The sequence below is a fragment of the Mya arenaria genome, chromosome 3 (assembly GCF_026914265.1).
Source record: "Mya arenaria isolate MELC-2E11 chromosome 3, ASM2691426v1".
Lineage (NCBI taxonomy): Eukaryota > Metazoa > Mollusca > Bivalvia > Myida > Myidae > Mya > Mya arenaria.
Genome location: NC_069124.1, coordinates 66,491,479 through 66,593,491, shown reverse-complemented (window position 1 = coordinate 66,593,491; position 102,013 = coordinate 66,491,479). Strand labels below are relative to the sequence as shown.

The 102,013-nt window shown below is 35.5% G+C and overlaps 8 protein-coding genes and 2 long non-coding RNA genes across 16 annotated transcripts; 8 read left to right on the top strand and 2 right to left on the bottom strand.

Annotated features, from left to right (window-relative positions):
• Positions 1 to 224: 224 nt before the first annotated feature.
• Positions 225 to 3,140, top strand: LOC128229172 (uncharacterized). Its single transcript, XR_008260044.1, has 3 exons — positions 225 to 349; positions 971 to 1,041; positions 1,711 to 3,140. It is a non-coding gene; the product is annotated as an uncharacterized LOC128229172 (long non-coding RNA).
• A 1,525-nt stretch (positions 3,141 to 4,665) lies between these two features.
• On the top strand, positions 4,666 to 15,628 carry LOC128229304 (polyprenol reductase-like). 3 transcript variants are annotated; one of them, XR_008260069.1, is made up of 6 exons: positions 4,666 to 5,307; positions 8,012 to 8,154; positions 8,523 to 8,732; positions 11,600 to 11,716; positions 12,718 to 14,672; positions 14,781 to 15,628. XR_008260069.1 is itself a non-coding variant. In XM_052941144.1 (5 exons), the coding sequence occupies exons 1-5, from the start codon at positions 5,129 to 5,131 to the stop codon at positions 12,975 to 12,977; spliced, it is 909 nt and encodes a 302-aa protein (XP_052797104.1). In that variant the 5' UTR covers positions 4,666 to 5,128; the 3' UTR covers positions 12,978 to 15,628. The 3 variants fall into 3 exon arrangements, 2 of the variants coding, with proteins under 2 accessions (XP_052797104.1, XP_052797105.1); XM_052941144.1 differs by having other exon boundaries at positions 12,718 to 15,628; XM_052941145.1 differs by having other exon boundaries at positions 5,259 to 5,307; positions 6,897 to 8,154; positions 12,718 to 15,628.
• A 1,137-nt stretch (positions 15,629 to 16,765) lies between these two features.
• Positions 16,766 to 19,179, bottom strand: LOC128229152 (ganglioside GM2 activator-like). The gene is made up of 4 exons (XM_052940871.1): positions 18,962 to 19,179; positions 18,180 to 18,353; positions 17,353 to 17,520; positions 16,766 to 17,115 (listed from the first exon to the last, which is right to left on the bottom strand). The coding sequence occupies exons 1-4, from the start codon at positions 19,103 to 19,105 to the stop codon at positions 16,978 to 16,980; spliced, it is 624 nt and encodes a 207-aa protein (XP_052796831.1). The 5' UTR covers positions 19,106 to 19,179; the 3' UTR covers positions 16,766 to 16,977.
• A 488-nt stretch (positions 19,180 to 19,667) lies between these two features.
• Positions 19,668 to 23,798, bottom strand: LOC128227800 (ganglioside GM2 activator-like). Its single transcript, XM_052938662.1, has 4 exons — positions 23,576 to 23,798; positions 22,491 to 22,670; positions 21,867 to 22,037; positions 19,668 to 21,570 (listed from the first exon to the last, which is right to left on the bottom strand). Exons 1-4 carry the CDS (start codon positions 23,696 to 23,698, stop codon positions 21,433 to 21,435), a joined length of 612 nt encoding a protein of 203 aa, XP_052794622.1. The 5' UTR covers positions 23,699 to 23,798; the 3' UTR covers positions 19,668 to 21,432.
• Positions 23,799 to 24,004: 206 nt separating this feature from the next.
• On the top strand, positions 24,005 to 40,829 carry LOC128227799 (ganglioside GM2 activator-like). Of its 4 annotated transcripts, none has more exons than XM_052938661.1 (5): positions 24,005 to 24,195; positions 31,582 to 31,800; positions 33,941 to 34,105; positions 34,620 to 34,756; positions 40,537 to 40,829. In XM_052938661.1, the coding sequence occupies exons 1-5, from the start codon at positions 24,112 to 24,114 to the stop codon at positions 40,544 to 40,546; spliced, it is 615 nt and encodes a 204-aa protein (XP_052794621.1). In that variant the 5' UTR covers positions 24,005 to 24,111; the 3' UTR covers positions 40,547 to 40,829. The 4 variants fall into 4 exon arrangements, with proteins under 4 accessions (XP_052794621.1, XP_052794620.1, XP_052794619.1 ...); XM_052938660.1 differs by lacking the exon at positions 40,537 to 40,829 and adding an exon at positions 35,756 to 36,036 and having other exon boundaries at positions 24,008 to 24,195; XM_052938659.1 differs by lacking the exons at positions 31,582 to 31,800; positions 33,941 to 34,105; positions 34,620 to 34,756 and adding exons at positions 37,911 to 38,129; positions 38,850 to 39,014; positions 39,409 to 39,545 and having other exon boundaries at positions 24,010 to 24,195.
• A 2,619-nt stretch (positions 40,830 to 43,448) lies between these two features.
• LOC128227798 (ganglioside GM2 activator-like) lies at positions 43,449 to 51,395 on the top strand. Its single transcript, XM_052938657.1, has 5 exons — positions 43,449 to 43,529; positions 44,044 to 44,262; positions 45,860 to 46,024; positions 46,411 to 46,547; positions 50,920 to 51,395. The coding sequence occupies exons 1-5, from the start codon at positions 43,452 to 43,454 to the stop codon at positions 50,927 to 50,929; spliced, it is 609 nt and encodes a 202-aa protein (XP_052794617.1). The 5' UTR covers positions 43,449 to 43,451; the 3' UTR covers positions 50,930 to 51,395.
• A 2,419-nt stretch (positions 51,396 to 53,814) lies between these two features.
• Positions 53,815 to 58,676, top strand: LOC128226210 (uncharacterized). The gene is made up of 5 exons (XM_052936103.1): positions 53,815 to 53,895; positions 55,792 to 56,040; positions 57,173 to 57,379; positions 57,682 to 57,818; positions 58,602 to 58,676. Exons 1-5 carry the CDS (start codon positions 53,815 to 53,817, stop codon positions 58,633 to 58,635), a joined length of 708 nt encoding a protein of 235 aa, XP_052792063.1. The 3' UTR covers positions 58,636 to 58,676.
• A 2,039-nt stretch (positions 58,677 to 60,715) lies between these two features.
• On the top strand, positions 60,716 to 67,194 carry LOC128227099 (uncharacterized). Its single transcript, XM_052937305.1, has 5 exons — positions 60,716 to 60,893; positions 61,402 to 61,584; positions 63,217 to 63,411; positions 64,932 to 65,068; positions 65,434 to 67,194. Exons 1-5 carry the CDS (start codon positions 60,804 to 60,806, stop codon positions 65,471 to 65,473), a joined length of 645 nt encoding a protein of 214 aa, XP_052793265.1. The 5' UTR covers positions 60,716 to 60,803; the 3' UTR covers positions 65,474 to 67,194.
• Positions 67,195 to 69,957: 2,763 nt separating this feature from the next.
• On the top strand, positions 69,958 to 79,742 carry LOC128227100 (uncharacterized). Of its 2 annotated transcripts, none has more exons than XM_052937307.1 (5): positions 69,958 to 75,996; positions 76,289 to 76,462; positions 76,943 to 77,077; positions 77,467 to 77,580; positions 78,151 to 79,742. In XM_052937307.1, exons 1-5 carry the CDS (start codon positions 75,892 to 75,894, stop codon positions 78,151 to 78,153), a joined length of 531 nt encoding a protein of 176 aa, XP_052793267.1. In that variant the 5' UTR covers positions 69,958 to 75,891; the 3' UTR covers positions 78,154 to 79,742. The 2 variants fall into 2 exon arrangements, with proteins under 2 accessions (XP_052793267.1, XP_052793266.1); XM_052937306.1 differs by having other exon boundaries at positions 69,972 to 75,996; positions 77,444 to 77,580.
• An 18,099-nt stretch (positions 79,743 to 97,841) lies between these two features.
• Positions 97,842 to 99,109, top strand: LOC128227098 (uncharacterized). Its single transcript, XR_008259767.1, has 2 exons — positions 97,842 to 97,976; positions 98,377 to 99,109. It is a non-coding gene; the product is annotated as an uncharacterized LOC128227098 (long non-coding RNA).
• Positions 99,110 to 102,013: the final 2,904 nt, after the last annotated feature.

Sequence of the window (102,013 nt, the reverse complement as noted above, 5' to 3'; positions counted from 1 at the left end):
TAATTGACTTTGGCAATGTGCTTAGAAATCAAAATTGTATTTATAGATCGTCAAATGGCTACATGTACTATATCATATTGCAGACAATACCGGATGAGACCGAGACCGGGTCCGGGAAATAGTAAGTTGGCCAAAAGCAAACTCCGCGCAGTGTTACTTCCCTTGCAGTACAGTAATCACTGCCACCACCAATCGGAACTCCTCGGCTAGTATCAAGATATGGCCTCGGATATAATACGGGTCGTAAGAAAATAGTCCATCATGGCCGACCAAGAAGATGTTCAAACAACCAAGAGATATGTTAGTCCAAAGACAGAATGAGGAGCGAACTTTTACCACTTATTTGTGTGTAAGTGTTATTTTTATACTTATTGTATTTTAATAAAATATAAAAATAGTTTTAAAAGAGCCCTAATGAGAAACTAATTGGAAATGTCATTAATTCTTAGTGGGTGGGGTAAAGTCTTCTTTCATTTGACAGATTCAATTTAGTAAATAACAATTTTGAAGCTCCAGTGATCAGTGGCAAAAATTAAGAAAACAAATACTCTATTATTTATTTTTTTGATAACAAATAAGTCTGAATCTAACTTTACTTAGATCGATAATAGGTTAGCTTTATACATTTCATATCATTAACTTTAATTTTTTATAATTAATATTTACATTCTTTTAACCAAGGATGTATGGTTTATATGTCGGTGAGTGTTGGTAGCGAACAACTTAATGTAATGGCACAATTGAATACCTCGGCCCTGTTCACTGATATAGTTCTCTAAATAAATTAGATCTTCATTCTATTGGTTTAACAAAATGAGTTTGAACGCATAAACCAGCACACATTTCTTTCAAGACTAAATTCTTTGATATCCACCAGTGGTGGTGATGCAGAAACATTGAAAAATGCTGACATTTTTACTGTGCCAATGAAATGCAGACATTTAAATTTTAATCTTATTGTCATTTTCAGAGAAGAGTATGGTACCAGGGGTGCAGCTGACTCTGATTCCCGGCTTGTTCTATTGAAAAAAGGCAGATGAGGTAATGGTTGTGCTATTTTCGAAATTCGGACAATAATTTAACAGTCAAGTATCCTATTGGTTTAAGCCCAAAAGTACCTGCATGTTTGTACAATTAACCAACAAGGATTGACAGTATTAAAATATCAACATTGTAGATGAATTTAAACATGATAACAATTTCATTTCATATTTTTTAATTAACCAGTAGTCCAGAGCTAAAAGCTGCTCTCTCACAGATTGACAGTTCTTCTTGGTCATTCTTCAAAAGCCCAAAGGAGTAATTCAATTAAATTTACACATATAATTAATTAATTAAATGGCTTAAAGCAATAGCAAAAAAATATTTTCCAAACAATTGAAATCTGTTCTATTATGTGTGACCTTATATGACTTGTTGGAGGAATTTTTACCAAACTTTCAAACTTGTATATGAAAGATTGTGATCTGATATTATGTCAGCAGTCTAATATCACTGGTTTCCATACATTTGCACAATAATTGCCAATTGGCTCGTTTAAAGACAAAAATAAAAAAGGTGTCAGAACAGTGAAACTGTGAGGATGCAGCTTTAAATTGGTGTTGCACTTAATGTTTTGTGAATACTTTTCTGTTGTTGTACAGGCTTTTAAAATAATTGATCTGAAAATATAATTCCTATTATTGTTGTATTTTCTGTTTTCTATTTCAGGCACTGGAATCCGAATGTAATCAAAAATGCCATTGTATGAGGATTGACCTGCAATGCATGGCAATCATCTTAACACAACTGCAACGCCTTCCTTGGAAAAATGAGTGCAAGATGGAAACAAAGCGTTCAGTGGAACATCTTGTCATCTCAAATATTTGATGACTTACATACTGATGTGAAGTTGAAGATAAAAGTCATCTGTTGGTCCGTGATAATTAAATAAATCCGAACATATATTTTAAAAGGGTAAAATGGTAAAGGATTTATATACACTTTAAGTGGTTTTCCTATATTATGGAGGGAAGATAACTACAAAAACAGAAACAGATGGCATCAGCAGACCAAATAAAGGAGAACTATTTTGTTCAGTTCAATTTTTAAGACTTCAGAAAATCTGTTAATAGGGCACATCTTTGCAAGTGCCATATTGTAAACTGGGCTCTTTAAAATGTGAAAAGGTGAAAGTGGTCTAGAGGATAAGCCCCAAATTCAAGGTTGTGAGTTCAAGACCTCCAAGATACTTTCTCTTGACCTCAGGAAAAGGATGTCCATACTTGTTTCTTCTTAGGCAACAGATTTAAGAGTGATTTTGTAAGCTTCCAGCTTGCATAGCAATCTGATAAGGCATAAAATAAGATACTAGCTGACTTGCAAACAGTTTTTCCATTTGTGTTGATTTATTTTTCAGTCTGTTTGAATGTTTATTAGAAGTGATGCGCATTGCTTACTGCAACCAATATTTATTTTCTTTATTAAGTTGAATTTAACGAACACATAACATGACCTTTGATTTTACAGATGCATGTTTATTTCGTTGATTGTATGAGTTTATTTTCTCAACTGATGTAATAAAAGTTATTCTGAATGACTGTCCTTTTTTGTTTGAAGAAAATGTGTTGAGGTTTTGGCATAGCATAGTGTCATCATCATCATCATCATTGTTGTGTACAAATAAAACATTCAAAACAATGTATTAAAAACCAAACTGTCAAGCCAAGTACTCAAAGAGGCACAAGGGTATTGCTAAAGAGACCGGTAATACAATTAGAAAAATAAAATGTAAAGAAAGATCTATAATTCTGACACATGGTAATGCTTTAAATAGTCCTCTCATTGTGTGTTTATGGTTAAAGTGGAGACATACAGTATATTTTGTAATGAAGACTTAAATTTGTATGGCAACTTAAAGCCATATATGGGGATTAAGCGCCAGAAATATTGTGAAGTCTCCCAAAAGACTCAATGCACTTAAAAGGGCTTGGCACAGAAATGAAAGTAAAAATGGGAGCAAAACCTAATTTATCATTAGTTTTACATTGGATTGCATACACATGGCTCTGTTATTACTTGACTAATATCAAAAATAAAATTAAGAGACATGTTGATCCAAACTGTAATTATTCTTGTTTGCATTTTATGGAGTTGGACATAAAAGAGTCATTTGGTGAAGAGTGATCTAAAGGCTAATTATTCAAAATAGATTAAGTATTATTGAAAAAAGTCTGGTATACATTGATGAAAAGCTTAGTAACCTGGCTAAATATTTGTTTAAGGCTTTTATTTACAAAAAAATAAATCAGTTGAGTATCTTATCAGTTACTCTTTTGGTTGTTTTTAATAAAAAATGACAATTTACTCAAAGATATTGAGACTAATAATTATAGATTAAGACAAGTATAATGTGTAAGGAAACTTCTAATGAGTGGGTTTTATCCACAGCCTAGGAGGTAAAGTGAAGCATGATCTGCCTTGAACAAATACAATTTTAAGTCAAGATCTGTCAACTCAGTGCACCAGTCAATTGTAACCCCCCCCCCCCCCCCCGGTCCGGGGGAATACTGGGGTTAACCAGCGGAAATGGGCTGTGTTTTTACCTATCAGGTGGCCCTGCAGTGCTGGTTGAATGCGGTGGTTTTATCTTCGCTTAAAATATAGAGTGGAATGGACCTTACCTAGAGTCCCTGGGGTGTGGGGGCGTTGGCAGGGATTTTGCCATTGGATCGTCCGCGCAGGGTGTGGGCTGTACTGAAAGTCAAAGTCCCCACTATTCCCCAGACCTGGGGAGGCCGTGGTTACAATTGTCTGATGCATATCCACATGAACGTTGTAATGGTACTCTAACAATTGAGCATACTGCGTGGATAGTCACCGCCCCACCTCAACCCCACAGAACTGTTGACACAAAAAAAATCTGCAGCCCAAACCCAATAATGCTGAAGTAAAGGCATGCATAGATTTCAGCTGGTAAAGCTGACTGGGTGACCAGCTCACACCCATCCTACCACAACCCACAAAACTCTGCACAAGGCAATCAATGAATACAGAATAGTAATGTTGTTTTAATGGCAAGGCATGGTGTGAAAAATAACACGGCAAAGTATGACTTAAAACTTACATTTCATAGGGTATTCCTATAACTGTTGAGAAAATGTTGACATTTAGTCCATGCATGCATTTAATCCGATGTAATGATTCATGCATGCCATGAACCGTATGATCATTTCAATGACTGTCAAGTAAATTTTCTGTGTGCTCACGATTTTTCTAGAGGAAATAGAGTGCTTGAACTATAAGGAAACATCTTAATATTCATAAAACGAACATTTTTTGAGGTTACAATAAATATTTTCTCTTAAACAAGCACATTTAATTTAACACAATCCATTTCCTTGTTGTTACAATGGGCCTTCTTTACGCGGATTGAAAACGGTGTTAATCGCCGGCAGCCGCATCGCACTTTCGTATATCCTTACTACTATTTACGAGGTCTATCTCGAAGCTTGCCGGAGATGGCCGAGTTGTTACGATTGTGCCACCACAAGATGTTCATCCAAAATTGGATGAAAACTTTTAATGGCATTTTTTTTAATCATATATATTTATTCTTATATCCTTTCTTAAATAATTACTTTACGCCAGTTGATAGGCATAATATGTTTTATAAAAAAATAACAATTAAAAAAAACATTCGGAAATGTTCGGTCTTTTTTCAAATTGAAAGTAGGATTTACAAATTACAATATCAACATGGATGTGTTGTTAGCTATTCAGACATGTATCGAAGGTTTTGCATTTTTTCCTTTTATGGAATAAAATCGTTTATTTTCTAAACAAATGAAACATGTTGCTGGAATTTCTTTTAAAGGTGTTCCGTCCATTTTGTAAATTGCAATCACGTGCCTTTTCTATCATCACGTGATATTTGTGAAGGCAGTGATTACTGTACTGCAAGGGAAGTAACACTGCGCGGAGTTTGGGCCAAAAGGTCAATTTCGGCGGTGTTAATATAAACATTGTCTCGGGTTAAATGCCCGTTTGAATTTTTTTCGATCTTGTCTTATTTTCATATTAAACGCGACATTACTGTTGTTTTTAGTGTCAAAAGGTCATCTAAAGATAATCTTCAATTAAAGTCAAAATGATTTCTCTCTGCTCGCTTATCTGGGGTGTGTGCTCTGTTTGGGTACTGCTGGGTGCATTGTTTGTGGCATTTCCTCAGTACAGCCCAGCTGTAATTCTTGATCTCTATGTTTATGGAAAGATAAGAAAAACGGACGGCAAAAGCAAGCAGTCCGATTTTTTATTGTTTCCAAAGAGGTAAATGATATATTTCTTATTGTAACGTGCAATGTCAAACAAACACCAACAGATCCCTTCAGAGAAAAGCATGCTTGACCTCGAAGGGGTCCGCTGGTCTTTATATGCAGTTAATTCTCAATCTATACAGGACCCAGGCTTTGCTAATTTGCATATAACCAACCAAGTTAACATACGTACTGTGAACGTACTTCTGTCTATAACAGAATGTTATACTATGAACGCACATCCGCCACCTACAGCGGACTGTTACACTAATCTGCCGCCTACGGCGGACCGTTACATTATCAATTTATTATCAACTATTTCAAATAATTGTATCAGGCTAAGTTCACATGGGTTTCTCTTGATTTTTTTACCCTAAATATAATCTAATGATAATAGATAATAACCTTTATGTCCGGTAGGGATTAAATCGAGAGAAACCCCTGTGGTTAAGTGAACTGTATGTCAAGATATTTTTTATGATTTTGTTATATGGCAAATCTCTCGCGAATCCCTTAAATGCAGACTAGTTCAGTGCACTTAAACCTTGGCCTTCAAACACCACAAGCAGATCCAGGGAGGGGCTCACCCAGCGCCCAACCCTCACCTTTACTCATCCAAGTTTACTTTATATTTTAGTATGGGAGAAAAAACTAATAAAAAACTCCCAAAATGGACCATTTCAGACAAGAAATTATTAAAAATTCCTTTGGGGAGTACCCACAAACTCCCTTGCCAACACTTTAAACCAAATAAGTTTTGATTCTGAGGGAGCAGCACAAGTCCAAAGGTTACGCCCCTAAGATAAGCCCCCTTATGTCAAATCCTGGATCTGCCCCCTGAACATGATACTGTTCACATAAATTCTCAAAATAGTATTGTAATTGTGCAATAAATTGTATGTTTCCTGTAGCAATACGATGACAGATGAACTGTATACAATGTATATAATAGCTCAGACCTATAAACTGATTTTTAGGTCAGAGACAATAGTAACAATTCATATATAAACATAAAATGCCATATTTTTTAATGAAGTTAGATCTGTTAAACAAATTTCTTTCATGGCTGATGTACGGCAGACAATAATTGGCTATAAAATCACTTTTTAACTCGACTGTTTAAAGAATGAGGAGACCTATACTACTCACCCATTGGCGTCATACTTTGGTTAAGGTTTTGCATGTATAAACAACATTTAAATCAATATCTCAGCAAATACACCATGAATTGCATTGGAACTTAGACATGTGTTCCCATTTACTATCCAACCTACAAATACTTGATTTAACAAGTTAGATAGATAACTCTATCTTTAATATAATGCAAATTATTGCCCATTACCATTTAACTAAGAAATTTCAATTAAGGATTTGCATGTAAGCACAGGCGAGTAGGAAGGAAATTGATATTGGGGCCGCGGTAGGGGTGGCCCCTCCCTTCGAGATTTTTTTCAATTTTAAGCATTGAAAGACTCGATTTCCAGTGAGTTCAGGTATTATTTTCATGTTTTTCATGTTTTTATCTTAACCTTTTTCGGTTAAAATAGTTGATAGATATAAAACTATTATCATTTAGTAACATTTATTCACTATTACATTTAGACACTGAAACATGGGCAAGATCGTGACCTTCAGAAGCTGACATGTCTTTGCCAGAGCCCTGCTTAGGTTGTGCTTTAACAGTTTATACCCAAGTGTCACACCATAGATGGTCACAGGTTTAATTATGACATGGTGACCTGTTTATTCAATATCGTGTCAGACTGCTATTGATCTATATGAGCGTAGCTTTATTTAAAATACGATTATTAAGAAAATCGGTATTAAATATTCGCGGCCCCATTGCCGTTACTAGCCAGAATATTGGGGCCGCGGTTGCGGCCCCAGCTCTTACGCGCCTGTAGCACACATAGGATAATATCTCAGTAACTACTTGACAAATTGCATTGAAACTTTAGAAAACGGTATTCAACCATCTAACCAGTAAGATATCTCTATTTTGCATATAACTCTAATTATGCTCCTTTTTTTGTTCAACTTAGAAGTTCTGGTTTAGGTTTTACATGTAACCACATTTAAGCCAATATCTCTGCAAATACATCATTTATTGCATTGAAATGGTATCCTAACCATACAACCATCTTAATTTATCAAGTTACATAACTCTCTCTTTGCATATGATATATGATATAATTTTTGCCCCTTTGTATGTAATATGGCTTAAAATTCTGGCATGTAATCCAATTTTACCGTGATCCATGTATGTTTTACCAAAACTTTGCAATACTTATACTTAAAAGTGGCATAATAGCCAACTAGCTGTCTCTGTGACAGCTCTTAAAACTAAAAATATGGTAATTAAAGCATGAAAAAGGCCAAAAAAAGCCTTCTTCCATAAACATTAGCACTAAAAATAGTTAAAAATAGTCAAATGACCAATCTGTATGATTCAAGATTTATGTAATAGATGTTTTTAACAACAGTCTGTCTCCATGTGTTATTGATTTAAAGTTATTTGTCATGTTTTATAAATAATGCATACACTCACATTCATACTTGCTTCCTTACCACATTATATGATACAACCCTTGCTTGCAATTAAAATTATTCTTTTTAAAATGATGACTATGTGGCCAATACACATGTATGTATGCATTAAGGTTAAGTATTGCCATATTTTGCAAGCTTAATAATGCATTTGCAACATGTATTTTTAGTTTTTTCAGCCATTTCTACCTAGGTGGCATCATATGGATATCCACGCTATTGGTGCTAAGTTTGTCTGTGGCATGCCAGGGTGGGGAGTTTCCCGACATTGTCAACTTCCTGATTGATCTGATGAGATACCCAAATGTGAAAGGTATGGCAACAGCAATACACATACATTTTGTGTATATTTAACATCTGCATGTTTTCATTTTAGAATTCAATGGAGTTCATTAACAATGTTACATGTAGTGCAATGCCAGTTTTTATTAGTATTTACCGCTTAAAAAATATGAAGTTAATATCTTTACGTTTAGAACGTTTAATTATTCTTGGTACTTGTAAACAGTATCCATTTGTAATTATTCTTGGTACATGTATACAGTATCCATTTTTATTCTTTAATTTATAGTTCACTTAAAGTTTCATATTGGTCACTCAGCCAAAGTATATGAAATCAAACTATAAAAAATATAATAAAAATGTATTTTGTTTGTTCAATACTTGTGCTTATGACTTTAGTGCATGGGGATGTGTTTCCCACACTGTTGGTGCTGGTATGTTCGGACATCCAGGTGGTGCGGCGATTCCTGGAGTGTAAGCTGGTCAGTGTTTACTCCCCTGGAGGGAAGATGAGCATCATAATCTACCTGGTCGGGGTCTGCTTCTACGCCGCTTTACCTCTCACCACCGTGTCTGGGACTGACTTTGCACAGAAAATCTGCTGTGCAAGTAAGTATAGATTCAATTTGGGTGAGTTGGAAGTTTTCGTTTCTATTGTTTAATCTGTAAGGAACTAATCTATAAAAACAACTTTTTGTGTAATTGATCCATCTTTGCCAAAAAAACCACATGTAAACCTATGGAGGCAGACAAAATCCCCCCCCCCCCCCACCAATCCACCCAAAACCTTCAATAGTCAGATACCATAACTTTAAAAAGTTAGATACCATAACTTACAATAGTCAGATATCGTAACTTCCAATAGTTAGATACCATAACTTACAATAGTCAGATATTATAACTTCAAATAGTTAGATACCATAACTTACAATAGTCAGATATTATAACTTTCAATAGTTAGATACCATAGCTTACAATAGTCAGATATCATAACTTCAAATAGTTAGATACCATTACTTACAATAGTCAGATATCATAACTTTCAATAGTTAGATACCATAACTTACAATAGTCAGATATTATAACTTCCAATAGTCAGATACCATAACTTACAATAGTCAGATATCATAACTTCCAATAGTTAGATACCATAACTTACAATAGTCAGATATTATAACTTTCAATAGTTAAATACCATAACTTACAATAGTCAGATATCATAACTTTCAATAGTAAGATACCATAACTTACAATAGTCAGATATTATAACTTCCAATAGTCAGATACCATAACTTACAATAGTCAGATATCATAACTTCAAATAGTTAGATACCATAACTTACAAAAGTCAGATATCATAACTTTCAATAGTTAGATACCATAACTTACAATAGTCAGATATTATAACTTCCAATAGTCAGATACCATAACTTACAATAGTCAGATATCATAACTTACAATAGTTAGATACCATAACTTACAATAGTCAGATATTATAACTTCAAATAGTTAGATACCATAACTTACAATAGTCAGATATTATAACTTTCAATAGTTAGATACCATAGCTTACAATAGTCAGATATCATAACTTCAAATAGTTAGATACCATTACTTACAATAGTCAGATATCATAACTTTCAATAGTTAGATACCATAACTTACAATAGTCAGATATTATAACTTCCAATAGTCAGATACCATAACTTACAATAGTCAGATATCATAACTTCCAATAGTTAGATACCATAACTTACAATAGTCAGATATTATAACTTTCAATAGTTAAATACCATAACTTACAATAGTCAGATATCATAACTTTCAATAGTAAGATACCATAACCTACAATAGTCAGATATTATAACTTCCAATAGTCAGATACCATAACTTACAATAGTCAGATATCATAACTTCAAATAGTTAGATACCATAACTTACAATAGTCAGATATCATAACTTTCAATAGTTAGATACCATAACTTACAATAGTCAGATATTATAACTTCCAATAGTCAGATACCATAACTTACAATAGTCAGATATCATAACTTACAATAGTTAGATACCATAACTTACAATAGTCAGATATTATAACTTCAAATAGTTAGATACCATAACTTACAATAGTCAGATATTATAACTTTCAATAGTTAGATACCATAGCTTACAATAGTCAGATATCATAACTTCAAATAGTTAGATACCATTACTTACAATAGTCAGATATCATAACTTTCAATAGTTAGATACCATAACTTACAATAGTCAGATATTATAACTTCCAATAGTCAGATACCATAACTTACAATAGTCAGATATCATAACTTCCAATAGTTAGATACCATAACTTACAATAGTCAGATATTATAACTTTCAATAGTTAGATACCATAGTTTACAATAGACAGATATCATAACATAACTTTCAATAGTAAGATACCATCACTTACAATAGTCAGATATTATAACTTCCAATAGTCAGATACCATAACTTACAATAGTCAGATATCATAACTTACAATAGTCAGATACCATAATTAACAATAGTCAGATATTATAACTTTAAATAGTTAGATACCATAGTTTACAATAGACAGATATCATAACTTTCAATAGTCAGAAACCATAATTAACAATAGTTAGATACCATAACTTACAATAGTCAGATATCATAACTTTCAATAGTCAGATACCATAATTAACAATAGTCAGATATTATAACTTTAAATAGTTAGAGACCATAGTTTACAATAGTCAGATATCATAACTTTCAATAGGCAGAAACCATAATTAACAATAGTTAGATACCATAACTTACAATAGTCAGATATCATAATTTTCAATAGTCAGATACCATAATTTACAATAGTCAGATATCATTACTTTTAAAAGTCAGGTACCATAACTTCAATAGTCAGATACCAAAACCTTCAATTGTCAGATACCATAACTTTCAATTGTCAGATACCATTACTTACAATAGTCAGATATATCATAACTTTCAATAATTAGGTACCATAGCTTCAATAGTCAGATACCATAACTTACAATAGTCAGATACCATAACTTTCAATAGTCAGATACCACAACTTTCAATAGTCAGATACCATAACTTTCAATAGTCAGATACCATAACTTCCAATAGTCAGATACTATAACTTTCAATAGTCAGATACCATAACTTTCAATAGTCAGATACCATAACTTACAATAGTCAGATACCATAACTTACAATAGTCAGATACCATAACTTTTAATAGTCAGATACCATAACTTTCAATAGTCAGATACCATAGCTTACAATAGTCAGATACCATAACTTTCAATAGTCAGATACCATAACTTACAATAGTCAGATGAGCAAGATGAGGTTCCTTAGTTTAATGAATGTACTGTTGAATATCTATACACTGGTGAAGATGGCATGATTTCTGCATGCGTTCCTTTTTCTTATTTCACTTATTTCTGTTGCAGGTTTTCTTGATGATGTGAAGTTTTACCATGCTGTTGGAGTTTCTGTGTTTCTGTGGGCTTCTTGGCATCAGAACCGTGCTGTCAACCAGTTCGCAAAGCTAAGGCAAAACAAGTCCGGTTAGTATCACGTAACCGACAATGGTCACTGCCTCACCATGACATCTAGTAAATTTAAAGAATGAACTTAATTAAAATCAGTGTGAATTCTTACATCTCAGCAACATTGTGTTTCAGTCTGTTATTTTGCTTGTCTGCTTTTTGAAAGAACATAGGTTGAGGTTGTTTTGATAATCTGCAGGGCATAATATCTCGGACAAGTTCGAAACCAGTCACATTGCTCCAGTCACTCAAGAAATGTTCCATGTCAATCATAGAAATTTCCTAAAACTGGTCTTGTCCACTCAATAACTTGAGAAGCCTTACAATTGATAATCAAGTCCCAATAGACAACCAAACTCGATCATCAAATCAGAATGATTGATATGCCTACTAATAAAATTGATTACAATAACATTGATGCTTATTTCTACCTTCATGCCATAGATATATTTAAAAAACAAACCCAAGAAATCAAATGACAAAATAAAACAAAAAACAACAAACAAGTTTATGCTCTCAGAAGTTAGAACTTATTAGGATATATTATATTTTTTTTTACTAGGGTTTTTAAGTGAAATGATATTTTTTGATAGACTATCAATAACCATAATTGTTTATTGTCAATACAGGGATACTGTTCATTTAGGATTACAACACATTCATTACATGGAGGTTTAGTCATAGACTAAATGTTTTCATCTTTGGCCTCTTGCGCAAACTTTCCTATTGGCTTTTAATCACGAGACCGTTATAGGTATCCCCATGAAACTTGGTGGACATTTCAACAATAATGATATGTCTCACTGTAGAAAGTCAAATTACTTATGCCTAAAATCTTGAACAAGTTATACCCATTGATCAACAGTGAAACATTAATGAGCTGTTCCATCTGTTAGTAGTGCTGTTGTGTGAATTTTACAACAGTGCTTTTACTCATATTACTTGGTAATATAGTAACTTTCTGTTATTATGTTCTGAAATATGTGAGCATACATTCTCAGTTATTATTTTATCTGCAGGTTCAGTAGAGAACACCCGTCACCACATTCCCCATGGCGGCCTGTTCCAGTTTGTCTCATGCCCCCACTACACCATGGAGATCATCATATACCTCTCCCTCTGCATCATCACAGCCTTCCAGAACAACATGCTGGTTGCCCTGTTTGTGTTCGTCCTCATCAACCAGGTGGTCACGGGATACTTTACCCATGCCTGGTATAAGGAGACATTTAAGAACTACCCCAAGGATAGGAAAGCTGTGCTTCCTTTCTTGCTTTAGTGTGCAAAATTTATTTTACATAACACAATAATCTCCCCCCCCCCCACACACACACACACTTGGTGGTGGTGGCTATATAGGAATCACCTTGTCCCATCTGTCAGTCCGTCTTTGCCGTTCCGTCCTGGTCAACTGGACATGTCTAAATTTCTCCATTACTCCATATGTTTAAAGTAAATGACTTCAAATCTCCATACAAATAATGTTTTTTACTGTTTTGAGGTGAAGTGCTGTGCAAAAGAAACATTTTTTTTGTCCATGGCATTTTTAGAGATAACAGTCAACTCAATTAAAAACTGTGCTATGCCTTACTAAACTAATAAAACATCATGCCTTATCTCACAGACGTTACAGTCCCTTTATCTGTATAGTACAACTTATGATCATTAACTTAATTGATACCTTCTCAATGACATAGGGCATTCAAGGATCATCATGACATAGGGCATTCAATGAGCAAACATGACTTAGAGCATTGAAGTAGCATACATGACTTAGGGCATTCAATGAGCATACATAACTTTGGGCATTGAAGTAGCATCCGTGACTTAAGGCATTCAATGAGCATCCAATAGTAAGGGCATTGAAATAGCATACATTACTTAGGGCATTGCAATAGCATACATGACATAGGGCATAGAAGTAGCATACATGACATAGGGCATAGAAGTAGCATACATGACTTAGGGCATTGCAATAGCATACATGACATAGGGCATTGAAATAGCATACATGACATAGGGCATTGCAATAGCATACATGACATAGGGCATTGAGGTAGCATACATGACTTAGGGCATTGTAATAGCATACATGACATACTGCATTGAAATAGCATACATGACATATTGCATTGAGGTAGCATACATGACTTAGGGCATTGAGGTAGCATACATGACTTAGGGCATTGAAGTAGCATACATGACGTAGGGCATTGAAATAGCATACATGACATACTGCATTGAAGTAGCATACATGACATACTGCATTGAGGTAGCATACATGACTTAGGGCATTGAGGTAGCATACATGACATAGGGCATTGAAGTAGCATACATGACTTAGGGCATTGAAATAGCATACATGACATACTGCATTGAAGTAGCATACATGACATACTGCATTGAGGTAGCATACATGACTTAGGGCATTGAGGTAGCATACATGACATAGGGCATTGAAGTAGCATACATGACTTAGGGCATTGAAATAGCATACATGACATACTGCATTGAAGTAGCATACATGACATACTGCATTGAGGTAGCATACATGACTTAGGGCATTGCAATAGCATACATGACATACTGCATTGAAATAGCATACATGACATACTGCATTGAGGTAGCATACATGACTTAGGGCATTGAGGTAGCATACATGACTTAGGGCATTGAAGTAGCATACATGACTTAGGGCATTGAAATAGCATACATGACATACTGCATTGAAGTAGCATACATGACATACTGCATTGAGGTAGCATACATGACTTAGGGCATTGAGGTAGCATACATGGCATAGGGCATAGAAGTAGCATACATGACTTAGGGCATTGAAATAGCATACATGACATACTGCATTGAAGTAGCATACATGACATACTGCATTGAGGTAGCATACATGACTTAGGGCATTGAGGTAGCATACATGACTTAGGGCATTGAAGTAGCATACATGACTTAGGGCATTGAAGTAGCATACATGACTTAGGGCATTGCAATAGCATACATGACATACTGCATTGAAATAGCATACATGACATACTGCATTGAAGTAGCATACATGACTTAGGGCATTGAGGTAGCATACATGACATACTGCATTGAAGTAGCATACATGACTTAGGGCATTGAGGTAGCATACATGACTTAGGGCATTGAAGGAGCATATATGACATAGGGCATTTAAGGAGCATACATGACTCTCAGTCTTACTAAATTCTTATAATGAGGTGGTGTGGTGGGGGTATGACTCACATGCATTGATATTTCTTGTTTTTACTGCTGCTTGTTTCTGTGTTGATGTACATGTATATCTGTGCTAAGTCAATGTGTTGATGTATACCTGTTCTAAGTGAATGCTCATTATTTTGATTTACAAGCTTATGATACTGTTGTAGTGTAATTTAAAAAAAAATCTGGCATAATTGTAATGTGTAGTTTGTATCGATATTAAATCCATGTTTCATTTTTTACGGGTGGGTAAAAAGTGAAGCTTTTTATGCAGACAGCGTTATGCAAACTGCCTGTTTAGGTTATAATGTACCGTATAATTTCTGTACATTTGCTGAAAATGTATTTCAAACGAGCAAAAAATGAAATGCAATACTTTTTCATTTGTTTTTATTAAGGAAGGATATTGAAACATATATTTGATGTTATCAAGAAATCCATGTACCACTTTTGATTACACAGTTCTCAAAAGTCACTGAACTTTTCAAAGACGCATTTTGCATTTCAAATTGTTTTTGAAATCATATTCAAGTGTATCATTAGTTCATGTTTAGCCATAACATTTTATTCAATGTTGTTTATTTCTGTGATTATATGCATTTGTATTACATAAGATCCAGTATTATAACAGTTTTAATAATATTAACATGAGATGTTCATTACTGAACATTGTGGAGGAATAAAAATACAAAATGATTATATTCTCATTTCTAATAACCTAGAATCGTCCGCGAATTGGATCGGAAGCACACATCACTTTTTTTTTTTATCTCACATGAGCACGTCTACCTTCAGGCCATGTTGGTTCGTTTAAAACTCTGCTGACAGGGGGCGGGGCTTGTTTTCACTAAAACCATATTCTACATGGTTCAGTTTTAATAAGAAAGACAACTCCGGCTGGAACAGTCCATTGGTTTATTAGACAAAATCTCTCTTTGAAATCTTTTCTGAAACTGCTTGTTCTTCGACGTTATGTTGTTGTTTTTCATAAAAATTGTTCAAAAAATGGCCTAAGTGTCAAATGCTGGACCTGCGCTATATTCCTTTAAGTTTTGTTTTAATTCAGTGTCCCTTTTGGATAGAATTCTACAGAAATTTTCCTCTTCTAACATTAAACCATTTACTCATGTGAGCGTAAAGGGCCCCATTGGCCCTCTAGTACTTGCTCTTTTACATTTATATCGTACCGTGTCCTTTGACCTTCTGATACCAAATTCAGCAATGGTCATCAGCTAGCCATGACTAATTTGTATTCCAAGTTTGGCATACCTCTGGATATTAATCGGAAAAGCGTGAATCCGTTGACACCGGTTCAAGCAATCCCTTCATTGTACGCTCAGCATTCGGAACTCCTCGGCCATTTTATCGAAAACAACCTCGGATGGATGCCGGTACATCTTTTGAAGTAGTTCGTGATTTTTTTAAGTATATCATTAATAAAATGTAGTGTTTTAGAGTTGCATTTATTGATCTAAGTTTAAATTGATTGCCAATGAAGTAAATTATTGCAAACATCATTAAGATTCTCAAGAGCTAAGTCATAAAGTTTACATGCTAAATAAAATTACTACGCGATCTACTTGCAGCGGACTTAGACGTACCACTTTTTGAGTATGTAAACCGTCCAAATACATCCGAGGTTGTTTTCGATAAAATGGCCGAGGAGTTCCGAATGTATGCTCAGAAGGCAACATGCTAAATTGCAGGTCGGATCGAAGAACTCCAGTTTTAAATTGAGAAATATTAACTTAAGAGTTATGTTTTGAATTCAAATGTTGAATTGATACGGTTATGAAGTTGTATTTGCGGGAAAAATTGCCAATAGCAAATCAAACCATTTTGACTGTTTTATTGTGTTGAAAACATTACATACATGTTCATAAAACAGACATGAGTATACAGTTTTTTGTTATATTCATTAATGTACAAAATAAAAATATAAAATTGGGAAGGATATACATGTGCTAGTTAAATTAATAATTTCCACCATCGCACAGTCTCCACGCCCCACGGTCAATTCTTTACCAGTAGTTTTCGTTTCGTATTTATGTAAGTGTGATCGAAAGCTCGAGGCACGCGCCCTCCTTCCCCATGTAGGTTATGTTACCACGCGCCATGTAGTCGCCCGCTGGAATAAAACTTACGTCAACGTCGAATTCCGTCTTCGGTAGACTGTAGGAGTTCTGTAACGGTAACCATGTGTACATATTAGACGTTTATAAAGGTGTAGCCCGAGTATACGATACCGCAACGAGAAAATAATTTCTTAACTTACAATACTGTAAGTTACGATTTGACCGTCGACCTTGGTCAACGTCGACTTTAGACAAATGCTGGTTGTTTAACATTAACAGTTAAAATGAAAACTGGTTTGAATACCATGTTCCATTTTTACCACTTTTGAGTAGAAATAAACTTACCGCTTTGAGGGGGCACGTGCAATCGATACCGATACGGACAATAGGGTCGGGGCACTGAACCTGTTCCAGCAGCACACACAGGTCCGCGTAACTGCATGAACCGAAGTTGTCGATACAAGGAAGTTTAATGTACTTGCCCAACACTTTTTTGGCGATGTACAGGTCACCCTGGAGAATATTTGAAGAGAAATATTAACTCTACAAATTACGCAACATAACATACTAACATAAATAGACCGCAAACACGACCATTGTTTCAATCTATTTTTGGTGAAATTATATTATAATAACTGAAGACGTATGTAATAAGTTAATAACCGACGAAATTCAGTAAGCTAATACGCATAGACGAAGGATGAAGTACTGCTTAAGTATATGTGTATATGCATACATGTTGGATAGAACTTAACGGAACAGAACAATTTATTTAGACTTGTACAATGGACACCATCTTCGTTACAAGCATGAACATACAAAGCATTCCACGTGGCTTCTTTTCTTATGCAGAGCTAAATTTATATAAAGATATATATTTCACTTGACTTTTGTTGGTGACATATAGGTCCACTGGGTTGAATTCCTATTCTGTTATGTTGTCTTTTATAAGGGCTGGATCTTTATTTGAATGCACATAGACCTTTAATAAACAAATTCTTTACACATTACGATTATGTCGCACTTAGGCTTAGTACACATGCACTGAATGTTCTTTAATGTCATTAAAGAACATTCAGTGCATGTGTACTAAGCCTAAGTGCGACATAATCGTATATCAGTACAACCCGACAAGACATTGGGTAGATAACAAACAATCATCACATGCCCACCTTGAGAGGTTGTCCAAGGGGACTGTTGATCTTGAAATCTGTGGCCACATTGAGGGGTCCGGGGAAGACGACGGGGTCGGGGGTGATACTGAGCGAGTTGATGTTAACTAGGGCGCCGGCTCCGCCACAATCTTTGAAGGAGAAGCTAGTCAGTCGAACTGGGCCGCGTGATGTCTTGATGTGCAAAGAAAAAACATGACATTAAAAGGCAACTCTTGCATTCAATATACAGACTGCTTATGATAGTTTGCATCCAACGTATGCATTTCCTCTAATCGAAAGGCTGGTGTTACCATACACTTATTGAACATTTTTGGGAAGTGGCCTGGCCTGTTCATATTTAGAAATTGTAAAGCGTAAACGCTTCAAATTGACGAATTGAACGTATATGAGCGCTGCAACCTCGTTCATTCAAATAATGGAAATTAACAAATACGACGATACTATCAGCACAATCTTTTCATGATTATATTTTTTCATATAACTTGGGTAACAACTGTCTATAATTCAGGAAAAGCTACTTTTCATTTGGTAATTGCCAATTTCTGAACATTGCTAAACAAGGTTAAAACATGCATTTGGTGTTTAATCATGCGTAGTTGACCAAAAAGCAAGAGAATGTATTTGCATCTTAGGTAAAGCCATTAAAGACACCAACTATTATGCACCGTTCAAATCAACTGATAATTTTACAAAATAATATGCACAACTAGAATGCAATGTTTTAAACTAAAACATACTTTACTAATACCGTACAGACAGTTACAAGCTATGTTACTCACATTCTCGGTCAGGAAGTGGACGAGCTCTTCTTTAGTCTGCAGGCGGTTGATTGCGCCCTCCACTTCCGCCATCTCCATCTCGTAGACGTTTGGCATTGCAAGGCAGGCCGCCACTGCCCCGAGGAGACACACAAACACACGCATGTTTTATTGAAATGATATTTCTTGTCTGCGAAACTTACTGCATTCAGTCCGTTAAAACCCTGAAGACGTCTAATAAAATGACATTGGGCTGATAATGAGAAAGATAAAGGTTACAATATTTATACAATTGTCCGTAACACAACCTCCATCAGCTCTTGATATTACGGTATCAAACCTAAGTGCGATAAGTGGGCAACATGCAGCAACGCGACTGATGACTTTCATGTTCTTGTACTTTTGTTTTACGGAGCACACATATCTTACACTATTTTGCCTCGTGTATTTGCCTTTTTAAATGTGTCAATTTAATCTCTCTTACTTTAATCCAATCAATACAGTTGCCTTATATATATTTCGAAGGTAATAACACGCTTGTTTAAATTAGTTTATAAATGGAAATGATAAATAAATATATATAAAACACATGTTTCCGTCATTTATATGAGTATGGCATATCACCATATAATTTGATTCTGGTATGATCAATATTGAAATAGATTTTTTTTCTCCATTTTTTGTCATAATTAATAAACAGTTTGATATGAAATCAACTAAAGCGATACAATGTAAATATCACTTTTATTAAGTCATTTCACAAATCATTATACAGTATAGAAAGAACGAACTTGAGTATTATGCTTTATTGCTCGATGTATATTCTCTTTGTGTACTGACAGTTAATATTGGTAATATTGTTTTTGTATATGCATTCAACTGTAAATACTGAATATATTATTTGTCCACATGGGCCATGGCCTTCTTGCTGTTATGTAAATAAAACTTTATGTTCAAGGTACCCACACATGTATTAATTGGTAAATGATTGATTTTTAATGCTTTTGTTTCATCATATGAGTAAACATTTAAGAACATAAGATTTAAGCAACAGCAACGAAAAACAAATCATCTGACAAAATAAGATACATTTGTATTTAATTTTGATATTGATTAACCTTAAACATGTTTTTTTACCTCTTTCCCTTTCTGACCAACTGCAAAACCAATTCGATTCATACAATACAGTTCAAAGATAAGATTTTATTTTGTACACTATGAGAACAGGATAGTTAGCTAGTTCTTACTAAGATTTGTTTCCCTATGCTATGAGAACTGTATAGCTAGCTAATTCTTACTAAGATTTGTTTCCCTATGCTATGAGAACTGTATAGCTAGCTAGTTCTTACTAAGATTTGTTTCCCTATGCTATGAGAACTGTATAGCTAGCTAATTCTTACTAAGATTTGTTTCCCTATGCTATGAGAACTGTATAGCTAGCTAGTTCTTACTAAGATTTGTTTCCCTATGCTATGAGAACTGTATAGCTAGCTAATTCTTACTAAGATTTGTTTCCCTATGCTATGAGAACTGTATAGCTAGCTAATTCTTACTAAGATTTGTTTCCCTATGCTATGAGAACTGTATAGCTAGCTAGTTCTTACTAAGATTTGTTTCCCTATGCTATGAGAACTGTATAGCTAGCTAATTCTTACTAAGATTTGTTTCCCTATGCTATGAGAACTGTATAGCTAGCTAATTCTTACTAAGATTTGTTTCCCTATGCTATGAGAACTGTATAGCTAGCTAGTTCTTACTAAGATTTGTTTCCCTATGCTATGAGAACTGTATAGCTAGCTAATTCTTACTAAGATTTGTTTCCCTATGCTATGAGAACTGTATAGCTAGCTAATTCTTACTAAGATTTGTTTCCCTATGCTATGAGAACTGGATAGTTAGCTAGTCTGGAAAGAAAATACCTGACATTTATAGGATACATGTTGTTTTCGGAATAGCTAAATGATAATAATAATACAGAGTGAAATCAGCATAGTTCATTGCTTTTGCATAATAATTGAAACATACGAATACTCATGTATACACAAGATATATAAATGCACGCATTAACCTATTACTTGACTAATCATTATGAACATAATTTTCAACATTTTCAGGGGCTGTAATGTATCCAGCTATTTCGTCCGTGATATCTTTGAGATTATTGTAAATAAATGCATAATCTGTTGTATTCAGATCCATCCAGGTACATATATGGTTTCATGACAAATTGATTATAATAATAAAATATAATATAAAAAATATACAATATAATCATATAAAAAGTAGCAGACACATATAAGTTCACCCGGAGTTACACGGTTTTTTCATGCACACAAGTCAAGAATTATGGATTAATGATATAATTTAAATTACGACTTGTGAAATTACACACAGCTCAATCTAAATGAGATATAGTCTATTCACTGCAAGTCTGATTCTGTGTTGTTGGTCCCGTGGTCCCGTCTAGCGGTCGCCTTCCCCTGCCGCGTCTGTTATTGTATACTCAGGGTAAGGTCAAGACAGGTAGCCTCGGCGCCGTTCAAGGTCACGTTGGCAAGCACGCGGTAGTCTCCTTCCGGTATGATAGACGCGCCGATGTCGAACCCTGTTTTCTGCAGGCTATACCCTTTCTGCAAAATGATCAATTACGGTGATTTTAGAAAGTAAATGCCCACATGCAGTAACTACTGGCGGTCAAGACGCATTATTTAGTAACCATGCGCTTATGAGGTGTCACTGTGATTTATAGACACATAATAGAATTACCAACTCACATAAATTAAACGCACGCACATACTAGAAAACGGTATTTAATTAACCCTATTGTTTAATGAAGACTTCTTCCATGAATCAAAGAAGTAAAACTGAAAATAGTGACACTTACACGTCAATCTTACAAACAAACTGTTGTAAATACTGCACATACCGCTTTTATGGGGCACTGACAATTGAGTCCAAGATCGGTGAGGGGTTTGGGGCACTGTTGGACTTGCTGTAGGAGGGAACACACGTCGTCGTACGTGCATGAGCCGAAGTCGTCAATGCACGGGAGGCGGATATAACGACCCAAAACCTTTCGGTACAATGTCAAGTCCGCCTGCGGAAAAGGAATGACACTTTTGATAGACGGTAGTAATATGGGAGTAGAATTGTTCCAACAGAGTCAATCATAATAAGCAGATAGAACAATACAGTCATATATAGGTAAATGGTATGTACATGTATTAAAACTCTGTGTATACAGTGGAATGTATGTAATATCCATATTATAACTTTGATCTCTCTCATCCTTACTCTAATCGGGCATGGTAATTAGAATAATCACTGATGAGTCTAATTGTTAGTCACAGAACACTTCTGGCGTCCATCACACAATTAATCCATATGTGATATTGCTTGAAGTTTCGTAAGTACAAAGGAAACGAAACATAAAATAAAATAAAAACTTCCGAACTATGACATCAACGTACTATGAACTCAAAGAATTCTTGATGAAATTACCATCATTTATACCTAGTATACATATTATATAATGTATTGAACTGCTTACCTTTAATGGTTTCACAAGCGCTTTCTTCACCAAGAAATCAGCTGCAACATTTAGCGTGCCCGGAAAGGAGAGGGGGTCGGGGGAGATTGACAATGACTTGATATTCACCAAGGCTGACTTGCCACCACAGTCTTTCCACACAAAAGACGTAAGTTTAGGAACCCGTTGCTGTTCGGGGAACTGAAAGATACAAAATGATACTTGCACGTTCATGAGTTACAATGTTATAGTTATGCCAATCAGCAACCGGTCTGACTGAAACGTGCCCTATATTGCGGAGTGATCACAGCCAAGCAATTTGTAGTTTTCTTAAAAGGCCTATTGCTATGATATGACTGTAAAATTTCATTTATGTCATCATGCATAATCGCGAGTTTTCTGTACGCTCCAACGAAGCCCATGCAGTCAGCTGCTACCACTTAAGTACTTAAGACAGTATTACATGTCATCAGTCCTGGCTCCATAACTATAAATATCGCTATTCAATTTCTTTGCTATGACATTCTTTATAGTATTGAGTCCATCATGTGTACGAACAGTCTGAAGAAAAACATATGGTGATGCTTATGTATATAATTTAGCATATTCAAAAAAAATCATGCACATGATTCTTTCATGTTTACATGTGTGTGGTGGGACTGTGGTTGGGTTCATTAAGGTCTTCATGTGGACGATTAGCTTACAGTTCACATGCCTCCAATTGTAAGTGGAGTTCAGAAGTGATCATAAATGAAACTTGATCATCTTCGTATCTATTAATACTATACAAACGTCATCGAGAGAATTTTCACCTGTTTGTAACGTATACGTACATACATAATTTATATAACACATCTATCACATGAGCATTCGGAACACTGGGAAATGGCAAGGGTGTTCCGAATGGTCACATGAGACAACAAATCAAATACAGTACGTTATTTCATTAACTGAAGCACTAATGATACTAACAGAAACTTAAAAGAATGTCCTAAGTTCGATAACATCTATCACGGGCCTATAAGCCAGGTCCGTGCATATATACATAATTTGATACATGATCATCAATTTAGTTGAATGTAACCTGCCGTGTAGTAAACACTCACCGATGATGACTTGTGTCGATAAATATCAATGCTATCATCTGCCTTTTCCATTTCATATTGAAACACATTCTTAGAAGCTTTAACGCAAACAATACAACAAACGATAACACAAAATAACTTCATTTTGAATGACAAAACAACAGAATACACCTAACGGTTCAAATGATAGAATTCGCCTATGTTGGTCTCCCTTTGTTTACCGTTGTTTACTTCCTGGTTCATGGTCGCTTAAACGCTTTTCAACAACTACGCGTAATTCTAACTCTATTTAGAACAATTGTGAGAATTAATGGCATTCAAATATTGATTAAATATTTAGAAAAATAGCATTATAATCTCTTTTACAGCAATTTTCAAAAATATAACGATGGCTTTTATCAAACACTTATATAACATGAAACATAAAACAAGCGTCTCAATGTGCGTTATTAGGCGGTGCATGTAGTAAATATTTCGCGAAAAAATAGTCCGATGGTTGCGGAAAGAGGAAGTTTTTAGCTGAAACAGGAAGTTTTGTTGTTGCAAGAAAACAAGTTATGGACATCATGGCGGTCTTATATTTTTGTGTTTTGGGATTTTTAATGATGTATGTGGATGCCGACTTTGTAAACCTGATGGAGGTAATTATATCGCCTTACCGGAATCAGTACCATTTACATTTTTTGATTAACACATCTTCATATTGCTTAATTTATGTATACATGTATTTTATATATACTTGTTTCTAACAATAATTAGTTATACTACACGTGTACTTTAGGCTTAAACACCAGTCAATTGTAACCACTTTAACCGTTCCGGTCCAGCCAATCCCAGATAAAAATCCCCGACAGGCTGACAAACTGCTGGTAAAACCCCGCGCCAAATGCCCCCGCACCACGGGGATATCCTAGGTAAGGCCCATTCCCCGCTATTTTCGGCGCGAAACAAAACCAACGTATTCATGCGGCTCTGTGGGGCCACCTTGAAGGTAAAAACACCGCACATTTCCCCAGATATCCCCGGTATACCCCCAGACCTGGGTGGTGGTGGGGGTTGTGGTAACAATTGACATGTGCATTATGCACCAGTCAATTGTAACCACGGCACCCAGGTCCGGGAAATAGTGAGGACTTTGACTTTCGGTCCGGCCAACCCGAGTAAAGTCACCGTCCTGCGGGGACGAACTGCTGGTAAATTCCCCGCCAAACACCCCTGCACCCCAGGGACCCTAGGTCAGGCCCATTCCCCGCTCTTTTTTGCGCGAAGACAAGACCACCGCATTCACCCGGTACGGCGGGGCAACCTGGAAGGTAAAAACACGGCCCTTTCCCCGGCTATCCCCGGTATACCCCCGGACCTGGGGGAGCCGTGGTTACAATTGACTAGTGCATTACGTTGAAGTATAATACAGTGCAAGCAGCTAGCAATACGTTCTACAACTATGATATAGACGAGCGAGGGAGAACACACTGAAACTGTTATTATATATGTCGGTTATTTTGTCATGTTGAAGATTTATTTGCAAACGGAAATAAAGTGTGAGATTGGTCATGTGGTATAGGTGTACGCCTTTGTGGGTCGAACCCCACCAGGGGTACTTTCTCATGGCCTCTCAAAAAGGACGCGCCGTGCTGGTTTCTGCCCGGAAACGATATCAGCTTTCAGCTGTGTGTAATCGAGCAAAATATATAATCATGAACACAATGGAAGTCATTATATTACTGCCATTAATGTTTGTCTGCTTCCCGTTATGGAATTCTAATCCTGCTCTATCAGTTGAATCCGGCGTACCTAGCCTCGGCATCCTCTGAAATAGCACCCAAAGTGGCCCGGAATCTGGTAAAACATGAATTTTTGACGAAGTTGAATATTGACCCCAGGGATCATTTTACAACAGATGTTAGAATACAACCTACATTTTAAGCTAATGAAATTGCAGATAGGCAATCATTAAGCACTAGGCTTAATCATTCAGAATGTCACCTTTCGCGGGTGTTTAAAGGTCCGGCTACTGCCACTCATTCCATACACATTCCCTGCGTCAGATATTGCGTTGTCAATGTATCAGCCAATGAGGTTGTATTCTAAGTCAGTTAGATGACCCGAAAAAATATGCTACGCTCACTCCGCCCATTATTATTCATTAAGACTTTACTTCATGTCATCTAACTATTACATATGGTTTCATTTTTAATATTGAGAACTGGTCCGACTGTTAATAAATAACCAATCGTCGCGGAAAAGTCTCGAATGATCATGGCTGTTCAATATTAAACGTTGTAATTAATTTAATACAGATCGATTCTGACATATGTACTCAAAACAACAAATTAAAGTACACTCTTATTGATTACGAAGGGCTCGCTCACTCACCAAACGGTACCAGGCTGCAAACCTGACGGTCATATACAAATAAATAGCACAATTAAAATAGAAGTGAAGATAGAAGTTTTAATTATATCAGTATTCGTATGTACGATAACTACATGTACATGTTGAATATTGCACACTTACAATCGCAGAATGATAAATAACTTAAATAGTAACATTTCAATTTCCCCTCAAATAAAAAAAATCAAATCAAACAAACAAACAAACAAACAAACAAACAAAATAATAATTTCAAACTATGTTTAAAGTGACACTCTTATTCAAAATCAATACATACACATGTCTAAGAAACATAAGTTTTTAGTGATAAACCTTTAACTACTTACTGAATAATGCATTTATGGAAAAATAATTACTGATAACAAGGTTGTAACTGTGTATTTAATAGCTGAAAACGCAAAAATATTAAATGATTGGTGAATGCTAAAATTTTAACTGTGATCTACTATCATCTCATAAGGTAGAAGTACCCTGTTTTCTGCACATTTCTTTCAAATTAAACTCGGTACCCTTCATAAGAACCATTGTTTTCGACATTTATTCATTCTTTTTGGTATATTAAAACAATTGGATCAATTTTGGTCAATCTTATTTGGGAGTTAGAGTGCATCTTTAATTAAGGTAGGTTAGACAGGAGTGAAGAACTGACAAACTGACCCACTGACGTTGTAAACATATCATTAATATGGCAAGTAATGTTGAATATCATAGAGTAAGATTTTGTCCACATATGCACACATTTGATACGTAGTGGGAGGGTGTCCATCTCCCATACATCAAAAGTCCGCCACCCAAATGCCAAAGTCCACGCGTGTCTCCTACGCACGTGTATAATGTACCGTATGCGTAGGATCATGACAAGTATCAGTTTCATACACTCAGAACACTAAGCAGCTGTATTAAAACTTTACATTTCGATGTATCATGAAATAATATACATTGACATATTTATAAAATGACTATTTAATTTGCTACGACTTTCCGATTTATGATTTTGCGACAGGGAACACTCGTGAAAGACTGATGCGGGTTGAAGCTCAATACAATTGTGTATTGACAGGCTGATAATTTTGCGTCGTCGGCGGCCGTGGAACTTTCTTTCGTTACACTTCATACATAACCCTGTATTGTCAGTTGGCTCCACAGGCTAGTGGTCTACGCTGCGGTTTTTAATTCAATATTGACAAGGCGGATGGTGCTCAAACAGAGATTTCGCCAGATTGGTTTTTTCTACGGGAAAACATTAGTGTGTGTGTGTCTGTGCATATTGCCTCATTAAGTATTCATGATAACGAGAAAAACTTAACCAAATCGGCCACAATACACAGCGAAGCAGAGCACAGTAGTTTACCGGGGTTATCCGACGATGGTAACTGTGGTGAAGAGCATCTTCTTACGGCTTACAACCGTAAGAAGACACTTTTTCAATAATTCTGCTGGGGGTATAGTCGTATAATGTTTTGTATCCGGTTTGTGTTTCGGTATACAGATAGAAGAGCGTATCAGTGTTGAAACCAATGGACCCTACCAGTGGCACGCTTTCAAGAACGGCAAGTTTCAGTGGAAGCTGTGTAACACAACAGCCGTCCCAGTGGCTGTCACGTCCCTGTCTGTCGAGCCCAACCCTATACAGTTTGGCCAGAACATCTCGTTCTCCGGAGCAGTTACTGCATATGAAGGCTTTGGGACTACCAGTTCACTTGAGGTACGGGGCTTACAGACTGTATTACTAGTAACTCGTTTTATGCGTATCTTATGTCTTTCGTCCGTCTATGGTTCAGTGATAACTGTCATGACCTAACAGTAACCTTATTCTCCTCTTTGTACTTAATTGCAGACTGATATGAAGGTGATGATGAAGTTGCATGAGGGTGAGTATTACGACGTGTGCGTTTACAAGCCCGAATACTGCCATATTACCGATGTCTGTGACAAGCTGAAGAAATTCTTGGTCGACAAGTGCCCACCTACTTTCAAACGTTACTGCCAGTGTCCATTTGACAAGGTCAGTCGCGTAACTATTTGTGAGTCATGAACTCCCTTTCACGGCCACATCAGTTGACAAGAGTGTCTAGTGCTACAGATTAATATACATGTATGTGAACTTATTTTAATATCAAAATTTATGTATTTAACTATTCAAACCTTTCTGATTTTTTTATATATATAACTATATGTATTACGACGATGTACTCTTGTATAAGTCGAATGAACAGTCTGTTCCGTTTTGAAATGTGTTTTGCTAGCATCATTTTTTCTCACTTTTTTAAAGGTATTAGATTTTTATTCGATATTTCAGAAGATTAGTAACGCATGAGTAAATAATACGGCCTTTGAATCTATCTTATCTATCTTATCTCGTACATGGCTTGCCTAAATTGCAGGGGACATACCTGCTCCCAAAGACTACACTGAAGATTCCAACTCCTGCAATTACCGTCTCCGGGGAGTTTAACATCACCCTGGCACTGAAGGAATCTCAGAAGGAAATCGCCTGCCTTAACATCCACCTCTGTCTCGGGTAGGTGCACAAAACATCTTTGGGACTATAATTAAATTTCCTTTCCATCTTTATTGGCCTCATACCCATATTAAAGCTGCATGAAATATACTTAAAAAGCACTCTGAATATATCGTACATGTGCTCTATTTGAGGCAGTTCAGTGCTTCGATCCCCGATGTTACCCTCCCCTCCCCCTCCCCCTCCCCCGAGTGTGTTTTATTAAAAAAATATTGTGCCCAATGTTCCTCATTGCGGCTAAAATCAATCCCTTATTTAAATGATGCATTATTTTCTATATACAACTCTATATCACATCGATTATGTAAGTGTCAAGGCACTTAATTTCTCCAGTTGGATAATGGTTAATTATGAGTATTTTAACACAATCTCTTTATTTTACAGACAATGCTAGCCAGGTGAAGAGAGACAGTCATCGGAATATCCATCACAAATGAAGACTTTGGTAGATTAACTTTAAGATATAATCTCAAATTCTGCGATGTTAGAATAGCAAAGGAAGCCATGTGAAAACGTGTAATGGCTATAGGCGAAGTGTAATTGAAAACCATATTATGTGTATCGAAATGTATGATATTAAATCTCTTTAAATCTGTTTTATGTATATTTTCAGTAGTGTTCCTGCTTTTACCATCACAATGTTTTTTTATCATTTCTTAATAAATAAACAACAAATTACTGGCTTATTTTTCATGTATAAATTTATGACTTTTGTTCAAATGTTTGTTTAAAGTGCTGAATTTATCGTATTGAACATATAATATCAGCCAAAAGTAATTGAAAAATGGAGTGCTGAATAGGCTTTGAATCTTTGTCTTTAGTTGGGTCTTAAGATTTAATGGTTTTCGTTATTTAAGTACATCCATACCGACATTTAGCATGCCATAAAAACTAAACCTCTCAGCGGATGTCTTCGATTTTGGAGGCATTTTCCAATATCCTTTTGTTCATGAAATTCACATATAGCACAATTATTTTTAAGATTCTTACATCTCAAATCTTGTGTTGGTAACTAAGCATGACACACAGGAAATGATGAACCTATAAATCGTGATTGAGTCTCTTAAACTTGTACAAACAGGGCATAAAAACGAAACAATAATCATATTATCGTATTTTCGCCTCGCCATATGGCGTAGTTTCGCCTGCAGACCGGCACGGAAATACATTTTTGTGTAGATACTATATATTTTCTAAATTAGCACGTAAAGGGGTCACATTACAGTCGTCTGATTTTTCGTAATAGTTTTAATACATTTTTAACAGAATAAAAACACAGCAGCATTCAAAGGTACATTGCGTACACACGCACGACCACCTGTGTTCAATTGTGTTTGCAATATACCATATTAATGAACATTTTCGTAATTACACAAAACATTACACAAATGTTCAACATTTACACATCACATACAACAGATTTCTTCATATAAAACAAATTTCGTATTGAAAATCCCATAAGACATATTTCGTATTGCAAGGCCCATAAGACAAATTTCGTTTACACAGCTCATAAGACGTTTTTCGTATTGCACAGCTCACAAGACAATTTTCGTATTGCACAGCTCATAAGGCACATTTCGTATAGCACAGCCCATAAGACAAATGTCGTATTGCACAGCTCATAAGGCACATTTCGTATAGCACAGCACATAAGACAAATGTCGTATAGCACAGCTCATAAGTCACATTTCGTATTGCACAGCTCATAAGACAAATGTCGTATAACACAGCACATAAGACAAATGCCGTATAGCACAGCACATAAGGCACATTTCGTATAGCACAGCTCATAAGACAAATGTCGTATAACACAGCACATAAGACAAATGTCGTATAGCACAGCACATAAGACAAATGTCGTATAACACAGCACATAAGACAAATGTCGTATAGCACAGCACATAAGGCACATTTCGTATAGCACAGCTCATAAGACAAATGTCGTATAGCAAAGCCCATAAGACAATTTTCGTATTGCACAGCTCATAAGGCACATTTCGTATAACACAGCCCATAAGACAAATGTCGTAAAGCACAGCACATAAGACAAATGTCGTATAGCACAGCGCATAAGACAATTTTTCGTATTGCACAGCTCATAAGTCACATTTCGTATTGCACAGCTCATAAGGCACATTTCGTATTGCACAGCTCATAAGGCACATTTCGTTTTGCACAGCTCATTACACAAAGTTCGTTTGGCACAGCTCATAAGACAAAGTTCGTATTACACAACTCATAATACACTCTTTGTACTGCACAGTTCATGAGACAAATTTCGTATGGCACGGCTCATAAGACAACTGTCATATTACACAGACCAATAGACAAAATTCATATTACAAATCCCATCAGACACATTTCGTATTACACAGCTCATAAGACACATTACGTACAACACATTTCATTGGACAATTTTTGTATTACATAGCTTAAATGACACATCATATTTCACAGCTTTAATACACTTCGTAACATACATATCATTAAACCAACTTTGTAGTTTTTGTATACATAAGTACCGCAAATCGAAATCAGGTATCGTCATAACTCCATTTTGACATGACTTGTAAAAACAATAAATGCGTCGGGGTAACAAAATTGAACGTATGGTTTTATGTGAATTGAAAGACCACTCCATCTTAACGTTCTTACGATTACAACGTTAAAGTGAATTTGAAAGAAAACCGAAGAATCTTAAATAAATGTTGGTGAGGAACCGAGGGGAATATATAATTATAGAACTTTAATTCGCGGAAAATGGAAGTTCAGTGACTAAAAGACCTTGACTGTTTTTAGCTACTTCACATACTTCACATAGTCAAAACATCCTTAGCCAATATCGGTTTTCATTTAATTTACTTTGGCCGATCGCTGCAATTGATGATTGCGGTCTTGAATATTATTTAGTTGTGGATGAAGCCTAGTTCTTCAGCTGGGTATCCATATTACGGCAAAAACAAAACAAAACAAAATAAAAACACATACGCTTACTTAGATATGAATAAACGAATTGTGTTTTACTCTTAAATATAATTTAAAATACATCGTTGTGACTTCGTTGTTGTAATTATGAAATTTAACGCTTTGCGTTGCTTCTTGAGAACAGATAGACAAAGGGTTTGACGCTGAAACCCATCATGAACCTAACAAGTGGCACTCGTTAAAAGACTCACAGTTTCTGTGGTCGCAGTGTAATAAAACAGCCGTCCCCGTGGTCGTCACGTCCCTACATATCAAGCCCGACCCCATACAGTTCGGCCATAACATATCGTTCTCCGGGCAGATTGATGTATCCGAAGATGTTGGTACCACCACGACACTTGAGGTACGATTTGCCTTGTAAACACTTACATATTGAATATATTGTTCTCGTGCTATGGATAAAAGATATTAATAACTGTGATCATGAATCTCGTAAATGTCATTTTGCTGATCACTTTGAAAATTATGATAGAAACCCATTTGCTGCTATTATACTGGATGTTTGTCCTCTGTTCTGCCATTCAATTTCATTTTTATTAAAGCCATTTAGCACAAAAGCAAATTTCTTCATATGATTAAAAAAGTAATCACTACACAACAGATTACAATTCCATATCGGTTTAAACATTTGACATTATATGCAATGAAAAAAGTAATAACATACACCCTAAATGCACCATTTCGGAGTAGAAATTATTAAAATATTCACCTCTACCAACTCTTTAAACCAAATACTATCGATTCTGAGGGAGGGGCGCAAATCAAAAGCTTATGCCCCCTCAGTTACATCCCCTCTTATGTCTAATCCTGGATACGCCCCTGATTATTCTGGCTTAATAGGAAAAAAATGTATAGTAAAGCTTAATTTTCCGAAATCTTAGTTTATGCGTGATGACATGGCAGTCAGAATTCACACAAATGTATTGTGAGACTCATTCGAGAGTCTAGCCTCTTACTCATTATCCGATTCTAAATGCCGCTTTCATGATGAGATTTGATAACTGAAGAGAGTAAAACTTCCTTGTAGCATTGTCAATGGGTTTCTGAATCACATATACTTCCGGTGTGACTATTCGCAGGTATTCAACAAACAACTAATTTCCCGATAATGTGGTTACTATTAAAGCTGCCCTCTCACAGATTTAACGTTTTGGCAACTTTTTTGTCTTGGATCAAGCCATTTTTTTGCGAAAATCCATAGAAACCAGTTATATAAGATTACTGACAAAAAATCGCAGATTTTTATATTAAAGTACAAAAAATGATGTTTTACGCATTTTTCTTAAACCGTTAGTAACCATAAAACATTAATTTTCGAACGGATATATTGAAAATATGAAAATCTGCGATCTGATCTTTTGTCAGCAGTCTTATATCATTGGTTTGCAGATATTAACGCAAATTTTCTATCATTCCAAGACAAAAAAATAAAAAAAAGTTGTTAGGATGGTCAATCTGTGAGAGTGCAGCTTTCAATATATATATATTTATATATATATATATAACGTATTCTGCTTAAAGGCACCAGGCTTAGGCCGAACAGACAGATAACAAGAGACGCAATATACAAACAACATACACATAACAACATGTTCAATAGGTGTTGGGGTCAACGCCCTAGCTGGCCCATCCTTATAAAATGTCAGAAGAAAATACCCACCAACCTATTATTTCAATAGGCCAAATAAAAGTATTTAAAAGGAACTGTTAACTTGCACAAGTGTTAAACTAATGACAAGAGTAGCCTTATTTGTGAAACATTTAATACGCAGCGTATGTCAACCAGCGTAATTTCTGCCGTTTTTAAATATATTGAGATCCCTTTTACCGTTTGTAACTTATATATACGATATGCTTGTACAAGGCACCGCCTTTTAAATTTGGCACTACATTGTATATCCCTTTTATCCCTCTTATTTTGTAAAGATATTTAAAATAACTGTCTCCCTCTTTTCCACGATAAGAGACATATTTCATATATGTACGCCCATAAAAAATACACAGCCATTCTATTTCCGTCACTCGAGACAAAGTCATTCTTCTTCGTATTAGTATTATTAAGCCCTTATTGACTCTGCTGACTAATCTTATTTGTCCTCATGTTGTCATGTATGTAGGACCTGAGTGTAATAAAGATATTTGTTGTTGTTGTTGGAACGGTCCGTATATTTAAAACGCTAAATAACTGTTAACTGATGAGATTCACGGATAATTTAAACTAGTTTTTATACCAAACTTTAAATTAATAATTCAATGTGTTTCATATATTCTGCTGACATAGTGATTACATTATGTTTATGCTATAAAATGTCTTAGACTAACAAAATACAACTCTCTCTCTCTCTCTCTCTCTCTCTCTCTCTCTCTCTCTCTCTCTCCTCTCTCTCTCTCTCTCTCTCTCTCTCTCTCTCATACAATATATAAATATTTAGGTACTACAGTGAATAGCTAGTTCTACCTTGTTCAAATGTCCTTCGCTGCAGGCTCACCTGACGGTCATGCTGAAGATTGACGCCCAGTGGTTCGACGTCTGTGTCTACAAGCCAAATTATTGCAATATCAACGATGTTTGTGACTGGATGAAACGAGTTGTGGGCGACAAATGTCCACCGAATTTGAAACCCTTCTGTCAGTGTCCATTTAAAAAGGTCAGTCACAATATGTTAGAATGTGAAACTAGTCCTAGCTTGTATTTAGGATCGCGAATTATTTACAGCTTAGATAGGAGGATGAGACCTGTACTGGTATTCAATCTTGGTGTTAATTAGATATTAGAACGATGTAGCTAATCGGATTACGGTATTAATAACTGACGGACAGAGTAAATAAAGTCAATTATGTATAACCATAAGATTGACGAAAGCTGTATATTGAACACCACCCTGTTCGTGATTTAGATAATATGGATTTGGTCAGATTAGTTATTTATTTGTAGTTAATTAAACTTTTCAGTTATTATATGACGTATATAATATCATATCTATATATGATAATATCGCTATCATATTTTCTCCTAGTCCTAGTCATTGGTTTAGATAACGTTATTTAACATAATTCCTTTCTTTTTAAAATGATACTTCTATGATTATTGTTGGTTTTCATCTTGTTAGCTTTCGGTATGGTTTAAACCTGACATAATCATCCTCAATTGTTTTTCGACAGGGTAATTACCCTATCCCAACGCTTACCACGATGATTCCCAATCCACCAATCACGGTATCCGGACAGTTTAACATCACCATGACACTAAAGGAATCTCAGAAAGAAATCGGCTGCCTCAACGTCAAGCTCTGCCTTGGGTAGGTTTGTGGCTATACGGCATTAGTGGAAGAAGATTAAGTGATTTTCTATATAACTATAAACATACTTAAAAGGTCTCCAAACCTTAAAAAATGATTCTTTTATTCTCTCAGAATCGACTGGTCTGGGAATCAATGCTTTAAATTCAGTCATAATAGATAACTCACAATAGAACAAATCAACTGCCGAAAGTTTCATTTTCCCTTAAAGCGTTTGTAACGCTTTTTTTGGCCATAAAATATCGAGTTTCGAACGTTAATATGATAAACTGCGATCTGAACTTTTGGCAGTAGGCTGATATCACTGACTTGTAAGCATTTGTGCAACAATTGGCTCATTCAAAGACAAAAAGGCTGTCAAATGGAACAATCTGTGAGATTTTAGCTTTAAATCATGAGGATCTAAGTAAGTGATTCTTAAAGAACCCATGACCTGAACAATAGGTTATTTTGTAATTCATCACCTATTTTATAATACACTATTTTAACATATTGAATTATAAGTATCCATTTGTACATTTTTCATCTAATATATTGTAGAATGTCCAGCTAAGAATGTTGTTTTATAATCAAATTAAGCTTGTGATCTTGTTGATCATAAATTTATGAAATATATATATTTTTCAAATGAGTAGGTGCACAAAACATTTTTGTTCTTAAAATACCTTTCCATAAGTCTATATTAGCCTCATACCCATATTGAAGCTGCATGAAAGATACATTTATCGCAGAGTATACCGCACATGTGCTTTTTTAAAGGCAGTTCAGTGCTTGGATCCCCGATGTTACCCTCCCCTCCCCCCCGAGTGGGTTTTACTTAAATACATAGTGTGCCCAATATTCCTCATTGCGGTTAAAATCAATCCCTTATTTTAGTGATGCATCATTTTCTATATACAACTCTATATCACATCGATTATGTAAGTGTCAAAGCTCTTAATTTCTCCAGTTGGATAATGGTTAATTATGATTATTTTAACACAATTCATTTTTTTACAGACAATGCTAGCCAGGTGAAGAGAGACAGTCATCGGAATATCCATCACAGATGAAGACTTTAGTTGTCAGTGATGAACCATTTGATATAATTTCAAACTGTGCGATGTAAGAATGGTAAAGGAAGCCATATGGGAACGTATAATGGCTGTAGTTTAACTGTAATTGAAATCCATATAATGTGTATCGAAATGTATGATATTGAATCTCTTAAATCTATTTTATGTTTAGTTCTCCTGTTATTACCATCTCAATATTTTTTTATATATATTTAATAAAAAACAAACGAATGACTGGCTTATTTTTCATGTATAAATTTATGACTTTTAGCATGCCAAAAATTAAACTTCTCAGCGGAAGTCTTCGATTTTGTAGGCATTTTCAAGTATTCTTTTGTTCATGAAATTCATATGTACCACAATTATATTTAAGATTCTTACATATCAAATTTCATGTTGGTAACTGATGACACACGAAATGATGATCCTATAAATCGTGATTGAGTCTCTTTAACTTGAACAGTCAGGAAATAAAAACGGAACAATAATCATATGATCGTATCTTCGCCTCGCCATATGGCGTAATTTCGCCTGCTGACCGGCACGGAAATACACTTTTGTGTAGATACTATATATTTTCTAAAACATCACGTAAAGGAGTCATATAACAGCCGTCTAAGTTTTTGTCATAGTTTTCATACATTTTTAACAGAATAAAAACACAGCAGCGTTCAAAGGAACATTGCGTACACACACACGACCACCTATGTTCAATTTCGTTTGTAATACATGTATATCATAATAATGGACATTTTTCGTAATAACATTAAACATTACACAAATTATTAACATTTAAATATCACATAAAACAGATTTCGTTTAAACAACTTATAAGTCAACTTTCGTATTACACAGCTCATGAGACAAATTTCGTATTACACAGCTCACAAGACAAATTTCGTACAACACATCTCATCGGACAATTTTTGTATTACATAGCTAAAATGACACATTTTAAGCTATTTTTTAGTCCACAGCTTTAATACACATTTCGTTACATACATCTCATTAAACAAACTTTGTAATTATTGAATGGATTCCCTGAATGACCGTTTTTAGGTTGTATGCCGCAGGCCCACATACATAAGTAACGCAAAACGCAAATCGAAATCAGGTATCGTCAGATCTACACTTTGACATGAACTTTTAAAACAATAAATGCATCGGGGTTACAATATTGAACGTATGGCTTTATGCGAATTGATAGACCACTTCATCTTCACGATCTTACGATTACAACGTTAATGTCACTAAACAAAACAAATTATTTATCAATAATCATACCTTTGACCGATCGCTACAATTCATGATGGCAGTCTTCAATAACTTTGTTTTGTGCTTTACAATTGTGTTTATGAATGAATCTTTATTTCCTCCAATACATGAAGAGTTGAACAGAGATATATTTACAACCATGAAATGATAAATACATATAAGTAGTTATATACAAACCAAGAGTACACAATCACTTACAGTAATATAAACGTGTTTTAATAGAGTTATATACAAAGTTCAAACAGAATACATACAACTAAATATGTGTTCGTTAGGTTATTGTGTCTGGATTTGAATCTTGTGTATCAGATGAAGGTTATTTTAAATTATTTATCAATTTTGTGTAAGCCGGTGCCCGTATCGGACAGTCGTGGTAATTCCATGGTACTTCTTTACCTGTAGTTTACCAACTACGACTCCTTTTTCACAAAAACGCGTATAAAGATTCTGTTTTGTTTTGTTTTGTTTTTTATTTGAAACAATTAACGTTGTAAATCGCTCGAAAATAATCCATCTTTGATTTTTGGCAGTCATTATTGCAATTCCTTGAGATATTCAAATTTTCAATAATACAGTTAATTATATTTTGGAAACATTTTCCCTCATTGTCTAACACACACGGGTGTTGTCGGATTCTAACAATAGTTGTAGATGAAACCTAGTTCTTCAGCTGCGTATTCATATTACGGCAAAAACAAAACAAAAACACATACGCTTACTTAGATATAAATAAACGAATTGTGTAATATAATTAAAAGTTAATCGTTGTAACTTTGCTGTTGTAATCATGAAATTTAACGCTTTGCGTTGTTTGTTGCGAACAGATAGACAGAGGGTTGGACGTTGAAACCCCCCATGAACCTTACAAGTGGCACTCGTTCCAAGACTCACAGTTTCTGTGGTCGCTGTGTAATAAAACAGCCGTCCCCGTGGTCGTCACGTCCCTACATATCGAGCCCGACCCCATACAGTTCGGCCATAACATATCGTTCTCCGGGCAGATTGATGTTTTCGAAGATGTTGGTACCACCAAGACACTTGAGGTACGATTTGTCTTTTTAAACACTAACATATTGAATATATTGTTCTCGTGCGCTGGATAGAAGATATTAAAGTGACACTCGTATTCAATATCAAAGCATATACGTGTATAACAAACATATATTTTGACTGATAAACATTTAACTTCTTACTTAAAATGCATTTATGAAAACTAATAATTACTGATAACAAGATTGTAACCGTGTTTAATAGCTGAAAATGCAAAAATATTAAATGATTGGTGAATGCTAAGGATTTACTGTGATATACTATAATCTCAAATGGTATTTTTATGTGTTTTATGCACATTTCTTTCAAATTAAAACAGGTATGTTTCATTAGAACCATTGTTTTCGATTTATTTATCCTTTTGGGAATAATAAAACACTATTATTAATTGTGGTAAATCTCATGTGGGAGTAAGAGTGCATCTCTAACAACTGTGATCATGAATCTCGTTTATGTTATTTTGCTGACCACTTTGAGAATTATTGAATTATGGTAGGAACCCGTTAATTGCTATGAACTGGATGTTTTCTCCTCTGTTCTGCCAGTTAATTTTATTTTCATTGCAAATTCGTGTTTCATAATTTGAATTTATAGTTCAATGTGTAATTTGTACGGACATATTGCCAGACATACATCTGAAATACATATGTCAATATTGTATGTACTACAGTGAATAACTAGTTCTACCTCTTTTCAAATGTCCTTTCCTGCAGGCTCACCTGAAGGTCATGATGAAGCTTGATACCCAGTGGTTCGACGTCTGTGTCTACAAGCCAGAGTATTGCAACATCAACGATGTTTGTGACACAATGAAACTAGTTGTGAGCGACAAATGTCCGCCGTTTTTGAAACGTTTCTGTCAGTGTCCATTTAAAAAGGTCAGTCACAATTCGTTACGAAGTGAAAGCTTGTGAAAGTGCTAGCTTGTTTTTAGGAACGCGAATTATATGCAGCTTAGACAGCAGTAGAGGATGAGTAGGTTACTGGTATTCAATCTTGGTCTTAATTGGGTATTAGAACGATGTAGCTAGTCGGATTACTGGTTTTTAATAACTGACCAATAGAGTAAATAAAGTCAATAATGTATGACCATAAGATCGACTAAAGCTGCATATTGAACACCACCCCTGTTCGTGTTTTAGAGATTATGAGTTTGGTCGGATTAGTTATTTATTTGTAGTGATATTTCTATGATTATTGTGGGATTTTCATCTTGTTAGCTTTTGGCATGGTTTAAACCTGACTATATTATTCTCAATTGTTTTTCGACAGGGTAATTACCCTATCCCAACGCTTACCAAGATGGTTCCCAATCCACCAATCACGGTATCCGGGCGGTTTGACATCACCATGACACTGACGGAATCTCAGAAAGAAATCGGCTGCCTCAACGTCCAGCTCTGCCTTGGGTAGGTTTGTGGCTATACGGCATTAGTGGCAGTATTTGGAAGAAGATAAACTGATCTTCTATAAAACTATAAACATACTTAAAAATTCTCCAAAACTTAAATAAATGATTTATTTTATTCTCTCAGAATCGACTGGTTTGGGAATCAATGATTTAAATTCAGTCATAATAGATAAATCACAATATAACCGATGAACTGCCGAAAGTTTCATTCTTCCTTAAAGCGTTTGTAACGCTTTTAGCCATACAATATCGAGTTTCGAACGTTAACATGATACACTGCGTTCTGATCTTTTGGCAGTAGGCTGATATCACTGACTTCTAAGCATTTGTGCAACATTTGGCTCATTCAAAGACAAAAAAGCTGTCAAATGAAACAATATGTGAGAGTTTAGCTTTAAATCATGAGGATCTAAGTAAGTGATTCTTAAAGAACCCATGACCTGAACAATAGGTTATTTCGTAATTCATCACACATGCTATCATACACGATTTTAACATATTGAATTATAAGTATCCATTTGTTTATTTTATAATCAAATTAAGCTTGTAATCTTGTTGATCATAAATTTATGATTGATATATATATATTTTTTTTTTCAAATGAGTAGGTGCATAAAACATTGTTATAATTAATATACCTTTCAATAAGTCTATATTGTCCTCATACCCATATTGAAGCTGCATAGAAGATACCTTAAGCGCTGAGAATATCGCACATATACTCTATTTAAGGCATTTCAGTTCTTTGATCCCCGATGATAACATTCCGCCCCCAAAAACCTCCCCCGCCCCTGAGTGGGCTTTAGTCAAACAAATATTGTGCTCAATATTCCTCATTGCGGCTACAATCAATCCCTTATTTGAATGATGCATTATTTTCTATATATAACTCTATATCACATCGATTATATAAGTGACAAGGCATTTAATTTCTCCAGTTGGATAATGGTTAATTATGAGTATCTAAATACAATCCATTTATTTTACAGACAATGCTAGCCAGGTGAAGAGGGACAGTCATCGAAATATCCATCACAAATAAAGAATTTGATTGTCAGTGATGAACCATTTGATATAATCTCAAACTGTGCGATGTAAGAATGGTAAAGGAAGCCATATGGGAACGTATAATGGCTGTAGTTTAACTGTAATTGACATCCATATAATGTGTATCGAAATGTATGATATTGAATCTCTTATGTCTATTTCATGTTTAGTTCTCCTGTTATTACCATCACCATGTTTTTTTTAACATTTTTTTAATAAAAAACAAACAAACGAATTACTGGTTTATTTCTCATGTTTAAATTTATGACGTTTTAAAATGTTTGTAATATGCGCTGTCCGTACCGTATAGAACATATAAATTCAGTTAAAATTAATGGAAAAATTGAGTGCTGAAAACGCTTTGAATCTTTGGGTTTAGTTGGGGCCTATGTTTGTTTGCTATGTTAGTACATCCATATCGACATTGAACATGCCAAAAAACTAGACTTCTCAATGGATGTCTTCGATTTTGGAGGCACTTTCCAATGTCCCTTTGTTCATGAAATTCATATATAGCACAATTATATTTGAGATTCTTACATATCAAATTTCATGTTGGTAATTTATGACACACAAAATGGTGAACCTATAAATCGTGATTGAGTCTCTTTAATTTAAACAGTTACAAACAGGGCATACAAACGAAACCATAATCATATAATCATATCTTCGCCTCGCCAAATGACGTAGTTTCGCCTGCTGACCTGCACGGAAATACACATTTGTGTAGATACTATATATTTTCTAAAACAGCACTTAAGGGGGTCATATTACAGCCGTCTGAGTCTTTGTAATAAAATTTAATACACGTTTTTAACAGAAGTAAAACATAGCAGCGTTCAAAGGTACATTGCGTAAACACGCACGACCACTATGTTCAATTTTGTTTGTGATATATCATATTTATGGACATTTTTCTTAATTTCACCAAACATTACACAAATGTTCAACATTTACACATCGCATCAATTAGATTTCGTTAAAACAACTTATAAAACACATTTCATATCACATAGCTCATAAGACCTTTTTCGTATTACACAGCTCGTACGATAAATTTCGCATAACGTAGCTCATTATATAAGATAAATTTTGTTTACAAAGCTTCTATGACAATTTTCGTATTGCACAGCTCATAAGACAAATTTGGAATTAAACAGCTCATAAGACAATTTTGGAATTACACAGCTCATCAGACAAATTTGGAATTACACAGCTGATAAGACACATTTCGTATTACACAGCTCATAAGACAAATTTCGTATTACACTGCTCATAAGACAACTTTCGTATTGCACAGCTCATAGGATAACTGTCGTATTGCACAGCTCATAAGACAACTGTCGTATTGCACAGCTCATAAGACAACTGTCGCATTACACAGCTCATAAGACAACTGTCGCATTACACAGCTCATAAAACAGCTGTTGTATTGCACAGCTCATAAGACAACTGTCGTATTACACACCTCATAAGACAACTGTCGTATTACACAGCTCATAAGACAACTATCGTATTACACAACTCATAAGACAGCTGTCGTATTACACAGCTCATAAGACAGCAGTCGTATTACACAGCTCATAAGACACTTGTCGTATTACACAACTCATAAGACAACTGTCGTATTACACAGCTCATAAGACAGCTGTCGTATTACACAGCTCATAAGACAGCTGTCGTATTGTATTACACAGCTCATAAGACAGCTGTCGTATTACACAGCTCATAAGACAACTGTCGTATCAAACAGCTCATAAGACAACTGTCGTATTAAACACCTCATAAGACAACTGTCGTATTACACAGACCAATAGACAAAATTCATATTACACATCCCATCTGACACATTTCGTATTACACAGCTCACAAGACATATTTCGGACAACACATTTCATCGGACATTTGTTTGTTTTACATAGCTAAAATGACACATCATAAGCCATTTTTTTATTTCACAGCTTTAATACACATTTCGGAACATACACCTTATTAAACAAACTTTGTAATTACATAATACATAAGTACCGCAAATCGCAAATCGAAATCAGGTATCGTCAGATCTACACTTTGACATGGCTTTTTAAAACAATAAATGCGTCTATATTAAATTGAAGGTATGGTTTTATGCGAATTGAAAGACCACTTCATCTTCACGATCTTATGATTACAACGTTAATGTGAATTTGAAAGAAAACCGAAGAATCTTAAATAAATGTTGGTGAGAAACCGAGGGGAATATATAATTATAGTACTTCAATGAACGGAAAAGTTCAGTGACTAAAAGACCTTGACACTTTTTAGCTACCTCACATAGTCAAAACGTCCTCAGCCAATATCGGTTTTCATTTCATTAACTTTACATAAGTAAAACACTCACGATGACAATGTTCATATTGCCTTGTACATATCACTTTATCAGTTACTGTTATAAAACTAGCTAATTGTATTAAAAAGCATCACACTACATAACCTATTTTATAGTAAATGACAGGCACTTATCGATTACAGTTTGAGGCGACTCAAAATATTTTTTGGATTCGATTTATATTGCTTATGAACAGAATTGTAAAAAAGTAAAATCCCGCTATCGAGCCTACAGCATTCAACGCTTTCAGCGTTATCATAAACGTATGCCATTGGAAAAATATACAACTAATTATGAGTTATGCCATATTATCATAAATATGTACAGTTCAATTAATGGTCATTGCCGATAAGAATCTAACAGACAATTGTGATATTTCTGATAATGGTGAACATCACACGCAATATAACAATCGATCCCCGTAAACTAAAAACTAAACAAAATAAATTATTTATCAATAATCATACCTCTGGCCGATCGCTACAATTCATGATGGCAGTCTTCAATAACTTTGTTTTGTGCTTTACAATTGTGTTTATGGATTTGAATCTTGTGTATCAGATGAAGGTTATTTTAAATTATTTATCAATTTTGTGTAAGCCGGTGCACGTATCGGACAGTCGTGGTAATTCCATGGTACTTCTATACCTGCAGTTTACCAACTACGACACTTTTTCACATGCATGTGTATAAAGAATCTTTTTTAATATAGTTTTTGTTTATTTGATTTGAAACAATTAACCTTGTAATCGCTCGAAAATAAACCCTGCTTTGATTTTTATGCGATTCTTATTGCAAGTCCTTTAGATATATAAATTTTCAATGACACAATTAATTATATTTTGGAAATATGTTCCCTTATTGTCTAACACACACGGGTGTTGTCGGATTCTAACAATAGTTGTGGATGAAACCTAGTTCTTCAGCTGGGTATCCATGTTACGGCAAAAAAATACGTAAGCTTACTTAAATATAAATAAATGAATTGTGTTTTACTCTTAAATATAATTAAAAATTATTCGTTGTAACTTTGCTGTTGTAATCATGAAATTAAACGCTTTGCGTTGCTTCTTGAGATCAGATAAACAAAGGGTTGGACGCTGAAACCCATCATGAACCTAAGAAGTGGCACTCGTTAAAAGACTCACAGTTTCTGTGGTCGCTGTGTAATAAAACAGCCGTCCCCGTGGTCGTCACGTCCCTACATATCGAGCCCGACCCCATACAGTTCGGCCATAACATATCGTTCTCCGGGCAGATTGATGTATCCGAAGATGTTGGTACCACCACGACACTTGAGGTACGATTTGTCTTGTAAACACTAACATATTGAATATATTGTTCTCGTGCGCTGGATAGAAGATATTAATAACTGTGATCATGAATCTCGTAAATGACATTTTGCTGATCACTTTGATAACTATTGAATTATGGTAGGACCTCGTTTACTGCTATTAACTGGATGTTTCTCCTCTGTTCTGCCATTTAATTTCATTTTCATTAAATCCATTAGGCATAAAAATAACATCTTCATATGATTAAAAAGGTAATTACTATACAACGGAACACAATTCCATATCGGTTTAAACATTCGACATTATATGCAATGAAAAAAGTAATAACATACGCCCTAAATGCACCATTTCGTGGTAGAATTTATCAAACTATTCACCCCTACCAACTCTTTAAACCGATCTATTTCGGTTTTGAGGGAGAGGCACAAATCAAAAGCTCATGCCCGCTCAATTACGCCCCCTCAAATGTCTAATCCTGGAACCGCCCCTGATTATTCTGGCCTTATAGGAAAATTTCACACAAATGCATCTTGAGACTCATTCGAGATTCTAGCCTCTTACTCATTATCCGATTCGAAATGCCGCTTTCAGGGTGAGATTTGATAACTGAAGAGAGTAAAACTTCCTTATAGCATTGTCAATGGGTTTCTGAATCACATATACTTCCGGTGTGACTATTCGCATGTATTCAACAAACAACTAATTTCCCGATAATGTGGTTACTATTATGGGGCTAGTCGAGCAGCTTACTATAAAATAACTATTTATATATTAGCTATTCTGCTTAAAGGCAAAATGAGTGGCCTATACTTGGTCTAGTGGTTACACACTTGACTCTCCATTCAGTTGTCGCAGTTTTGATTCCCGTCGCACAACTAAAATACTAATCGTCTTCCGGGAGGGACGTTAAACGGGAATCCCATGTGGCATTGCTATATACTGGTGCACGTTCAAGAACCATGGTAACTCTAACCTGGGGTACATTCTGTCTGTGCACTATGCTCCAAAAACCTAAAATGACTAACAATCTTAACGGAGCACTCGCCGAATGGGCAAGGCCCGAGTGCGAGTATAAATAAGCTTACACACCACCAACGACACACGGCTAAGAGCAAACAGACAAAAAAGAGACGCAACATATAAACAACACACATACATATATCAATACGTGTTGGGGTCGACGTGAAATTGAAAACGTTAAACAACTGTTAACTCATGGGATTCACTGGAAGTTTGAAATAGTTTTTTTATACCAAACCTCACACTTATCCCATCAGTTATCTATAATTGCAAATTGATGTTTCAGAAATTGAATTAATAGTTCGATGTGTTTCATATTTTCTGCTGACAAAGTGATTAAATTTGGCCCAAAGCGAAGTTATCGTTTTATGCTATAAACTGTCTTAGACCATGCACATTGTTTGATAAAGGTTGTTGTTTTTTAATGTCATAAACTGTTTATAGTAATTTTGAAGTGCAGGCATTTTGCTCAAGAGTAATAAAAAACGCTGATAATTTGTACGGACATGTTGCATATATCAATCTTTTAGGTACAACAGTGAATACTAGTTCTACCTATTTTTCAAATGTCGTTCCATGCAGGCTCACCTGAAGGTCATGATGAAGCTTGGCACCCAGTGGTTCGACGTCTGTGTCTACAAGCCAGAGTATTGCAACATCAACGATGTTTGTGACTGGATGAAACGAGTTGTGAGCGACAAATGTCCGCCGCATTTGGAACCCTTATGTCAGTGTCCATTTAAAAAGGTCAGTCACAATTTGTTAGAATGTGAAACTAGTGCTAGCTTGTTTTTAGGAACGCGAATTATATGCAGCTTAGACAGCAGTGGAGGATGAGTAGGTTACTGGTAATTAATCTTGGTCTTAATTGGATATTTGAACGATGTAGCTAATCGGATTAACTGTTATTTATAACTGACCAATAGAGTAAATAAAGTCAATACATATGACCATAAGATTGACTTAAGCTGCATATTGAACACCAACCCTGTTCGTGACTTAGAGAATATGAGTTTGGTCGGATTAGTTATTTATTTGTAGTGATACTTCTATGATTATTGTTGGATTTTCATCTTGTTAGCTTTAGGTATGGTTTAAACATGACTATATCATCTTCAATTGTTTGCTGACAGGGTAATTACACTATCCCAACGCTTACCAAGATGGTTCCCAATCCACCAATCACGGTATCCGGGCGGTTTGACATCACTATGACACTAAAGGAATCTCAGAAAGAAATCGGCTGCCTCAACGTCCAGCTCTGCCTTGGGTAGGTTTGTGACTATACGGCATTAGTGGAAGAAGATTAAGTGATTTTCTATAAAACTATAAACAAACTTAAAAAGTCTCCAAACCTTAAAAATGATTCTTTTATTCTCTCAGAATCGACTGGTTTTGGAATCAGTGCTTTAAATTCAGTCATAATAGATAACTCACAATATAACAGATGAACTGCCCAAAGTTTTATACTTTCTTAAGCGTTCGTAACGCTTTTAGCCATAAAATATCGAGTTTCGAACGTTAACATGATACACTGCGATCTGATCTTTTGGCAGTAGGCTTATATCACTGACTTCTAACACTTGGGCAACAATTGGCTCATTCAAGGACAAAACAAAACGAACACTCTGCGATAGTCTAGCTTTAAAGCTGCACTCTCACAGATTGAACGTTTTGCCAACTTTTTCATTTTTTGTCAGCAATCTTATATCATTGGTTTTAAGATAATTACTAAAAAAATTGCACTTTCCAAGACAAAAAATAAAAAAGTTGTAAAAACGGTAAATCTGTGAGAGCGAAGCGTTTAATCATGAGGATCTAAGTAAGTGATCCTTAAAGAACCCATGACCTGAACAATAGGTTATTTTGTAATTCATCACACATTCCATCATACACTATTTTAACATATTGAATTCTTATTGAATTATAAGTCTCCATTTATACAATTTTCATCTAATTTATGTAGACTGTTTTTAAGCTAAGGATGTTGTTTTATATCAAATTAAGCTTGTGATCTTGTTGATAATAAATCCATGGAAAAATATATCGGACTCAAATAAGAATAATTTCAGTGTCTTTACATATGAATATAATCATTCTTGGAATAATACGAGATCTTCTACCATCCTTTTATCAAAATCTTCTGATCCAATCAAATTTACAAGTTAAAAATGGGATAAAAAATTGGACACATCGAATACCTTTCAATATTTAAAATCATGTTTTTTCTGATTAAATACACTTAAAGCTGCATTGAACGTTTTGCCAACAGTTTTTTATTTTTTTGTCTTGGAACGAGCCAATTTTTGTGAAAATCCATGGAAACCAGTTATAAAAGACTGCTTACAAAAAATGAGATCGCAGATTTTTATATTTAAGTTCAAAAATTGATTAGAAACGGTTTAAGCCATAAAACATTAATTTTCGAACGGAAATATGAAAATCTACGATCTGATTTTTCGTCAGCAATCTTATATCATTGGTTTGCAGATAAATACGCAAACAATTGCACTTTCCAAGACAAAAAATAAAAAAGTTGTAAAAACGGTAAATCTGTGAGAGTGCAGCTTTAAAGCATAAATGTTTTTTGTTTTTTACATAATTTGAACATTTCCTGTCAATCGATCAAGGGGTGAAACAAGTCTTTGAGACTTTCTTACTTTGTATATGTGCATTGAGTACGTTATATTCTTTAAAAGTATAAAACAACCCAGATACAACAAACCATACAGCACCGTAAGGAATCCTTTGTACAGTTTAATAGGTTTATTTTCGATGCCTGATGACTCACATACTTATGGTAACTGTGTCATTAAAAAGAAATGTATTTTATTCCAATTTTTCGAAAGGCAAGGAAAGACAAAATAATGTAAACGGTCTTCATACTGAAGCAATTCCACATTGCGATAACTATAGTAAAAATAATTTTCTATTCTTATTTTACGATGTAGTAATCAGCAAACAAGTACTTTTCGTATCATACGAAATGTGTATAGGTTCACCAGGAATCCACATTCACATGCCACGATAAAACATCAACATTAACATGTCACGATAAAACATCAACATTAACATGCCTCGGTAAAACATCAACATTTACATGCCACAATAAAACTTCAACATTAACATGCCACGGTAAAACATCAACATTAGCATGTCACGATAAAACATCAACATTAGCATGTCACGATAAAACATCAACATTCACATGCCACGATAAAACATCAACATTAGCATGTCACGATAAAACTTCAACATTCACATGCCACGATAAAACATCAACATTAACATGTCACGATAAAACATCAACATTAGCATGTCACGATAAAACATCAACATTAGCATGTCACGATAAAACATCAACATTAGCATGTCACGATAAAACTTCAACATTCACATGCCACAATAAAACTTCAACATTAACATGCCACGGTAAAACATCAACATTAGCATGTCACGATAAAACATCAACATTAGCATGTCACGATAAAGCATCAACATTAGCATGTCACGATAAAACATCAACATTAGCATGTCACGATAAAACATCAACATTAGCATGTCACGATAAAACTTCAACATTCACATGCCACGATAAAACATCAACATTAGCATGTCACGATAAAATTTCAACATTCACATGCCACGATAAAACATCAACATTAACATGCCACGATAAAACATCAACATTAGCATGCCACGATAAAACATCAACATTAGCATGTCACGATAAAACATCAACATTAGCATGTCACGATAAAACATCAACATTAACATGTCACGATAAAACTTCAACATTAACATGCCACGGTAAAACATCAACATTAGCATGTCACGATAAAACATCAACATTAGCATGTCACGATAAAACTTCAACATTCACATGCCACGATAAAACATCAACATTAGCATGTCACGATAAAACTTCAACATTCACATGCCACGATAAAACATCAACATTAGCATGTCACGATAAAACATCAACATTAACATGCCACGATAAAACATCAACATTAGCATGTCACGATAAAACATCAACATTAACATGTCACGATAAAACTTCAACATTCACATGCCACGATAAAACATCAACATTAGCATGTCACGATAAAACATCAACATAAGCATGTCACGATAAAACTTTAACATTCACATGCCACGATAAAACATCAACATTAGCATGTCACGATAAAACTTCAACGTTCACATGCCACGATAAAACATCAACATTAGCATGTCACGATAAAACATCAACATTAACATGCCACGATAAAACATCAACATTAGCATGTCACGATAAAACATCAACATTAACATGTCACGATAAAACTTCAACATTAGCATGTCACGATAAAACATCAACATTAACATGCCACAATAAAACATCAACATTAACATGCCACAATAAAACATCAACATTAACATGCCACGGTAAAACATCAACATTTACATGCCACAATAAAACTTCAACATTAACATGCCACGATAAAACATCAACATTAACATGCCACAATAAAACTTCAACATTAACATGCCACAATAAAACATCAACATTAACATGCCACGGTAAAACATCAACATTAACATGTCACGATAAAACATCAACAACAACATGCCACGATAAAACATCAACATTAACATACCACGGTAAAGCATCAGCATTGCAATGCCACGATAAAACATTAACATTACAATGCCACGATAACACATCAACATTTACATGCCACGGTAAAACATCAACATCAACATGCCACGATAAAACATCAACATTTGCATGCCACGATAAAGCATCTGCATTGCAGTGCCACGATAAAACATTAACATTCCACGATATAACATCAACATTTCAATGCCACGATAAAACATCAACATTACAATGCCACTATAAACATCAACATTACAATGCCGCATAAAATATCAACATTACAATGCCACGATAAAACATCAACATTACAATGCCACGATATAAAATCAACATTTACATGTCAAGATAAAACATCAACATTAACATGCCACGGTAAAACATATACATCAACATGCCACGATAAAACATCAACATCAACATGCCACGATAAAACATCAACATTTCAATGCCACAATAAAACATCAACATTACAATGCCACGATAAAACATCAACGTTACAATGCTACGATATAACATCAATATTACAATGCCACGATAAAATATCAACATTAACATACCACGATAAAACATCAACATTACAATGCCACGATAAAACATCGATATTACAATGCCACGATAAAACATCAACATTACAATGCCATGATAAACATCTACATTATTATGCCACGATAAAACCTCGACATCAACATGATACGATAAAGCGCATTTGTACATCGTATTCCTTTAATTCTGTTTTGATTTCGCAATAGTCATTGATAAATACATGTAGGTGTGCACCTGTGCTATTGTCTTCGTTTTAAATACACACCTGATTACATCACTGCAAATGTTTTATGGTATGTGCAACGATGATATGTAAATAAAGATACAAACTGCAAATTTAGGAGATATTGAAACGTGTTAATTAATTGATTTTTTATATGACAAGAAAATAATTTGTTGAGAATCAAACTATGCTTTTTTTGGCCTAAAAATTTGATACCATTTATTTTTACAGCCAGTGCTAGTCTGACGAAGAGGTGTCAACAACCAAAAGATCTGTATTTGAAGTGTGCGTTTTAAATTGAAGATTATACCTATGTTAAGTCACGAACAAAGAAAAAGAAAAACACGAGGAAGAAAAATAAGAGTTTACTCATTAGATATATCATCCTGTACATACATATTTGATTTAGCCAACATAATAACGGACATATGAACGTGAGAGACTGAGTATAAAATAATCTATATATTCATGGTTTATACGTCCCCCGTAAGGTTATTGACTGGTACAGTAAGTCCTTTCACGAAAGTTTTAGAACGTTGATTTAATCATGTCAACCCAATATATTTTGCAATGAATATCAGTGTATATATTTATTAATAATTGTATATCTTTAAATATTTACTAATAAGAATTCAGTCGGAACATTGTTAAAAGTGAACCTGTTATGATTTGAATTTTTACAATATCTTAATAAAATATCAATGCTATTTAAGGTCGTTCATTTTTGATTTTATATCTCTAATTCAAAGATGCTATTCATTCAATTATATTCCAAATATAAGGAAAACTATAGTGACATCATAATAGATATTGGCAAGATTATTGAAAACCCTAGAATGCACGGTAAACATACAGCTTGGACAATGACAATTTCGTCCTTCGGTATCTAAGGGTGACATTGACCTTTGAGGAACAGACCTGCTGGGTCTTGTACACGACACCCCACCGCATCATGATGCACCTTCATGGCAATTTACTTTTATTTTTTAAAATCCTTTAATCCATGGTCAGTATTCATGGTCCCGGACATGGACCATTTCAACATCGGACCTGTAAGCAAGACCTTGACCTTTGAGGTACCAACCTGGGACTTGTGCGCGACACACCTGCTCAACATGGTGAACCTTAATTGCATTTGTTTATAAAACCCTATAATACAGGTCAAGATACAGCCCGGACATTGATCATTTCAACTAATGACCTCTAAAAGTGACCTTGCCCTTTGCGTTACTCACCTCGGTCTCAAGTGGGACACGCCACCTAATAATGGTCAACCTTCATGGCAAGATATTTGAAAATCCTATCATGCATGTCAATATATGGCCCGGACAAGAGCCATTGCTACCTTTGGCTTCTAAGCGTGACAAAGAGCAGACCTGTGTATTGTGTGCGACACGCCACCTTATCATGGTGAACCCTAAGGTTTTTGTTTTTTGAAAATCATATAATGCATAGTCAAGATACAGCCGGGCCAAAGATTATTTCAACTTTTGACCATAAAGGGCGACCTCAACCTTTAAGGTACACATCAGGATGCTGTGCGCGACATGCCATCTCATCGTGGTGTATTGCAAGCTAATATGTGAAAATCCTATAATGCACGGTCAAAATACAGCCCGGACAATGATCATTTCAACTTTTGACCTCAAAGGGTGACCTTGACCTTTGAGGTACAGACCTGTATCTTGTCCGCGACACGCAACCACATCATGGTGAACCTTAAAGGAAAGTTTGTTTTTAAATTCTATCACGCATGGCCAAGTTACAGCCTTGACATGGACCATTTCAAACATTGACCTCTGTGCGTTACCGTGACCTTTGAGGTACCGACCTGAGGTCCGTTAAGATATAAGGAATTTAAGTCGTATCTTCAATGGGCCGTTTAAATATAAGGAATTTAAGTCGTATCTTCAATGAGCCGTTTAGATATAAGGAATTTAAGTCGTATCTTCAATTGTCTTTAATCTGTACAAGTGTCACAAATGACAAAACATATAGTGTTTTATCTCAACTTCGCGTTCATTTAAAATGTCGACTAAAGTTCACTCCACCCAGTGATGTAGCAAAATACTTAAAATAGTATGGCACGAAGATTATTTTCATTTACGCCTAAATGCTGAAGATAGATCCAGGACAAGGTTCAGTGCGGACGGGCGCACCTCCGCACTTCCGCAAGGAAGCAGGCAAACACAGAACCCGTCTAAAGAACCATTATGTCTCGCTCACCGCACGCGGGATGACAAAGACAATTTTGGCGCCTACTACATTGATTTCCAAAACAGTACTCACGACTTTGAAAACAACTGTGCATATTGGGTCTGATGGTCAACTAGGGTCAGCAAAACATGTGTTTGCAGCTCAATCATCATAACCGACCTTGTCGAAATTCTTGACAAGCATATATGGATTGATGCTATCTTTTGAATAATTTTCAAAAGCGTTCGTAATTTAAAGTCACAATAAAAAGCACCTAGGCTATGGGATGTAATACTTTAATTGAATGTGGCAGAAGAAGAAAAGGAGACAATTTGAGTCTTTTGATCCTCGTTTGTTTTAGTTTTGCTGACAAAAAAGTATTCGACTATACCCCCAGCGGAGCTATTGAAAAAGTGTCATCTTACGGTTGTAAGCGGACCGTGTACGAGAATTTCGAGTAATCCCACTAGCCAATACATTGTATTTAGAAAGGCCATGATAATAATCTAATGTTTATCTTTCGGATAAATATTTCTCTTTATTATGTTCTATTTATAAATCTGTCTTTTTTAATTTATTAATGCATTTATTAGCTCAATAGTTTATGCAATACACTTATCATCGTATATGTCAGATACAATTACTCGTTTTTCTTCAAAAGTGTCCTCTTACAGACTTCGCCTCGGACAGAATAGCAGTTCGTCCTAGCGAAACGGCGTCTTACGTCTGTAAGAGGACACTTTTGAAGAAAATCTCGTACTGTATCTATCACATAATCAATATTTTTGTCAATGCGTTTTTTGTGACTTGATAACAATGTTACCATATTATATGATATAAATTTCCTTGTATTTTCATCAGAGATTAATGAAGCCCTTTTTGATAAAAATTGCGATATTTTTGACAAACCATCACAGTTACTAAAACACAATGGAGCGCCCTGTAATGTACGTGATGAACATGGCTGTGTTTGTTTTCGCCATCGGATTAGTTCAGTTCGGAATTTCAGAGGTAACTATAAGCACTCTTTTGCCAGCAACAGCGTTTTCCAAGTAATTGCGACGCGTACAGTCTCAATATACCTTGTGCTCAAATATCCAAACCAAATAAGACAGCTTTTGCCATTCATAAAAGTAAACAGTTTAAGTAAGTTATAAACATTAATTAATAGATCCTTCTACACGATTTATTTAAGGGCATTCAACAGTACAAAAGCCAAAAATAAAATGTTCATTATTTATTAAGCTTTGACGAACAATTTCTTAGGAAGTAAAACATATATCCTTTGCAGCATATTTTGGGGTAATAAGGAGTTATACGAAATAATATTTTATCAGATTTTGGACCAAAAAGCATAAGCATTTGCATTTTTTCGGAAAAGGCTGTCGACACTATAACTGTTTTTGTGTCAAAATGTCCCAGACTACATATTCAACAATGTCTTGTGAGTTCTTGATGCTATCTTTATAAATAAGAAAGATATTCATTTTCTAATTACAAAAATGAAAATATCCTTCTTGCTGCAATACCACAATTCATTGGGTAGTACTGACTATTTTGACACAAAACACATTCATTTTGTATGAAAACATTTCCAGAAAAATGCAAATGCTGTTTTATTAAGAAATTTTCATAGAATTTAATCAACTTCTATTTACAGTTATCCATTTTGCAACGGATATATGTATCATGTTTGCTAAATATTGAACCTCAAAACTAAATAAACATTTTATGTTTTGGTCCTTCAAACGACTTTTGCACTGTGATAGGCCCTTAAGTAAACTTATTTATAGTATCTCCAATTTCCACTTGAAGAACGCACAGGGAATCATTACTTAACGTATTGGAGAACGCACAGGGAATCATTACTTAGCCTATTTGAGAACGCAGAGTGAATCATTACTTAGCGTATTGGAGAACGCGCAGTGAATCATTACTTAGCCTATTGGAGAACGCACAGTGAAACATTACTTAGCGTATTGGAGAACGCACAGGGAATCATTACTTAGGCTATTGGAGAACGCACAGGGAATCATTACTAAGGCTATTGTAGAACGCACAGGGAATCATTACTTAGCCTATTGTAGAACGCACAGGGAACCATTACTAAGGCTATTGTAGAACGCACAGGGAATCATTACTTAGCCTATTGAAGAACGCACAGGGGACCATTACTAAGGCTATTGTGGAACGCACAGGGAATCATTACTTAGCCTATTGAAGAACGCACAGCGAATCATTACTTAGGCTATTGTAACACGCACAGGGAATCATTACTTAGCCTATTGAAGAACGCACAGGGAATCATTACTTAGCCTATTGGATAACGCACAGGGAATCATTACTTAGCTTTTAGGTTAGATATACAAAACTTCCACTGACTAAGATATCGTCCACGGTATGGACCAAGAGATACATGTGAAACACAATTTGTTATGGTGTACTTCTTTACTGTACTACAGAAAATAGAAGGCGGAACCCAAACCAATTTTCTTTTGAACATGAACGTGAATGCATAAATATATATATAATGACATGTTTTGATGATGCAATTATTTGTTGATCAATGGGAATCGAGCTTAATTCAAACTTCTATGCCACAACACGCTTCTGCGTGTATAAAATCATAAAGACATTCAACAAATATTTTTCAATAACGATTAACGTAATCGTTGACAATTTAGTCGGGACTGCGGTCGACTTACATTTCGTTATAAGTTCGATTTTTCACCATATCTACATTTACAAACACACCTATAAGATACATCCTTAGAAAGCACACCCGGAGTGTTCAAAACGAACAATTCAAATGACAAGCAATATACGGTATAATGTAATTTTACTTGTTTTTGATTTTTTTTCGAACACTTCTAAATGCAATGCTATGCTCACATTTCTCATAAACAGAGCCACACGTCGATGTCCACATTCACACTGAACGAAGAGTTTGCCTCCAGCAGAAGGCCAGAAGGAAACGAATCATTTTTCAAGAACTGCAATAGAACAGAGGCTTTTATATATGGCCATAACCTCACGTTTTCCCCCAACCCAATAGTTCTACACCCAGACCCAAAAAACTTCTCGACGGGACCAAGTTTGCAATTTTACGGCAAAATAGAAATTTCAAGATCAATTTCGAACAACGAACGTATAGAGGTAGGGAAGAGAGTGATGACAGACGAATAGAGGTAGGGAAGAGAGTGATGATAAACGAATAGAGGTAGGGAAGAGAGTGATGATATACGAATAGAGGTAGGGAAGAGAGTGATGATAAACGAATAGAGGTAGGAAAGAGAGTGATGATATACGAATAGAGGTAGGGAAGAGAGTGATGATAAACGAATAGAGGTAGGGAAGAGAGTGATGACAGACGAATAGAGGTAGGGAAGAGAGTGATGACAAACGAATAGAAGTAGGGAAGAGAGTGATGACATACGAATAGAAGTAGGGAAGAGAGTGATGACATACGAAAAGAGGTAGGGAAGAGAGTGATGGCATACGAATAGAAGTGGGGAAAAGGGTGATGACATACGAAAAGAGGTAGGGAAGAGAGTGATGGCATACGAATAGAAGTAGGGAAGAGAGTGATGACATACGAATAGAAGTAGGGAAGTGAGTGATGACATACGAATAGAAGTAGGGAAGAGAGTGATGACATACGAATAGAAGTAGGGAAGAGAGTGATGACATACGAATAGAAGTAGGGAAGAGAGTGATGAGGGAAGAGAGTGGTGACATACGAATAGAGGTAGGGAAGAGAGTGATGATAAACGAATAGAGGGAGGGAAGAGAGTGATGACATACGAATAGAAGTAGGGAAGAGAGTGATGACATACGAATAGAAGAAGGGAAGAGAGTGATGACATACGAATAGAGGGAGGGAAGAGAGTGATGACATACGAATAGAAGAAGGGAAGAGAGTGATGACATACGAATAGAAGAAGGGAAGAGAGTGATGACATACGAATAGAAGAAGGGAAGAGAGTGATGACATACGAATAGAGGGAGGGAAGAGAGTGATGACATACGAATAGAAGTAAGGAAGAGAGTGATGACATACGATGATAAAGGTAGGAAAGTATGAGATGACATACGAGTAAATATTGATATGTGAGTGATGGTATTGGCTTTGTTGCTGATTTGAATAATTCTTAATATTTCATATGGTTTTATTACTTATTTAACTTTAGTTTCAATTTATCTTATTGATAATGCGATCAGCTATTGAATCGTTATGTCGTGATGTCCATACTTACAGGTGACAGAATAACACTCCTTCGAATTTCAGTTGCTGAACTCGATTAAGCTGACGACACTTGGTTATGAAACAACAGAGCTGTGTTTATGGCTGCCTTTACGCTTCTGCCATTCAAATGACCTATGTGGCTTAATCGAAGATTATCGGTACCGGTTCAAGAACCACTGTCCCGTATTAATTTATGACAAAACGGAACACATCAACAAGGCATGGAACTGTTCATGTCCTATCATCGAGGTATTCTCGCTTTATAAAAATATATAATCGTATTGTCCTTATAGTTTTCCATTGCATTGACACTATATCAAACTGATATCACTGTACAAATGTCTCGGATGTCAAGTTTCATTCGTTTCCTCAACTTAGTTTTTATCATTAGAGTTTGACAATGCTCAAACAACACAAATATACGGCAATTAAAAAGAAACACACTTAGATAATTTCAATTAACGACCAAGTGAGTAAGACCTCCATTACACCGGAAGTGAGAAACAATTTGTTTTTGATATAACTTTATGCAATTTTCATCTGGTTTTCAGGGTATATACTGGTGGCCAGATTTTAAATTTCAATTCCCACAGCAGCATGTTCGTCTCGAAGGAGATTTCGACATCGACATAAACTTGAAACAGGGCAGACATCACATCGGTTGCCTCAATTTTAAGTTCTCTTTCAGGTAGTTATTATGATAACGTACTATGTTCAAGTAATTAAATTTATTTACCTGTTTGAGAGTAGCATCTCGCGCTCCTGCCGTCTTTTGTGGTAATCTGAATAATAGTATCCCCCTCTCTCTTCTAACACATGGGGTTCTTCCGTATTCATTCGGAACTCCTCGGCCATTTTTATCGAAAACAACCTCGGATGTATGCCGGTACATTAGTAGAAGTAGATCGTAAAATTTTGAATTATATTATGAATAACATGTAGTATCTTAGCTTGTATTTTCGATCTTAGTTTAAATTGATTGCCAATGAAGTATATGATTGCAAACATAATTAAGATTCCAAAGAGTAAAGACAATACGTAAAAAGTAGTTTAATTGCTAAATTGAAATTACTACGCGATCTACTTGGAGGTTAGTTAAAGTGAACCGATTTCTGACATTGTAAACCGTCCATATACAACCGAGGTTGTTTTCGATGAAAATGGCCGAGGTGCTCCGAACGTTTCTTATTCTGCACAGACCGCGTCAACAATGACGTCATGTTGATAGCTGCGTAATGTTTGTTTGATCTCCAACGTTGTGTACTAGGGGATACTGGTTACATATCAGGGTTATAGTTTTATCTTTGTAGTTGCCATTATTTTATTTACACATGTAAATAACGTTTTGTGTAAAAACAAATTTACTTATATCGAGAATAGTATAATTGACATAATTAAGAATAATTCTTTTTAGGTTTTTCGAACGCAATATATGTGCATTATCAAAATAATTCACTATGTTGCCTTGCAGCAAGGGAAGCCAGGATCCTAGCGCATATGACTGACACAGAAACTACAAGTCAAATTATTGGACACATATCATGACCCTTGTTCATTGTATATAACTGAAAGTCTTGTTTGGAGTGCATCATCTAAATAAATGTAAACAGTGAATCGATTTTAGTTTTACTTTTTACACCTAAAGTTCAATGAGTTGTTCTAGACAGAATATTATTGACCGAATATACATTCTGAATACAGTTTATAAATCATAATTAAATAATTTAAAAATGTCTACGCTTGTAATTACCACACACCTGTAACTATTCTCTCTGGGTTTACCGGTTTGGAAGAGGGACCATGCAGAAGCCTTGACTACATCTATTTTATGGAAACGGCAGTCTTTGTTTGTTTAAGACTGCTCATTTAAGGCAATGGTAGGCGCATCTGTCAACAACCCTTACCCTTATGGTAGGCGCATCTGTCAACAACCCTTACCCTAATGGTAGGCGCATCTGTCAACAACCCTTACCCTAATGGTAGGCGCATCTGTCAACAACCCTTTCCCTAATGGTAGGCGCATCTGTCAACAACCCTTACCCTAATGGTAGGCGCATCTGTCAACAACCCTAACTCTAGAACCGGTATAACTATATATTCAAGAACCATTATCAGTCATACTAGGAGCAAATTGTAAATAATCACGATGTGGACGAATGGCAGGGTGGTTTAGTACAACCGCCACATATCACTTAACCATGGATGAAAAGATAAGAATTTCTAGCATGGTTAAATTTTTAAATCTACGTAATGGTTATTTTACACGGAAAACAAGGGTAAGCATGTGATAAAAGCTGTATTATGAGAGTTATTCGCCGTTCACAGCCATTAGATCAATGGAAAAACGATATCCTGAGAATGAGAAACTCAGTACGATGTAAGTGCACAGAATAGTTAAAAGACTTGGTCAGTTAATGACAGACGACATGGTAACACTGATCGAAAGCCGTCAGGTCTTCGAGAGCATCGACCAGGTGAAATCTGTTATTAAAGAAACACTATAGAAGTCTGTACGTAAATCATTAGGTAGCATTACTAACAAAGTCACTGTTTCTAGTGTCTACTGAGGTATGACTTAAAATTATCACCATACACAATTTCAATAAAGCAACCCTTAAAAGATACTGACGTTAGTACCCGAATTTCCTTTGTCAACTGGATGTAAGATCGACCAGATACAGCGGACACTATTTGGTTCTCAGACGAAGCATATTTCTATTTAAGACTCAGGTGAACAAACAAAACTGTCGCTTCTGGTGTACAGACCCCCCCCCCCCCCCCCACACACACACACACTCCCAGACTTTTGCATTGAAAGATCTATACATTCACAGAATTTAACAGTTTGGGCAGCCTTGAGTTCATCGGGAGGGATTTATTGGTCCATTTTCGAGGATAAAAAACGGTGATGTTGAGGCAATTAACGGTGATGTTGAGACAATTGACGGTGATGTTGAGACAATTGACGGTGATGTTGAGACAATTGACGGTGATGTTGAGACAATTAACGGTGATGTTGAGACAATTGACGGTGATGTTGAGACAATTGACGGTGATGTTGAGACAATTGACGGTGATGTTGAGACAATTGACGGTGATGTTGAGACAATTAACGGTGATGTTGAGACAATTGACGGTGATGTTGAGACAATTGACGGTGATGTTGAGACAATTAACGGTGATGTTGAGACAATTGACGGTGATGTTGAGACAATTAACGGTGATGTTGAGACAATTAACAGTTCTCGACATCTTAAAGAAGAAATTTGTGCTAGCATTAAGACGGAAAGATGAATACTTAAATAGTATTTGGTTTCAACAAGATGGTCCTACACCACATACTTCAGGGGAAGTTATTTTGTGTAAAACGGCTCTTGTTATTTATCAATTGAAACTTTATTATATCTCCTAACACTTGGTGAACTTTATTTAAAAGAACATTCCATATTTTAAAAAATGTCATACAGCGAAATGGTAACAAATATTATGAAACACTCTGTATAAAGATCTAACTTACACGTACATGAATAAACTTCCACGTCGCAAGGAAACAACTTGTCAACTTATTTCTCATCTTTATTTATATAGATTTGTTTCCTCATACTATTGTACCTGAAGTAAATACGTACAGACATATTTATACAGCGTTATAGAAACACATGGGTTGAACATTATGGATATATTAGTGTCTTTGTTCTTAATGCTAGTTTTGTTGTGGGAACTTTCAGTATGCAACAGGGATGGTCATTTTAGTTCTGTTTCGGTAAGTTTTTATGAATCATAAAAGTAAACGCCCATCTTTTCACGTGATATGCAATAACATTATATTTATAACCATGGCCATGAATGAAGTTATCTTAAACATAGAAGTACAAGTTAAAGTATATCACTTGATTACATTGATTTCGTGAATGCAAAAGTACTTTTTGCAAGAGATTGTCGTGGATTGTTGATTGTTTTGCTAAAACTAAATTAAATGAGTTCAACTAGAAGAGATAAAACCAGACATGTTACACATAGTGCATTAGGTAGAGATTGTTTAAAAAATTAGAACTGCTTGGTTATTGTCATCAGTTTTATGAAATATCTCAACTTTGGTTCGAATGAGATAATAAATGTGTAAGCGATCCGATAAGATAATCCATTCAAAAGTTACAAAAGTTGTATTTTTATTTGTACATTTTTGGACATCAGAAGTTTCCAACATAATGATTGTACTATGATATTTTTTCTCTTCGCTGTAATGACTTGCATTATTACACTTCGTGCAGAACCATTCCCTATTTTCCAACTGCAATAAAACGGAAGCTGTTATAACGGGACACCACATCAGCTTCAGTCCCAACCCCGTAGTCCTTCATCCAGACCCGCATAATGTAGAAGTGGGCCCCACCCTGTCTGTAAATGGCAGCTTCACCATTACAAGAGTGGTGGCAAACGAGACGAGAGTGGAGGTATGTCTTGGTATACTACAAGGTTAATGATTGGGGAGAGACTGGAGGTATGTCTTATTCGAGATTAATAAACACATTACAGCACAGATACTTTAACATACGATCCGATACTAATGTACCGTAATGATACGAGATTATGTAGTGAAGTACAATACTGAGAGGTTGATGCTTGTGTGGTGTCAAACCATTATGCGATGATATACTTAATACTTTCATAATGGCCCAAGGAGCTGAGACCCAAAGGAAAGTTTCAGCTAATAGTTGATTGTCACATACTAAAGATGCGTATGAATAACCTTTCCATTCAGTGTAGCTTTTTTCATTCATGTTATTTTATTAAATTGCACTGAACATAAATAGCTACAGATTACTTTATTTAATGTGTCAGTTAGAAACGTTTCGTTATCAATTCGATTAATGCAACGTTTCTTATCAACAGTAAGTTGATTTCTTTAAATAAAACATAAGGAATCAACTTCCATTACACTTTATAGTGTTTATCTTGACGTGTTTACTTTCCATATACTTACGAACGGATTACGGATAATTTCTAGTGGTGTATCATTTCACGTGTATCTATATTTTAAACAATTTCGATTGTCAATAGATAATTTCCTGAAGTAAACATTTGTCGTTCACGATGCATTTTTAAACCTCCATTACTTTGTCAATAGTACAAATTTTAATGAATATGTTCGATTGAACAATGTTCAACTTGTTATGCAGAGTAAAGACCTCCAAATATGAACACAATTATTTACCGTACATTTGAGCCATTTAACGCATTATAATAATAATAATAATAATAATAATAATAATAATAATAATAATAATAATAATAATAATAATAATAATCCGAGTGGCCTTTGTATGGTTGATGTTTGTCAGTTGCGATTCGAGAACGAGTCAAGAGGGCAATGAATTTTTTTTATAACGAAATATTTTTCTGACAACAGTTTGAACTCTGCCTCTCTTATTTTCGAAATTATGTTAGGGCAATCTAAATATGGCCAATTGATTTCGTAATTTTATATGATCAGTACAACATGTTAATAATGGTCTCTCAATCGTTTTTAAAGATAAGGTACATAATCTACAATACAATCATAGAACACATTTCCATAGATTATTTGTGTAATTATTATCCAATCAACTTTTGTCAAAGGAATGACATGAGTACCTTTTTGTTAAACTTAAAATTTTACATTTCTGAGCTGAGTCTCAGGACGTCAGTGAATATATACCGGTGCCTATAAGACAAAAGGTAAACACAGAAAGGTAAAGCCGACTTTTGCTTATACTTAAATAAGATTATTTAATAATGTTTAAGCTTGTCGGTAAATTTCATTTTTTATATGAAAAACTACAGAAACAAGCTCAGTAGCCAAAAGTTTAGAAGTAAACCCTGTTTAATGTCACTGGGTAAACGAAAAAGACATAGAACACAAAAACGAAACCTCGTAATCAAGGAACATGGAACAACAGCACACAACTTTTCAAACAGCAGTATATATACTATATAAACACTAAATGTGCTTATCAAGGATTGTTAGGTACCGCCTTGTTGGTAGTCTAGAGAGTATTGCGAATAATAAGAGTGATTGGTACATTGTATCTCCTTTTTTCTCGCAGCTCTTGAACTCAGTGTTGATAGAGTCTACCGATGGCTACACAGAGCTTTGCTACATTTTACCGTGGGATGTTTGTCATGTGACAGACATCTGCGATCTTCTTGATAGAAAAAATATATCATATTGCCCTGTGAATGTGACGGAATTAGAAGGCGATGCACGTGTGCCATGGAACTGCAAATGCCCTTTGCCAATGGTACGTACACTTGGTCAGTTTTCATGACACAATTAGGATATTGTTCAACGAAGTTGGTTATTGGCTTGTTTGGAAGTTGAATTAAGGACGTCTGTTATTTACTATGATGTAAAGTTGTGAAATGTATGTAGACCATGGTGCAAGTGCTTGGATTTAAATGCATTGCAATGAAAAAGTAAATAAATCAAAATATTGCTTTTTAATTTTGCAGTTTTCAACTAAGATGGTTTCTGAAAATGGACCTTGCGTTCTATTGTAGTAAATATGACGCGTAGCTTTTTGTAATAAGTTTCTTAACGAAATGTTTTCTTCCCATAATAGAAACAGTTTTCAAAAAAAAGAGAAATAGTTCTTGAAAATAGTTCAATTAAAACAGTACTATTGAATAATAACTTACATTAATGTAATTAAACGAACCGTATAATATCATAAATGAATTGTTATGAAAGGTTATCGAATTTGTTTAATACATCCTTGAATGCATAGCAAGAGTTTTAGGATTTCAATGAGACAATACGCCTTGATCGTATTGCTCTTTAATATTTTGATTATTTAAACAATTACCAATTAACAGCTTAGTAAGATAAAACATGTTTCTAAAGAAGAATGCCATGTAAATTCTATTTTTAGCACACTTGTTCAGAAGTCGGAGCATAGTTAAATTAAAATAAATACTTTAGTTCAATATATACTGCAAATAAAACCTTTGAAGAAAATCATGGAAAATAATATCGATTTAATCAAATTCTTGGAACAAACAACGAGTTAACTAAGTGGCATAAAAAATTTACACTGCCATCGTAATGTTCGATTGTTATTGCAATTCTATCATTTCAGAACAATATCTGTTTATTTCTAGAATAATACAATTGAAAACTTACGTCAATTATGTTCTGAATAAACAAGAGACATTTGAAAACTTTTTCTTGGGATGAATATTGTTCAAGATTTGTGGAACAGGTTAAATAACCTATACCTTTCCATGGATATTCTCATTTGCCCAAATCTCAGAACTGAAGGCTTTTGTTATTCACAAAGGTCAGCCTCTTGTGGGATAATTAATTTCCTAATTGTGTTGTTGAAATCCCTCATAAAATACATGCAGTTCCGCGATATAATTTCTACGTTTGCATCTTTTAAATCTGATGTAGGTCTTCGATACACAATCGAACAAAAATTGCATTTATGAAGAACGTGTTAACAGTCCACGAGCAAAAAAAGGGAAAATATTATAGGACCTTATAAACAACCTCTGGATTTTTTGTTTGTTGTAAATTCGATTAACCGTTCACCATCTTTTTGTTGATATATATTGTAAACGTTTTTTGGGGCTTTTTATTGAAACATGCCACCCTTTATATATCATTATAGTACTTAATGTTTACGTCATAACTGATTTTTATGAATTGCATTAACTCAAGTGTTGGAAACGATTGATTCTTATCTATAGAAAAAACTTAAGTTTGATTGATTCATTAAACGCCTTCAACCATATGCATACTGCAAAACTTACATTGCAGGGCAAATATCAGATACCACATATAAAATGGACATTCGGCACCCAGCCTTTCAGACTGAAAGGCCATTTCAAGGTCGACATCAATATCAAGGAAAATGCATTGAACATTGGGTGTTTCAGTTTCGAGTTCTCATTTAAGTAAGTTTTTGGTTTCTATTTCAACTTTATATTTTTGTCAAACGCATTGTGATCTATGCTCTACAATCAACTATTCTATTGTGTATTCGTTTTAAAATTTTCTTTTTTAAGTAAACCTATTAATATTTCATTCATTCTTTTAGTGAGGTTCTTTAACACTACATATATATGTATATATTTTAACAACTATCAATAGATACATTAATGAAGGAAAACCAAATGTCTGTTATAACATTATAATCATGTTAATTGTTTAATGGCTGTTCAATATGTGATAAAAAAAATAGATAAGGGCAAAATATGTTCTCCTTCTGTCTTCTTTTAGCGAGAGTATCACCGTATCATTTTATAATTATTACTTGTAGGAAAGGGGAGCAGTTATCTGGAGCATTTGGACTTAATTAATATGTTTGCACTCCTTTGATCAGGAAAAGAAGAAAGTGTATCTTGACTCTACTTCTTTTCTCTAAATTGTAAACGTCTCGTAATGAAACGGTTTGTAAGAAGGCATGAAGTTGATGGATAAAAGACGAATGAATATTCAATTAAACAAAACGCAATCATCGTTGTAGTTGTTTCAATGATCATTTTCAGTGTGTTTGTGGCCATGCATACCTGTATTGTCTACGACCACCTCTAGTTATGTATCTGTAGTGTGTTACGACCATCTCTAGTTGGTTGTCTCTATTGTGCCACGACCACCTGTAGATGGTAGTTTATGTTGTATTACGACCATATTTAGTTAGTTGTCTGTAATGTGCTACGACCACCTCTAGTTGGTTGCCTGTATTGTGCTACGACATATAGTTGGTTGTCCGTATTGTCTACGATCACCTCTCGTTTGTTGTCTGTATTTTCTACGACCACCTCTAGCAAGTTGTCCGTATTGTCTACGACCACCTGTAGTTTGTTGTCTGTATTGTCTACGACCACCTCTAGTTGGTTGTCTGTCTATATTGTGCTACGACCACCTCTTATTTGTTGTCCGTATTGTCTACGCCCATCTCTAGTTGGTTTTCTATATTGTCAACGACCATATTTAGTTGGTTGTCCGTATTGTCTAAGACCACCTATAGTTTGTTGTCTGTATTATCTACGCCCACATATAGTTGGTTGTCTATATTGTGCTACGACCACCTCTAATTTTTTGTTTGTATTGCGCTACGACCACCTATACTAAGTAATTAATATTGTATTACGACCACATCTAGTTATTTGTCTGTATTTTGCTACGATCACCTCTAGTTGGTTGTCTGTATTGTCTACGAACACCTATAGTTGGTTGTCTGTATTATCTACGACCACTTCTAGATGGTTGTCTGTATTGTCTACGGCCACCTCTAGTTGGTTGTCTGTATTTTATTACGACCACATTTAGTTAGTTGTCTGTAATGCCTCCGAGCATCTCTTGTGGGTTGTCTGTATTGTCTACGACCACTTCTAGTTGGTAGTCTACATTGTGACTCGAACACCTCTAGTTGGTTGTCTGTCTTGTGCTACGACGACCAGTAATAGGTTGCATGAACTTTTATACGACCACCACTCCTTATTCATCAGTATTGTGCTAAAACTGCCTCTAATTGTTTATCTGTATTCTGTTACAACCACTTCTAGTGTTTTTATTACTGTGCTACAACCACATCTAGTTGGTTGTCTGTATTGTGCTACGGACACATCTAGTTGGTATTCCCTATTGTGCTACGACCATCTTTAGTTGGATACCTATATTGTGCTTAGACCACCTCTTGTTGGTTATCTGTATTGTGCTACGACCACATGTAGTTAGTCGTCTATACTGTGTTACGACCACATCTAGTTGTTTGTCTGTATTGTGCTACGACCACACGTAGTTGGTCGTCTATACTGTGTTACGACCACATCTAGTTGGTTGTCTGTATTGTATTACGACCACATGTAGTTGGTCGTATATACTGTGTTACGACAACATCTAGTTGGTTGTCTGTATAGTGCTACGACCACATCTAGTTGGTTGTTTGTATTGTGCTACGACCACATCTAGTTGGTTGTCCGTAGTGTGCTACTATCACATCTAGTGGGTTGTCGGTATTGTGCTACGACCATCTCCAGTTTTAAATCTCCACATAAATAAATCCACATGAAACATTGACTCCTGTTTGTTTAAAACTTCCATACATGGGATACATAGAAATTCTTCACCATTCTGAACAATTTCTGATTAATGCCTTGTGAACTATAATAAATCGTGCTCACAATAAAAAATAAACAATGAAGTACTGAATGTGTTTCTAAGTGAATGTCTGTTTGAGTGTGTGTATTCAGTTAATATATGTATTGGTTAGGTGTATTCGTATGCTGCTAGTTGTTTGTATTGCATGTTTGTGTATTAATAATTGTCTGTATTGCTTGTGTGTCTCTAGTTGATTGTCTGAATTGCATGTGGGTCTCTAGTTGATTGTATGTATTGCATGTGTGTCTCTAGTTGATTGTATGTATTCCATGTGTGTTTCTAGTTGATTGTCTGTATTGCTTGTGTGTCTCTAGTTGATTGTCTGTATTGCATGTATGTCTCTAGTTGATTGTCTGTATTGCATGTGTGTCTCTGGTTGAATGTCTGTATTGCTTGTATGCATGCTATTGATTGCTTGTATTGCTTGTGTGTATCTAGTTGGTTGTCTTATCTAGTTGGTTGTCTGTACTGATTGCGTTAATCTAGTTAATTATCTGTATTGCTTGCGTGTCTCTAGGTGATTGGCTTTTTTGCCTTTGTGTCTCTAATTAATTGTTTACATTGTACGTTTGTCTCTGGTTTAGTGTCCGTATTTTTTGTGTGTATCTTGTTAATATAAGTTTTGCTTGTGTATCTTGTCAATTGTCTGTATTGCTTGTATGCATATTGTTGATTTTGTTTTGCTTGTATGCATCTAGTTGAGTGTCTGTATTGCTGTGTGCATCTAGTTGAGTGTCTGTATTGCTGTGTGCATCTAGTTGAGTGTCTGTATTGCTGTGTGCATCTAGTTGAATGTCTGTATTGCTGTGTGCATCTAGTTGAATGTCTGTATTGCTGTGTGCATCTAGTTGAGTGTCTGCATTGCTGTGTGTATCTAGTTGAATATCTGTATTGCTGTGTGCATCTAGTTGAGTGTTTGTATTGCTGTGTGCATCTACTTGAGTGTCTGTATTGCTGTGTGCATCTAGTTGAGTGTCTGTATTGCTGTGTACATCTAGTTGAGTGTCTGTATTGCTGTGTGCATCTAGTTGAGTGTCTGTATTGCTGTGTGCATCTAGTTGAATGTCTGTATTGCTGTATGTATCTAGTTGATTGTCTGTATTGATGTGTGTATCTAGTTGAATGTCTGTATTGCATTGTGCATCTAGTTGATTGTCTGTATTGCTGTGTGTATCTAGTTGATTGTCTGTATTGCTGTGTGTATCTAGTTGAATGTCTGTATTGCTGTGTGCATCAAGTAGAATGTCTGTATTGCTGTGTGCATCTAGTTGATTGTCTGTATTGCTGTGTGTATCTAGTTGAATATCTGTATTGCTGTGTGCATCTAATAGAATGTCTGTATTGCTGTGTGCATCTAGTTGAATGTCTGTATTGCTGTGTGCATCTAGTTGATTGCCTGTATTGCTGTGTGCATCTAGTTGAATGTCTGTATTGCTGTATTATCTAGTTGAATGTCTGTATTGCTGTGTGCATCTAGTAGAATGTCTGTATTGCTGTGTGCATCTAGTTGAATGTCTGTATTGCTGTGTGCATCTAGTAGAATGTCTGTATTGCTGTGTGCATCTAGTTGATTGTCTGTATTGCTGTATGTATCTAGTTGAATATCTGTATTGCTGTGTGCATCTAGTTGAATGTCTGTATTGCTGTATGTATCTAGTTGAATGTCTGTATTGCTGTGTTCATCTAGATAAATGTCTGTATTGCTTTATGCATCTAGTTGAATGTCTGTATTGCTGTTGTTATCTAGTTGAATGTCTGTATTGCTGTTGTTATCTAGTTGAATGTGTGTATTTCTGTGTGCATCTAGTTGATTGTCTGTATTTCTGTGTGCATCTAGTTGATTGTCTTTATTGCTGTGTGTATCTAGTTGAATGTCTGTATTGGTGTGTGTGTGTCTAGTTGAATGTCTGTATTACTGTGTGCATCTAGTTGATTGTCTTTATTGCTGTGTGTATCTAGTTGAATGTCTGTATTGGTGTGTGTGTCTAGTTGAATGTCTGTATTGCAGTGTGCATCTAAGTGAATATCTGTATTGCTGTGTGCATCTAGTAGAATGTCTGTATTGCTGAGTGCATCTAGTTGATTGTCTGAATTGCTGTATGTATCTAGTTGAATGTCTGTATTGCTGTGTGTATCTAGTTGAATGTCTGTATTGCTGTGTGCATGTTGTTGATTGTCTTTATTGCTGTGTGCATGTTGTTGATTGTCTTTATTGCTGTGTGTATCTAGTTGATTTTCTGTATTGCTGTGTGCATCTAGTTGAATGTCTGTATTGCTGTGTGCATCTAGTTGAATGTCTGTATTGCTGTGTGCATCTAGTTGAATGTCTGTATTGCTGTGTGCATCTAGTTGAATGTCTGTATTGGTGTGTGTGTCTAGTTGAATGTATGTATTGATGTGTGCATCTAAGTGAATGTCTGTATTGCTGTGTGCATCTAGTAGAATGTCTGTATTGCTGTGTGCATCTAGTTGATTGTCTGTATTGCTGTATGTATCTAGTTGAATGTCTGTATTGCTGTGTGCATCTAGTTGAATGTCTGTATTGCTGTATGTATCTAGTTGAATGTCTGTATTGCTGTGTGCATCTAGTTGAATGTCTGTATTGCTGTGTGCATCTAGTTGATTGTATGTATTGATGTGTGCATCTAAGTGAATGTCTGTATTGATGTGTGCATCTAAGTGGATGTCTGTATTGCTGTGTGCATCTAGTTGAATGTCTGTATTGCTGTGTGCATCTAGTTGAATGTCTGTATTGCTGTATGTATCTAGTTGATTGCCTGTATTGCTGTGTTCATTTTGATAAATGTCTGTATTGCTTTATGCATCTAGTTGAATGTCTATATTGCTGTTGTTATCTAGTTGAATGTCTGCATTGCTGTGTGGATCTAGTTGAATGTCTGTATTTCTGTGTGCATCTAGTTGATTGTCTTTATTGCTGTGTGTATCTAGTTGAATGTCTGTATTGGTAAGTGTGTCTAGTTGAATGTCTGTATTACTGTGTGCATCTAGTTGATTGTCTTTATTGCTGTGTGTATCTAGTTGAATGTCTGTATTGGTGTGTGTGTCTAGTTGAATGTCTGTATTGCAGTGCGCATCTAGTTGATTGTATGTATTGATGTGTGCTACTAAGTGAATGTCTGTATTGCTGTGTGCATCTAGTTGAATGTCTGTATTGCTGTGTGCATCTAGTTGAATGTCTGTATTGCTGTATGTATCTTGTTGATTGTCTGTATTGCTGTGTGTATCTAGTTCAATGTCTGTATTGCTGTTTGCATCTAGTTTAATGTCTGTATTGCTGTGTGCATCTAGTTGAATGTCTGTATTGCTGTGTGCATCTAGTTAAATGTCTGTATTGTTGTGTGCATCTAGTTGAATGTCTGTATTGCCGTGTGAATCTAGTTGAATGTCTGTATTGCTGTGTGCATCTAGTTGAATGTCTGTTTTGCTGTGTGCATCTAATTGATTGTCTGTATTGCTGTGTGCATCTAGTTGAATGTCTGTATTGCTGTGTGCATCTAGTTGATTGTCTGTATTGCTGTATGTATCTATTTGAATGTCTGTATTGCTGTGTGCATCTAGTTGAATGTCTGTATTGCTGTATGTATCTAGTTGAATGTCTGTATTGCTGTGTGCATCTAGTTGAATGTCTGTATTGCTGTGTGCATCTAGTTGATTGTATGTATTGATGTGTGCATCTAAGTGAATGTCTGTATTGATGTGTGCATCTAAGTGAATGTCTGTATTGCTGTGTGCATCTAGTTGAATGTCTGTATTGCTGTGTGCATCTAGTTGAATGTCTGTATTGCTGTATGTATCTAGTTGATTGCCTGTATTGCTGTGTTCATCTAGATAAATGTCTGTATTGCTTTATGCATCTAGTTGAATGTCTGTATTGCTGTTGTTATCTAGTTGAATGTCTGCATTGCTGTGTGGATCTAGTTGAATGTCTGTATTTCTGTGTGCATCTAGTTGATTGTCTTTATTGCTGTGTGTATCTAGTTGAATGTCTGTATTGGTGTGTGTGTCTAGTTGAATGTCTGTATTACTGTGTGCATCTAGTTGATTGTCTTTATTGCTGTGTGTATCTAGTTGAATGTCTGTATTGGTGTGTGTGTCTAGTTGAATGTCTGTATTGCAGTGTGCATCTAGTTGATTGTATGTATTGATGTGTGCATCTAAGTGAATGTCTGTATTGCTGTGTGCATCTAGTTGAATGTCTGTATTGCTGTGTGCATCTAGTTGAATGTCTGTATTGCTGTATGTATCTAGTTGATTGTCTGTATTGCTGTGTGTATCTAGTTGAATGTCTGTATTGCTGTGTGCATCTAGTTTAATGTCTGTATTGCTGTGTGCATCTAGTTGAATGTCTGTATTGCTGTGTGCATCTAGTTAAATGTCTGTATTGTTGTGTGCATCTAATAGAATGTCTGTATTGCCGTGTGAATCTAGTTGAATGTCTGTATTGCTGTGTGTATCTAGTTGAATGTCTGTTTTGCTGTGTGCATCTAATTGATTGTCTGTATTGCTGTGTGCATCTAGTTGAATGTTTGTATTGCTGTGTGCATCTAGTTGAATGTCTGTATTGCTGTATGTATCTAGTTGAATATCTGTATTGCTGTGTGCATCTAGTTGAATGTCTGTATTGCTGTGTGCATCTAGTTGAATGTCTGTATTGCTGTGTGCATCTAGTTAAATGTCTGTATTGCTGTGTGCATCTAGTTGATTGTCTGTATTGCTGTGTATATCTAGTCGAATATCTGTATTGCTGTGTGTATCTAGTTGAATGTCTGTATTGCTGTGTGCATCTAGTTGATTGTCTGTATTGCTGTGTGCATCTAGTTGAATGTCTGTATTGTTGTGTGCATCTAGTTGAATGTGTGTATTGCTGTGTGCATATAATAGAATGTCTGTATTATTGTGTGCATCTAGTTGATTGTCTGTATTGCTGTGTGCATCTAATTGAATGTCTGTATTGCTGTAAGCATCTAGTTGATTGTCGGTATTGCTGTGTGCATCTTGATGAATGTCTGTATTGCTGTGTGCATCTAGTAGAATGTCTGTATTGCTGTGTGCATCTAGTAGAATGTCTGTATTGCTTGTATGCATATTGTTGATTTTGTTTTGCTTGTATGCATCTAGTTGATTGTCTGTATTGCTGTGTGTGTCTAGTCGAATGTCTGTATTGCTGTATGCATCTAGTTGATTGTCTGTATTGCTGTGTGCATCTAGTTGAATGTCTGTATTGCTGTGTGCATCTAGTTGATTGTCTGTATTGCTGTGTGCATCTAGTTGAATGCCTGTATTGCTGTGTGCATCTAGTTGAATGTCTGTATTGCTGTTAGCATCTAATTGATTGTATGTATTGCTGTGTGCATCTAGTTGAATGTCTGTATTGCTGTGTGTATCTAGTTGATTGTCTGTATTGCAGTGTGCATCTAGTTGATTGTCTGTATTGCTGTGTGCATCTAGTTGAGTGTCTGTATTGCTGTGTGTATCTAGTTGAGTGTCTGTATTGCTGTGTGCATCTAGTTGATTGTCTTTATTGCTGTGTGTATCTAGTCGAATGTCGGTATTGCTGTATGTATCTAGTTGAGTGTCTGTATTGCTGTGTGTGTCTAGTCGAATGTCTGTATTGCTGTGTGCATCTAGTTGAGTGTCTGTATTGCTGTGTGTATCTAGTTGAGTGTCTGTATTGCTGTGTGCATCTAGTTGAGTGTCTGTATTGCTGTGGGCGTCTAGTTGAATGTCTGTATTGCTGTTAGCATCTAGTTGATTGTATGTTTTGCTGTGTGCATCTAGTTAAGTGTCTGTATTGCTGTGTGCATCTAGTTGAATGTCTGTATTGTTGTGTTCATCTAGTTGAATATCTGTATTGCTGTGTGCATGTAGTTGAGTGTCTGTATTGCTGTGTGTGTCTAGTCGAATGTCTGTATTGCTGTGTGCATCTAGTTGAATGTCTGTATTGCTGTGTGCATCTAGTTGAATGTCTGTATTGCTGTGTGTGTCTAGTTGAATGTCTGTATTGCTGTGTGCATCTAGTTGAATGTCTGTATTGCTGTGTGTGTCTAGTCGAATGTCTGTATTGCTGTGTGAATCTAGTTGAATGTCTGTATTGCTGTGTGCATCTAGTTGAATGTCTGTTTTGCTGTGTGTGTCAAGTCGAATGTCTGTATTGCTGTGTGAATCTAGTTGAATGTCTGTATTGCTGTGTGCATCTAGTTGATTGTCTGTATTGCTGTGTGTGTCTAGTCGAATGTCTCTATTGCTGTGTGAATCTAGTTGAGTGTCTGTATTGCTGTGTGTGTCTAGTTGAGTGTCTGTAATGCTGTGTGCATCTAGTTGATTGTCTGTATTGATGTGTGCATCTAGTTGAATGTCTGTATTGCTGTTAGCATCTAGTTGATTGTATGTATTGCTGTGTGCATCTAGTTGAATGTCTGTATTGCTGTGTGTATCTAGTTGAATGTCTGTATTGCTGTGTGCATCTAGTTGAATGTCTGTAATGCTGTGTGCATGTAGTTGAATGTCTGTATTGCTGTGTGCATCTAGTTGAGTGTCTGTATTGCTGTGTGCATCTAGTTGATTGTCTGTATTGCTGTGTTCATCTAATTGAATGTCTGTATTGCTGTTAGCATCTAGTTGATTGTATGTATTGCTGTGTGCATCTAGTTGAATGTCTGTATTGCTGTGTGTATCTAGTTGAATGTCTGTATTGCTGTGTGCATCTAGTTGAATGTCTGTATTGCTGTGTGCATGTATTTGAATGCCTGTATTGCTGTGTGCATCTAGTTGAATGTCTGTATTGCTGTGTGCATGTAGTTGAATGCCTGTATTGCTGTGTGCATCTAGTTGAATGTCTGTGTTGCTGTTTGCATGTAGTTGAATGTCTGTATTGCTGTGTGCATCTAGTTGAATGTCTGTATTGCTGTGTGCATGTTGTTGATTGTCTTTATTGCTGTGTGTATCTAGTTGATTTTCTGTATTGCTGTGTGCATGTTGTTGATTGTATGTATAGCTGTGTGCATCTAGTTGATTGTAGGTTTTTGTGTGTCTCGATGTTCACTGTGTGTATTGTCAGTGCGAATGTTGTTTATTGTAGGTATAGATTGTGTGTCTCAAGTTGTGTATAGGTGATGCTTATGTTATATATTTAGCCCGCAAAAACACTCACAGTAGGAGTATGACTACTTGGCTTTTTTATGAACATGCTATATAAGTATTTTTATTGTTTATGTTGGTATTAATAATATAGATTTCCGTTTTGTCAAAACTATTGTTCTGTTTTAAGTATCTATTTAGTGGATATTTGTTTCCGTGTGTTTCAGGTCATGGTGGATTTCATACTTATTAGTTTGTAATGGTTTAGCTTTCGATAGTGCGCCAGTGAGAAAATGTACATACTAATGAAAACAAATCTCATTTTATAAAAAACAGGAAATTTAGTGTTTGCCTCAAGAGGATTACTTGATAATGAGTCACACTATAATATAAGATTGAAAGATTGTTCAAAGCGAAAGACGACGATGGACGAAGCTAACACTGGTTACAATAATTAATATGATAAAAACTACAGAGACAAGGCCAGTAATAACACTTCAAAGTAGGAACCCTGTTATGAGGCCCGAAAGACATAAACTGTACATGAAACACAAACAACACGAAGTGTACATAAAACACAAACAACACGAACTGTACATAAAACACAAACAACACGAACTGTACATAAAACACAAACAACACGAAGTGTACATAAAACACGAACTGTACATGAAACACAAACAACACGAAATGTACATAAAACACAAACAACACGAACTGTACATAAAACACAAACAACACGAACTGTACATAAAACACAAACAACACGAAGTGTACATAAAACACAAACAACACGAAATGTACATAAAACACAAACAACACACACTGTTTATCAACACAAACAAACAATACAAAATGTACAAAATCACAAAAAAACACACATAATTTATATAATGGCTATATTAACAAATGATGGAATCACTAATGCATAACGGTTAATGAAAAGTTCATTATTATGAGTTCTTAAATTTTAAAATTGTTCAATTCCAATATCATGACACGTCAAAACACTGACACTTAATACGATGATGAGAAAACTCTTCAACAATATAGAAGAATACGCTATAACTACCAAATCATGTCAACATGTATTTATTTATAAATGCGACATCAAGAGTGGGTATGTGTAATATGGAAGTGGAATGAAGGTGGCAGTTTATATGCCAAATATGAAGTCCTTAAAATCAGCTGTGAATAGTTCATTCATGTATCAGGGGGGCACACATTTAGGTGGTTAAACAAAAACAAATACCATGAAGGCTCTTGTACAGCAAAGGAATTGATATGAAATTAAAATACCACATTTAAATAATGTTAAAGCAGAAAACATTGCTAAAGTTCTAAAACCTCACTTAAACCCTTGCAGATTCGGAATACGTGTACCCCCCCCCCCCCTGTGTATACCAAATAATGATTTGTCAGACCATTTTAAAAATCGACGGATGTGTCTACTTTTGTTTAAATAAGGACATTTTTGCATTGACAATTGTATTTACCTTTAGTCTACAGTCGTGTGATGCATACTATGAAAGAAATGGTCGTGATAAAGATATTCTGTTTATTCACTTGGTTTCTATTTTGTGCCTGTGACTTTTATTCCATTCCTTCTTCAATCTCTATGGTAAGTGTTTTAAATCTTATTTCTACATGGCTTTTAGTGAAAACAAAACAACAGAAAGTGAAATATTATACAACATGAAACGACAATTCTAGTATTAGAAATTGATATATATATATGTCGCATATATATATGTCGCATATATATATATATATATATATATATATATATATATATATATATATATATATATATACATTGTAAATTTCAAATTTGAATAACAATGAAAAAGGCAACAATATTGTACTCATTGAATACTAAAACTTTGTAGGATGACCTTTATTATATGTTTCAGCCCAATGAAGTCACGGGCGGGTTTCACTTCCAGAATTGTAACAGCACGCCTGTACCCTTCTTCGTTAACAATGCTTCCATTGAGCCCGACCCCGTGCAAATGAACCTTACCTACGTTAATCTCACTTTGGATGCAACAATTACGAAGGAGATTGGTAAAACAGGCAAAGTTGATGTGAGTAGCGAAGAACATCGATCATTTGAGAATTTTGAAAACTGAGGATATGTTGTGGTTTCGAAGGAGATAAAATCACCTTTTATTACATGCTTTCAGCTGATTTATAGAGATTTATCAGTGAAATAAACATGATATTTCACTGTTTTAAACAGTGAAACAATGAAATACCATTTTGGTAATTACACTCTTTTATAAAATCAGGCCGTTTTCTGAAAAAAATGTCCTTTTATTTCTTTTTAAAGCATGTAATAACATAAGTATTTTTTAAAAAAAATCAAATAAATCTTATAATTCCAAACTAAAAAATAAAATACCAAAAATGTGAAAAAACATCGGAAAATATTTTTTTATAAGAATGCACGGTATTGAATGTGAACATCCGGTGCCAGTGGACTATCGCCACATATTCTAAACATAAAAAATAATCTAGTCTACAGGGATAAAAATTGAATCTTTAGTCATTCTCTGTCATCCTAGGCCAGTTTGAGCATACGACTGAAGACAGAGCACGGTGAAACGGAGCTGTGCTATATTCTTGGAGAGAGATGTTACGTGTCGGACGTTTGCTACTACCTGAAGAAAGCGCTGGACAAGAAGGATTGTACTATACCGGTATATTAATTTTATGAAACTTTATTATGTCCTGATGGCCACGAGAACACTATTTCCGGACTAATGCACATTTCATATTTCACGCAAAATTCTGAAAATATTGCTTTTTATGAGTGGATTTAAAGTTCAGATACTCAGTTTTATACAATTATATTTGTACAATTTATTTATCATTCCAATTGCCATGTTAAGCTGAAATGTAACGCACGTGCAGAAAGATAAGCATGGCGTTCCTGGTCACACGTTGAGTAGAATCAAAAGCCCTTGATTCTTATGCACCAGTAAATTGTAACTATGTCCCCCACGAACCCTTCTCTCAATACACAGAAAGCTCAAGACTGCATGCCAAGTGCCATTTTGTTTCAGGCAATACCCATATATATTGTTAGGAGGATCCCTTTCAAACAATTGCCGTTCATAGTGAAGGGACAATTTACTGTGAAGGCAAACGTAAGAGAAATGGGACAGCCAGTGGCATGCGTAGAAGTGACCATGTGCTTAAAGTAGGTTATGTTGCTATAAAGTTGTACAATAGATTATCTTACTCATTAATGTTATTAATAATTTAATACATACGTCACGTTGTACAGGGTTTTCGCGCCTCGATGTTTATTAGTTTTGCTGTTCAGGCTGATCACGGATTATCGCTTTGCAGCAAGCGCTTGAAATTCAAGCCAAAATGCTATGTTTTGCGTTTAACGACACTGCTATTTAACCAAATTCTTTTCAAATTTTACTTTGTAAAAAATGATGTACCCAACTCTAAATCTGAATTTTACATGTTCGAAATCATGTTCCAGTTTAATTCTTACTTACGATTGAACTAAACATATAAAATTTTGATAACTTTTTAAAAGGGCTGAGATATTGGACCTTCAAACCCACTTCTGTATTTGGCCGTTGGTATGCATGGTCTTGTTACATTAGCAGCTTGTCCTGCACGCATTTGTTTGGAGAAAAAACAAAACAAATGAAAACAGATTGCAAGAATAAGTAAAATGCAATGTATAAAAGCACGTCATATACACTACATTTTCACTATTCAAATCTTAATATCATGCGTTGTTTTTCAGTGAGTGTAGTCTTCTATGAATAAACATGGACAACCCGGATGATCATCACCTTTATTACAAAGACAACTCTCGTCGAGAGAAGCTTGCTTGTTTGGACTTATTATTTCAATAGACTGTGTACATCTTCCTTTAACATATACTTAACATATACATGTTTTGCTTTAACCAATAAACGTATTGTTTCAAAGAAAAAAAATAGTATCGGAGCTGTTTGGTGAAGATAATCATTTTATATGTAACATTCTGTAGCGTAAAATAGTTAATGACAAGAAGTCACTGCACAGCAAACTTGTGCGCTGGATTAAGGAAGTTATATTTGAAATTTAGATATAAACTTAAACATGAAAACAATTACATCTTAAAAGTATAAAAGGCATGTGTCCTTATTAATAGATTCAACGACTTGAATATTACATTTAACTTCCTTATTTAAAGCTGCACTCTTACCGATTTACCATTTTTACAACTTTTTTTATTTTTTGTCTTGGAATATAAGTATCTATAAGAATCTTTTCCAGCACCGGTCACATGACCGGAAACACACGTCCGGTATGCAAGAAAGGGCAATTCTTGCATACCGGACGTGTGCTGGAAAAACTCATCTTACACCCCGCATGTAAGATGAGTAACGCGCAACAACGCGCCACTTTTTATTTCTTTTATTGTATGGTTTATAAAAAGTATATTATGCAATTACAATAAAGCGGATTCAAACATATAAGTATACAACACTTTTAAATAAAATTGAAAATAAATAATGACGTCAATAGTGATTTAAAATTACTGCGCTTTATGACGTCAGTACACAACGTCGCACGCGCTTTTTGGTGAACTGTACAAATGTGCGTTTTCTACGTCATTTTTTCCACAAATTCATAATTTTAGATATGCAAGAAAAAATATCAATCATGTTTTCCGGTCCGGTTTGAATAATCCGACCCTCGGGGCCGCTGCGTGACCGGTAACTCGGCAAGTCTCGTTACCGGCTTACGCGCGTGTCCTCGAGTCGGATTTTTCTATCCGTACCGGAAACACATGATAGATACTTATATTTTTTGCGTAAATATCTTCAAACCAATGTTATAAGATTGCTGACAAAAATACAGATGGTAGATTTTCATATTTCCGTTCGAAAATTAATGTTTTATTGCATAAACCGTTACTAACGGTTTAAAGAAAAATGCATAAAACATCATTTTTTGAACTTAAATATTAAAATATGCGATCCAATTTTTGTCAACAGTCCTATATAACTGGTTTCCATGGATTTTCGCACAAATTAGCTCGTTCCAAGACAAAAAATAAAAAAGTTGTCAAGACGTTCAATCTGTGAGATTGCAGCTTTAAAGGGTAATTATGTAAACATTTGCTGTTTCACTGTAGCCCTATTGTTGAAGCATGCTATAAATTTCAAAATACAAGCAGTTAAAATCTTCCTTGTTTTCAAACATAAAGGCTTTATCGGGACCTCCAATTCAACATTTTCTATTAACTTAAGTTTGTTTCCAGTCCTTAGCGCAATTAAAAAACAAATATCTGCATGGGTTGGATTTAATATATATATATATATTGTAATATAAGTAATAAATAGTTCTAAATATATATATCGTTTTATTTTATAGAGAAATCGTGTACACAAGTTTGTATGTGTTGATTAGATTTAAATATCCAATCATGATACGTTTTGTGACAGTGCTTGCAGGCATAATGTCTCAGTCAAATACGGTCAAAGGGTGATTCGCCAATGTAATTCCAGAGCTATATCCCTTTTATAGTAAAATATAGTTACCATATTACTTTTGCAGACAATTACTTCAGATAAATTGCTCAAGTTAAACCACAGTTATGCCCCTTTTACAAGACAATGCAGTTGGCTTACTAATTGATTCGAAATAATAAATATAAAATGTTTTAAAATTACTATATTAAAAGATTACAAAAAAATATTATTATTAGTTTGACTATGTTTGGCGATCCAAACAGGCGACAGTCATTTTCGTGGAATTGAAGTGTGTTTTAACATTTAAAAGTCTGCAGCGATTTAAATATGTGTCCATAAATCAGACGTTTGATTTCGGAAATTAAGACATGTATACATACAACTGAGCGTGGCAGATTGGTAGAGATAGCAATGGGAACTAAATTTTAAACTCTATAAATGCTTCATCATAAGCCTAAGAACACACAGTTTTAGTGTAGTATAAACCTCTAAACCAATATTGCATGAAACCAAGGTATTTCAATCTCGGATATATGACTTTGTTTCATCAACGAACTTATCTATCATACACAACGAAATAATAACTTAAATCTTATTTACAAAATTTCTTTTTAAAAGGACATGTGTCTTGGATAAAACACATAGAAACTAGTTATTCATACCTGTCCCTGTTGTTAGTAATATCTATAAATCGAGCATAAGAGATAAACACTGAGCAATGTACCGGGGAGACGGATAAACACAGAGCAATGTACTTGGGAGAGGGATAAACATAGAGGAATAAACTGGTAGAGGGATAAACACAGAGGAATGTACTGGGATAGGGATAAACACAGAGAAATGCACTGGGAGAGGGATAAACACAGATGAATGCACTGGGGAGGGGGATAAACACAGAGAAATGCACTGGGGAAAGGGATAAACACAGAGGAATGTACTGGGGAGAGGGATTAATACAGAGGAATGTACTGGGGAGAGGGATTAATACAGAGGAATGTACTGGGGAGAGGTATTAATACAGATGAATGTACTGGGGAGAGGGATTAATACAGAAGAATGTACTGGGGAGAGGGATTTATACAGAGGAATGTGTTGGAGCGATGGATAAACACTGAGGGATGAATTGGGAAAAAGGATTAATTCAGAGGAATGCACTGGGGAGAGGGATTTATACAGAGGAATGCGTAGGGGCGATGAATAAACACAGAGCAATGTACTTGGGAGAGGGATAAACACAGAAGAAAGTACTGGGGAGAAGGATTAATACAGAGGAATGCGTTGGGGCGATGGAAAACACAGAGGAATGCGCTGGGGAGTGGGATAAATACAGAGGAATGCGTTAGGGCGATGGATAAACACAGAGGCATGCACTAAGAATTGGGATTAACATAGAGGAATGCACTGGGGAGAGGGATAAACACAGAGGATTGCACTGGGAGAAGGATAAACACAGAGGAATGCACGGGGAGAGGGACAAACACAGATGGATGCAATGGTAGAAGGATATACACAGATGAATGCACTGGGAGAGGGATAAACACAGATGAATGCCCTGGAAGAGGGATAAACACAGATAAATGGACTAGGGAGGGGGATAAACACAGAGGAATGCACTGGGGAAAGGGATAAACACAGAAGAATGCACTGGGAAGAGGGATAAACACAGCGAAATGCATTGAGAGAGAGGGATAAACACAGAGGAAGGCACTGGGATAGGGATAAACACAGAGGAATGCACTGGGGATAGGAATAAACACAAAGGAATGCTCTTGGAGAGGGATAAACACAGAGTAATGCACTGGGAGAGGAATAAACACAGAGGAATGCACTGTGGATAGGGATAAACACAGAGGAATGCACTGGGAGAGAGATAAACACAGATGAATGCACTGGAGAGATGGATAAAAACAGAGGAGTGCACTGGGGAGAGAGATGATCACAAAGGAATGTACAGGAGATAGGGATAAACACAGAGGAATTTACAGGGGAGATGGATAAACACGGAGGAATGCATTGGGAGAGAGATAAACACAGATGAATGCACTGGGGAGAGGGATAATCACAGATGAATGCAATGGGAGAGGGATAAACACAGAGGAATGCCCTGGGGAGAGGGATAAACACAGAGGAATGCACTGGGAGATGGATAAACACAGAGGAATGCACTGGGGAGAGGGATGATCACAAAGGAATGTACAGGAGATAGGGATAAACACAGAGGAATGCACTTGGAGAGGGATAAACACAGAGGAATGCACTTGGAGAGAGATAAACACAGATGAATGCACTGGGGAGATGGATAAAAACAGAGGAGTGCACTGGGGAGAGAGATGATCACAAAGGAATGTACAGGAGATAGGGATAAACACAGAGGAATTTACTGGGGAGATGGATAAACACGGAGGAATGCATTGGGAGAGAGATAAACACAGATGAATGCACTGGGGAGAGGGATAATCACAGATGAATGCAATGGGAGAGGGATAAACACAGAGGAATGCCCTGGGGAGAGGGATAAACACAGAGGAATGCACTGGGAGATGGATAAACACAGAGGAATGCACTGGGGAGAGGGATGATCACAAAGGAATGTACAGGAGATAGGGATAAACACAGAGGAATGCACTTGGAGAGGGATAAACACAGAGGAATGCACTTGGAGAGGGATAAGCACAGAGGAATGTACTTGGGAGATGGATAAACACAGGGAAATGCACTTGGGAGAGGGATAAACACAGGGAAATGCACTTGGGAGAGGGATACTCACAGAGGAATGCACTTGGAAGAGTGATAAACACAGAGGAATGCATTGAGAGAGAGGGATTAACACAGAGGAAGGCATTGGGGATAGGGATAAACACAGAGGAATGCACTGGGGATAGGAATAAACACAAAGGAATGCTCTTGGAGAGGGATAAACACAGAGTAATGCACTGGGAGAGGAATAAACACAGAGGAATGCACTGGGGATAGGGATAAACACAGAGGAATGCACTGGGAGAGAGATAAACACAGATGAATGCACTGGAGAGATGGATAAACACAGAGGAGTGCACTGGGGAGAGGGATGATCACAAAGGAATGTACAGGGGATTGGGATAAACACAGAGGAATTTACTGGGGAGATGGATAAACACTGAGGAATGCATTGGGACGAGAGATAAACACAGATGAATGCACTGGGGAGAGGGATAATCACAGATGAATGCAATGGGAGAGGGATAAACACAGAGGAATGCCCTGGGGAGAGGGATAAACACAGAGGAATGCACTGGGAGAGGGATAAACACAGAGGAATGCACTGGGGAGAGGGATGATCACAAAGGAATGTACAGGAGATAGGGATAAACACAGAGGAATGCACTGGGGAGAGGGATAAACACAGAGGAATGCACTTGGAGAGGGATAAGCACAGAGGAATGTACTTGGGAGATGGATAAACACAGGGAAATGCACTTGGGAGAGGGATAAACACAGCGTAATGCACTGAAAGAGGGATAAACACAGAGGAATGTACTGGGAGAGAGATAAACACATATGAATGCACTGGGGAGAGTGATAAACACAGAGGAATGCACTGGGAGAGAGATTCACCTCGGGATATAGATAACAGAGCGGAATCCACCTCGGGAAAGGGGTAACAGAGCAGAATCCACCTCGGGAAAGAGATAACACAGCGTAATTCACCTCGGGAGAGGGATAACATAGAGGAATCCACCTCGGGCATGGGATAACAGAGCGGAATCCACTTCGGGGGGGGGGGGATAACACGGCGGAATTCACCTCGGGAGAGAGATAACACGGCGAAATCCACCTCGGGAGACAGATAACACGGCGGAATCCACCTCGGGAGAGAGATAACAGGGCGGAATTCACCTCGGGAAAGGGATAACAGAGCGGAATACACCTCGGAAGAGGGATAACAGAGCGGAATTCACCTCGGGATGGGGATTACAGAGCGGATTTCACCTCGGGAGAGGGATAACACGGCGGAATCCACCTCGGGAGAGAGATAACACGGCGGAATCCACCTCGGGAGTGAGATTACAGGGCGGAATCCACCTCGGGAGAGGGATAACAGAGCGGAATCCACGTCGGAAGAGGGATAACAGAGCGGAATTCACCTCGGGAGAGGGATAACAGAGCGGAATCCACCTCGGGATAGGGATAACACAGCGGAATCCACCTCGGGATAGGGATTACACAGCGGAATTAACCTCGGGAGAGGGATAACAGAGCGGAATCCACGTCGGAAGAGGGATAACAGAGCGGAATTGACCTCGGGAGAGGGATAACACAGCGGAATCCACCTCGGGATAGGGATAACACAGCGGAATCCACGTCGGAAGAGGGATAACAGAGCGGAATTCACCTTGGGAGAGGGATAACAGAGCGGAATCCACCTCGGGATAGGGATAACACAGCGTAATCCACCTCGGGATAGGGATTACACAGCGGAATTCACCTCGGGATATAGATAACAGAGCGGAATCCATCTCGGGAGAGGGATAACAGAGCGGAATTCACCTCGGGAGAGAGATAACACAGCGGAATCCTACTCGGGAGAGGAATAAACACAGGCGAAATCACTAGGGGAAAGGGATTTACAAAGATGAATTAACCTCGGTTGTGGGATTCACACAGATATACTAAAGTTGGGAGAGGGGTAAACACTTAGGAATTCACTTGGGGAGAGAGCAACAAAAACAACAATGTAGTCTCGCTTTTAAGACAGTGGTTACTTTTCACACCGTTTACTTTTACAGGCAGTTAGAGATGGTTTTGGATTATCAATAAAGCATTTGCGTTGATTTACAGTTGTTATAATATTATTATTGGGTAATGCATAAACATTTGTTGCATTGAAGCCTCTCAGAAAATGTTCAACAGAAAAGTTTTTAAACCTTTATTAAATTCCACCAAATAATATTGCCCTATTGAATCCCAGGAATGTACTATCGTGTTTTCATTTAACTCGAAATACTCAGCAACGTTGAGTGACATACTTTAGCATTTGTGTTATTTCAGATTTTCAAACGCATCATACAAATATTGACTCAAACTTTCAGTTTCATACCTGGGTATAGTTAGTTATTCGTAACACAAACATATTCTTTTCCGATATTATAATATCATTTTTACAAGATGATAAAATTTCAGTTTATTTAAGTCTGAGTCACAAACTCAGACTCTCTTATTTAAGTGCATACGGGCTCTGATGCATTGTGCATTATGAAATAATTTAATTAATATACCGCCTTGCAGGAAGGAGTGTCAGGATTATAGCTCGAATGAATATTTAAGAGACTAAAGGTCAATTTATCAATAAATATATAACCCTTATATATTGTTTCGAGTAGATCATCTCAATAAAAGAGGACCGTGAATCGAACTCATGTTTGCTTTGAACACATGATTATTATTGCTATCTTGCAGAATATTGTGTTCTGAAAATACACTTTAAATAAAGTTGATAATTCTTAATTAATATCAAATGAAACAAAGCTGTATAAGGTCATATTACAACACAAACGAATTAATTGTAATGCTATGTAGCTGTTCTATTTGAGGTAGCCGCTTAGGTAAGACACATAAATACATTAGGAAGAGAGATCATGTGCAAATACAAAAAATATACTGTATGGAAACAGCGGCCATTGATTGATTAAACTAAGACTGACCGTTTGAAGCAGTGGTAGGCGTATCTGCCATCTTATACCATAGGCTTAATTCTTTCTCCAGAATCATGCCTTTGAAAAAACGCAACGCAATACTTAGCGCCAGCTGTAGATAACGCGTGTTTCAGAAACAGGTTAGATTCTATAACAAAATATAGAACAATGATATCGTAGTGTCTAATCGTACTTTATGGATTTAAGATTAACATCGATCAGTTAATCAATTAATCATACATGACGGAAGATTACTATTTTATAAGGAATTTAATTTCACGGAAATGAATAAACTTCCGAATAGAAGATTATGCCAGAACCATACTGACTGACACTAACTATAAAAACTTGTAGCCAAATTGCTTATCCCTATTCACCATATGTTGTCAAATTTCATCAAACTTAAGTAATAGCGTTGGATTTTAACAGCATTATAGAAATTCATAATACAATATGGATATCTTAAATTCTATATTTATATTTCTCCTGTCGTGGAAACTTGTAGTGTGCAACAGTTATGGTTATTTTAGTGCTGTTTCGGTAAGTTATCCATGTTATCACACATATTAAAAAAGTAAAGGTTTATATTGTCAGAGATCGATCAACTAGTAGCGATCGAAACGTCTTATGCAACAACATTATATTTATAACCATGGTAATTTATAAGTTACCAATAAATAGTGGTTCAAGTTAGAGCATGTAAAATGATGAAATTGGTTCTGTGAATTGAGTAGTACTGCAAGAGGTTGTCCTCAAAATGTTGAAAGGTCTGGTAGTTTGGCCCCAAAATAAATCAGTTTGTTTTCACACAATTTATTCGGTGCTATATGTGTGTATTTTGGTTCATATTAATGGAAAATGTATGACTGACCCGAAAGGATATTTTATTTTAACTTTACAAAAATCCTCTTTTATTTCGTATATTTGTTCTCTCATAAGCTTCCAACCTACTGATTGTGCTGTGATGTTTCTCCCTGTAATAATTGACATGTCTTACGTTATTACATTTCGTTCAGAACCGGTCGGTAGTTGCCAACTGCAACAAAACGGAAGCTGTAATAACAGGAAACCACCTCAGCTTCGGCCCCAACCCCGTAGTCCTTCATCCAGACCCAAAGGATTTAGAAGTGGGTCCCAGTCTATCTTTAAATGGCAGCATCACCATTACTAGACCCTTGGCTGCAAACGGGGAGAGAGTGGAGGTATGTCGTATCAATCTACAGCATATATTATATAATGCAAGATGCGATCCGATACAGCAATTAAATGCGACATAATGCAATGGAGAGCATTACTGCGAGGTTAATGATTGGTTCCGGCAAGTCGTCATAAAGCAATAATTGCCCGATGGTGTCCATAACGGGCTCGAGTGCTATTGTCAACAAATAGCGAGCAACAACCAGTAACTAATACTCACGTGTTTCCTTTCTATTCGTGTTGTTTTCTTTAATTCATGCTCTTTTAATGAAAATGCACTGCATACAAACTTTACCATTTCGTTCGAATTTGATGGATCTGAACGTTACTTTACTAAAGGTGCGCAGTTAAGCCTGGTTAGTAAGTCGAAATGTCCATTTGATGTTTATCTATATTTTAAAACTATTTCTGTTTTAAGCTGATAACACCTTGAATAAGAAAACATTTGTTGTAATCTAAGATTGTGTTCACAGAACAGAACAGAAGTTTATTTCGACTTATGCAATAAAGCATATCGTCAAACAAATATATACAATATATTAAACAAAATATTCATGCGCGTGATCATCGTTACAAGGTCGCCAATATCAATAACAATTCAAGAATAGCTTAAGAAATATGGAGAATGTTCACGTATAACAATATTGTGAATAATAATATATAATATAAGAAGCTGTTTGTCTAGTTATTTAGACAAATTATGGAAATGCAGATGGTTAGTGGTTATAACAATGATTATACGATTACGACTTAAACAATATCATTTATTTAATAGGTTTCTTCTATAGTTTGCCTGTACAAATTAAATTTTTTTTTTATTAGACTGTTGTCCTTTGAACCAATATTAAATTTAATTTAGGTAGGTCTTTTCTATTTCTATTTTGAAACCCCCCAGACAGAACTCGCATAGTTAAGGATCGAACCTACAAATGAGTCAAACGAGTGCATATAATATAACTCTAGGAAAACAACAACATAATTCTATATTTCTGGCACTCTGTTACCACGGTGGAGAACCCACGTGACTTATTTGGTAAAGTGCACGGCAACAAATGTCAACAAGTCTCGATTCAGGTAAGGTTTTTAAAGATAACTTTCTTAATATTTGGAGAATTTTTGTGAAATAAAGACCAAAAACCCCGCATTTAAAAGCTCTATCCACGGTAATAAAGAACTTTCTCTAATATCCTAAAGTTTTCCTAAAAATCTTGACCAACTGATTTCTCAGAGTTGAAATCTCTTTTTGACTATAAAAATGACAGGAACTAGAATATTTACATCAATGGTTGTTTCCCTTAAATGTTCTTTCGATTTTGACGTAAACAGCAACTTCTATACACCTCTTTTCCAAAATATCAAGTGTTTTTTTCCAAATATTTTATTCAATTGCCTTATTTCAATCACGTGCGTTTGTTCCCTCGCCAATTATAGTAAAATAAGTATTTTTTGTAATCAAATTGATGTGTCATGGCTGTTTTTTTTTCCGATTTAGAGCATTATAAAAGAAAACATTTCAGAAAGTCATTTTATAAATCAAAAACTAGATGCATTATTCTGTCAATAGTATTGCCGATTCTTTATGAATCTGTTTGTATGGCGGCATCCAGCTTTTAACTACTCAGAGGAATGTTTACACACTTGTATCTTGGTATGAGCATTATGTTATTCCGACAGTATTGTACTGTGCTGTTCTGTGCTGTGCTGTGCTATACTGTGCTATGCTATACTGAACTGTACTGTACTGCAATGTTATGTAATGTAAGGTTTTGTAATGTAATGCACAATACACTGTCCGATTGAACTACACTACAAAACATTTCAATACTATACGAAACATATACTACATACGATACAGCACAATACAGTACAAAAAAAGTATAATGCAAAATAATATCAAATAAAATAATGCAGTATAATGGAATTCAATACGAAACAATACAAAATCATTGAATACATTGTTATAACTCGCATGCTGTTATGGGCATGCCCTTATGTGAACATAAACACATGATAGTCAATATATTCCAACGATTTCAAAATGTTATTACTTCCTTAGATTTTGCAAACTGAGTGTAATGCATGAAATCAATATTTTCCATGGTACCTTTTTTTTCTTTACGCAAAATGCGGATAAAAGCAGGGCCAATATTCAGTAACGTATTGAATCAAGCCTCATGAATGCAAGTAAAACATTGATGATAACATTTGCAGTTTATACTAAAAATCCTAATACCCACTCACCTTTTTCCAAAAGGGATGATATGTATGATGTTTTGTTGTACAGTCGAACCCCATTGGCTCAAACTCGCTTGGCCCGATTTCCTCAATGGCTCGAGCTGAAGGTAAAGGACTGATTTCTTAATACTGAATGTAAACATTCCCTCTTGGCCCGAACTCCCCGAGGCTTGAGGCTCGATATTTTCGCCGGTCCCTGGGACTTCGAGCCAACGGGGTTCGACTGTACTTATATTTTATTTTTATGTGACGTAGTCTCAAATCCAGGTGCAAGACCCATATCCACCCCCGTTCTGAGTCTGAATTTGAGATTCGTACTAAGAACTGTGATTTTTTTTTACAGAAAACGAAACATCATAAATATAATTCGTATTGGCAAAATGTAACGCAAGGCACATTTAGCATATTCAGCAATTGTAACCATCAAATATTGATGATTCTTAATTTACATCAAAAGCAAAATTTTCAAGCTGGTCGGTCATTTTGGAAAACTCAGAGAGGTTATTTCCAAAATGACAGTGTACAGTTTAATGATAAGAGTGATTGGTATTTGTTATTGTCTTTTCTTACAGCTCTTGAACACAATGCTGTTTAAGTCTGCCGATTATGGCGAAATAGAACTTTGCTACATTTTGCCGAGGTACATCTGTCATATAAAAGACATCTGTCGTCTGCTTGCATGGGAGATGAAACATGGTAAATTTAAAATTTGCCCTGTGCGCGTGACAGAATTAGAAAGTGGTGCAATTGTGCCATGGAACTGCACATGCCCTTTGCCAAAGGTATGTACACATGGCATACTAAAGGATAAAGTTGGTTATTGACTTGTTTAGAAGCTGAATTAGATAAATCTGTTAGTTGTTATGTTTAAGAGTTCAGAAAAGTAAAAGGACCATGGTCTAAATAAGCAGTCCATTTGAATAAGTTTTATAAATAGAAATAGAAAAATCTAAAAAAAAATCCTTGTTTGAAATTTGCAATTTTGACCGAAGCTGCTTTCTGAAAATTAGCCCAGCGTTCCGATGTAACTTACAACTAGAAGAGTCAAAATAGGTGTGTATTTTTTTGAATAAGTTACTTAACGGAATCATAGTAGCGGATGTTGTGACAGAATTAAGAATGGTGGTGATCAAAGGATTTTGTGATATAATAGGAAACTTATCAATTCTAATTATTTCATGGATTGCTTTTCAACCATGTAAAAAAAATCAAAATTTACATTGCAGGGCATTTACCACTTCCCACCAAATATAAAAAAGTCATTCAAATCCCAGCCTCTGAGACTGCAAGGAAATTTCAGGTTCGACATCAATATCAAGGAAAATGCATTATACATTGGATGCTTCGGTGGCGAGTTCTCATTTAAGTAAGTTTTTCTTTTTTGTAAGACTTATTATAAAATTATCTAAACAAATAAACTGTTATATTTTGTATTTGTTTTAAAATTAGTTTTAAATTCTTTATACGTAACATATTTAAATGGATAACATAATGGAAATGTATTATGTATGCGACCAGACCGTTTATAATAAGACCAAACTGTCTTCTGCCGTTTTGACAAGTAACATATTCGGAACACCTTTGTTATAATAACCGGCTTGGCATGTTTCAAACCAAGCAATATGATTGGTCAAGGATTTATGTCATCTTGGTTCTGATTGGATCTTGTATATTCAGCTCAGTTATTTCCACGAAGTTTTGCAGACCTGGCATGATTTCTTGAGTTATGCATTTGAAATAGTTTATCTAAGTTTAAGCTCTATTGCTTTACTATCGGTCTGAGGAGTGTGAAAGTTAGACTGGAGTTTTCAGTACCACATATTTAGGGGGTCCAACGTGAAATGTGTTCGCCGAATTTTAAGTGAGGGAAATTGTGTGAAGCCGAATAAAATGGCGGCGTTGAAAGGAATTTCGGTGTTTCAAGGATGTATTTTCACCTGGTAAGTAAGTTATATCACCTTTCTCACAATATAAATACGCCTACCCGGAGACCACACGTGTAAGCGTCTCTCGGTTTTTTTAACCTATGTTTCTAGAGGCCTTTACAAAAAAAGTTATTGAATGTATAAGCTGAACGATTGATTGTTTACAAAGTGAAAATAGAAAATTGCGTGACTTGAAACTGTGTTTTCGGTCCAAGTTTACCATTCTTGTACCTGTTTTAGCTATTTCTTATTGAATATTTGCATTATTTATCTTTTCGACCGCTACTGCACTTACATGGGTATTATACGGCCGATTGTTTCATGTTTAAACACCTTTTATGTTGGGCGACGAAGTTTTATGCAGATTTTGTGTGAAGCAGAATCAGAATAAGCGTGCTTTAAAGCTGCATTTTCACAGATTAAACAGTTTGACAACTTTTTAATTTAAGTCCTGGAACGAGCCATTTTTGCGAAAATCCATGGAAACCCGCTATAAAAGACTGCCGACAAAAAATATATATTTAAATTCAAAAAAAATTATGTTTTATGCATTTTTTTTAAATCGTAAGTAACGGTTTAAGCTATAAAACATTGTTATTTTAACGGAAATATGAAATTCTGCGATCTGATCTTTGATTAACAATCTTTTGATATCAGTTAACTATTACTTACGCAAAAAAATGTTCTTACCAAGACAAAAAATAAAAAAAAGTTGTAAAAACGGAATATCTGTGTGAGTGCAACATTAATAGCATTCTTAAGACACATTTTAATATTAATAATAAAAGAAAATGTGGTACCCGATAAGAACATACCACGTGCTTTTAATGCAAAATTACACACCAGATACACCTGTGTACTATTTTAGCAAGATTGTATACTCTAAAATTCACCATTTTACACTGACCGAAGATAAATTTATCGTACGGGAAGAACCCACAGCCTCTTTTAATTCATAGACGATGTTGAGGGTATAAACACTTCACTGCGGACAATAACTTAAGTTCATTGAAATACGTCTACCAATTTTAAGGTAGTCTTAAAGGGTCTAGAATAAATAGTTGAGTGGGTTATACATTTGCGTGAAATTCCACTATCTATAATCCTGCAATGATAAGAATACCATATACGCTGAACAAATTATTTTAGGCAAGGTTAGACAACATAAATATCAGTACATTTCAGTGAAAGTAAGTCATTGTGCTTTATTATTATATCATAACATTTATTTCATACATATATTTTGTTATTTAGCGTTGTACCCAAAGATCCATTGCAAGACAACTGCCGGGGTTGGTGGGGTTGGGTATGGGTATGGGTAGACTTAAACTGCTTTAAAACGTATTTTCGTTGGTAAGATAAAATTAGACTGATAATATTGCATTCATTGTATTTGCCGTATTGCGGGACGTTCGTGTTACATCAAGAGTTCTTTTATTTATTTACAGAGTAATAATTTGATTTCCGAATTCATATAGATGAATTGCTGGAAAACTATACAAGTAATTTTGCATAACAAATACACGGTACGTTTGAATTTCCATTTGTTATAATTCTTAACATGTGTTAAGGCTCATGTCTTAATTAAACTTTTATTAACGCATGTATATTCTGATTCTGCTTCACACAAAAACTGCATAAAACTTCGTCGCCCAACATAAAAGGTGTTTAAACATGAAAAAATCGGCCGTATAATACCCATGTAAGTGCAATAGCGGTCGAAAAGATAAATAATGCAAATATTCAATAAGAAATAGCTAAAACAGGTACAAGAATGGTAAACTTGGACCGAAAACACAGTTTCAAGTCACGCAATTTTCTATTTTCACTTTGTAAACAATCAATCGTTCAGCTTATACATTCAATAACTGTTTTGTAAAGGCCTCTAGAAACATAGGTTAAAAAACCGAGAGACGCTTACACGTGTGGTCCCCGGGTAGGCGTATTTATATTGCGAGAAAGGTGATATAACTTACTTACCAGGTGAAAATACATCCTTGAAACACCGAAATTTCTTTCAACGCCGCCATTTTATTCGGCTTCACACAATTCCCTCACTTAAAATTCGGCGAACACATTTCACGTTGGACCCCTTGATATTGAAAACAACTTAAATCCAGTATCGACTTTGTTGTCCTTGTACCCACATCATAGCAGAAGCGATCTGTTATATGTATATGGCAAAACATTTTTGTAAGCATTTCCATTGAACAAACAACAAACATCCTCTAACTTTGAATAATTATATTTGTTGTTTTCTGATCGCAGACTATGTATGTATATTTTTGAAATGCCAAATGTGTTTTCCTTCTGTCTTCTTTTAACACGAGTATTAACGTATCAAATTGTTATTATTACTTGTAGGAAAGGGGAGCAGTTACCTAGTGCATTTGGATTCGATTAATATGACTGCTCTACTTGATCAGGATAAAAGGAGACTAGTTTATCTTGAATTTACTACATTTCACTAGAATGCAAACGTCTGTTCAGGTGTTGAAACCTTAGTTTTGAATTCGATTTATGTTAGTACGATTGGTAGGGAAGAATGAAGTTTGTGAATTCAATACGAATATTTGAATAAGCGACACTCAATTATCGTTTGCAATTTCAGTGTGTTTATTGCCTAACATGTCTCTAATTGGTTATCTGTATTACTTGTCGCTAGTTGATTGTCCCTAATGCTTCCGTGACGCTAGATGACTGTATGTTTTGCACGTGTGTCGCTAGTTGATTTTATGTATTGCACGTGTGTCTCTAGTTAATTGTATGTATTGCACATGTGTCGCTAGTTGATTGTATGCATTACACGTGTGTCGTTGATTGTATGTATTGCACGTGTGTCTCTTGTTGATTGTATGTATTGCACGTGTGTCGCTAGTTGATTGTATGTATTGCACGTGTGACGCTAGTTGATTCTATGTATTGCACGTGTGTCGCTAGTTGATTGTCTGCATTGCACGTGTGTCGCTAGTTGATTGTATGTATTGCACGTGTGTCGCTAGTTGATTGCATGCATTGTACGTGTATCGCTAGTTGATTGCATGCATTGCACGTGTGTTTCTAATTGATTATATGCATTGAACGTGTGTCTCTATTTGATTGCATGCATTGCACGTGTGTTTCTAGTTGATTATATGCATTGAACGTGTGTCTCTATTTGATTGTATGTATTGCACGTGTGTCGCTAGTTGATTGTATGTATTGCACGTGTGACGCTAGTTGATTGTATGTATTGCACGTGTGTCGCTAGTTGATTGCATGCATTGCACGTGTGTCGCTAGTTGATTGTATGTATTGCACGTGTGTCGCTAGTTGATTGCATGCATTGCACGTGTGTCGCTAGTTGATTGTATGTATTGCACGTGTGTCGCTAGTTGATTGCATGCATTGCACGTGTGTCGCTAGTTGATTGTATGTATTGCACGTGTGTCGCTAGTTGATTGCATGCATTGCACGTGTGTCGCTAGTTGATTGTATGTATTGCACGTGTGTTTCTAGTTGATTGTATGTATTGCACGTGTGTCGCTAGTTGATTGTATGTATTGCACGTGTGTCGCTAGTTGATTGCATGCATTGCACGTGTGTTTCTAGTTGATTGTATGTATTGCACGTGTGTCGCTAGTTGATTGTATGTATTGCACGTGTGTCGCTAGTTGATTGTATGTATTGCACGTGTGTCGCTAGTTGATTGCATGCATTGCACGTGTGTCGCTAGTTGATTGTATGTATTGCACGTGTGTCGCTAGTTGATTGCATGCATTGCACGTGTGTTTCTAGTTGATTATATGCATTGAACGTGTGTCTCTAGTTGATTGTATGTATTGCACGTGTGTCGCTAGTTGGTGGTATGTATTGCACGTGTGTCGCTAGTTGATTGTCTGTATTGCACGTGTGTCGCTAGTTGATTGTATATTGAACGTGTGTCGCTATTTGATTGTCTGTATTGCACTTGTGTCTTTAGTTGATTGTATGTATTGCATACAAAATTTAACAAGGGACCACGATCCCTTTACATGATTAGTTTGAACCAAGTACATACAGAAGAACAGTAGCCCTATAGATCGGTACAATTACACCAACAAGGAAGTTAAGTTAAATCAAACATTTTAAAATCGTTATTTTGGGCGTAGATAACCTGCATATGTTTGGTAGTTTACTGTATTTGTTCTTCCCTTGTCAATGCCCAACATAATTTTGGCTTAAAAAAACGACTCCAAGTATTTTTTATTTATATACAATTTCTATCTGGACAGAATGACAGTACCTTTTGCAAAATGTCGTAACGTATCACTGTTACGGAAAATCATGTCATTCGACCTTACCGTATTAAGTTATATACAAATCTCTGTGCAATGAACAATGACAATAAACTAGTGACACAAACGTATAAACAATACATACACACGAACAAACGCTAAAAACAGACCACACACTCATTTAAATAATTTTACAGATAAGTGATGGGAGTATCCCCTTGGAACGGTCAGTGGTACACATGTTAACTGGATCACAAGTCCACTGGGGGTTTATACTAGTTTGTAATGGCCATAATCTCACAATTGTCAGAGCATTGGATTAATTATTTCAAAATAAAAATATAAAATATTATGATGGGCATATGCAATATTGTATTTGTTTATTCATCGATACATCATGCTATGTGAAGGCTTGTCGACTTGCATTTATCTCTTAAAGCTTTTGTTAGTTTAATGGTTAGCATTGATTTTTGCAAACACTCTTTGGAGACGCATCCGCGTATCATATGTATCATTAACTAAATTTGTATTCGTTTTAAAAGCTTTTACTTCTTTTAAACAACGACATAATTGGATATTTTACTGAATCAAAACTTCCTTTCAAAATAAATGGATTTTGAACCATGTGAAGTTTCTGTGTGGCTATTCCCTTGTATGCATAATGACAAATATATTTCCTGATACTATACTACCCCATTGAACATATTTAAAACTGTTCACAGCCTTTTAAGTTCATTTGATTAATATTCACGCATAAGGATATAAACAACGTGCTTAGGCCTTGACCAAACTTCCTTATAGCAAAACCTGTCGACAAAAATGATTAATTAGTTCGTATTAACCGTTGAGTATAAACGTGAACGTGCAAAGCTATTCGCATATCGTCGTTCTAGTAGCGTGTTGGAAAAGATCACTGAAATTGGAGGCATTGGCTATTTATTTTTTAATTTCATTGCGAACATGGTTTCGGCATGTGTCTCGAGCGAAGTACATTAAAAAGGTCCTTTTCATATGCAGTTTGGCCAATACAATGTCAGTAAAATACTTTAATTTCCTGAGAAAAGGATATTAGTGGATTGCATATTAATAACATATCAACTTTCACTCGTTATTGCAGTAACATAATGAAATAATAGCCACTTTTGACGTAAGCCGACTTTAACAATAATTTCAAGTTAATTAAATTAATGTGTTTTTCCCTCTAAATAAAATGCATGTTCGATACCAGTTCGGGTTATGGCATGCCAAACAACTAATCAGTCAATGATAAAACACAGTAGCAAGCATTCAAAAAATATTTCTTTTATTCAATTTCAATATTCAAATGATCCTGCGACATCAAAATCGAATAAGGTGAATGTCAGTTAAATCGTGTTTAGAGTGTAGACAACATATTTTATTTTCCGTCTTTATCAAGCGAGTTTCTTTAGCAAGTGTTTCCTTTGTAACATCAAAGTTAAATGTGAATATGTGTGATGAAAGTACAAAAAGGAGCAACTTTATAAAATATAAAAGCAAAATTTATTGTTTTCAAATCCACCTCATGTTTATCAATCCTTGTCAAAAATGTCTGTTGGGAATTTTTCCAAATGACAGGACACGTTTGATGCCTGTTTTGAGGTTAACCAACCGTAAGAAAGATAGGGTATGCAATTCATGTCCATTTGCTTTAACTAGAGTCAACTATCACATTTAAAGATGAACCGCCCCGTTTTGTTAACGTAATTGTGGTGTGTATCCAAATTTGGAAGATTTTTTGTACACAAAAAAATATATTTATAGATTGTTGACTCACTTTCGATTTTGTCTGTCTTCTGTTATTGTTTGGTTTATTTAGATAAATTGACTATTGGTTCCTGCTAAATCTGTTTCATATATGCATCAGGTTTATTAATGACAAAAAAGAAAACGTTTGAAAGCCGGACATGATGTATTTATTTTAACATTGCTAAAATAGTTTATACTTGCTTTACCAACTAGCCTATACTAACTTTATCTATACGAATGAAACCACCAAAAAAGCGTTTGAAGACCATGATAACCATGTTCCTCAATATTGACATGTATGGAGTGTAAGTAAAGTTAGATATTTACATGTATTTAAACGTTGACAGGTTTAACCAGTTTTTTTTATCCCGCTATTTTTAGCAAAGCGAAAGTAGTTCCGAAATTACACACGGTTCTCGCATGATACGGTATCAGAAAACGACAGTATCATGATACTGATTTTTCAATAAGGCGTGCTGTATTTTCACTGATTGATATGGAAAAGGAATTTGATAGGCATATAATAAGTGTTATTATCTCGTTAAAAAGACGACTTAGCAATTCGTTTTAACAATTTTGGTATCTAATAAAAATGACATACGTATCGCATTAAAAGCAGAAAAATAAAATATTGGCCAATTAGAATCTCGTTATAATATCACTCAAATTTGCAAAATTGTACACATGGCTGACGCTAATAATGAAGTTCATGCGTACTGAGCATAAATGATGTTAGATCCTTAAAGCGTCGACATATTTTAATCAAATACTTTGCTTCTTTTTGTATTTTAAATGATGTCGATTTTCCACCACTACTTTAACTGGTGATAAAGGTCGTCTTACAAACTAAATAAGCCCTTCCATTCGTATACATGAGTTACAATACCGAATGCCTAATGTCCATTAATTTTCAGTTTCATGGTAACCTCTGGAATAATACTCCACTTACCTTCAAAGACCTGCCGTTCATAGTGAAGGGACAGTTTATAGTCAGGGCAAACGTTAGAGAATTAGGGGAGCCAGTGGCATGCTTAGAAATGACCATTTGCTTGAAGTAGGTTATTTTTTTTCATTAATGTTGAAACGTTTAAAAAAAACGCTTACCCAAAGCATACACTGAATTTCAATGATCAAATTGTCTCACTTTACATTAAGATGCGCATGCATTTTGAGCTGGAAATCGTCCTCCGTCAAATTTACTATATTATTCAAAAATAATACAAACTATAACGTCAATGGCATCTTAAAATGATTGAATCATGGCCCTACAAAACTACTTCTGCTTTTGGACCTTAATGAGTGTATGTAGTGTAAATATTTGTTTGAAATGAAATCTATAAGAGAGCGACAAAGACTTTGTAGTATACACATCTTGCATTGTATATTGACATGTACTATAAAACACTATATATTTTACAAACAAGAAGGTAATACAATATTGCGTTGTATTTCAGTGACTGTAATCTGTGAACAAACGAAGGCAGCACGGAATATCATCTACTTTGAATAAGCAAGATAACTTTCGTCGACGAGTTTGTTTAATTGAACTGATAAGGCTCAGATAAACAGACTTTGTAAAAACATTGGCATATACGTTTGCGTCAACATACTAATAAACAAACTAATCAGATCATTTCCAGTTTGATTTAAGTCTGTTGTGTGAACATAGAAACAATATCGTTACACTTCATCGTTAAGTCAGTGCACAATATATTTAAGAGCCTAGTTAAGGCAATTGCTACATCAGCTGGTGTAAACATGCAGTACATTAAGATAATCATTTTTCTTTTGAACCAGATTTAAATAATTGTAGATTGCGATAAGATCAGCAAGTCGACATGATAGCTCATGCTCAATACCAGGCTTTACTGGTCGAAGCCCAAACTCGACTTATTGTTCGTGTATAGGTAAAATGATATCATTTGAATCTTGTTTGTGTTTATTAAGCTATTATAGTAATTTGTCAGATGCAGGGACACTGGAAAAAAAAGAAACTGCTTTGTATGGGCAAATACTAAATACATATATAAGACGGTTTGTCCAGGGGATCTAGACATGATCCATTCTATTGGTTATCCGATTTAGAAAGGTTTCCATTTAATTGTCCTTTACATAACTTATATCTTCTGCTTCCTTTTATCAATCTTTTTTAAGCATAAATACAAATCTCAATAAATTTGAAAGCAATTTTTGTTTTCTTAATGATACTGTAATACCCCTATTAATGCAATTTAATGTTTTTGCTGGTAGAGTGAATCTCCGAAGTAATACTATTAAAGTTGCGTTATAAACATATCTAGTTTTTTTTATATAATTTATATGCACAGTGTTGTTTGTGGAGTTTTGGGCTGCTGTTCCATGTTTCTTGTTTGTGATGTGTTTTTTTGTGTTCTATGTCTTTAGCGTTTCCTTGTGCAACTAAACGGGGTAAATGTTTAAACTTTGGCTACTGAGCTTGTTTCTGTAGTCTTCCACATAAGTATTGCAAATGATTTCACGACACGTGAAAAAGGTTCGATGTATTAATTAAAACAGAAGGGGCAAACGGGTAATTATAACAAAGGAACACTTCAGATCTGGGCGCTGACGTTGCACCAAGAAATTATGTATCAAGTTATGACATGATCAGAAACACTCGTTGGCACTATTTTTGAACATGGCCGTGTAACAGTTACGACGGAAACTGAAACAGTCGGATGGAATCGTGTGGCTTGGTGACCAAATTCAAAATATTACACAACAGCAAAGGTAAATTTACATCAATTTGTAAACAGCATATGTTAGAAATCCTCTTCACATATGGAATGATGCGTTATAACATTGCAGTTGTAATTCAGGATTCAATGTTTTAGAATTGCGGTTTATCGGTTTTAAGATTAATATTTTAAAATATGTATTATACACATTTGCAAAATAAATTTGAAGTAATCCAACAACAACGCTGAAAGATATATTCAGATGTTTGAATATCGTTATTTTATTGACATCACACGCATTTTACCACAATAAAACTTAAATTGAACAATCACTGATTTCATTTGTATGATCAAAGGTATTCCGAACATGTTGTGCTCATCGGAATATCAATTCAATTGAAAGAATATGCGTTTATCGTGTGAAGCGCAGAAGAAGCGTTCTTTTTGTCAAAATGTAGAAATAAAGAATGTGACTTTCGTCCCACGATGGCAGGTTTCTGTGGTCACGGTTTAAACCCACAGCCATCCCCGTGGTCTTGACGTCCCCGTCCGTCGAGCCCGTCACCATACAGTTCGGCCAGAACGTCTCGATCTTCGGGGCATTTGATGTTTACGAGATGTGTGCACCATCACGGCACTCAGGCTACCAGTTCTTTAAGAAACGTGCGGGTTGTCTTGTAGATACACAAATATTGAACATATATCTATGTGCGTAATATATTTATTAGTTCGATTGGAATTTTACTATGTATTTTTTAGTTCCCTGACGTACCTACGACCATGGGTACATGGTCTGAAATCTCGCGAGCAGTCATATCAACCATATTCTGCAAGAATAAGATATGTTGCATCCAAGTTCTGAAGTTACAAACATGAGTTTAACAAACACATTTAACAATTTGCTGTATGCTTTTTTGTATGGCCTTTAACAATCGAGGTTTTTTTTTCAAATTTTCTGTTCATTAATATTACGTGTATCAATTCTGTCGAACGTACCAAACATCTTTCACATTGTCTGATGATTAATTTTACTTAGATCGACTAATGCACCATAGACACTAAATTAGTAACGAATCCAAATTTGACGATCTTAAGAAAACAGAGCTGGCTCTTTTTCTCTGTAGATCACCAAATGAACTTTAATTATACTTAATGCTACTATTTTGCGACTTGCATTATTACATTTAAGCTTTTGTGAGTATAATGGTTAGCATAGACATAATATGTCAAAACTATTTATGTAGACACATCCACGTCTAATCTAATCTAAAATATCAAAAAGTGATTTTTGCTCGTTATAAAAGGAATGGACAAAAACTTCCTTTTAACATTATCAATGGGATTTTGCAACCCTGCGCACGTCCTGTGTGGCTATTCTCTTATATACACAACGACAAATATATTTCCTGATACTGAACCCTAGGTTTAAGATATTAAAAGCTTTAACCAGCTCATTTGTTTAAATTGACGATTAAGGAAATAATAACATGTTTCATTAGGCCTCTTAGAAGGTGTATTACCAAACCACCTGAAAGCGAAACCTGTCGACAATGATTGCTTGGTTCATATTAATCTTTGATAATAATTTGATCGTTTAAAGTCCGCCGCATGAAACACTTCGCATGTCTTGCGTCCTTAAAGCGTGTTAGAAATGATTATTTTAAAGCTACCGATGGTCAGAAATCTTGTTTTGCAATTATTTGAAGAGTCCAATTTTACATTAAGGGCACATGTATGATACTGTTAGGAAGTGAAATGGTCCTTCTACTTTAAAGGATCCTGACGTATTGAACATATGAAACGCCCCATTTTGTTAAGGTAATTGGGGTATAGCATTATGTCTGCAAATTTGGAAGATAATTTGTAGACAAATACACATTTATAGAGTCTGGAATCACACTCGATTAAGTTGTTATTTGATTATTCATGTTTTTAGATATAAAGTGTCACGAGTCGTAATATACTACACAAATTGAGCAAATTCAGCGAGTTTTAGTTATGTTTATATGTAAAATGAATGCTTACTTAGATGATATCCTGTAGGAATTAACACAAAAAAAGATCAACTTTTACTTTCTTTAATCTTTGACGTCATATCCGGTAAGATGACGTTAAAATTTGTTTTATGCTGTTATGTCCTGTTAAACTCATAAAGTACCGAATGTTTTTCTCACAAAATCAAGACAAAATATCACTTTTTCCTCTTAAGATTTAAAAAAAAAAATACTACTGTATTCAAGTAAATCCTCATCATAAATTTCAAATGAGAAAAAAAACGTATGACTTGCTACAATATTGCTTATTTAGCAATTATTATTGCATTTTTTTTTGTTTTACAAACACGCGGAGTGATATTTATTCTGTGCTAAATTAAACCGGAAACAAGGTATAACAT

Coding starts and splice junctions, on each gene's coding strand:
- LOC128227799 (XM_052938661.1), top strand. CDS start 24,112: ATGGACATCATGGCGGTCTTATATTTTTGTGTTTTGGGATTTTTAATG. Junction 24,196..31,581: donor ACTTTGTAAACCTGATGGAG/GTAATTATATCG, acceptor TCTTGAGAACAG/ATAGACAAAGGGTTTGACGC. Junction 31,801..33,940: donor GTACCACCACGACACTTGAG/GTACGATTTGCC, acceptor CCTTCGCTGCAG/GCTCACCTGACGGTCATGCT.
- LOC128229152 (XM_052940871.1), bottom strand. CDS start 19,105: ATGCGTGTGTTTGTGTGTCTCCTCGGGGCAGTGGCGGCCTGCCTTGCA. Junction 17,521..18,179: donor CCCTTGGACAACCTCTCAAG/GTGGGCATGTGA, acceptor AATATTCTCCAG/GGTGACCTGTACATCGCCAA. Junction 17,116..17,352: donor GCACGTGCCCCCTCAAAGCG/GTAAGTTTATTT, acceptor TTACCGTTACAG/AACTCCTACAGTCTACCGAA.
- LOC128227099 (XM_052937305.1), top strand. CDS start 60,804: ATGGATATATTAGTGTCTTTGTTCTTAATGCTAGTTTTGTTGTGGGAA. Junction 63,412..64,931: donor GCAAATGCCCTTTGCCAATG/GTACGTACACTT, acceptor CTTACATTGCAG/GGCAAATATCAGATACCACA. Junction 65,069..65,433: donor AGTTTCGAGTTCTCATTTAA/GTAAGTTTTTGG, acceptor TATTACTTGTAG/GAAAGGGGAGCAGTTATCTG.
- LOC128226210 (XM_052936103.1), top strand. CDS start 53,815: ATGGAGCGCCCTGTAATGTACGTGATGAACATGGCTGTGTTTGTTTTC. Junction 57,380..57,681: donor GTTCATGTCCTATCATCGAG/GTATTCTCGCTT, acceptor TCTGGTTTTCAG/GGTATATACTGGTGGCCAGA. Junction 57,819..58,601: donor AATTTTAAGTTCTCTTTCAG/GTAGTTATTATG, acceptor GTTGCCTTGCAG/CAAGGGAAGCCAGGATCCTA.
- LOC128229304 (XM_052941144.1), top strand. CDS start 5,129: ATGATTTCTCTCTGCTCGCTTATCTGGGGTGTGTGCTCTGTTTGGGTA. Junction 8,733..11,599: donor ACAGAAAATCTGCTGTGCAA/GTAAGTATAGAT, acceptor TTTCTGTTGCAG/GTTTTCTTGATGATGTGAAG. Junction 11,717..12,717: donor GCTAAGGCAAAACAAGTCCG/GTTAGTATCACG, acceptor TTTTATCTGCAG/GTTCAGTAGAGAACACCCGT.
- LOC128227100 (XM_052937306.1), top strand. CDS start 75,892: ATGCATACTATGAAAGAAATGGTCGTGATAAAGATATTCTGTTTATTC. Junction 75,997..76,288: donor TTCCTTCTTCAATCTCTATG/GTAAGTGTTTTA, acceptor TATATGTTTCAG/CCCAATGAAGTCACGGGCGG. Junction 77,078..77,443: donor AGAAGGATTGTACTATACCG/GTATATTAATTT, acceptor ATTTTGTTTCAG/GCAATACCCATATATATTGT.
- LOC128227798 (XM_052938657.1), top strand. CDS start 43,452: ATGATGGCAGTCTTCAATAACTTTGTTTTGTGCTTTACAATTGTGTTT. Junction 43,530..44,043: donor ATCTTGTGTATCAGATGAAG/GTTATTTTAAAT, acceptor TCTTGAGATCAG/ATAAACAAAGGGTTGGACGC. Junction 46,025..46,410: donor GTCAGTGTCCATTTAAAAAG/GTCAGTCACAAT, acceptor GTTTGCTGACAG/GGTAATTACACTATCCCAAC.
- LOC128227800 (XM_052938662.1), bottom strand. CDS start 23,698: ATGAAGTTATTTTGTGTTATCGTTTGTTGTATTGTTTGCGTTAAAGCT. Junction 22,038..22,490: donor CGCTTGTGAAACCATTAAAG/GTAAGCAGTTCA, acceptor CCTTTTCCGCAG/GCGGACTTGACATTGTACCG. Junction 21,571..21,866: donor GTCAGTGCCCCATAAAAGCG/GTATGTGCAGTA, acceptor ATCATTTTGCAG/AAAGGGTATAGCCTGCAGAA.